Raw genomic sequence first — 144179 nt, 5'->3', positions numbered from 1 at the left:
ATTTTGTGCATATCATTAATAATATCATTAAAATCAGAACAATGATTTTAAGCCCTATATTATGTATAATAATAATTGTTAAATAATATATGTATTTGATAATATTATATATCTACGCTATTGCTTTACTTATTACAAAAAAAATAATTACTCTGTTTTACAGAATTATAAATAAGATAATAATAAAAATAAATAATATTATAAAGATCATTAATTTTAATAAAAATAATACTTCTCACAATTTATGAAAAAAATAAGAGTTATTAATTTAGATTTCCTTTTGCAAGATCACGATTCTTTACAATAATTATGGATAACAATACCGAATGAATATATTAATACCGGTATTCATCAACACATATTGGATGCACTATCAACCTTAATCAACAGTTATAGAATAATCGGAAATATTTGCCAAGAATGTTTTCTTTTTCGAAATATGTTAATTCATCGCGACAATTCTATTAGTATATTTAAGAGAGTCAGTATATCATCGTTTTGGCAGCATAAAGATAATACACTAAATTTAATATACTATATAATTGAATATAAAAAATAACATTAAATTCATAATTGAAAAACATAAACGTGTATGCTTTCTTAATACTGAAAATACCGATATTTCGGTATCGATAAATAATTGAATAGTGGTTTTGAAATACCCATATTTTAATCTCTACTTACAATAATATGTTGTAATTAAAATTTAAGTAAATTTAATAAAAAATTGAATACTTTTTTTCCAAAAAAAAAAAACATAAATATATATTAGTACTCGTAATAATACTGAATTATGAAAATAGATAAAAAATTATATCAATTCTACTTTAATATAATATAAAAATAATATACTATGAACATAATATATAATTTTGAAAAAGACTTTCTGAGAGAATATATTATAACCGATAGAAAAATCTTTTTTTAAAAAAAAGTAAGCCAACCCGACGGGGAATCGAACGGGGTTTACGCCCTATCCGTTGCATTACCACTATGCTACGATTCGACATACCAATTGCGACAAATTTTAACTATTAGTAAAAATCGATTGCGAAAGTAGCTTGATTTGGAAGAGCACTGATGAGTAGGTATTAAAATTGACAAATAGTAAAAATTTGTCGCAATTGGTATGTCACTTTGTAACATAGTGATAATGCAACGGATAGGGCGTAATCTGGGAGATACGGGGTTTGATTCCCCGTCGGGTTGGCTTACTTTTTTTCAAAAAAGATTTTTTCTATTGGTTATAATATATTCGCTCAGAAAGTGTTTTTCAAAATTATATATGTTTAATAATCAGAATAATATATTCTTAAATCTTGTGAATTATTCGTTGAATAAAAGAAATATTTATTTAAAATATACTATGTTTAATGTTAAGTAATTAAATCAAGCTATAAATAAAAATACTTAACTTTTTATCTATGAAAATCATGTCAGTAATAAGAATTTCAGACATGTTTATGATTCGTCAAAAATATATTGATATCAATTTATGTTACTAATAATAATTATAAAATAAATAAATAAAAGCTTCATGATAACATTCATGAAAATTATTGAAAAATAGAGGGTGATTTTTATACTTATTGGTATAGTAGTTTTAATTCATTAAGCATCGCTAAATATTTGATTTTTAAATTATTTCTAAAATTCGTAGTTTAGAGTAGAAAGTATTTTCATTAGAAATGTTGAATTTAGCCAAAATTTAAATTTGCTACAAATAATATCTAGAACTGGATTATTATATTCATTTTTTAATAATTATTATTGTTATTGTAGTATTTAGATTTTGACATACTTACATAATATTTATTCTGATACTGAAACAAACAATCATTCATTTTATGACCGGTTTCATGACAAATAAACTTAATACTAATAACGAGTATTACAATAATTTTAACATAATATTTTAATATAATTAATAAATTTTATTCACTACATTTTTTTTACTTTACATTTAAATAATTCATACAACTTATTAATAGCAAATATAATATTGAAAATTAAATTATAGAAAAGATTAATAAGTTAACGTTATTCTTCATACACAGTTTTTCTTCCATTTTCTATTCATTAACTTTTGAATTCTTTATAATAAATAATAAAACACATATATTATTACTCTGTCTCCAATGTTATTTTGATTTTATTTTCAGAATGAACGATTTGTTTTAAATTTAAATTAAACATTCGTTATATTATGTAATTAGGTTTGTATATAACTACTATTATTTTAATATACCTACCTATTTTCATGTATATTCATATTTTAAAACAATTTTTTGTCGTATCTATTATATTTTCTATACTTTATTCATGGATAAAAATCTTTATTTTAAATAACTCACTAACTAAATAATAAAAGTTTTTTTCTAAGTAAAGTGTACTTTCTGTTAAAATTTATGATAACTTTTACACAAGTAATTTAAAAACAAAAACATTTTTTTTATATTTAACAATACTTATTGATCTGAACAAAATATTATCAACAAGAAATATATTTCAGAAAGTCTATTATAATTAACTTTAGTATCATAATTTGCCTTTTTATTGCATTTAAATCAATATGCTTACATTACACACGGTACATGATTTTTATCTGAAAATTAAAGAAAAGTAAAATAAAATATTTACCAAACTTAATTTTTGTATTAATAAGTTGACACACGATTTTGTTATATATATTTCTTATAATAATTTAAAAAAAATAATTCAAAACTTAAGTAAAGTAAATATTTTATTTTCTGTAAAATATTATGAATATATATTAAAACTAACATAAAAAAACTTATAAGCAAAGCTCCTGGGTATCCATTTTTTGTAAATGTATTATTCGATATTTTGGACATTGAAAAATTAAATATATATAAAGAATATAACTTAACTAAGAGCCTGTCCACATGGCGCGTTTTTATGCGTTTTGACAACTCGCAACGGCAAAACGCGCAAGCGCTTGTGGACAGCTGAATTGGGTCACATGTACCTGGAGAACGCGCGATTTGTCACTCGCGCGTAAAAACGCGCCATGTGGACAGGCTCTAAGCGTTAGTTAACTGTTAGTTTAATTTCGGTACCTTAGTTATATAGAGAAACTACTGAAAACAATGCACGATAAAATTTTATAGTTTAATAAATAATTAACCAGACATTGCCGTTTATAACTGAATTAATGATTAATCCCAAAACATCAAATAGCGATTTTTTTTTTATTTTGTTAACTGTCAATTCATGGTGGAACTGCATTGTATTGTTGTTTTTATTTATTAAAACGCAATTTTTTTTTTGTAGTACTTATTCCACTTTTAATCAATAGATTAGGAACGGTTTTGTCCGCCTCAGAGGGACATTTTCAACTGTTGTTGAAAATGTCCCTCTGAGGCGGACAAAACCGGTCCTAATATATTGATTAAAAGTTGAATAAGTACTACAAAAAAATGCGTTTTAAATGGCCATTATTAACACAAAACCTTAAAATTTTGAGTTGTTTCCCTATATAAGTATGTTATCGATTTATATTATTTTTCAATACTTATTACTTATATTATGTGAGATATTACTATATACTTACCAATTTTCATTTTGAATAAATTAGTTGAAGTTGTACCAGCTATCTAATACGGAAATGAAATTTTTCAATGTCCATGATATTTCCTAATTTTAGAATTAAACTTCCAGGTAGGTGTATTGAATAATATATTCTAATTAAACATTTTTATTTTATAAGTAATATAGAATACATATAAGTTTTCGATAATTCGTTGTGTTGTCCTTTTTAAATGTTTTTCAAAAAAGCACTCTATGACTGCGTTACTATTTATTATATTGCAACATTTTTGAAATTATAATGGTCACATTATTTAAGGCACTAATATCAAATTTAATAATTCGTAGTTCAATGCACTTAAGAGATACCTGATATAATTTCTCTTGTAGATAGTCCAGGGTTCAAATCTCCGATGACTCAAAAAATAATACTTATGACAAACAATAACTGTAGTTATAAAATTATCTCACAACCTAGGATGCGGGCTCTATATACTTTACCTGAGAGGTACTCAACTGTTTTGGTATAAAAATTGAAAAACTGGATAATTTTATTTTAACTGATTACTTTTATTTACACTAATTTCAGAAGCAGTATTTTTATATTTCTTACATATTTAAAAATTCACTACATATTCATTTTTCAAATCAATAAATTTTCAAATTTCAATATATTAGTTTATTGTAAATATGAATTATAATAATATTCTTGTCAAAACATAGCACTTATTGTAACAATTACAACTAACTTATTGTAAAAATGACAATACCTAAACACAAAAATATGGGGGGAAAAACTACCATCGATAGCCGCCGATAGCGGCCAATAGCAGTATTTTATATAGAATATATGCTCTGATTAAATAGCTAGCCTTGACAAGAAATTATTTACTTAGTAACACAAATGGATGAGCTGAGCTATATTTGGTTATATTAAAAAAAATGTTTATATAATAAACTAGGTAAACTAGGACTCCCATGATGGCCGAGCGTTTTACGCGTCAGCTTATAATGTCGTGGGTTTCATGTTCAAATCCTGGGTCTGGCAAATACATATAATATATATATATATATATACGATAGTTACACATATCAAGTAGTATAAAAATACCTAGTTACCTATATACTCGTACTAACACAAACAGTCTCAATTTGTCATTATAAGTTTTAAAACTACGATATATTAACAAATTTATAGAAGTAAATTAATGGTTAATCTAAAATGAGCTAAAACTATGGAATGTCGTACTACTGGTAATAATATGTTAATTTAAATAATACAATTTAATCAAATTTACATATTATAATATTATGTAGTACTTAGGTACCTATATTACAAGTAATCTTCGATATTGATTGTCACAACGACGTAGCTCATTTTAAATTAATTTATATTTAAGTTTCGCGTATAATCAAGTAACCGACTTCAACAGATTTTTTTGAAGAATCTGTCTTTTTTTAAATCATGAAAACTAGAAAAAATTTAAAATTACATTCTAAACTTTTATTTAAAACAGTAGTTGAAATAATATATATATATACCGTCAGTGTACAGGCCAAATTGTCGTAACACTCGAATATCAAATTGTTCAGGAAGTGAAAAAAACTGTGGGCATTGGATTTACTTATTATTTTACCTATTATTTTATTACAAATTGAGTGGCTTACTCTATACCTACTAAGAAGCTTACGTTTAGAGAGGGTTGCAGCATTTGGCTATAATATTTTTTGTCAAGTTACAAATGGCTTAAAAATAGTTTTGAATTATTTTGATAAGAAATATTTTTTTTTAGATTTATGATACTTGCCCAGTTTTTGTAAGAAGTATACAATAAGTCCATTACCATCAAAATATCACTTTGGTGGGTTACGGCAAGTACCCTCTACAGTGACGATATATATAAAAAAATATATAAATCGTGTAATGAGCAGTATTTAATTGTAAATAATATTAATTATTCTGCTTTTATAAAATATTATACATATTGATTAATTGAAGCATATAAAAAAGTAAAACTTCAGCAATCTGTATTCAAATAAAAACAATATGTTTCGTTATTTCTTCACTTGATAGTTAAGTAGTAGTCACTACACTTTCCTTAGCATTCCGTTACCATTATTGACACTGAAAAATATCATTGTATTAATAGGTAGGTGCATAGAGCCCAATGCATAGTCATACTTTAATACATAAGTGGAAATGGGAAAAGGTTATGTTAAAACATGTTTTCCCATTATATGTACCGCATACTATGCTAGTCTACTAATCAGTATTCTATATTTTATTATATCGTAAAAGATTTTGAAGAACTCATGAACATCACTCGCAAACGTCACTATTGTTAATTATTTTAGACTTCTTTTTTAAATTTATATGTGACCTTTATATGAGTATCTGACTAGCAGAAAAACCTCTTCTGCTAGTTTACATAAGTATGACAATAATGATCCCATATGGTCCTAACATGGTTAATACTACGATATAATTATGATACAAGTGCCCACCTTTTAAGTGCTCGCTTCTCACGATAACAATGTATTTTTTCAACTAGTTAGATGCTTGTCGAATGGCTTCGTTTGTTATGTTGATAGAAAATTAACCCGTTAAATGAAAAATAGATTCAGTCACTATTCCAGAGGGCGCGGGTATCGTGACTGGAGGACCCGCGGGGATCCCACTCTAATCAACTCTCTGTGGAGGAGCAGACAACCGCTAGGCATAAGAAAACAACTCGGTAAGAAACTTTTACTGAAATGTATATAATATATAGATACGTATAAAGGGTATTTTCTGATATTTATGTCTAACCACTTCCGTTTTCGTTATTCCAATTTTAAAATTCTTTATTCCAAAAATCTGATACTCATTTTATGCGAGCTTTAAAAAAACAATAGAATATCCCATTTACTGTCAGATGGATACTATCCACTCATTTTTTACAAAATTTAAAAATAACAATATAAAGTTCCATTTAATAAATGTCACATGGATACACTATACTTACTTTAATGTGTCAATGTATTCACTAATGTCAGAAAGTGTCGTTTTTAAAACGTATTTTTGTTTATTGATTGTTACAAATTTAAAACCTATCTGACCCTGACCTACCTGCATTCATGTGATGGTATTATTGGATTAGCAGAACAACTGTTTTGTGTTTTTAAAGTGTTTTTACTCTCTCGATTTATAATATATAAATTATGAATTTCTCTTGCTTGAAATAAATGAATTATGAAATCAAATAAAATTGTATGTGGAGTAGGCAAGGTAAAATAATATGGAATTATTATGGTGATATAATTTATCATAATATTGTATTTAATATTGTAACACTTGTATGTGATATTGAAACCAAAATTTAAAATTAACACTACCAATTTTATTTGTCACAATCAAATGGTAAATTTTCAGTCAATTTTTTGCCGAGTATGAAACATAATATAAGAATTATTTATCAACTAACAAAATTGCATATAAAATGGGCAAGCAAAACGTTATTTTCTTATTTGATTTAATTATACTTATAGTAAGAACAAAAATCTGTTAATCCAATCTCTACTCTGAGAAGGTTCATAATAATAATATGATCCACAATCACGGTGAAGTAAATGTTAATGTAATTATAATAAGAATATTATAATATTCATATGATCTTTGAAGTACTGTTTTATTTTTGTTATACAATTTGGCCAATTCACTAAGGATTAATGTAACAAAAAAATAATTAATTTAATAACTATGTCTAAAAACTAACTTAAGAATTTATTAAAGATAGCTACATTAATATTTTAGCCAATTAGTCGATAAAGATCTGTTGTGAATATTAATGTATTAACATGTTTCTTATAAGTCATTTCTTAAATTTCAGGTAACGCCGAGGTGTACATAGTATTAGCACTACTGATAGGCTTCGTCACGGTCGTCATCGGCTGTTGGCTCAGCGACAACTGCTGGTCTCCAGAACCTGAACATGTCGTCACGCTAGCCTGATGGCGCGGCATGCAGGGTTGCACGCACATTTAGAGGGCCTCATCGAGATCCCCTCTTATTCACAATGAGCACGTGCTAAACACATAGCTATGCACAGAAATCACCACGCCGATAGGCCAGCTGCACTTTCCACGGTTCCGGCTGGCAATGGGTTAACAATCACTTAACACGTTTTATTACATATATCAAGAATTATTATTACACGCTTAAATAATGCAATATCAAGTTAATTATCATTGTTCTTTGTACCGTTTTACGAGTCGTAATATATATTTTTAAATCTCAATGAGCATCGTAGATAAATTTTAAAATATTTTTAGTAGAAGAAAAAATATGTAACACAGCAAAAAATATCAAATTAATTCAATTACACAATATTTTCCTAAAGTAATAATATTATCACTCAGTTATAAGAAAATAAATGATGAATATTTCCTATTTCATAAACAAATCACAGAAAATAATTATTTGCAATTTACATACGATAGTTTTATTTTGTAAATACACAAAAATTAATTTTAAAATTCGCAAATACTTTTATCTATAAATTGAATTATTAGAAACATTTACAAAATAAAGAGAATCTTGTAAAATCGATAATGTATTAAATACTATCACAATATCTAAATTGTTAAAAATTCTATATATATTTTTTCTCTTTATAAAAATACGTAAGTACATATTATTATTAATTCAGAATTCATCGTTTTTTTAATACGAGGTTTTCAAAATGATATCATATCAAGTAATATAATATTCACACAGAAATATGCGAAAAATTACCTATATCCATTTTATTATTTGGATTATATTTTTAAATAATAAAAAAACAGAAGGCAATTTTACGATGCCTTTGGCGTTTATTCCAATCAACGGATGTGTGCCAAATTCGATTTTAGTTGTGAATTAAATACGATACAGAAAAAGTTAAAGCTGCAGAAAATATTGTTTTATTAAGTTTCAAATGGTATTTAAAATGAATAATAATGTCATCAAAATATTTCAAAAATATTTAATAAATCGATTGTGATCTAACAAACATTGGTGAAAACAAGTGTAAGCCTGATGTGAAGCATAAAATGCATCCTTGCAAATGCCAGGGCCTAAAAAAGACACTAATCTATTGTAATAAAAATAAATAAAATATTTACATTTATTAAAATAAAGAACGGGTATATTGTTATATACATAAGTATTAAAATAATAATTTATAATTAATATCTTCGCTTTGATATCATTAAACTCATTTCAGCACGTGCATAAATATATTTTAAAATAATACATAATAGTTAAATGAAAATCTTGTTCTTCAAGATTTTATAATATATATTTATGGACGTGTGTTATAATATGAAAACAATAAGGTTAACCAGTAAAGTTACATATTTTATATAAATAATAAATATAATAATATGATGATTACAAAATATAAATAAACAATTCATAATCACGTTAACTCGATATTAAATATTATGTATCACATAACTTTATTATTACTATCATTTTAGGTTAAAAACGCTTTGATAATTTGAATATTTAGACTGCAAACATTTATATAATATATAAAGGTTGTGTATAATAATTAAGTGTATATATAAATTATAAAAACACGAGCTTTCGGTTTTGTCTGAAAAATGTTTGTTTTTAATAAATCATTATATGATAAATTTTTCATGAAATATGATAGTATCACATTACAAACAACATGTTGAAAAAAAATCTTATAGATATAGATGCTCAGTTATATTTACAATACTATTTTATTTCTACGTTATTTTAATCTTAAGTAGTGGTATATTATATTTACAAAATAGATCAATCTGTATTTTACATTATTAAATGGAAATAAATTTATTTTTAAATATTTTATTTCAATAGTAATGTAACAATTTAAATACTAAACGGTCGATATAATTATTTGTTGACGTTTATATTTCTTAGAATTAATTTAATATTTTTTCTTTCAATAACAAAAAAGCATTGATTCAACAATTTTATTGTCAAATACCATACATTAGTTGGTACTGAAATAAATCAAAAATATTAACATGTTTTATAATTTGTCATGATTTGTTAATCATAATTTGGTGTACGTACTTTAAAATAAATACAATATTGATAATTTAATATTTTAAGTCACCATAAACAATTGTATTTTGAGTGATGTATTTTTTAATATTCAAAATATATTTTATTAAATACTTTTATTAAAACATACTTTATATAATATATAAGATTTCTTTTCACTAAAAGTTTTTTTAAATCACTCAAAAACAACAATATTCTTTTCAATTAGATTACAGCACTAATTCGCATATTTTTTACAAAGCAGTCTTGTAGATATATATATATATATATATATATATATATATATATATATATTATATACTTACTGTATTTTCAAATGAACTTCCAAGGAAAGGTTTAAACTTGTGACACGTTCATCATTTGGTTAATCAATGAATTAGTGAATGGAGTTTGTGTATATTTTTTTCAAATGCTTCAGTATCAGTATTAATTGTCAGTGCATATTTGTTTAAAATATATATAATGTTTATAACATCTCAACTAGGTATATCATAATATAGCCCAACATGGTAAAAATATGCGAGTTGTTTTAGTATACTAAAATGTGTGGTATTGATATTTTATTTGTGTAATAATTTAGTAACGAAAAAATATGTTATTTTAATTAAATTTAAGTAAAATAGGCAAATACTAGTTAAAATAATCGTAGAAGTAATGTTTTTATACCATTGTCGTCGAACAACGATTTTATAGTGCACGTTTTTGTATTATTGTAAACTTCATGCGACATCTGTTTATATGAATGAAAGTATTGCATATAATATTGTAAACAATGTACCTAGTACATTATCCGAATATATATATTAATAATATAATTTCTTCTATAATCTGTATATTTAAATTATGTTATTGAAATTTGAATTGCTTAAATAAATAATAAATTTATAAATGTACAAATATTCAAAAATAAGATTATGTATTACAATTTTTTAATATAATTATTGTATTTTTAAGTTTTTGCTTTTCATGAAAATCATTCCATGATACTTCATTATTAATTATTGCATGTAATATTAAATTGGAATTATTGTCATTCTATCTTGTAAACCTCACAAATCTAAAACAATATATTTTCAGGAACCAGCAAAGACCATCTAGACTCTAGGTTACGTTTTCAATTTAATCTCAAAATCTAAAAAAAATATTATATCAAATTTTTGTGTGAAATGATTGTAATAATATATACTATGAGTGCAATAATCACATGAAAAGGTAGTTAGATATTCAATAAGAAAACGGTATTAAGTAAAACTATTTTAAGATTTATAGCATTTACAGGATAGACTGATAATATTATTATCTAGCATGAAACAAATCACCATATTATGCAAAATTCAATTGGTTTATTTTTGTCAATAGAAAAGATTCTGAATTCTGCAAAATCTTTATTAAAAGTTTAAAGTGTTCAACAGAATTTATGTTATTAATAAAAATAAGCGGCATTTTTAGCATAATTAGGAATTGCTTAGTTAGGACAAATCAAAGTACGATTTATTAAAAAAAAATCAAACGAGTTTAAATTAATGAATCGATTAATGTTAAAAATAGTATTGTAAAGTTATGGGTACAATAGATGTAAATTATTAATGACCTATTAATAACACATTATAATACTCGATAGACATACATATAAAATTTAATTAAAGTCAATTATTCATATTGAGACTTCATTTTTATTAACTTTTGCTTAAAGTTATAAATAACACTGTGGAATTGCAACTAATAATTGATAGGAATTTAAAAATAGAAATGTTTAATAATGATCATTTTAAAAGAATGTTAGACTATTATTGAAGGCAAAAAATGCTTCAGCAAGTATATTTATAATGGCTTGAATTAAATTATTAAAGAAATTTATGATGCTTTTAATATTCTTGTTTCGTGGAGATTTAATTTACGTTACTAATAATATTTTTTTTAAAGAATTATTAATAACCATGTCCTTGCTTTTTTGTACAAGGTGGTTGTTAGTTATTTTGAACAATCACAAACACCCAGGCTTTGAGAAAAACACATAAACAGTGTGTCCTCACCGGGAATCGAACCCAGAACTCTCGGGCGGAAGGCCAGCGCCTTACCACGAGAGCCGCTTACTAACAATATTAATTAATTGATTAAGCCTCATCAATTATAATGTTTTATTAATATACAGGCTTAATTTGGAGATTATTATCACTGGTGTGGCTAAAAATCTGGTATCAAAATGAATTTAATTGGTTTAAAGTCCAAAACAGATATAATATACTTACTCAGTTTACTATTTTAGGAAGTTTACCATATTAGCATAAAATATTAATAATTTTAATTTATATTATTTAATTTTGGAAGAAGATTAATTTGTGAAAAGCCAATTTGTTTTTATTTAAACTCTACTTTGAACGCTATGCCTAGCATATCTAAAAATGATAAAACCTCTTTGACAATTGTAATTATTGTTTTAATATATCGTCACCTCATTTCTACTATTAAAAAAATACATCATATAACTGCAAGGAATTAACTTATGTAATTACAATATTTGGATAACTTTCAAATGGTAAAATTAATGCGACAACTAGTCACTGGAGATAACTTCATATAAAAATTGGGAACCTACTGAGGGTTTTGTAGATATCTACCTTTTTCAGTGCATTATAAAATAAAATGTGTCCATTGAGTTATCTTCTAAATATATTATGCAGTGGTTAAAAAAATATTTCACTGCATCCTTATATACGTACCTATACCTAGATATTTTCATGACGTACTAAAATAATGTATTTTAGATGCTGATTATTTTTTTTAAATTAAAATGACATTCAATATACTTTTTGCAGCTTTTTTGAGCTTTTAATTTCAACAAAAATATTTATTATTAATTATATAATTTAAAATACAGGAAAAATCATAGAAATCTGAAAAAAAAGAAATAGCGGTGGGCCATCCTCTAAAACAATACAATAAATGCCCACAGTAGCTAAAAGGGAAGAACGTTTAACATTTTACTATCGCTTATATAATTATAAAACAGCCACAAAACAATATAAATCCATGTGCATCTCAATCATTGAATGGAAATTGTCAGGAATTTTTAGCTTCTGCGTATTTCTTGTGGCGTCCCAAGATGACATTTTGAATATTAATACAAAAACAAAATGATATATTTAAATTTATTAATATTGTAAACAAAATATATCATTTCGTTCCCTGTATGTAGAATTGAGGTGATAAGATATTTTAAAATAGTAAGTTCAATAAAATAAGTCATATTAAATGTATTGTTTGACAACATATTGAATTTACTTTGACTTTTATTTTATTGACTTATATAATTATTTTGCGATCTAGAATTATACACTAAAAATATTCTAAAAGATATAGAACCAATCCATCTCATAGTGATAGGCCCGATTTCTGAAATTATGAAAATATTTCTAGATCTTTGCCCTGTGCCTCTCTTTCATATTAGAATACTTACCTAGACTTATAACTTATTATACTGTTAACCGTGAGCCTTTTTTGTAACATTTCATATAGACGAAAAAATATCGCCTCTTGTACGGATAATAGGTACTTAATTTATATCAATACTCAATATTGGAAACCTAATAAGTGTTAGTGAAAATTAGGCCCCATACAATAATTAAACAAAATGTAAATACTATTCATGTTTTCAAATTATATTTAAAATACCGAATAAATCATTCAATTTATAATATTTAAAATCAGGCGCATAAACTGTAGAATTTTTGACTCCAAACCGCCTTCAGATCAATACATTTCTTTTATTTTGGTGTCATCTTCAATTAAAAATAATTTAATCATAGAATAAATTTATTGCAATCCCTATCCCAATTCTGTGTCAGTCGTATCATATCACCAACGCCTTGGACTACATACGTCTCTCCTGCCTTTTACGTTTCCTAGCAGTATAAATTAGAGTAAATCATGCTGCGAATTGGAAGAAATGTGGCCGAAATACGCAATCTTTCTATTTACTCTTGCTGTTATGGCAAGTCCTAAAACTTATTCATTTGCAATGAAGTGTATAGCTCAATAAATCCTCATCAAAACCCAATTCAATTACATTTCGAAGGCTTAAAATATTCTGATTCTATAGAATCTGTAGAATCCATCGAGTGCGTAGAAAATGTAAGAGATGTTTCATTTTTATTATTACCACATACTTCTTGTATCTGGTTATCATCTTCACAAGCTTGCCCATTGAAAATTTAAAAACTTTTTGTCTGACGACCATAAAGTGGTCAGACTATAACAAATTATAAAACATTTTTAAATCAAAACGTTTTGAAATTATTAACTTCGCATCGATACACCGAATTTTAAATGTTCATGTATTATTAAATATAGATACATTTCAGCATGTTCTTTTAATTTATTTAATTGTATTTTAATTGTATATGACGTAATAAAGAGCAAATCGACCCCATATTATATATAATTTTGTGTAGGTATGCCTTATTTAATATTTTGTATTAAGTATATATGTACCGACTTCGTATTATTATGCTGCATTGCACACCTAACATTATATTATCATACTCAAATTGTTTAATTACTTAAGTGAATTTAAATTATTATTTTACATAATTATTTAATATCTTAAACCAAGAACTTAAAGTATCAATTTTAATAGATACCTACGCAAAAACTGACATATTATAAATACGTTCTTAATTTAAAGTAGACTACATTGTTTCACAAACTGAAATCATTGTGAATTAAAAGAAAATTAGATGCGTTTAATACAATATTATTATTGAAATGTCTAGAGAAATATTAACCTCTGGCACACTCCATTGTTTATATTAAACAATAAAGTGTCAAATTATTATATTAGAAAATCTATTAAATTAAAATATGTAATATTAAACACTATTAGATACCTAAATGTTTCGTGAAGTAAAATAAATAACTAATATTAATAATTATTGTGTACATAAAAAAGCACAGTCAAAATGACTTTAAACGTAGCACTTACCATTCGCCAATTTGAAATTAATTTGTATTAGTTCATCATTAATAAATTGGCCTAAATATTTATAAATTAAATTAATTTTTAATATACTACAACTCATATTGCACTTATTTCACATTTATATTCACATAATATTGTATTATTATTATTATTATTAAATTATGATCATTGTAGGTAACCATTGCATATTTTTGAGAGATTATTAATTTAAATAAAAAAATTATCAAATTAAATTTTATTTAAATGAAAATTAAATATTTTTTTAATTTAAATAAATACAATATCAAATGAAGCCACAATTGTATACCAATATTATTTTTCTTAGTGGACACACATTATATCGTCACCTCAATACCACAACTAAATAACTCTCATTTGGCTATTGTTGGGAAAATGAAATTTAAGCTTTACTTGATTAAAATAAATCTAGGCTATAATTATTATTTAAAATAAAAATGGAAAACAATTGTGCTTGTCTAATTGGGAACAACCAAATGATGTTCAATTGTTAAAAAATTAATATTTTATTTAATGCATTTATGGTTTTAAAGTACAAACACAAAATTAATACTGTTCCCATTAGCTTCTGACTTAATAACCTTCAATAGCCAATAGCCATCTCAAAAACAGTGAAAATCAAGTTATCTAGTTGTAGTATTGAGATGACTATATGTATGCAATTATATGTACAAAAAATATATACCTAACACCCCGATTGTTATTAATTATTAATAATATGTGTGTTTTTTTCGAAATATATATTTTTCCACATTTATAATATTATAACCAAGCCCGGTTTCACCCTTCGACATACTGACTACGACGTCAATACTGAAACCATATAGTTATAAAATGAAGGGTTAAATTACTATTGGTCAAAAATAATTGATACTAATATTGTAAAGTGCAATCGGTGTTGGTTTTTTTTATAAATGAGGAAATAATAATTTATTATTTCTTTTACTTTAATTTTATTGGATAATATTAAAAAAAATATATACATACCTACTTATATAATATTATTCTCAATGTTTTTGTGTCAACTGTCATTCGACAAAATATACGAAATTGAACGTAACAAATAAAAAGATATTTTGATTTTAATTTGAACTTAACAACAAAAATAGTCATAATATATATCCCAGTAAAACGTGAATCATTTGAAAATACTCATGTAATTAATTTTATATGATTATATATTTCCAATTTACACTATATTTACAATAGGGATTGCAATACTAAATGAAAATACTAATACCGGTATTAATACGTATTCCGTGAAATATATGGGGGAAAAAACATAAAAAACACATCTGACAACTTCTAAAACCCGCTAGCGACTGGCAAATACATTTAGATAAATTTAAAACTAAGGAAATAATAACTACTTACCTATAATGCAATATTCTTTTTTGAAGATTTGCACGTGCCATTGTTTGTTACCAAGGATGTCAACAGAAGTAAACTAGACATCGCACGACACGACAAAAATGTAAAGTACTAGTTAACCTTTTGTATGTTAATTACTACATTTTGTTTCCATTTTCAATACCTAATATACTTATATGTATTGTCTGATTTTTAAAACTGGTATTTCGGTATCAAAAAATACTGGAATACCGATTTTGAAATACCGGTATTGCAAACCCTAATTTATAATATATGAAAGATTTATTTATTATATTATTTACTATATAGTTTTAAAAAAAAACATTCATTATTTTTTATTATAAAGTTCAATATCGTATTGTATAAAATATTTAAATTCATTTGAAACAGATTTTGATGTATGCATTGATAAGTATTATTGTGTATGGTAAAATATCCAAAACGGCTCAAATATTATATTAATCATTAGTTATGGTGCCAATGTAATTAGTCAACCAATTAAAATATGTGTGCGTAACGAGGTTTGTGTATATTCATATATAACAAAATGAACGAATCCAATAAAAAATGTAAAACAAAATGTGTTTTTATTACTATAATGCATTGAGGTAATCATTGTGTTCTTTTTTTAAGTTAGATCTCTTTAGACAGGTCTGTATGAGCATGAGGAGTCTGTTTATTCAAAAAATAATATATTTTATAATAAATGGTTAATTTTGAAAAATGGCGACGACAATTTAGTAAGCTAGATTTCAATGATAAAAATAAGAAAAGTTTCATATGGCGGCTAGGTAATTAATTAATTTTGAATATAACCTAATAATACAAAATTAAAAAAAACTTCAATTAAATTCAACTAAAAATATAGATTGGTAGGTAAAGTATTCTATAAAAATATGACTTTCTACCTCCTAGCTTGAAATTATTGTACAAGTTAACACACAAAGTTAGAAACACAAAGAATTGAGTTTATAACTGAAAAACGCGTAAATTAGATGTACTGCGTACGTTTCAGTGGTGTGGATGATGTATAAAAAAAACAAAAACTCTTTTCTGGGTATATTGTAGAGAACGTAGATATCCTTATTATGTATGTTTCCATATTTAAATTTAAATTTTCTGAAATACCTAAAGAATTCACAATGCAATCTTCTGAGAGGTCAATTAATTCAATTAGATGAGTTTTGGTTACATTACAATAACATTAGATCGAGTTGGGATGATAATTTATGTAACTTGGATGTCTTGGTTTAAATCAGTAAACCTGTCATTATGTTCTCAAATTAACAACAACCGATGATACGAATATATCGGATGATTCAAATAAATCTGTCTGCTTACTTTTTACTCTTTGCTATTTTAAATAATAGGTAGGTTCATTTTAACTTGAAAATAAAATATTAGTTTGTCCTGCATTTTATATTATTGTAGTAGGTAATTAAAAAGGCAACATTTAATACCCAACAAAGCTGTATGCAGCCTTAAAACAGGTTACTTACCATCGGTGTAGATAATACTAAATAATTAATGATACGTACACTGTAATAAAGGACAATAATATTGTAAATTTCAGTATTTTTAGTCGATTCTGCCAATGCTCTTCTTTTTTATGCGGAGGGATTATTCAAGTACGTATTTATACGTAAGTCAACGATTATATTATAATAAAATTAAAATAATGTCGAATTTCTCAATCATTATAATATTATGATATATCTAATGATTTTTTGTGATTTTTTGCGTAACCTTCTGCTATATTTATTTTTAATTTGAACCAACATTGACATCTATGAAAGGCTAAGTAAATAAATATCTTGCCACAGTAAGTTAGATTGGTAGGAGAAAATAATTGTTGTTTTCTCATAGATGGTATTTTAGAATAGTAATGCGTAAATAAAAATGAGAAGTATGAATGGGATATAACCATTTTAGCTAACTAAATACCTAATTATACTGTATTGTTATTATATAATTTTAATAGGCAATAAACGATGTATTTTATCTGGTAAAATAGTGATTTAATTAGGGAGAAACAAACAAAATTATTTAACATATTGTTCGAAAAACCTAACATAGTTTGTTAAAATCGTGAGTTTACAAAAAAACATATCTCTCGAGGCCATCCCCAATTTTCAAATTTGAAAAAGTCAAACAATATGAAAATTGTTATCAATTAAACTTACATGTATTCGAGTATCGTTTTAATGATGTTTTTATAGCCTAACTGCCTAAATACAACTCAGTGGTTAACTTTCAAAACTGGACATGTCCCATATATGCCGAAAATGAGTTATTATCGGAATATCATTCTACAACCTCATACACACTTTGTTGACTTTCAAAAATAGCCACAAAACACCAATTTCATATTGAAAAGAGGTTTCAAAAAGTAGGTTGACATTCAAATAGGGACACGTCCAACGTTAGTGACATTCGAAATTAGACATGTCACTTTCAGCTAATGGCAAGCTGTATTGAGTCACGTGATCAAGTATGTTGTCATACAATCTAACAGTTTGATTTTTGTCGCGTGCGTGTTTTCGCTGTGTTTTATTTGAAAAGTTCATTTATCTCTGAGGAGTGAATAGTGGACATGTCCAGTTTTGAATAATAACCACTGAACTATTAACTCATCATACAAAAAGTTTGTTTCAAAACTGCTATTTATAAAATACAATCAATCCCTTAGTTTTCAAATTGGTATGAATTATTGTGTCAGGTACTTGTTAATTGGTATATTTAGATAGAAGTATTCCATTTTTCGTACAATCCAATCAATAAATAATGGAAATCTACTTAAAAATATTATTTATGATAAAAATTATAGTAATTATTTGGTGCCAAATTGCATTACTTAAAAAAATATTCAATATAATTGGCAACACCGCCTTATACTGTCCACTTTCGGGAAAGTAATCATTCTACGCATAATAATTTAATAGCCAAAAGAGTTTTTAGGTTATGAAAATATTACCATTGATAATATTATTATTGTCCTAACACAGCCACATAAATGTCATAAACTTTGCCTCAATTAAATGTTATCTTGTAACTTAGGGGTTGTTTGATGAATAATAGATAAATAGGTTGTGTGCCTTCTAGAAACAACATTGAAACCATTCTGATAGTATATAAGTTATGGAAAATTATTCTACTTACGAATATCTCTAAGGGGACAAATTATTGCGATATGCGGGTTACTTTGACCTTAAAATATAATATTATGTATTGCAGATTGTCGTTTACAAAATAATTAATAAGAAAATTAACCAAATAAATTCTACGTTCGTTAATCTTATAATTATATTGACCATTATGTAACTCAAATTATACTCAATCTGGATTAGGATAGCATACAATTGCATCTGAGATGTGGACTGTATGCAACAGAAAGGTAGAGGGTAGACGCTTTTGAAATATGATGCAAGAGGCTGATGAAGAGAATCTTCTGGATAGCCAAACGTACCATTGACTTCATAATAAGTAAACTTCAGATTCAAGACCGAGTATCTTCAGTTTACCATTGTCGATTTTTTGTACAATTATTATGTGATCATAAATAACCCGCGTAATATGGCAACCTGAAAAAAACCGGGATATTCAAAATGATGGTCAAAAGAATTGAAACTTTATTAAGAAGGGTAGAGCCAAGCTGTATAAAAGACTGTCAGACTGCCAATCCTCAACGATTTTCAGTCATGACCATTAGCGAGATTAGTAAATGCGCTCCCTTAAGACATAGGCATTTTCAATGATGTACTTTTATATATTTTATTTTATATATATTTTCTGTAATAAATTAAACTTAAGTATATTTTGATTTTATTTTGTTATTATTATTATTATTTTCTACATTCTCTTCTTTTTTTGTGAGGGTAATATTTGTTATAATGTAAATCTCATGTTGTGTACGTCTTGAATTTAGATTTCGTATGTACACAATATTTTGTTTTCTTAAATAAATAAACAAATGGCTGGAACAAACATGGTGACTCGCTCATTATATCTCTCACAAATGCAGATCTTTATCACTAAGTGCTTTCAAAAATTTTGTCAGTCGCACGTTATAAGCATTTTAATAACTTGTCTGTTTTAATTAAGTTACTAAACTCTGATACGTGATAGCTCACCATTATGTATAAATCATCCATTAAAAATAATAAACAATTTAAGGATTGCGAGGTAGATTTATTCGCCCATCCCTTATTTATATTGAGAAGTCGTGGTTGTGATCGAATTTTGTTTGGTTTATTAAAGTTTACAATAGCGAGTATGATCGTGTATCTAGTCCAATCAGATATCTCACTAGGCTTTGATTGGGCGACTGAACACAGTGTATCCGTTTTCAGACGTCTAGCAAGGCAAATACACTAAAGCAAGCTAAACAGTAGATTAAGCTGAACATGATAGCTGAAAGTCAAAAAGTATTTTATATAATTAGTTGAAAGGGCGTCCCATTTTCTATCTCCGGCGTGATAACGTTGCTGCGTTCTTGTGCGTCTACCTGGGCGGTGCTGTATGCAACTTCTGAGCAATAAATTTTTCAGATACTCTCACACATTATTGTAACAAATTATTAAGTACATTTTTAGATACAAATTATATAGCGTAACATACTGAACTATCTGCCTAATCACCTGTAAGAATCTATAAGGCTATCACTAATTACGAATCTTCACGATTCTGTATTTATATTAAACATTCAAAGGCAATCCATCTTAATCTAATACATATTGTGGATATTAAACACATGCTGAATAGTTTCTTACTCACACTTATGTTTAGAGTTTATTTAGGCCTTGATTCTAATAATATGATACGAATCTATCCGAATTTAGTACAAATAGCAAAATGGGATCAAACTTATGGCTCGGTCTATTATCGTGTACAACTTTATTCCTTTCGCTACATTGATAGAATCAGTTCACGCATTTGATTCTTACAGTTCATTAGACAAATGTGGATTCGTTCTTCACAAAAAGCTCTGTTAAAATGTAATGATGTGAATATATTGTGAAACAAATATGTTTATCTTCAGTGATACACTTCATTTCATAATATAATAACGGTATAATGTTGATATAAAAAGTTACCATCGACCTTCGTAGCTTATTGATAGTGTAATCAATTACTATTGAAGGCATTTTTTACACACACTGGAAATTATTTAGTTAATAATATCCTAGTTAACAATAACCTAACCATTTTTGTCTTATTACTTACCACATTTTTTATTGAAAGTTTTAAGATATCTACACACAAATCGATACGCAATTTGGTTTAGTGCTATACGGAAACTATTAAAAAATTAAATCGTAGACATCATTGTCAACTTTCATTAACAAAAATATGCCAGATAGTGTAAGGAAATAGGTAGGTAATATGACAAAAAAATTTCTAGATTTTCTCAAAATGTAAATGTTGGCTAGAAAATACTATTAAACAAAATAGATGTTATAGTAATTAACATTGTTTTTACAAGAACAAATATTGAAGAAGAATTTCGTGTTTTACAACTAAATTAAAAAATAAATCAGATAAGAAGTTTAGTCATCATGTTGTAAATTGTATCATATATTTTATTTATAACATTGATTTTCAAGCAAATCTGTTATAATATTTCAGCTTTATTATGAGAAGTTTTTAAGAGGGAACATGCTCAGTGTACGTCAAAATGGAGTTTTTATGTTATTTTCAAAGCATGATCCTGGACATTCCTTAAACGTTGTAGATAATCTATTTACATCATTTTGAAGGCTTATTTTCCATTATATTTATTTTAAACATTTGATGACTGCAATTTGATGACAGAATTAGGCATTGTATTATTCAAAAAATGGGCAAGATTTTCACAACATGACGTTAACTTTATAATTTAATACCTATCGAAAGATGTTGAAAACTACCTTTTCTTATCTGTTAGAGTAATTATCCAAAACTTGCGATCTCCGCTCACCTGAAAAGATCGCTTACTTTTTGTCATCTTCTGTATATTTACGATGAAACCAATAATTTCATTGTTTATTTAAAAAAATACTTATACATTAGTCTCAATATTATCAAATTAAATACTACGTTATAAAATGAGGATTCAAAATGGTATTTATTTATTCAAATTACTCAATTTCTCAATAGGAATGTCAAAGGCGAATAATTATTAATTTACATATGATATGTAGATACTGGAATTAATAATCCAAGATTAACATCGGCTGTCAGCTTTGCTTTTCAGGTTTCAGTAACTGACGTGCTTTGTGGAAAACAGATCCGTATCCTTGAAAATATTTCTGACAGCTAGCATGTGAAATTATTCCCGATACCTACTTCAAAACTTTGGCAATCAATCAAAGTTGTCGATGGCTGACATTCCAAATGAAAATCTTACAGTTTAAAATTAAGCATTGGAATTAATCTGTCATTATGAATTATTATTCATACGCTTTTGAGAATCAATGTGTGATTTTATAAATTGTGTTTTTTTGTATAATATAGATATAACAAATAATTCACAAGATTTGAGAATGTAACATTCTATGTATTATTTAACATACATAATTTGAAAATGTCTCGTATATAATATACCCGCTAGATATTGATAAGCATGTACCTAACTACTAGATATAATCGTCGTAAATAAGTAAGATGCCCGTAGCTTAATTGGAAAAGTACACTGGCCCAAATCCAGCGTTTAAAAGTTTAAGTCCTGCCGGGGGTCAAATTTTTCTAAAAAAGATTTTTTCTATTGGGTATAATATGCATGAGATGTTTTCAAATTATGTATGTACATTATATATATATTATGCTTTAGTAACCTGTTTTAGGCTGCAGTTTAATCACCATAATATTATGCTCTCAAAATAAATATGGTAAGTATATGTAATATTATCTAAAACATCACTTCAAGATTTTTCGTTGCAACTTACTTGAACTTCCTAATATTTTAATTAAAAATGCTTTGTCTATATTTAAGAATGTTGCATTCTTCAAACTTGTGAATTATTCGTTGAATAAAAAAATAATTAGGTTTCTATTAATTTGAAAATAAAAATAAGGTCAGCAGCAGTAAGAAAAATATCAGCTAAATAGTAGGTATTATTCAGCGCGTTGACGAGAATGTTGACAGATAGCACTGCGTTGTAGTTTTTTTTAAGCTAAAATATAACTGTTTAAATTCAGCTCATTCAATAGTTAATTAAATTTCAATCTTTCATCAAATATTTTCTTGAAGTATAACAGCATTTTGGAAAACGTTTTCTTATATACTTCACTGTCTACATATATTAAAAATAATGCACGCTTTAACATTACTAAAAATACAATTAATTTCTAAGAGCGTTATCTATTTTATTTCACCTTATTTACACAAAGTCAATATTTAATTAAATCTTACAGTAAAAGCTTTAAAATAAAACATAGACTTTGCAGAAATATAATATATCTTATTAATGATATCTCAAATATAGAATGGCGTAGGATTGAAATTCAATTTATTGATATTACAATGGAGGCATTGTATTACAGATAATATCGTCACTGTTCTGGCAGAAGACACTAATTCTAAAAAATTACATATTGAGTTAGTTATACCAAAATGTTCCTTATTTCAAACTTTACCGTCGGGAAACCGTCTTAATAAATAAACAGTTTTTATTTTAAAGTCATCCTTTTTACGATTACTCAATAAACTCACATGATAGACCATTTCAAACCTTTTAACAACTTCAATGTCAAATTACTCAAAACTAGTATTCTCCAGTTAGTGTGTTCTGCCAGAACAGAGACGATATAATATATTATTTATTATAGTATTATGTTATATTTTTAACATTGTAAAAGTTGGGTTGTCTTTTAACTTTGATATCATCAACATAAGTAGCCCAACCACTCAGGATGGATCCTCATCTCCTCCAAGAACTTCCTCCATGTTCTCCTATCCTGAGCTTTTGGTTGGGTTAATTATGGTTGCCCTAATGCAATAAAAATATCATACCCACCTGACATCATTATCCTTTCCAGGCCTACCATTAACAGGCAGTCATTCTGCAACCGTGTGCTTGTAAATACATGTAACCTGTAAAACATTAAGTTTTGGCTGTTAATAGCCACGGACAGGGTGACTCAATAAACAGTAACGCGCGAGAGTGGTAGTGCGAGCATTTTAAAAGTGGTAATTAAAAAATCATCATCTAGTCAGCAGTGCCTGGCACCCCCCTGGCATCCGAATCATTCCGTCAAGTTACAGTCCACTGAAAAGCGCCGCAAATATCATTATCACAAGTAACCCAACAACCTGTCCATTAGGTGTATACGACGGCCGCTCTACGATCATTGTTGACACCGCCCAACTACCGGAGTCTGGGTCAGCCAGTTGACCTTCAACCACCTGGTTTAGTATGTATGATTCCTCTCGGTGACTAAGTTTAACGAATGCGGATATACATTCTTCTTGGAAGAGATAAGATTGTAGAGCTCCAGGTTATGTCTAATACGCTTTTCGTCATAATGTGGGCCAATATATCTAACGCAGCAGTTTTCTCTCGAATATTTAAGCGCACGCTCATCAGTCATGGTGAGAGTCCAATTCTCCGACCTGTAGGTCAATTTTACAACTGGAGAGGATTCAAGACTTTACCTGATCTAACTTTAATATATTATATATATATATATATATTAATATTGAAGGGTTTATGTGGGAGGGTTTGTTTTGACTTTAATTAAAACCTCTGATTCTGGTAAATTAAATATTACGTATATTTTGCTTTTCACGTGAGATACAATATATAGATATTGATTGAAGTAATAATTATTATCAATATTTTACGGGCACGTACCTTTTGGCGAAGAAAGCTGACGAATTAGATTCAGACGCGCCATAGCGACGGTTAAGGCCTAGGATCCGACAACCTACCCCTCCTAACTAACCCCTCCCCTATCAGGCTCTATCCTAACAATCACAGCAACGCTACTTTGTCTTCACTGTGCCATGATTCGTGGAATACTTTGTATCGTTGTGCGTTCCGGTTTAGCATTCCTCTATGGTCTCATTTAAAATTATAAATTAATATGAGTTCTTTTCTCCCTCACTCTGTGGATTAAAGGATTATTGGTGGTAGATTAAGGCATTTATTGCATTATCTGGAATCAATATATAACTACAAGTTCCGATTTGAAAATCTTCATTGATATATTGACTAACCAATGGATCAAAAGCATGTTATTCTGCTAGCTGTATTAGTTAAAACATAAATTTATTTATACTTTGGTAACCTATACAGCGAAATAAAAACAATGGTGTTGATGAGACATAAATTATTTATTATGTATGGTTTTACCTATGGTTATATATTATTTTATCTATTAACATTATTTACCTGTACAAATATATTATTATTCTCGTCTGCCTCCGTACAAACGGAAACATTATTCAGAACTGAACGCCAGATAACTTGTGCCTTGCTATAACTGTTTCCAGCGAACATCGAAACGGATCTCTATTTTGAAGTCACGTCGCTTCTAACATTTGCTACTTACTATGCTATAATATAGCTGGTAGGTGGCATACATACATTAAATTACATATAGTATAATATACTATAATATACATTGCATATTTGCGTTATCTTTAACAATTATTATTGAAAATAAAAGTGATGTAGCTACTGTGTAAAAGTAAATTCATATCATATGACATGAGATTTATTAATAAGAAGTGATAGTTTAAAAAGCATGTGATATATACTTGCTGCATATTGTTACGATAATGATTTTAGGCTGTTAGATATAAAATGTATTGAGCGTCATTTCAACCGATTTTATAAAACTAGCACAATCACGATAATTTTTCTGAGAAGGACACAATTATTATTATGAACACTTTTCATCTAAGATAGTTATTGGAAAACTAATAAAATTGTTACTCTAATTGCAATTAGTTACATTATCATTTTCTTTTATTCTACATTGGAAAATATTAATTGAATTAATTGACAAAAATGAAAAGAATATTGAATAAAACTGGGAAAAATAAAAATATTGAGAAATGGATTGCCGTCTAGGTGAGAATGTAATAATTTTCAAAATTCGAGTGTCGAGAAATATGAGATACTCCTAAACACGTATTAAAGAATATGCTATTTTCAATAGTAACGAAGATATTTATCATAATAATATGCATTAAAATGAAACGTGCATTAAATACTGATAATATTTGAGGACACTCGGTGCATTTGCGTTTTATGAGCTGACCATCATAAAGTAATATATTTAACACGGCTTTAAAACCATGGTCCATGGTAAATGGCTTTTATACTATAATTATATTTATATGTCGATAAAACATATTAATACATACGTTTATATGACTCAAACTAGAATTATTAACACCAACTCATTCAAATAATAATTTATGGCCAACAAAAAAGAGAATGCCCATGATGGCCGAGTAGACTATGCGTCAGTTAATAATGTTATGGGCCGCAGGTTCGAATCCTAGGTCTGGAAAATTCATATATTAATTGTTTTTAAAATTGACTTTGAAGTAAGAGTATGGACCTAATAGGATGAGCAAGTGGCTAACATCCATTTCTCTGAAAAACAAAATCTGTTAATACAAACCTCCACTCACTGTAGGCCCATATGTTCCTTATGGGATCGGATCTGGTCAAAAGAAGACAAAATGTATTTTTAGCCTGTGAAAAAAAGAACAAAGATTTTTTATTGAAAAACAAAGAATTTCATAACATTTTACGATTGTATGTATTTATTGTTGATAATTTAATATGATTGAACAACTTAAGGTAATTTTAACTCAATCATAAACGATATTCAAATAATCGAAAAATAATAAAAATAATTAAAGATAAAAATAACTTTTTATATGCAGCATTTTTAAATTCGCTGTTGAATTATTATGCTCAATATGCTCAAACTTGTACTTGATATGAAGTAAATAAAAAACAAATAATATATAATACTGAAATGTCATTTTGACATTTCATTTTGATTTCTGTAGTAACGTATATTAATAATATAGTTGCTATGACCACTCCCTTAGCAACCAATAATAGTCTTTTACTTTTTACGGATTTTTCTGAAATAACTTTCCACACGATGGTAACTTTACATACATTGAAGATGGCTAAAAGTATTAAAAAAATGTATCGTCGTCGTGATCTGATATACTCAAAAAATTTCAAATGTCTAGATAGTTGGGAAGTTAGTTAAAAATCGATTGCAAGATTTGCACTGGACAAACAACCATCGGACAAACAAGAATACGAGCTAATAAAAACGTTGTAAAAACTAATGAGATTAATATTATAATATGATTGTTTATCCTAAATATAATAATAATCAATTCTCATTCTCAATCCACTCTAATAAATTTTTCATTTCTTTTTGTCTGCCACTTATTATTAGCTTTGAATTTTTAGAATATATTAATATGTGTTTAAGCCATAACCTGAAACTTACTATTTAATTAAAATGGGATAATATATTATTATTATTTGCGTTGACAGAAAGAGTTGCGTTTTTCGAACACCTCAGTATATTGTGAACCCGAAATATTTATTTACATATTATGTACTAGTAGTATCACCCGGCGCTGCCCAGGATTAGAATGGTTTAATATTTGAAAATAAAAATTTTAAATTTAATACGTAGAGTGCAAAGGATTGAATTAAAAAAAATATACTATTAGAGATTTTTATTTTTAATATAATATAGTATATTTTTGTACATGTATTGCATTTAAATATCTTAAAAAGTAGTACAAATTCAATTTATTATTTTAGGGCTTTTCGATATACAATATTTGTGGCTTTTCCATTTGGTGCCAAAATATGTAGATTTTTACTACTCTCCACTTTTGATGCCACTACATACAATTGTCCGTAAGTGTAGCATTCCGATCAAATATGGCAGCACTGCGTCACCCGCGCCGCGCCGGCTCGGTTGGCTCCCTGCCGATTACCGATTCTAATAACAAAATTATTTGCATCTCAACGCCAATATTATTTAAATGTACACATTCTAGCAACAATTTCAATAAAAAAATGGGGGTTGCAATATTAACTTCCACGTTTCAAGGTCTTTTCCGCAAAAACCGTAAAACTGTCTCCGGGGTGCAACTGGTTAAATCTAAAATTCAATCACGCACTCCGACTCGTCGGCCGCCGTCTACTCTCCAAATTTTGTCGAAATGCAACTGCGCGTGTGGATTTTTATAAAGAAAAGCTGATACGACGGTACAAACATCCAAATATATTTTCGAAATTATAGTATAGATATTGTGCAGGAAATATTTGACGAGGGCCTAACATTTCAATATCTAACAAAACCTAAAATAGATTCATAATGAAAACTATTGCAACGTCCAACTTTTACTTCCAACAATTTTGTTACATAAACGCGTTCATAGTAAAAAAATATTAACCTATCAAACGAATGTTTATGCCACATAAAAAAATATTAGCGTATATTCATGTGTGTGTTTGCTCCATACAAAATAGTGTTATTTCATTGAAGGCTCTGTTTGCAGCCAAAATAAAATTTGGTACATATTTTTCACTATAAGTATTCATATATTTTCTGTTGCTCTTTTTATAAGCTTTTAATTTATAATAAAGATAATATGTGGATTTATGAATAATTATAACCAAAAAGGGTACGTACTTTTTTAAAATCTTTTCGTTAGGCCAATTATGATGGCACTCATTACTTTCTTACTACCTACCTAAAATCTCCGGATATTATTGCATATCAGCAGTTTCGGGTCATGAGTCGACCGTGATTGCAAGTTAAGTTAGTTACGTCAAGATAGCGGACGCGAAGCTTGTTAAAGCTAAGCCTCATTAACCACAGAGTGACTCATCTAAAACGCATCTGTTCGACCTTCGTTACGCCAAATCTGATACGGTTTGAGTGAACATCGCGTCTATGATCCATCTTGAACTTATGATCCTCATTTATCCCAAAATCCAAATAAAACCGTGATAATGACACCAAACCAGCTCCAGCGCATGCCAGTCCTCTCAAAATAAAAGGTCAGTGCCTGGAATCCAGTTTAACCGCCCCCCTAGATTCGTAATCCATCAGTATCTTCAAATTATAGTCCACTGCAAAAAACGCAACCGTCTTTACATGAATAATTTTTACAGATTTTATAAAACAACCCTTATTTCTAATCCTCAGTTGGCATGCGATTCAAAAGATTAACTAATTATTATTATTATATCTGTATGATAAGTTATATTTTTTTCTGTAGGTAGCGGAAAGCATTTCATTGGCATATAAGTACTTTTGTGAATTGCATAGCGTAGCACTTTCATTTAAAATGCAGATTCACCTCCACCTGAATGTGAAATATCGATCGCCCACAACGTTACAAATGAATTTTATGGACGTATGTCAAACGCAATAAAAGCTTTTCAATATACTGTGTTAAAAATTTGTAACAAACTGTAACAGTTTTATAAGTATTATGACAGTTTGTATTCTGAAAATGCTTTAGGATATAATATTGGTTGTTAACTTAACATTGTTAACGTTCCGTCATTTCTATTTTATTCTGTATAATCACCGTAATGGCGTATTAAAACTAATGGTTAGACCAATTATAGTCACTCTCATCCATATATTTCCCTTCTACATCAAATCTTCAGTTATTCTCGCAAGTCCAGGCGCAACTGAATTACGGGTCAATATTCGATCGTGTTTGACTAGCATTTAGTTATTAGACCGCAGCTAGGTCAACTTAATATAGTCTGACCGTCGTCCAAACAGTAATTCTGAACACCTGACAAACCGAGATACCGGATTTCGTCATTCATCAACCATGCGCTCAAACACTTATAACCTAAACTTCCTAATCCATCTTTGACCGTCAAGTACCGCGCACCGGGTGACCCAACAAATAATACCGCATGAGTAGAACCAGACCAGACCAAATAATACCGCATGAGTGGAGCCAGCCTCAGTAGCTTAAAAGGTGAGTGCCTGGTATCCTAATATAACTCCACCCAGCATCCACATACACCATCACAATCATTCCATCAAAATCAAATAAATTCTACTATGAAAAACGCAACCAACTAATTTAAGTAGAATGTATTTATGAGGCTAGGTCTGAATGTCGGAAGTGTGAAACCACAGAGATACTAACACTGATATTGAAAATAGCGTATTATTTAAAAGGTGTTTAAGTTTGTCCCACATTTCTCACTACTCGATAATAAATTAGATCTTATTACAGCCTCACCCAGAAGGCACTGTACTTTCCGTTATTGTTATGTTCCCACTAGCATCGGATTTCAGGTATTTAATTTAGTTTTGATATTTACCTGAATTAATTACAATGAAGATCGCCTTCGAATGTGTAGATTTTAAAGTAGTTCAGATAACAATGTAGTTATTAAAATAATTCGCGTGAATAATTGATAGATCGATAGTTTAATGGCTGGAGCACTCACCCGTAAAGTAAAAGACGTGAATAATAGTCCCACTCGGTCCATTGTATATAATATACTATTTATTGTGTATGTAATAAATGTATTTTTCTGAAGTTTTTCAAAATTATGTTTTTTATATAATAAATAATAATCTAACATTCTTAAATATTATTGAATAAAAAATAATATTTTTAAATACTGCCTAAAACTTGGCTTGAGTAAATATATTTTTTTAAATATTCATTCTTTCACAGCTTTGGATAAGGGCCATTTCAGAATTATTGAGTTAGTAAGTACATACGCAAATATATGATACCAAAGAATCTTTTTATCCCTTCATTGTTTTAATCATGACTAAAATAAATAAAATCTTTCTAAAAATATAACCAAGACTGCCAAAGGGGCTTTTAAAGCACCGCTAAAATGTCGAAAAACAAGTCAATAACAGTTATTCTTCAAAGCCGTGTCATTAATTTCATCAGAAGTTGCCATGGCAACCACCTGAAGAGTGGAAAAGCCTAATGGTAGAATTCTCGAGGTTTTTTGGTATCGTCTATTTGGGATGCTAAACATTATATTATTAATATAAGCTTTTAGAAATTCCAAAAATAATATTAAGTACATACCCAGTATTGAGAAATTTGAATGTTAAATAATAATATTTGAGTAAACTTGAAAACAGCTTTTACATTAAGTGTGTGCACGAATTGTGAATGTGATTTATATTGTAAACAAATTTGTTGTTTATATCACACACATTTTCTAATCAATTTAATTATTTTGTTTAACAATTCTCCATGATATTTATTAGTTTTCTTGTCATAGATATATGCGTGATGTATCATAGTTTTGACTGAAGACAATGCATAGTTGGGGCTACCGCAACAATGATCATTTTGGCTCTGTCCAATTTCTTCTTACTAGAATAAACTACATATTATGTGCATATTCAAAGATAAGTAATTATTGTTTCGTAAGTATTAAGTTCTTTTGTAAATTTATAAAATAGGTTTTGCCTAGCTCATTCTATGTACTACCAATAATTATCCAGTTTACTAATTAAATATTAATATTCTTATCCATGCCCTTTTTCATGTCATGTTGTGAACTTATTGAATTTATAATATCTCATATTCACAATGTATAAAATAAATAAATTTGAATTTGAATTTGAATAATTTCAAATACGATACATAACGACTTATATACATGGTAAGGCCAATTATGGTCGCTTTCATCCTTATATTTCCTTTTACCTCAAATCCCTACTTACTGTCGCAAGACCAGGCGACCAGCAGTCACGGGCCATTAGTCGACCGGGATTAAAGTTACGCCAGTTACCGCAAGTAACTTCAAGATAGCGGACGCGCCTAGGCTTATTAGATCCAGACCGTCGCGAGTAAATAATAAAGCGCATACAGACTTCTTCAGAAGTTATTCGTGGACCACGGCCGGGTCTGCTTGGTATAGTGTGACCGTCGTCCAAGCAATTAATTCTGAATAGCTGGCAAGCCGTGATACCGGCTCTTGTCATTTCTCAACCTATTCATCAAAAGTGTACCGTCAAGTGACGCGCATCGGATAACCCAACAAACAAGGATCGAGTCAGTCTCAACAGCAAAAAGTTAGTGCTTGGCATAATCAAGTGATATTATGTTTGTTATCAAATTGTATTATTTTATATTTTAGTCGGAAACAAAATTATTTATTTTTTAATTAATTACATGTTTACTTACCGAATTCGACAGAATGGATAATAAAAGCCTTTGACATTATCGAAACAACAAGTTTTATCTTTGTAATTATATTTGACTTTTTAATTAATCGTTTTTTCCGGGGAAACAATTAAATTGATTCATCTGTTTGTACATTTGTTTTTTCCCTTTGTTTTGAATAATTGAGCTTACGCCGTTTGAAGCCCATTTTTATTTGTACCACCAAACATACAAAAAATGGATTCTGTCATTTTAATTTACATACAAGAGAAAATTGAGTTGTTTTGAAAAAATATTTTAAATATTAATTGAGAATACATATTATTACCACAAAGTTAGTTTGATTCTGTCTAAATAAGTTACATTATATTGCAAACTATGCTTGCGAGTTGATAAATAGCTTGAATAAAATGTAAGAAAACTATATATTATGTTGTTATTATTTTGTTTCTTTCTCATTTATTAATTTATCATTAAATTTTATTATTTGAAATATCAGATGTTAGTTAACACGCGATTATAAAACTTACTCAAAACATTACTTTATCAACGTTAATTAAATTACTAATCAATTACAAATTCTATTGTATTAACAAAGTTGTTTATTGTATAATAATAAATAATATTAAAATTTAAAATATAATGCATGTATTTACAAAACTTATGTACCAAATATAGGGTTATTCTGAACTTTAACGTGACGACGTTTACAATAATAGTCTTTGATGATAATAATATATTATTTTATAATATCATGAAATATTAATTTCTACAATAAGAAAAGATATGGTACATAACGACCTACACATTGCTACCTGTTTTCGACTTTCACAAATCATTTTGGCTCATAACTATAGATTTTGTAAATAAAAATCATATCTCTCAGAACCAATTCATATTCTGAAATATCAAAATCCGCAATTTCATTTATATGTATAATATTAATAATAATAAGTAAGTTATGACATTATTTATTAATTATCCAAAATACGTTTGTTAATTCAGAACAATTTTATGACTATTAATCGCTGAAAACCATGACCTCACTTGATCAGCGAAAAATTTAGGTTTTTAAGAATTCCTGGCAATGCAACTCACAAAACTGCGACGAAATGAATCAAACCCCTGTTCTATTCTACTTCCTCATGAGTTCCCAACGAGGACTATTTAACGTTAGCGTATCTTTGGTGTTACTGGACATGGTCTTGACGGTTCATCTTTAGAAGTTTAATGAATAAATATGTATCGGTAGATACCCAAATAACTAATATTTCATCCAAAAATAAAATGGTTAAATGTATTTATAAATGTTCGTAAAATTATTTTAACTTTTATAATCCATTTCTTGTAAAGAATGTTGAATAAACTAATTAAATATGCAAAAGCTATCTACCTGAAATGGCTGAATTATAATAAAATAATAAACAGGTAACTCCTTCAAAGCTCTAAGGCTTTTTGAAAATTAAAACCTCCTTGGTAATTTAATGGAAGTTATATATTTTTTAATGTTTATCAAAGGATTTTCAAAAGAAAATTTACCCGCAAGTTTTTTTTTTCAAGAGACTGGTCGCAGTAATGAGCGATAAAATTTTCTAGCGTGCCGGAAAAGCGCTGTGCTTTGTGGTAAAAAACCTTCAAGAAAATCTGCGCCATCGGCAATCAAGATGTTGAAAGTTATCTTCGCGGAAGTAAATCAATTGCACGCTTGTAATAAAACCATTGTGATAACTATTTTTGAACGTTATCGCCATTTATAAAAAAACATACGAAGCCGACAATTTTCTTTGTTGCTTTAAATATAAAAGAATAAAAAACTAAATTTCAATTGTTTTTATAGCAGAACAATATTTCACCGAATTGATTATTATGAGCAATATTATTTACATTTGATAACATAAAACACAATGATTTAATGTCATAGTCAGTGTAAATAGCTAAACGTTACCTATAAAAAGCTTTTTGTTTAATAAAAAGTTAAAACAATTATTGAGAACCCTTTTGAGATATTTTTCAAGTGACATAATATTATATCCAGAACAAGTAAGAATTTGTTATATATTATTTTTATATTTTTCTTTTAGTTTAATAACATCATATAAATAAACTAACATTATTTATTATAATAGTATGTAATAATATTATATTTGACTGGCAGTAAATAAAGCTAAATATATTATTGACGAGTTTAAGAGAATATAAAAATATCTTCTGTATTTATACATAATATAAATTAAGGAAATTCAATTTCTGTACCATGTCGACTACTTGCTTACTTAAACTGGCATTATAGATCATTTATGTCTATTGCCAACTGCCAAATGTCCTCCAGGTATCTTTATCCCGACCACTTTATATCCAGTCAGTCACATTTAGACTATATACATCCCTCTTGACTTTATCCGCCAATCTCTAGGCTCCTAATGACCTACAGGGTTTCCATTCCTTCATTAAGTTAATGAAGAGTTATATATCTGATTTTTAACACTCTCGGAATATTGACTATAATAATGTGCGTAAATTGTTTGCAGAGATTGGCATTCGTACGGATATGTCACGTTAGGTTTTATTTAACCGTTAGAATTATTCTTTGGATGATGTTATTTTAGATTATCAGTAGTTATAAATCATTCCGGTATGTATCAAACTCTATATGACTATTAAACTGACATATTGCGTGCGAGCAAGCTTCTAGGATTCGTCATGAGACAAGCCAAGCCATTCCAAAATCCAACTGTTTTACGTACACTCGATGTGTCGTTAGTACGGAGTATTCTAGAGCAGTGCTCCCTAACCTTTTCTCACCCATGGCACACTAAAGGTATTACCAGAATTCCGCGGCACACCACAGGAAAAACAATTTATACATTAAAATATGGACCCCACATGCTGAAGCGGGCCCCCTACCTATCGCTTAGGTTAAAGACAGTGCGATAAAAGTAGGTAGTGTTTTTCAAATAGTGTTCGAGGTAAAATTAATGGTATTCATTGTATGTTTAACTATTTTTTGTATTTATTAATACAAACACTCCCCAATAGGATACTTAATATTAGCATCAGTGCAGTAATATAGCGCCGCAGGCGACTTTTTTTAACCATTAGAGAAAATTTGTAATTTTTGTTTATCTCACTTATCTGGTTGATCTGCCACGCCCCCTCTGAGCCTGGCCCCCCAGACTAGAGCTCTGACGAAAGAGAAACCCGAATTTCTTATCACCCGTCAAGTATGACTGCTTATCATTTTTAATTATAGCTTGAGTTGAAAAAAGTTGCTCACATAGGTATATGTCTTATAAAATGGGAGTTGAACTGCGATTGCCTTGTCGGAAATCCGAAGATATTTTTTATTAACCGAAATCCAGAAAATACCAAATGGAACATCGGCGAAATTCATTTTAGCGTCACGTCGTTCTTCAATTCAACAAAATTCCTCACAAATATAATTATAGTGCTTCTATAAAATTTCCTACATTGGTTGCAAAAGGGTTTCGAATCCAGTCGTATTGATTGTATGAAAGTAATGATGAAATTTATTTTGCAGCAAAGTTATAAGTTTTTGGGCCGGATCCAAAATTCATTGCTTGTTTTCAATGGTTGTGAATTTATTTAATATCCCTATGGTAGTGAAGCATATCAATATATTTTCATTCTCTCCTTGCATTTTTTTTAATAATTTTATTCAGGTGCTCAAATATATGACCAGCCATGCACGCAAATTTGGCCATTAAGTAAGTATTGTATAATATACAAAATTATTTGCATTTTTGCACAATGCACAATGCGCCGCGGCACACCTAGCATCGTCTCGCGGCACACTGGTTGCAGAGCACTGTTCTAGAGTATGGGTCCATTATCTAGGGTCCTTATAAGGTTTCCTATAAGCTTGTTTTACAGCGTGTTCAGAAAAAAAATCTTCGACATCTTTATTTTAAAGTTTATAATTATTTTCCTTCTGACAGTTTCTCAAACGAGTATTTTCCGACTAATTTTCTTCAAGGCATGCTCGCCTTTCATTCTCTTGAAACTCGTAGGTCACTTCTGATCTTAAAGCATTTTTATCTGCTCTCACGTGGTATAGTTTCCAATCCCGATATTCTAGAAAATTTGAATTTTTATGCACCCATCAATAATTACATGAGTGGTCGCAGCCATGACCTATTTTGGGTGAAAGCTGTTTCCTCATGCCAAGCTAGTATAGTAGCATAGTAGTCAATGTACTCCCTAGAGATGTAGATATTTTTAGCGATACATTATATATTCTGTTTTTTAAATTCTATTTTATTGTTTAATTTGTATTTTCTTTTATTATTGTGTTTTTAAATTTTATTTCTTTTGTATAAAACTATTTTTATAAAACCACAATGGAATTTGTAAATGGCTAACTGTGATTATTTCTTTAAAACATTTTCTCAGATAACCTTACTATGGAAGCTTATAATGTTCCACTTAGTAAAAAAAATACTTAATAAATAATAATAAACATAATGTTTTTTACTATTTTTAGTTATAATACTATAAACAAGAGTGGTTGATCATGACAGACATTTTTAATTGAGACGAAACTGGTATTAGTAATTTAGAAATAAGAACTACAAACAAAATTTCTATTACATTCAAGTTTTAACAATGAAAAAAACATTTCTTATAAAATCAACTAATTAAAACATTGTGATTATTTTATAGCGATGAGGGCTATGAGAGAATCATATAATCCTGCGGGCCGTGTCTCTCATCAGAGAATTAATCGTCATGCCTACGCAGGTCTGAACTGTTTCCAAGCCAAGATGCTGGTCTCCGACAGCAACAAGAGGGCGCAACAGATTCTGAAGAGTAGCGAAGCAATAAGGGTTGAACGCACAAGACATCTGCGTATGGGTGGATTTGCCATACATCCGTTTAGTGACTTAAGGTATAACTCCACATATTTGTATGGGTATTATAAGTTATGATCGAGGAATCTTGCCTCGGGTGTTTCGAAAAATATTTAGAAAAGGCCAATCTCAAATCTCTAGAATTTAATTTTCAAAAATTTCGAGAAATCATCAGTGATATTCTTGAGTTATCACTGGGCTAAGCTGTCGACCAAAACCGGAATTAAAAAATAACTTTTTAGAATTCCTTAAGGAAATTTCGATTTCTTTTTAAATAAATGACTGCTCGGAACGGAAATTCTGAACAAAATTTCTTAATTTTTCCGGTTCATTTTTTTAAGTATATCTAGAAAATTAAAAAAAAATGATAAGAAAAAGTAATTTGCACTTGTTTCAATACTTTGTATTCAAAGAATAACAATTGTATACAATATTTATATATAACAAAAAATAAATATTGTATAGGTACCTTTATATTTCTTACTAACCTCAGAAATATATCATTTAATAAAATATTGTTGCCGGATAATTCATCGTGTATTTTCATTACAGTGACATTTTTTTTAATATTGTGTCCATTTGGTCTTAAATTTTGAATACTCTTTCATTACAGATTTGGATGGGATACCTTAATAGCCTTTTCCATTTACTTCAGTATCATCGCGGAATCATTTGCATTGACGTTTGAGTACATAGGAACCATTGGTATTCGGAACATCATGTATCCGATGAAAATCATATATTGTTTTAACATTATCTTCTTTGTGGACATAATAATCAACTTCTTCACTGGATACTATGACACTGAGAATAAAATCGTTGTTCTCGACGTGAAACAAATATGTCGACACTATTTGAAGACAAGTTTTTTTATACACGTATTGTTTTCAATACCTTGGTATTTGATTGCAAATTTGATGAATGCATTCGCATATACGGATTCTACTGGAAAGCATACTGATCTCGGAGATTTATTTTGTATGACATCAATGGTGAAAATTTTTAGACTTCCAGAGCTCATTAGGTATCTTGATGTCTACGAGAGGCATACGGCCAAGAATAAAATATTTTGGAAACTTCTAGCCTTGGCTATAAATGGCACTGTGTTATTTCACTTTGCGTCCTGTTTACAACTGAATTTTTTCGGAATTGCGATGATTGAATTTGTTAATATATCTAATGCACAAGCTCATTTACAAGAATCTTGGGTACATCAGGAACACTTTATAGAGCTTTATAATGGAACCTTATTAGGTCAATATATCGAGTGTTTGTACAGAGCCACCAGTTGTCTTCTACTGAACGGTGATGAATTGTTTGTCAATACGACGTTTGAAGATAGATTACTTGCAAATTTTTTAAGATTGTTTGGGGTAGCTTTTCAACTTTACGCAACATTGGTGATGATTTTAATAGTAAGATCGCAGTATTATGAACAAAGGAAGCATCAAAAAACTATGCATGAAATCGATGAAATGATGCGATTTAAACAGTTAACAAAAGAAAAAATGGACAGAATACGCATGTATTTAAACTACAAATATGATAGTGGATTTTATGACGAGAAAAATTTGTTAAGTTTTTTACCTACCCAGTTACAAAAAGAAGTTCGTCTATGTATAGGGAGACAGTTTTGTGAAAGGGTAACATTTTTTTCTCATCTTCCTGTAGCAATAATAGATGAGATTGTAGCATGTTTAAAGAGTGATATTTACATGCCAGATGACATAATAGTCAAAGCTGATACTGTAGGTAATACAATGTATTTTTTGATATCGGGTTCTGTAACAGTCTACAATAAAGACGCGAAAGAAATCAGTCACTTCGAAGATGGAGCATATTTTGGGGAGGCTTCATTTTTTAGTGAAAATCATTCCAGGTCATACAATATCTTCGCATCGGAACCGTGCGAACTCCAAATGTTACACAAAGAAGATTTTTTTAGGATCATGGCTGCATATCCAGATTTGTTTCTTAAAGTAAAACGTGCTTCCTTGGATGAGATGCAGTTGCCAGTCGACGCGAAACGTCGGCGTGGTTTATCAATTGTAGTTATTTAAAATATATAATTAATGTTTTTAAATATTCAAATCAGTATACATTTATTTACTATGATTGAGACTAACAAATACAGGTTGATAGAATATAATATTATTGTCGTCACTATTTCGGCAAAAGGGAGAGTACATTATTTTGGTCAAACTAACATTTTTTGATACGTTACGATGATCATTCAAAAATTTATATTTCACGAGATTAAATAAAAGTAAAACTCGAGTTTAACAAAAAAAAATACACTATGACGAATATGTAATATTTTTTTTTCGTAAAGTGAATGCTTTTTAAATTAATAGCACATTTGAGAGTTAATTAAATAAAAATCATAATTATATTACGGTTTTTAGTCAACTTATTGTTAAAAATAATAATGTTATCATTTTGTTTATATTATGCATCCACACTAAAGTTTAAACCTGTACATGTGACATGTGAGTAAAATACTGAATTAGGCACAGCAATTTGAATGATTTAATGATGAATTTGATGTAATGATGTAAAGTAGTGATGCATATCATGATTTGATAACTGTGTCAAATGTATATTGTGCCATGTGTAGTTTTTAGTTTTCAAAAACACTCAAGAGATGTGAAATCACTTTTTTGCCTCCTGAGAAGTTATTAGAGAAGTTTTCACCCTTTTTCCAAAATAGAGATAACGCTACAATTTTATAATATCTTACCATATTATATTATTAATAATAAATATAACATTTATATTTTACATAATATACTTAACGCAACTATTTTCAAAATAATAAATTCATTATATTATAATATGTCGGTAAAACCACCAAAATTGTGTGCTATTTCTGTATTATCGTCATATGCTATTATATATTACAAAAAAAATAATTGTAATTTTTTTATTTGTTATTAATTTTATGTTACAATATTATTAATAGCTTGCTTACACGGGCATGAATTAACTGCTGACAGTACGTATTATCGCAGCGATAACAAAAAAACGCACGTGTAAACACGTATTATCGTGAAAATTGCAAGATTGCATGCATGGAACAAAAAACTACAGAGGCTTCTGAATTTTCACGCGACAATTAGACTGTGCGATATCTGCGCCTGTACAGTAGAACAATAATGGTGAACCTGCTGGTAAAAAAAATTAACTACACCGCGCAGAAACTCATTAGGGGTTAACCTATTTACAAGACCTGTTAAATAGTACCATACAATGATAACATCCGCGTCTCGCTAAGTCTTGAATAATGAGATTGGCGAGACAGTCAGCACTTTTACGTTTACAGAGTTATTATCGCGATTAGTGCAAGTTAATCCATGCACGTGTACAGACGCGATAACTAGTTTAATGTGTATCATTATTATTAAATGATCTTTTTAACTTTTAATTATAATCGTTAGGGTTTTTTTTAGACTATACATACCATTGTGAAATATAATGTAATAATTTGGTTAATATTGTTATTAGTATTTATATGTATTTTGAGGTATATTCTTAAAAAAATATTACATATTTTAGTATTATAATAATAATTTGAAATACTATTTTCTTTTTAATTTTATATCATAGATAGATAATTGCTATTTTTCGTAAAATACTCATTATTTTTTAATTGGCATTTATGGCATTAGAATTCGTTATATTGATTTTGAAAAAATTGTAATTCTACTATATTTGAAATATTTATGTTGACAACTATTTTTCTAAATAATTTAAGATGTCTCTATACGTCGAAATAACTATTATAGTCTAGGAAGTTACCAAAATAATGGATGTGCCATTTTTTGTCTGTGAGCTGCTGCATCTTCTTGGTGTAGTCTTTGTAGCCTCGAGACTTTGCCGAGCACGCCATCGATAAACTCGTTCATGGTTTTCAAATGACGATACTTGGCTGATGGTTATTATTCATTCATAATATTTCTATTTTTTATAGAGTGTGTATTGGACAACACACTAATTTCTTATCTAAACGCCACTTTGCTGATTTTTTAACACTTTCACTTCAATAAGCAGCGTCGATGTCATGCTTGAAGGTATAGGTACTGAGTTCATAAACATTTACGGTTTTGTTTTATTGGGCGTCTTACGTGGGCGAAGTCGGCGAAGCGTTGAGCGGCGCTCGCAACTCAAACGTATAACCGTGTGTGAAAATGTTCGTAGACAAAGTGTTTTCTTGGTTATACGTTTGAGTTGCGCGCGCCGCTCAACGCGCCGCCGAACGCGCTTGGACCTTAAGCTTAACCTAAAACGAGCCGTTAAGCCTCATCATGTGAAATTAAAACATATTTATAAATGCCTTAACTAAATAATCTTAGAATTAATTACTTAGATATACTTTACTTAGATTTACAACCCGAAACAGGTATTTGTTAACATTCATAACTAAAATATTACAAAATAAATAAAATCGGTGGTGACAATCATAATATGGCAGGCGTGTCATATTTGGTATGCTGGGTAATTCTGTTGGCATACGAAATGATTATAGAATCATATTATAAAACCTCAACCACTATAATGCAAAAAAAAATGTCGATGAAACTACTGGTGAATGTATTATTTTCTAAGAAAATCTAACAAAAAGCTTTCGATTTTACACAATTTTATTACTGTTAACACAAATAACTCAAATATTTTATAATTATTAACTAAAAAATTCTGTGTCTTTTAACATATTATTGTACTTGATAACACTCGATGTGTATATTTTTATTATTAAATTACAATTATTATAACTGCTGATTTGACTCATTTCTTCTTATATTTATTTATTCTTAGAAATATAATTATATATATTTTTTGACTTGATCTAAACGTTGTATACTCGTATAATATGTATAGGTATTGCAATACCAGTATTTTAAAAGCGGTATTCAATTGTTTATCGATACCGAAATACCGGTTTCAAAATTTTAAAATACCGTTGTTTTCGGTATTAAGAAATCATAATATACGTTTATGTTTTTCAAAAATGAATTTTATTTTATTTTCTCATTAGGTACTTTTTTATTGTAGGTATATTATTTTTTCAAAACACAAACATATTTATGGAAACCAACTAAAATTTAATAATATTAAAATAAAATCCTTCAAATATACTTATAGATTTGACGCGATAAATTAATATAATATGTATTTCGAAAAAGAAAACATTCTTGCCTAATATTTCGAATTATTCTATAACTATTAAACAGCTTTGAGAGTACATTCAACAAACGTTGAATTTCTGAGAGATTTTCCTGTACCCGGACTTATAAGTACTCGTAAGCAGTTCTAAAATATTAAGATCTATACTAAAGGTGAGTTGGAAATACTGTCACCAGTTTGTGTACTCAAGTTTCAGATGAAACTACCCATACTCAGTATGTGTGGCCTTATTCCAAAACACTTGTGATGATATCATCGCGAGTCGCTGTACTGTGCACTCGCCAGTTGGTAGACTTTCAATACTATTGACATTAAATGCGCGCGAACGATATATAGCACTTGGATATAGGTATATTTTAATTTATTAGTCTATTGCGTTCAAATGGTCAAATAGGTCATAAATGTTGTGTCCTAGCACAGTGGGGAGGTGACGCACAGGCTTAGGCTTATTATATTACCGCTCAAAACATGTTTAAAATTAAAAAAAAAAAACACTGTTATTCATTTTTGTTAACAAAAATATTGTAACCTAACAGAAAAATAGCTCATAAATTTAAAATGTGTTTAAAATTTAATAATAAATGAGACTTTACGACAAGCGGAGCTCAGCGTATTTTTAGCGATTCTATTGAAGCCAATACACAGTCTGAGGTCTCTGAGCCGATACGTATTTCAAATACTAATATGGAGTTGGTTTTAGTTTCAGTTGAGTATGAAACTTTTATCGCATACGCACGCCAAACACACTATATAGTATTCCAAATACTAGTAAGTATTTTGGAACAAGTTTCTATACTAAGTATTTTTTTATACTGGTAGTAAGTATACTTAGTCTTCAAAATCGACCAGTTTTTCCATCTCTAATTTATTCATAATATGTATAAAGGTCAACATAATCAATGTAGGTAGGTATTTGACGTTGCTATAAAATAATAGTGTTTTAAATTGATTTTAATACATAGTTATATTTATTAATACGTACGTACTTCTTTCTTCTATTATATATTTTTTGACGAATACCGGTATTTATAACATTAAATAAGAAATACCAAAATATGGGTATTGATATATTCATTCGGCATTGCAATCCCTAAATAATATGTAGTTACAATATAATGATTAGATACGATGATAGAAAGACTGACTATTGCTATGACCAAAATATATAGTAAATCATATTGTATTTTTTTGTATTACAACATTTTTATTGCGACCCAGTTATATAATATGTTTCAATTGGTAACAAATGAAAAACATATATCCGATGTTAAAGCAGAATTATTGAATGCAATGTTTGTGAATGAAAAAAATCGATACAAATAATATTGTTTATCGTATAGGTACGTATTTTGCATATAAAACGTTATATGTGACTTTTTTTAGCCATCTTTTAAATTCCAGCTAGACTGTAAAGAAAGTGTTAATAGTCGACAGCAATTAATAGCAATTTATACAATTTCAATCGGGAAATGAAGATTTAAAATGATTCTCGATGAACTAGATCATCCACAAACGATAGTTAAATCTCAAGAAACTCTCATCTCGATAGTTCACAGTACAGGAATATTATTTAAAAATTATCGGTAACGTGAACAAGTTTAATTAACTTTACTAGAATGCGGTAATTGATCTTTTTACTCAAGAAAAAATTAACAGTTGAATTTATATCACACCCTTTTAATTATTTAGATATTCTTGTCTATGTAACACACATTAAGAGATCTTCGGGCCATCTCCTATCGAATGTCGTCCACCATCAGGCTATGTACTCTACCATCTGCAGGCTACCCGGAGCAGTTTAGTGGTTCTGAACCCTTACCAATCACAGATGTTCTTAAGTCTCAAAATGCGGTATCATTTTTTGCTATGTTTGCTATTGATCTTTCTTTAGATGATAAATTGAAGAATGGTGTACTTTTGTCTTCTAAGAAATGAATGATTTGGTATTAATAATATGTACAATGTAAAAAACATATTGATCAATTAGGTACTTACCTATATTAATTCGAGACTATCAATATTTCACCAAAAAGTGCTGGGAGATATGTATTAGTATATTTATAACGCCCACGATATCCGTGTGGCTTACGCGTCTCCTGGGTCTGGCAAATATTTATATTATTTTTCAATTTGTGTTTATAGTCAGAGTACAGGCCTTAAAGGTTGTGAAAGTGGCTAACATTCATTTCTCGTAAAAACAAAACTCTATTCTGTGAAGGCCCATAATATCGTCACCATTCAGGCAAAAGTCACCAACCCTAAAAACATAGTTTTGAGATATCGCAATTTGAAAGTTTGAAAATGCAGGAAAAATCAGATTTTAATGTTTTTAAGGTTTTATCTACATTAAATTATTTTTTCATGTCTTCTTAATAATTTCTTTAAGGTAATTTTACTTTTTGATGCTAATTAAAACATCTGTGGGTCTATTCTATGCTTATCGACCGCTAAAGTGATAAAGTGAAAAATATTATCAAACTTAGGGTAGGTTTGTATCAAAATATTAGCACTTATTGTAACAATTACACGAAGCCGGTTTTTATTGTTGCAATAAGTGCTATATTTTAACAGCACCTATCTTGCTGCTGTTAAAATATCGCACTTATTGCAACAATAAAAACCGGCTTCGTGTAATTGTTACAATAAGTGCTAATATTTTGATACAAACCTACCCTAAGTTTGATACTATTTATCAATTTAGTGTTCGATAAGTATAGAATAGACCCACTGGAGGGTTTTAAAGGAGGCAAGGTAGCTCAAATTATGGTTTGGTGACTTTTGCTTGTTAATAATCTGAACAATGTTAGCCAAAAGAAGCATCAGTAAAACTCACCATCCATAGTATAGTGACTTTTGCTTGTATATTTATAACGAAGGATTTTTTTTGTTATAGAGTCAATAATGTCTATTCACCTATAATGACTTTTGCTTGTTAAGATTTTATCGAAAGTCATTTAGTGAAAAACAAATAATTCGGATTTAAGCAAAATTTTACTAACTTATGTACCGAGGTGAGTTTTGCATCTTAAAGAACATAATTTTACGCTTCGGGTGACATACTCAACTCAAAACTGCCATTTTCAGGGTTGGTGACTTTTGCCTGAACGGTGACGATATGATCCTATTAGGATCGTTCATGGTCAAAAAAATAGAAAAGAATGTGTGTATTGTGCATATTATGTGTATGTTATTTAACAATATAATATAATAAACTAAATAAAAAATATTTAGATAAGAGAGAAGAGGACTACGCCGCTGTTGTGAGCAAGAAGAGAGGAGAAACAGATATTAAAATATCGACATAATATATATCCTTTCACTCTACCACAACAGTCCTAAATTCAGTGTTGCCAACCGTATTTTAATTATAGTACATAGTTGTACTATAATGTTTGTCTACGTACTATGTACGACATACAACAGGTATAGTACGCCCAAAATGCTATAATTTTGAATATCTGAAAAAAAACGCAAAAAATACTAGAATTTCGATATTTCTGCACGATAAATTGGTGCAAAGTACTATAATTTTGCAATATAAGAAAATTTGGAAAAAAGAATGCTCGAAAAACGTAAAAAAAAGCCCTTGACTTTGGTGTAAAATGAAGTTTCTTGAATTCATTGCTAAGCGTTTTTGGTCGGAAGATGTACCTAAATATAAAGAGATCTCGGAATTTGTCATATTCTCCCTTATTTTTTTTTTGGTGAGAAGCAAAGAACTTATACATTTTCTACATAATGACAACGCGTACTATAATTTTTTGCCAAAATACAATATTTTTTTAGACCGCGTACTATAATTCGGTACCAAAAAGATGGCAACACTGCCGAGATTGGAAACAGCTTGTCCGAATCGTCAACTTTAATTAGAATCGACCGTTCCGATGATCGATTTATAGCTCAAGACAGCTGTCAACGTAAATGACTCAATTAACTATAATCTAAAATGGCTGTAATGAAATTCTAACACGTCAATGCTAGTTAAATTAATAATATTTTTAAGGATACAATTATTTTAAATCATGCAATTTATAATATTGCATTTATCAACCAAAAATATTAAAACGATCGATGTAACAAGCATTCCAAGTTTGAATATGTTTCTTTTTTTTAATTTATGACACTATATTGGTGTTCATTTGTTTTTTTTCAAACATGTAATCATTCTGATAGTAAGTTGATTGATATTTTTTATGTTCAATAAGAAAAATATTTTTTTTTCTATAAGCGAACGTGTACATCGATAATTATAATATTATATAATAAAAACAAGGTACGTACCAAATAATGTATTTGACGTTAATTATGTATTAATTTTAGTGTTATAATTAATAAAATACTATTGTATTTTACTGCTTTTTAACCTTATTGCTATATCAGAAAATCAAAATTATGGTATTCATTACACAAAGCATAATACGTGACTCCAACAATTGGAAATATTAAAAGATTTTTTAATGTTTACATCCAGGCAATGCGACGTAGTGATGACCTCATTTTGTAACTCTCAATAGAAAACAGTGATGTTGAGAAGAAATTTAATATCCTGTGATTAAGTACGGCAAAGAAAGAAAGAGATAAGCCTAAAATCACTACATATTTTTCAGGAAAACCAAAAGATTGTTTACTAATTTAACGGCATCTATTCAACATTTTTTATTTTTTAATTTTAGACGTATTACGATTAATTTGACACACTTAATAGAACTTATCTCCTTTTTCAATTCCCACGTAGAAATATTCTATAGATCAACATAATATATATTATCAAAACTTCTACAATATAGCATTGCATGCACTGACCGTATTGGTTACATGTAAATTTTACGTATTATATTTCACCGTAGCACAGTTTGCCGTGCGCTGTCTTATAAGAAAGAGATGACGGTATATTATAACATATTATGGCCAACTCTAATAGAACCGAGATGAAAAGATTACGCGTTGTTCGTAGAGTATTACAGACAATAATGTACCTAACCTAACTTAACCTAACCTAATCTAACAAATAATCCAGTATATCGCTTATTTTAAAAATGTGTTTGCCGCTGGCTTCCTATAAACCGACAAGAACCGTATTTCATTTAGACATGAATTTTATCTCAGTACTATACGACCCACAGAGGTTGGATGGCCTTTAATATACGACCATATATTTCCGATACAACATTTCATGGAAAAGTAAGATACGGCAAACTGCATACGTACAAATTTCCGGACTCAGGACACTGTTACGTAACGTTTATGCGTGCTGATACTATTATGTCATATGCTCTTTGCGTGTTGATTTACAATAAAAGATACTATATACTTCTTCCTTTTAATACTGTTTACGATTCCAAATAGTTCTCTTCGTCAACTCCGGAAAGATTTAGGCCCTTTAATCTCAATAAAACTCCACGCGATATCGAAGACACACTGAATGGTACAGGGAATGTAATAGCGGGGAAAATAAATGCATGGGGGGCTTAATTTTTAAAACTACCGCGGTGACGTAAAAGAATAAATATAAATTTGAATTACTGTACTTATAGGTACTTCTTAATATAGTTGTATTAAAGTGACGAAATCGAGGGCATCCTATATGTTTTGCCTAGCACAGAAATTTTAATTTACTTTTATTTACGTACAACATAGGTGGAAAGAACATTATTTAAGGAATGTACGAATACAAACAAAAAATCTTTTTACTTATTAGAAACTTTATGTTGATATGTATAATTTTACATCAATTTATCAAAGTTAGTGCATCTACAAACTTGGGACCCAATTCTCTAATATTTTTTTCACTAGTATTATTTCTACAATAATTAACAATTCCATCAGTCATCTAAATGGCCACGATGAACGGCAGCTACAATACGTCAGGCTTATAATAATAAAGTGGGTCTCGGGTCTGACATAAATTCACATGTTGAATATAATGTGTGTTAAGAACCAAAGTATGAACATAATATGTTGACTTATTCTAACATCCATTTCGTCAAAAAGTCTCATAATGCAACATCCACTCTGTGACAACCTGTAAGGCATAAAGCCCATTGACGCAGCGAGTGCGGCGCTCGCGCAAAATTTCTACAAGTGGCGCCGTAAATCATCAAAAATACAACGTAATCAAATACGCCAGCGCCCACTGGACTAAACGATGCCTTGCGCGCCGCTTGCCGCATGAGTCACCGTTTTTCGCTTCTCGGCGATACGATTTAATGAAAATACAAAGAAGTCCATTCATTGAACACGGCTACCAAAATTACGCTGCTTGAGGCCTCGTCGATCGACGGGCGAAAAGCAATTATTTAATTACAGAGAAGTCATTGTTTAATTTTATTGCGTGTTCAGTTTATCGCTGGTTGAATAATGTCGTCGTAAATATTAATGACAAGCCCCGAAATAATATAATATTTTTATTGCTTTGTTATGAGAGACGCTGTAAAAATAATTGTTTTGTGCTGCTTAGGCCGCTTATTACATAGGTGAAGGGTAATGCGCGGGAAGAGACGTGTGATTATGGTTATGAATAAACACTGCATTCGCCGACTTCGCCCGCTCGACGCGTTCTATGAGCGCTATCGCTAAGGCTTCAAAGTAATATTTTTGAAGTGTGCGTGGCGTTGTAGACCCGTACGGATTTCAGGTTTATTTTTATAGAAAATACAACATTATAATATATTTATAGATTAGGTACATTTTTGAAAACTTATAATATTACTAGCTGTGCGCTAAAAATATGTAATACTAGTAATATTAACGTAATTTAACAGTTTTTTTATGGTAAAATGTTTCTAAAATGCCGATGGCTATTTTTACTAGTGACATTTGTATATTAAAGTAAAGATATTTTTATCTATATTTCAGAATAATTTATTCGATTTTGACATTCGTTATAAATACTCTCCACGACCATGAAAGAACTATATAACCATAAATGCGTGCTCCGTCACCAGCTGAATATGCAGTCATCTAACGATGCTTTGAGTTGGTACCGCGCCATTACGCTGGTTTCCGCGCGCAATCTATCCGCGCAACGCGTGCTCAAAGGTAAGGAGGCCATCTTGTTTGAGCGCACACGACAACTGCGCCAAGTGGGTTGCACCATACATCCGTTTAGTGACTTCAGGTTTGTAATTTAACAATACATAGGTATATTATTATAATGCGCTTCTTTTAAATTAGATTATACTAAGATAATCTTAGAACATATACAATGCAACCGCGAACAGATTCACAAACTTATTTATGAAAAAATGAGAGTTGAGAATGGTATTGAAAAAAAATAGTAACTAATTAAAAATCTCAGAAACATCTAAAAGATTATAGATATATTGTTGTCATAATTATTAATTAAAACGCTGATTGCCTTCCATGGGCAAAATTCTAATGCTTTTAGGTAACTTACTCTCAGATAGTAATCGGGCGAGCTTAAGTTCCAATTGGTTCATTTTTTTTATATTAATTTTTTCTATATAACAGGTGAAATGTCGTAGGTAAGTTCATTGTGAATTAAATAATAGTTTAATTAAACAATAATGCAAAACAAAATTTATTCAATACTGATCAAAATATAATGAATAGGTATGGATTGTAGTGTTTATTATTAATCGCTAACTGTCATTCACAAAAATATAGAATTCAGATAGGCTTAGAAAAATAAATAAGTTTAAAAACTGGCTAGACTCTATATTAAAAAAAAAACATTGTTTTTTTAACAACGATCGAAGAATAATTTTGTGTTTTACAATAGCTTAACTAACAAAATTAGTAATAAAATTTAAAATTAATGCAGATAGGTAAGTAATTTTCAGCAAACCAGAAAGTAAAATATTATAGATTTTTTGTGAAAAATACTGCTGTTTGCTGTGTCAATCTGGCAAGAATAATGCTGGTAGTTGATTCTTTTAGAATTTTATAATAATTCGAGTTTATAGGGAATTGCATTAATTACTCCAGTTAATTTTTATTAATTAATCATTTATTTTATTCAACGAATAATTCACAAGATTTGAAAATGTAACATTCCATAATATGTTATATTGAGCAATATAACTTTAAAACACCTTTTATATATATATATACATATATAGTGCTAGAAAATAATCACATTTGAAAAAAAATACGAACCCTGGCGGAATTTGAGCCCGTATCACTGGTATCGCACCAATTTTAACCAATAATTAAGCTACAGACCTTTTATTTAATAACGATATCTTTTCTAGTAGGTATACATTTGAGGTGTTTTCAAGTTATGTATGTTCAATATATGGAATGTTACATTCTCAAATCTTGTGAATTATTCGTTGAATAAAAGAAATGGTTTATTAAAAATTATTGGCAAGTTCAATTAGACGTTGTAACTAAATATTTGTGCAAGAGCCGGGCGTCGGTTAGTAATTAGGGCAATTAATATTTCTTGATTTAAAAACACTAAAGTCAATAATAACTCAATTTGATAAGCATTTCATGTAGGAATCTTATTATTGTTATTGTTATCCATTGTTTAATAATGCAATAACTACGTTTTTTTTTATATAATGCGTTAGATTATGTTTATTGATAAAACATAACCTTGAATACAAATTTGGTATAATACCTAACTTATTTTATAGTGGCTTGATTTTTGCGCATGTATTTATGTTTTAAATATTTTTTAATGTATTTTACAGGACAATGTGGGATTTCATAATAGCCGTATCAATATACTTTATCATTATGATGGAATCACTATTACTGACGTTCGAGTACACGGGCAACATCGAAAAGGATAATCTGTCGCAAATATCAAGTATCATTTACTGTATCAACTGGATTTTGATATCCGACATAATCATCAACTTCTTCACCGGCTACTACGACAGTGTGAAAAAAATGATTATCCTCGAAAACAGAAAAATCGTCATCAATTATTTGAAGACAAAATTATTCATTCACATAATATTTTCCATACCGTGGTATTTTATCGCAAGTCACATAAGGTATTATTATACCGGGGATGTATATTCAGAATCGTTGGATCTAAGAGATTTGTTTTCCATTATATCCTTTGTCAGAGTTATCAGAGTTAATGAACTAACGAATTATTTAAGCGTTTTTGAAAAACATACCCCTCAAAATAAGATATTCTGGAAAATTTTCGATTTAGCAATCAAATCAACTATTTTACTACACTTCGCAACCTGCTTAGAACTGAGCCTTTTCGGATTGGTGTTTATTGTCGACACAAGGTATGCTAACGATTCGTGGGTCATCCAGGAGAATTTTACCGCGACGTATAACCATAGCTTTCTGGGGCAGTACAGCAAGTGCTTGTACCGCGCTTGCAGTTGTCTTTTACTACACGGTGATGGCACTTCAATGAATATAACATTTGAGGATAGATTACTCGCAAATCTTTTACGCATGTTAGGCGGATTTTTTCAGTTGTATATTCTTTCGCATATGCTACTTATTTTCCGCGCTGCATACTGCGGACAGAGGAAATATCAAAGCGTCCTGCATGAGGTCGATGAATTTGTTCGGCATAAGAAACTTCCACCAAATAAAAAAAATCGAATATTAATGTATTTTGATTACAAGTATGAGAATCGTTTTTTTGATGAGAAGAAACTTATGACTATGCTATCGACACAACTGCAGAGAGAAATCCACGAATGTTTAGGTAGACGAGTCGTATCCAGTTTTCATTACTTTTCACAACTCCCCGCGAATATAGTCAATGACATCATCGAATGCCTCGTCTACGACGTTTATCTACCTGGGGATATTATAATCAAAGCAGGTGCTATCGGTCATTCTATGTACTTCTTGGTTGCCGGCTCGGTTGCGGTGTATGCGAAAAACGGAGCCGAAATAACACACCTGGAAGACGGTTCGCATTTCGGAGAGATAGCTCTTTTCTCTAAGAATTGTAGAAGAATGGCCAGTGTTGTTGCCATCGAGCCCTGTGAACTGCAGATTATAAGCAGAACTGATTTCATGCGGATAATTGAACCATATCCGGATTTGTTTACATCTATGAAACGGTATTCCTTAACTGATATTCCGCTGCCGACTGAGTTCAAAAGAAGCCATAGCCATAATAAGGTGCTTATATAAAATGATTTTCCATTGCATGTACTACCGAAAATGTTTTTCTTGTTGGCCGTACACTCATTTTTTTCGCGAGGGGGTTTCTATTAATACAGTCGAGTCATCTCGACTATCGTATTCGAATTATTTTTATTGTTTAATCCAGGTTGTTATCATTAATATTGTAAATGTTACATATTTTTCATTACAGAATTAATGTGCCATTGTTGACTGCAAAAACATGCAATAAAGCTCTGATTTATTTATATTATGTAAGAGGTTAACTTCGTATTTATCAGTAGTGAGGGGTGGAGACATAAATATAGTGCACACTTCATTTTTTCAGTCATTTTTATTTTGTTTTCATTTAATTAAGAATACAAATTGCAGATAGTGCTGGTTAGTTTCTAAAATTGAATTAAAATCTGCCTAAACCAAAACATAATGGTTTAGGGATGCTATGGGCGATCTGAAAAAAATAATGCACGCTTTTTCAGTCATAATTATTTGTTTTCGTTGAATTAAAAAATCATATTACAGATTGGTGTTGGTTATTTTTTTTAATTAATTAAGTCTTGCCTAAACCAAACCATAATCGATAAAAAATATTCTTCTATCTATAAAATATCTATTCTAAATATCTATTAAAATTCTATCTATATAATATTACTTTATATTAATTATGTAACTATTTTTCATCATTTCATTTTGTCAAAATGTATCATTATTATTTGAGATGTTAAAAATTGAACGAATTTTATGAAATTATTGTGAAGTATTGTGAACTTTAAAGTTATAATATGCATTTCTATGTTATATATAAAGTATATTGTAACCATTTTCAACATTTTGTTAATGAGGTTTTGTTCTCAAATGATTCTGATTGTTCCGAAATATACTGAAAACAAATATGTTTATTAATGTTTTTATTATTTGAAGGAGGACAAGTAAGATAAAAACATTAAAATTTTATATTTTGTCATGAAAATAATAGCTACATTTTTAACACACCATATTCATATAATATTATTTTAATATTATAAATAATAGCATTATATTAATAATAGTATTATATTAATTAAAGTATTATATTAATATTATAAATAACTTAAAAAAAAATATTTGTCATTTGCACTCGCTGTATCGTCAGCGCCTCATTTACGAAAGGCACGTCATATTTAAGTATACTTAATTATATGTTATGTGTGTCTGTATGTCGAATACTAAATAATATTTTGAGGAATCTCATTTTTTTGTATTATTAATTACCCCGTATTATATTTATTTATTGACAGCTATAATAATAATGTACCCTTATTATTAAGATCGAAGTTATTTATTTAAATAGGTAAAACTAGGAATGTTTAATTTAACTTTAACTATAAAAATATAGAGTAATATTTAATTTAGTGATATTTATTTGCATTTTCAGTAATAATGTTAATTTTTACGCGAGGTTTGTCGTAATGTTTCTTTTAAACATGCCATAATATTTTCAGTACCTACGTCATAATACACTATTTATCTAATATGCTTTCCTTATTTTATTAATTATTTTCTAACTTTGTTCTATTATAATTACATTTATTTTATTTTTTTATGAATCAGTCAAATTATTGATATGGATATTTAAAAAAAAAACAAATGTGTGACTACAATATAAAGTGTAAGACATTATTTATTTACTTCATATTAATATTCTATTGTACCTTTTTCCACTCTGGTCGACTCCGTTTTCCATTCAAATAGGTAGAATATATTTCTGTGAATAATATGCAAAAAATATTATATTGTTGTTTTTATTTAATTAAACGCAATTTTTTGTAGTACTTATTCCACTTTTAATCAATAGATTAGGACCGAGGCGGAAAAAATTCGTTTTAATAAATAAAAACAACAATACAATGCAGTTCCACCATGAATTGACAGTTAACAAAATAAAAGAAATCAAAAAATATTATTTATAATATGCGAAATTTGAAGTAACGTTTCTTTTAAACATGCCAAAATATTTTCAGTACCTACGTCATAATACACTATCTAGAAAAAGAAAAACATATATCCGACAGAATAATTATTATTAAATGCATTGATCGTGAATGAAAAATAAAACCGATACAAATCAATCCAAATAATTGTTTAACTTAGTAGGTACGTCTTTGGCATTTAAAACGTTATATGTGACTTTTCAGCCAGCTGAATAGTACACAATTTAAAACAATTCGATGTTTTAAACATTTTTATTTTTTATTTTTCTTACAGAATTTAAAGACCTGTTTAGATTGTATAATGTATGTATTACTAAAGCGTCGATGACATTGAGCTACTTTACAAGCTACAAGCCGGTGAATTTACAATCTGCTTGTAAACTCACCCAGTATCTTCATCGAACTAGATAACAGGCAGATTGTAAACAATCTACTGAGAAAAGTTGAAAGCCAGGCTACTTTATTCGCTACTCACCGGCATATGAGCTGATCTGCGTCTGCGCAGTAGAGCGATAGTAGCGAACCTGCCGGTAAAAAAACGAACTACTCAATACGTCTTGTCAAATAGTACCAAAAATGACAGTTTCAACTCGCAAGTTTGTTGGCTTCTGAGCGAGTGAAAAGTTTGTGTGTCATCACAATTGCACTAGCTGACTCTCCCGCTTTTAAACTCGCTGACTAGCAGCTTGTAAAGTACCTCAATGACATCGACGCTTAATGAACTTTTTAATTTTATAATCCGATTACCAAATTCAAGTAACTCCTCCACCTTATTTTGGATAATAAAAATTTTCCTTATATTATATTTACTCTCTTGACCAGAAATTCAATTTCAAATGAAAATAAAAACCAATTATCTTAAATTTATTTTACAGCGTGATGGATAATGGGGATATACGTCAAGCCTAAGTAAACGGATTTACAATTACATGGAAAGGGTTGTGCGGATGTGTTTTTTTATCTCTTGTTTGAAATAGTTCGGGATTGAGTTTATTGCGTGCCAGAACACGCATTTGACTTTTAATAAACGATTTCCAATACTTTGACGCCGTAAAACGTTATGATAGAAATAACATAGAAATAACATAGAAAATATATCTTTGAAAAAGTTGTTATATTTTATAATGTTGAATGTCATCTTAATAATATACACTTTTCCGTAAACAATTAGTATTTCTTTGAAATAATATACTTTTATATTCATTCAATAATATAAAATACTTCATTTTATGCAATAATTGTATAATTATTAGAACAATAGCCATGAATAAGAAAAAAATTGCCATGTTAAACAAAATACTATAAAAGATCGATTTATTGAGATCAGATAAGTTGATTACTTTTTATTTTCTTCTATCATCATCATCATCATCAGCTGAGGCTGATTCACTTCAGGATGAAGGTCTCCACTAGCTCCTTCTACTCTTTTTGGTCTCTAATTCTTCTCTACCATGTACATCTATCGAATGTTTTAGATGGCAATTGTCCAGCAGTTATCCAATTGCCAAGAATCATTTTCAGCTCATTTTCTTCTATATATTTTATATATATACTTAATATCGTTGCAATGGGGCCAAGGACATGAATATGTATTTTTCGCCAATTTTTCCTCTGTGTACGGATGTACTAGAAATCGATCAAAACTTTACGCCAAATACCAGAATTGCTACTGGCTCTAAAAATCTGGCAAATAATTACTTTTTCACTACATTCCATAAATACTGAACAATTTTTTTCCAAAGACGCTAATTTGGAAAATTGTTGATGTGCCAAAGACAAATAAATAATAGACAACATGACCCTAAAATAATAACTAAAGGTTCAAATAGACTATAATGACGATCGGGCACATATATGCTAAGAGCGATTTAGTGTATATGATCACATCTATGCCATTCCGACATATTATACATACATACTGTATGACAGGTATGACATCGTATTTACACTCTGTGACACAGGACGCCAACATTAGAAACGGGTTTTTCGGCATTTATATGACCGATCGCCATAGAGTCTATTTGTGCTATAACAAAATATGTCGCTATTTTGAAATAATTGCCGTCAAGCATATTTTGGACTGAAAATAGAATCTATTTTTTGCAAATTGTTTTTATTTAATTTCATCTGACTGATAAATGGAGGATTTGGTATAAAATGAATATATTGCAATGAAAAAGTACTTCCAGAATTAGAATAAAGAAATATGTTTTAAAAAAAAAAGTAAAAATAGAAATTGAAATGTTTCAAAGATAGGTAAGTATATTCATAAGATTTAAATTTAAAAGTCTCGTGTACTTGAACCTCTCTGCAAAATGCCATCTCCATCCCCCGGTATTTGAAGCTGTCGACGTTCTCGATCTTTTGCCCACGCTAATCAGAGAAAAATCTGGACCTGGACAGGTGCTATTACATAAAACGTTGGTTTTCTTTGCGTTAAATTAAAAACCAACGCGAGATGAGTAAGGTCCACTTCAGGATGTGGGGGCCATGCTCTGCCTAACCAAACCATAATAGATAAAAAATTCTTGTCAGATCGCCCATAGCATACTTAAACAATTTTGGTTTGTTTAGGTAGGGTGTCATTCAACCTGTTGATTGTCTCTTAAAGGCCCCCGATTGAGTTTTCGATGGCAATTTGCAGAGAGAGCTCGCTATCCGAATGGGAGCAACATTCAACTCGATCAGAGTATCTGGAACTCAAGGATTGTACTTGGTTAAAACCAAATACCGCCTATTTGATGCTTGCATTCTGACGATATGCTAGCAAATCATGGCACCAAATGAAGGCTCAGAGCAATCGTATACTGAGCTTCGAAAATAAATGTTTGCGACGGATACTGGGTGTTCGGTGGTAAGACTTTAGAAGTAACGAGAAGATAAGAGAACGCATCAAGAAGTCTCTAATGATGAGAGTGTAAAGGTGGTGTTGGATCTGGCTCGGCCATGTGCTGCGGATGCCAAAAGAGAACTTCAACCTGGTTTGCTTGTTCTTCAAGCTAACCGGATTCCGGCGTCCTAGAAGGCCGCTAAATATACTATCTATAGAGTTTATACAGCAAAGCTACGGATTGCTGGTATGACCTAGAATGGCGCAAGACGACTGGCGAGCAACAGGGATTCTTGGAGGCACCGCGTGGTATCCATATGCTCCAACTAAGAAGCGGATATGGCCGAAGAATAAAAAGAAGTGCTTGAACCTGCGTTCATCGAATTCTTAAGATCTTTGCATTGATTCCTCATCTTTTAGAATGACAAAGAAAGACAGTACATTAAATTTTAGGTCTAATATTCAGAAAATTAACGTATAACTAAAAATCGAAAACAATCTTTAAAATATCAGTTTAAATAACCGAAATTAATATGGCAAAATTTTAATTGTCTGTAATTTTCAACGAAATAAAGGAAACTAAATACACACGTTATATTATATTGAGTAGCTACCTGCTAAATGTAGCAGAAATTTAGATAATATAATATTATATTATTGGAATAAGCACTGTAAACGGAGACCAACGCCAAAGTCGCTTGTATTATTCCAGACATCTTTTACGACCTCCCGAGAGGGCTTCGCAAAGGTTTAACTAGGCGAACCTATTTAAACGACTGCCCTCCGCGGAAGCAAATCGGTCTTGCCCTTTGGGAGGGATTGACTGACTCTGTTCAAATTTTCTTAAGCTCTTTTTTATCTGTGCTAATACCTTATACTTGATCTAGACGGATGAAGGCGCTAGAGAAAAAAAATATAAGGTTTTTTTGCAAAGTCTTTGTTTTGTGCTAAGTGACATTTTATCAAGAGTGATGAGAATGTGTATGAAGAGATTTTTTTTTCCTTTTAAAAGTAATAAAATTACATCTCGTGAAACGAGCGATATCTAAAATTGGTACAAAATTATTGATGACCATTTGGGTAAGAATAATTCTTTACTTTTTGTAAAGACTTAATTTGCCGTTGTTTATTGTAAATCAGATTGTGGATTTTATGTTTGAAAAAAAACAACGTTTTCTATTATTTCACAATACAATTGTAGAATACCATTCAAAAAAACACATACGTTATTGAATGTAGTTTATTTTTGGTTCGGAATTAACGCAACCATAATTCCAATAATAAAAAACTGTGATATCAACTTGTTATTCAAGAAATTAGCTGACCTCGATTCGGTAATGATGAAAAACACTCTCAGGGCAGTCTCTAAACTCGAAGGCACCCTCATGAAATCGTAAAGTTAGCCAAGTAAGTCAGCAAAAAATGCAGTATGGTAATGCAAGATCCTTGCAGCAAAAAGAATCAAAGAAATAAATAATCAATTTGACTAGGAAATCTAACGGCATCTACCATATTTATCCGATATTGTGATCGATTATCATTTGCTTAGACATTAAGGAATATTTTCTCAAAAATAAAAAGTTTCAAAATATAAGCGAAGTTCAAGTTCACTTTGAACTATATTTTTCATAACAACGTGCTCATCTTTACAAAAGAAGATAAGTTAGAGTAAAATGTATTATGTAATTATTGCTAATCTATATATTACTAGCTGACCCGGCAAATTTCGTACCGCCTCTGAATCAAGAAATCTTGTGTTAACTTATTAGCTGAATTTAATTCAGTTTTTATGAATACACAAAATTAATTAAGTTCAATAAATGTGCAAAAATCAAATCAAAATGAAACGTATTTTAATTGCATTGAAATGAATGTAATTCATGTGGCAGCAAGGCATTTGCTTTATTGAAGCGAATAGATATGATTCGCGTAGCATTGTTGCACTACTTTCTGTTAAACTATTTGGTGGATGAGTTGCACTCGGGTCGATACCCTTTATTGAAGTAACTTGTGCTATACAACATTTTTCGTTTTGTTGTCAAGTGCGAGAACGAACAAAGTCGATGGTGATCATGCTACGTACAATTGACCGTGAGCGAAACATTCATTTTATAGATTCAGGCCACAAACACTCAAAGATTGGCCTTGTGATTTGTTGATCGTGGTTAGCAATGATGTTTAGAAACAGTTTGTTGATGAGGTCGTCCTTCGTTGAGACGAAATTGCAAAAATTCAGCGGAAACGAAATCTATCCATTCGATTCGTCGATAGAAACACGGCCAATACCGATAGTCAGCAATTGCTTGGAGAAATCTTCGTCAGATGGATCGTTTAGCAATGCAACGCATGTTTGTCGTCAGCTGAAGTTTCTTTACATAGCGCCACAGAGTCGATGATTTAAGGCAAGGGTTTATTTCATCGGCAGCGGTCGATATTGGAATGACTGGTAGTGTTTGGCGGAAATCGCCAGATAGTAGAATCATTGCGCCCCCAAAACATCTAGATCGCTGATCTTTCATAGTTCGATTGAGTGCTTCCAATGCGCGTTTGTACGCTATTGTGCACTCATACCAGATGATGATTTTACTTGCTTCCAAACCTTTGGCAATTGCTGAGTGTTTCGCAATGTTGCATGTCGGTTTTTGAGTCGTTTGAAGGTTTATCGGCAATTCCAACGCTGAATGAGCCGTTCAGCATCCTCCTAGTAACGTGGCCGAAATCCCGGAAGAAGCAACTGCTACATCAATTTCGGATCTCGCACAAACAGTGGCGAAATCATGAACTTGAGGAATGTCTTCCCAGTTCTACCGGGCGCATCGAGGAAAAATAAGCCACCATTTTCATCATCAATTGCCTTCATTAACGTATCGTACACTTCCTTCTGTTGGGGGTTCAACAGTGGTACATTCGTTCAAACTGATTGGTTCAATGCATCTCAATCATATTCATGTTCACGTTCCAATTCTCGATTGAGAGCGTCGTTCATTCCACGATGTGGCGTTGGCATACTAACTTGACTATCAAACTGCCGCACATGAGGTAACACAGTTCTTTGATTAAAAGCAAAGCCTGGTTATGTATCTACTCATTCACCCCGAGATCGGGATTCCCTGAACTGACACGAATTCAATGTAAAATGTCTTCTGACATGTCATCTTTGTACTTGTTTCACAGTTCAGGTGGATTCGATGGGAAGCATGTCGAAATAATGATAGCACATAATGTGCGTGTCTGACTTGGAGATGTAGAAACAATAATTACTTCAGCGATTGTCATGTCCAAATGAGTATCGTTTTCAAGTAAATTAAGCCGTTGACATGCAGCACAAAATATTGGGCACACTATACCATTGACAGTTTGAAGTGATTCAAATGATGTCGGCCCACGAACATTCACCGACAACAACCGCAAGTAGAAGCATTCGTCATTATTCGGATGAACTGTGTAAATGCGACCAAGAACATCAGCAAAACTCACATCCGTATGATCAGGAACTGCATCGCCTTGCTTCCGACATTGAAATTTCTTCGATGAAGCGTTTCAAGTGTAATAACGTGGCATCTCAGAGTAAAGCAACGTTTGTGCAAACAGATCGCTTTGGCAAATCGAGAAGAAACTGGTCAATGTTGTCGCTGGAGGTGTTTCAGCACGTTTAACAACATTCAATGCGTTGAAATAAATTCGTTGACCATTCTCCAGATGCACCGCCAAATGTACAACGGTGTGATGATGTTCATGAATGGGGAATGAGAAAATACGCCAAATCGCTTCATTGCAGCTCACATATCGACTAACTTGATAGTGCGTGATTTTATCGTTGGTATTGGGAGTTTGAACACCAAACACCGCCATATCGCTGCCTTTGGTGACATATTTGCAGTTGTATTTGATAGACTTTACTGAATTGCAATACTCCACGTTGCAGTGCGCCTTGAATGGGTTGATGGCGCCACACGGTCCGTGAATCATGTTAGTAATTACAACATCATGCAGGTCTGGATCGGTTTCGGGATCAGGAGTCTCGTCACATATGATGTCATCTATTTGGTCTGGTCGAATTCTTTCAACTAACCAAATAAGAATGTGTGCATGCGGTAAGCCTCGTTTTTGCCATTCAATCGAATACATCCAGCATCGAGTATCCCCAAAGACGCGATGATTAACAATGTAGTTCATCAGCGACAGGATTTTTGTTTGAAGACACGTGCGGTGATGTTGTGCTGATCATTTGATGTTTGTCCGGGGGCAGCAATTGAACAATTTCTATCCATTACGGATTGCATGTAAAGGTGATGAATAGATCTGGACGACCGTAATGACGAACATAATATTATGTCATTGCATATTGCGCATATTCATGCATATGACGCGGGCTGCCAATGTACGTCGCCAGTAGAATAGTCAATCGACCAACATTAGCTGCATGTCCTTCGGTGCTGATTGTATCGCGTAAATGAATATACTCCTCCGTACGCAGTTTGGCTTGGTTCAACCGAATGAAAGTGAAGCGCTCCGTCTCAACTTTGACGTACAGAACGAACAACAAACGACAAAAAAATAACGCACAAAAAAAATCATCAAAATCAGTCAATCAGTTCTTGAGATATCATCAAAAAAGCCGCTCCATACGAAATGTAGGAGAAAATGAATTTTCTTCAAAATTTTTTCCGTGTTTTTTCGATGTTTTAATAGTTATTCTGCTATTCGGGGCGGAGACAAATCCAACAAATCAATGATCATAAAAATCGGTTCAGCCGTTCTTGAGCTATAAATGGTGTAACTCGTATCGTTTTCAAGCAAATTGAGCTGTTGACATGAAGCGCGAAATGTTGGGCACACTACACCATTGACAGTTAGACATTTTGACTATCATTCTTTCTTTTGTTTGTTTGTTTGTTTGTTTATTGTTTCTAATTTTAACAATGTAGTTAATCCTGTCGCTGATGAACTACATTGTTAATCATCGCGTCTTTGGGGATCCTCGATGCTGGATGTATTCGATTGAATGGCAAAAACGAGGCTTACCGCATGCACACATTCTTATTTGGTTAGTTGAAAGAATTCGACCAGACCAAATAGATGACATCATATGTGACGAGACTCCTGATCCCGAAACCGATCCAGACCTGCATGATGTTGTAATTACTAACATGATTCACGGACCGTGTGGCGCCATCAACCCCCAATCACCGTGCATGGTCGACGGCAAGTGTTACAACCGTTATCAACAAAATTTGACGGCGGAGACTATCACTGGAAACGATGGTTATCCACTATATCGGCGTCGATCACCCAATGATAACGGTAGAACTATCACAACGAAAGTGAAAGAAAACGATATCGTGGTCGACAACACTTGGATTGTTCCGTATTTGCCACTTCTTTCCAAAATATTCAAGGCGCATTGCAACGTGGATTATTGCAATTCAGTGAAGTCTATCAAATACATTTGCAAATATGTCACCAAAGGCAGCGATATGGCGGTTTTTGGTGTTCAAACTCCCAATACCAACGATAAAATCACGCACTATCAAGTTGTCGATATGTGAGCTGCAATGAAGCGATTTGGCGTATTTTCTCATTCCCCATTCATGAACGTCATCACACCGTTGTACATTTGGCGGTGCATCTGGAGAATGGTCAACAAATTTATTTCAACGCATTGAATGTTGTTGAACGTGCTGAAACACCTCCAGCGACAACATTGACCAGTTTCTTTTCGATTTGCCAAAGCGATCCGTTTGCACAAACGTTGCTATACTCTGAGATGCTACGTTATTACACTTGGAACGCTTCATCGAAGAAATTTTTCAATGTCGGAAGCAAGGCGATGCAGTTCCTGATCATACGGATGTGCGTTTTGCTGATGTTCTTGGTCGCATTTACACAGTTCATCCGAATAATGACGAATGCTTCTACTTGCGGTTGTTGCCGGTGAATGTTCGTGGGCCGACATCATTTGAATCACTTCAAACTGTCAATGGTATAGTGTGCCCAATATTTCGTGCTGCATGTCAACGGCTTAATTTACTTGAAAACGATACTCATTGGGACATGACAATCGCTGAAGTAATTATTGTTTCTACATCTCCAAGTCAGACACGCACATTATGTGCTATCATTATTTCGACATGCTTCCCATCGAATCCACCTGAACTGTGAAACAAGTACAAGGATGACATGTCAGAAGACATTTTACATTGAATTCGTGTCAGTTCAGGGAATCCCGATCTCGGGGTGAATGAGTAGATACATAACCAGGCTTTGCTTTTGATCAAAGAACTGTGTTACCTCATGTGCGGCAGTTTGATAGTCAAGTTAGTATGCCAACGCCACATCGTGGAATGAACGACGCTCTCAATCGAGAATTGAAACGTGAACATGAATATGATTGAGATGCATTGAACCAATCAGTTTGAACGAATGTACCACTGTTGAACCCCCAACAGAAGGAAGTGTACGATACGTTAATGAAGGCAATTGATGATGAAAATGGTGGCTTATTTTTCCTCGATGCGCCCGGTGGACCTGGGAAGACATTCCTCATGTTCATGATTTCGCCACTGTTTGTGCGAGATCCGAAATTGATGTAGCAGTTGCTTCTTCCGGGATTTCGGCCACGTTACTAGGAGGATGCTGAACGGCTAATTCAGCGTTGAAATTGCCGATAAACCTTCAAACGACTCAAAAACCGACATGCAACATTGCGAAACACTCAGCAATGGCCAACGGTTTGGAAGCAAGTAAAATCATCACCTGGTATGAGTGCACAATGGCGCACAAACGCGCATTGGAAGCACTCAATCGAACTATGAAAGATCTGCGATCAAGATGTTTTGGGGGCGCAATGATTCTACTACCTGGCGATTGCCGCCCAACACTACCAGTCATTCCAAGATCAACCGCTACCGATGAAATAAACACTTGCCTCAAATCGTCGACTCTGTGATGCTATGTAAAGAAACTTCAACTGACGACAAATATGCGAGTTGCATTGCTAAACGATCGATCTGCCGAAGATTTCTCCAAGCAATTGCTGACTAACGGTCGTGTTCCTGTCAACGAATCGAACGGATTGATTTCGTTTCCGCTGATTTTTTGCAATTACAATTGGTTGAGTGAACGAGCAATTTTTGCGGCAAAGAACAAAAATGTGGATCACTTAAACTTCACAATTCAAAATCAAATCGTTGGTTCACTGCATTCCTTCAAATCGATCGACTGTATAACAAACGAAGACGAAGCAACCAACTATCCAACTGATTTTTTAAACTCATTGGATTTACTTGGCTTGCCACCGCACAACTTACAACTGAAGGTTGGCTCGGTAGTCACCATACTTCGAAATCTTAATCAACCAAAACTATGTAAGAGAACGCATTTGATAGTGAGAAATCTCATAGGAAATGTGATTCACGCGACGATAATCAAAGGAATGTCCAAAGGTGAGGAAGTTCTCATTCCGAGAATTCCGATGATCCCAACCGATATGCCATTCGAGTTTAAGCGAATTCAATTTCCAATTCGTCTTGCATTCGCCATGACAATCAACAAATCACAAGGCCAATCCTTGAGTGTTTGTGGCCTGAATCTAAAAAATGAATGTTTCTCTCACGGTCAATTGTACGTAGCATGTTCATGTGTCGGCAAACCATCCACTTTGTTCGTTCTCGCACCTGACAACAAAATGAAAAATGTCGTATATCACAAGGTGCTTCAATGAAGTAAATCGACCCGAGTGCAACCCATCCAGCAAATAGTTTAACAGAAAGTAGTGCAACAATGCTACGTAAATTATTTCGATTCGCTTCAATAAAGAAAATGCCTTGCTGCCACGTGAATTACATTTATTTCAATGTAATTAAAATACTTTTCATTTTGATTTGATTTTTGCACATTTATTGAACTTAATAAAAAACCAAATTTAATTCAGCTGATAAGTTAACACAATATTTATTGATTCTGAGGCGGTACGAAGTTCGCCGGGTCAGCTTGTATGTAAATAATTATTAGTGGAAAATTGAGTCATATATTGTGTATTTAACTTTGATTTAATTTGATAACTTATAACTACTCCAAAATAAATAGTGTAAATAAATTTATTATTCAGTATTGCACGATATCTATAATCAGTACAAAATTGTTGGTTTTAATATCCTAACCTAACTATATCCATAAGACACAATCAGAAATTTATATTATTTAAAAAAGTATTACAAATATTTAAAATGAATTAAACATAGGTATTATTCCCTTTTTCACCTAAAATTATGCATGGACCCAAATAAGCCTTTATGAATTCTTTAAATCGCGATATTTTTCATTACCACCAAGATAATAATTTAACACAATAATATATTATCCATATCAATATTGTCATTATTTTCATTTGATAATCATTTACTACCAGTGATTGCCAACCTAATCTTTTCCTTAATAGAGTTGATAATTTCAACTGGTCATCCCATTTACAAAATTCACATCTGGTATGCGGCGTAAAAATAAGGATATTGTAAAAATACTAGATTTATTTATTTTTCTTTTAACTCTACAGTCTAACATTAATTTTACATTTTTTACAAGAAAACAGTGTTAGCTAGTTGCTCATTCAATTAGACATAAATTCTCTAGTCTCAAACATATTTAAAATAACATATTATTATAAACTTTCCATATACCGGATTTAAAGGCATAATCCACGAATTAAAAACGGTTACTAGTTTACCATTCATATATCGTGGTGGTACAAGATTTTATATAATATAATCAAACTCACTCATGCGCGCATTTTAGCTTAAAGAGTAGTTCATTTTGTCAATACTCTCAAAAAAAAGCTACCGAAACCCGGTCGCAAAGTTTAAAAAAACTCGATTTGATTTTACTAGGAATTTTTATCCAATAGAGCTATAGCTATCAGAAAATCTAGCATCTTTTCCTGGCAAATATCTTCTTATCTTATTCATATAGCATATTTATGTCGAGTTGGCGATACTGTTTATAACCATCAAGTAAGCAGTCTTCGGCACTGATATAATAATATAGATACTTACTCATTCCTCTTTTCGTGAATTCATAATTTTGTATCATGGCACAACGCATTGTGACAAATTACCTCCATGGCTAATTAGCACCACACTTTATACTAATCATCAGCGTGCTTAAATTAAGCTACGTTTTATAATTCTTCTTAATTTAAAAGGGTGTATAAGCGTGAATTACCTAATTAATGCAATAAATATACGATCTAACTTAAGGCGGCAAAGTATGGTGTATTAGGTAGAGTACTATTTATTGTATGAGATTGAAAGTATCATGCGCCACTTTGCCCTTAAGCAGACTTATAATGCCATCGCTTTTTAACTTTAGCTTCAAATTATTTAAAAAATTGTTGGGCACCTACTTACCAACCTATTTTAATATCTTTTAGCTATCTTAAATATACAAATACTCCAAAAATCTTCAATAATTGTAGAATTTCATCAAAACTTACTATCAAATCGTGGTGGTTTTAGACATGCGGAGGTTTGTTGTACTGCTGGTAGGTTTGGATGCACCCTTATAAACATTTTACTTGTGCGATAAATCACCATAATAACATGTATTCCAATACAACAATACAGTAAAGTATGTTGTCAGTATTTTTATGCCTCAATTATTTTTAAGTAAAATAACGATACTTTCTAATCACAAGGCTATACCTCAGTTGAGGCATGGTCTAAAAAGATCGTGACTATGCGATGCGCGGATTGTGCAAATGACGCGAGCCGAACGAAATATAATTTGTCATAAAAATCCAACATGTGTACACTTAATGTTATGTTTATTGTTGTATTACTAATTATAGTATATTCATTGACATGTTTTCTTTTTAAAGTACATGCGGAACGTTTTTTAGTCATCTTTACACGATTTAAAAATATATTACTCCGACGCCATCAGAAAACAAATTGACGTGCTCACAGGTCGACTATCGCTCTCCGAATGGCAACGCGGCCGAAATAACGTTCCACATACTGTTGAAAATTATTTGCGGTTTTACTTATGTACGCTTTTAATGAAAAAACCGCCATTTTTCTGAAAAGTTGTAATATTTGTCTCCATTCCTTTGTTCGCCGCATTTTATAATATGTCACCTCTATGTAATGCGTGACCTGATTGAAGAAGCGTGCAATGCCTGCAAGAAGCTCGATAAATGAGTGAGAAGTCTAAAACAGAGACGCTAGATGCATTGGTATCCAGGACAGTCAATTGGCAGTAATGTGTTGTCTACTATTTAATGAAGTAGATACCTGTTTTATATTTTAACCTAACTATTAAAATGGTGATTATAATGACTCATCTAATGGAAGCTCATTATATTTAACCACTAAATTAAGATCCATATACATGTCGATAATAATACAAAAGTATCTTATCGCTCAATCAATGCTTACAGGTGGGTTATCCAGTTAGTCAAAAATAAAATAGTAAACATTACTTTACAAAATATTGATTTAAAAAAAATAATCAATAAAATATTTTAATATGGAAACTTCGCTCGTTTTATTTCAGTGCAACATGACACGTCATATCAAAGCGTATTTTTTCAACATATCAGCTTTGAAGTTACAGGTAGGTGATATCAATAACTAAAGCACAATATAATATGGAAGAAATTTATAAATTTACTTTTTTATCACCATTTATCATTTTCGCTATTGATTGTCAATTTCATATTAGGAAACAAAAGGTAAATTTAGAAAAACATTTTTAGTGTTCGCACGTTTATTACCACAGCTATAATATTTGGTCTCCTATATTTCAAATATTCACATCATTTTCTAATAAATAAATTTTATACATACTAAATACAACAAAACTTAAAAATTGACGTAATATAATTTATTTCGTATCGTGTAATTAAATTTACAATACATATTTATATATATATATATATATACCGTTAGATTCATTTTAATAATATCTAATTATATGTGAGTTAGTAAAATCGTGCAGTCCTATAATATAATATAAGTTTTTTCAAACACTAGAAAACTATAAACGTAACATAATAATTTAATTAAATTCAGTAAAAATCAACATTTTTATTACAGTCGTATTCTCATTATTTTAGCTGTACAATGACAGTATTTAATAAAATTTTAATTAAAACATGAATTTAATTAATTCTATCATGAATGGCTTTAAACGTACCCACACAATTATTACTACAGCTCATTTTTAATCGAAATATATTATTTAGTTGGTATAACTATAATATTTAGAACCGTAATGTAATTAATATATATTATATTACATTCACAGGGAGTAAATCGAAACTAAATTAGAGTTTAGCATAAATGTACGAAAATCAGTGCATAAGTGTAGAAAAGCTACTAACTATAAATTGTTTTACTATTTTTTGATATTAGTTTTAAAAAATATTGAAGAAAAAAAAACAATGTCCGATTGATTTACTTTCTGAAAAATAAACTCTTAAAGCCACCCACAATAGTATTCGTACAATAACCAATAAAAAGATTGAACCTTAACTACAAATCATAATAACTAAAGTACGGGCTATATATTTTTCTTACATTTTTTTTAAATATCAAGTGGAAAACTTTATTTAAATTATAAGTAGAACTATTAAAAAAAATAACAATCTGAGCAATTTCTCATCCAATACAATAATATATTATAATTTATATTTTTAATTTTAACTGTAAAACCAGTCTTACAATATTATAAGATTAAATCTTTTTTTACAATATATTCTTTAGTAATTCAGAATTATTTTTTATACATTATTTTAATGACTTTTTATTGGTCTTTTGGTCCACAATATAGCTATTAGAAAAATAGCAAAATAAGACAGTGGCTTCAAATGGTTGACCATGATTTTTTTTATGAGTGATTAAAATTTTATATATAGTAGTTTTGGTACAGTTCGGTTATGAGGAATACAGCGGAAAACACATTTTGAAAATACCTGATATACTGGATTATTTGTTAGTTTGGGTTAGTTTAGGTGGTTAGGTTAGGATAGGTAAGGTTTGGTTAGGTTAACTTAACAAATAATCCAGTATATCAGGTATTTTCAAAATGTGTTTTCCGCTGTATTCCTCATAACCGAACTGTACCGCAGTTTTTATTTACCACAAATTTATTTAAAATACAAAGTAAAATATGCATGAAAGTAATTCTTACATGTTTATTTAATTTTTATACTATTTATTATAAATAAAATGATTTTTTAATATTGAACGAATGATATGCGAAAAATAAAATGAAAAGTATCATTATTTATACAAGATCATCATGTTTCTTTAAATAGTATTCCCGAAGTACATGCAAACCGTGGCAGTACCTTGATATAGTCGGCATTCTGTTATCATTTCTGAAAGCAGTATCTAACAGCTTCTGCATCGACCTGCCCGCAGTTTCCAAAAATGTGGCTGTAGCCAAAGCGAACAAAGCAATAGCCAAACTGACTGCAACAACGTGAAGAGTTTATTAATAAACAATTTACTACAAAGGGGGTACTGCAGGCAGCATTATCAACTCGCACAGTCGGTTAAGAGTCTTTATCTTGTACATACACGCGTTAATATACTTACAATAATTATAATCAAATTAAATAAAAATATATTACTAGCGTCCACATATTATTGTGTTTCAATTAGTTACCTCCATTACAAGCATACTTATATTATAATGCTTCAATTTGTGAATATGTGTGAACAATAGGTATAAATCGGAAAAAAAGATTTTGATATATATGCAGCACGCAAAGCATGTATAGTGCCAACTTTGATGCCAGACAGATAATGTGATTGATGACTTTGTTGGCAAAAATAATATATTGTATTATTTACAATAAATCACAAAATAAAAATAATTATTTAAGTGTAATTTAATTAAAATCCGGACTGATTTCATTCTCTCTGATTGAGACTGGAGTAGGGTTGAACTCAGTGGTTATAATGATTTTCCTTCATAAGGTAATGAAATGTTTTTTTTGATAAAAGCGTATTGAATATTTTATCATATCTTTACATCATCGCACCTTCGCTTAACAATCTTCTATTTAGTCATTATCTATAATATTATACTCATAAGATAAATATGTATCGTACTTTATTCTTTTCTTTTACTATATTAACATTATTTTTGTAAACTTTTGAACACATCACACACACTTATTTTAGAATTAAAACATATTTTTTTAATTATCAATTAAAAGGAATATCTTTAAATATCAATAAATAATAATAACTAAACAAAAGATTTAAGAAAGTTTTACTCTTAAATCTTGTGCATATTCAATATTTAAAAAAAATATATGGTAAGAGAATGAATTTTTTTTAAATTGAATGACTTTTAATGTAACCTGTTAATTTCATTATATTAGTACCTTGATATAAATTATAAACATAGTAGCTATTATCGCCTGAATTTAAAATGCTTCAGATGGGTAGCATAGTTATACACAATTGAGCAAGTTAAAAGCAAATGGGTTTCTCACCATCACCTATACATTGAGATAATATGCTAGATAACCCGCCTCATCGGTATATTCTCCGGCATTCTATGAACGTGGCCAATCCAGCGTAGTCTCTGCATTTTCATATGCTACATAATCTTTCCGCCCCCATAAAGTGTGTACAGCTTCTTATTATACCTACCTTGACCTCCAAATGCCACTTTATTGAACATCCCCAAAAATTCTTCTCAAAGCTCTCCTCTAAAAGATATCTATATTTCTCTCATTCTGTTTGATGACTGCCCAGCATTCTTATCCATATGTCAATACTGGGCGCAGGAGATTTTTATATAATGTTGTTTTGGTTTTACTTGAGAGTGCAAATTAGTGTACAAAAAAGAACAAATTCTTCTGAAGCTTTTAGAGATCAAAATAGCACCTGTTGACAAAGGTGATCCAGCGTTTTATTTCGTCGCTCATGGTATTAATGTTTGTGACAAGGAGCCTAAGATAAACAAATTAATCCACAGTTTCAAAAGCATCGCTGCTATGATAATGTGTATCATCTGTTACACTGTGAAGAATTGGCATTTATTTTGTTTTGCTTCGTTTATCAGGAATCCCATAAAGTAGACTAAGAAATTTAACTCATTGCTTAATTTTTAAAAAAATGTCATATTTTTAACAACACAACGAGTGACTGTTGTGTATTTTATAAATGAAGAGAAGCCATTTTTCTTCTAACCTACTCATTTATTAGTATGACAAGACAGTTAGATGTATTAGCTTACACAATCACTGCTGACCATTTAATTACCACATTTAAATAACACGTTAATTATATCTAATGCCCAACGACTCCAAACGCGCCAGTCGCGGTGTTAGCACTTAATGAGATAACTCATTGGTTGCTAATATTTACCCAAAACCACTCACTCTAAGAAAAGAATTACCTGAGAACGAAATATTCGAAAAAACATTGTTGAATTAATCAATTATCATTTCTAGATATTTTTTTCAAATACATTAAAACTCAACATCATTCGATTAAATAATAATATATATTAACCATATTGTTATATATACGCCCTATATAAAATTATATATTTCAAATCTTCACTATTTTGCATCAAAAATATTTTACCACATTTACAGATACATTGATATATTATTTACTACAATAATACTATGAGTGTTAAAAGACACTAATATTAGGTCATTTTATACTCTGCTGAATGTTTTTGCAGTGATCTTTTGATTTACGAATAATAATATTATTTTATTTTATACCGCGGAAAAATGGCATTGCCAGCTACTATAGGATGCACAAGGATATTTTTAAGAAAAAATCGTTTCACCATTCACACTCCTTCAGAAATATAATAATACCTATAAATTAATAGAATTATCTGGTAATTAATTTTAAACCGTTTGCTTAATATCAATATTTTCATAAGATTAGAATATGAGAGATGAAGATGACTGATAAAAGACTGAAGACTGAAAAAAGTAAACACACCATTATTAAAAGTCCCACCAAACTACACGTATTCTGCAATACACCCAGATTTAATCGGGAATATTAAATGACCCTAAAGCATCATTTTTTATGACTAGAAATTTCTCAGTAGCAGTTATCCAAGACTGAGATTTGGCACGCAATCAAAACAAATGTGCTTTGACAGAATTTACATGATTTATTGGCATGTACGGGGACCAGGTCGTACCATTCGATGGGCCTAATAGCTGGTTGAACCGACTTGGGCACCTCTTAACTTTTCGTACACATTTTATGCTATTTCAAAATTATGTATTTTGTATCTATAAGAAGTACAGATGATGTATACCCAAATTAGTTGAATAAAATATGTATTATTTATAATTTTCAATCATTAAGCCTCCATCCCGGTCAAACATAATACAATAAGAATTATTAATTCTTACGGTGTTAATATGCTTATGATTTCTTTAATATTTTACTTAAAAATCATTATATAGGATTTTAGTTATTATAAATTTGAAGCAGTAAATTAAAGAATTTATAAAGGTTGAAGTTGCCATATTATAACAAATTCAAAAACCGAAGATGCTTATAATGTGAGACGCTTAAGTAAACTCAAATGAACTAGTTTATAATTCTGTAATTTTATTTTGTTAATTTACGTCTGGAATTAAAACAATATAACTTTTCAGTTCTATTGAGTGTAACATACAATATAATGTTAATTACATGAATGTGTGATAACTTCATTTAATATCCTTGATTCTCTTAGTAGTATATGCATTGTAAGCCACAGTTATACTACACGTTAATGTAGTACTCCCGCGGCTTAAGCCGTTCTCATGGATTCAGCTTATACTCCCTCCTCTTGTTGCACTTTTCTTTAAGGATGTAGCATAAAGCTATTGTGATCAGGATGGCGATGGTGATCCCCATACCAATGCTGACCCAGATGATCTGCTCGTTGATCCCTGTCGTTGACTTCCCTGTAAACAAAACGAACAAACCGAAATTAAGCTTAACAGAGAGAGTTGTCTCAGTATTACATAGTATTTGAAGGTTTCCAACGTCAGTCATGAATAATATTTTTACAGAAAAACTTTTTGTTAAATATCAAACTCTTGCAAATATAATATTTACTTTGACATATCTTTTAATAATTTTAGATGGAAAAAGAGAAATACAGACGATTTTGCTTAAATAAGCCACCGGTTAATTGGGACAACCGCTTATTTGGGCCAGATTTCAAGGAACATAATCCAAACCATGTAACTTTAGTGGAACAACTTAATCTTGAAATGGCGCATGCTACACTGTTTTCTACTGCGCACGACTTACATAGGGTAAAGTTAAGAATTGTTACCTTAATTATTTCCAACTGCTCTTACATGAATACAATTGTAACGCTTATGTGGTATTTTTATAACAGTAATTTACATCGCTTAATTTGGACAATACATGTGCTGAACATTGGAAAAATATGAAAATTTCTACTTTTTTAGAGATTTTTTGTGCATAAATGACATTTACAATTCTGATGAAACTAGTCTCTATTATCGTGCAATGAAGAAAATAATGAAATGTTATAAGTTGTTATGATTAATTGTCAAGAATTTTCGACAATTAATAAATAGATAACAATAATTTACCATGTTAAGATGAAAATAAAGTCTATGTGAATACCTTTGATACATTTTTGCAGATATAAATTGCATATTATACTATTTTATTATTACAACCGTACATTATTACAACTGTACAGAAATAAATCATTTTTTTAAGGAATAATATTCATTATTTTATGTTATGTGGATTCAGCCTAATCTAGGCAAACAATTCATTGGGCCAAAATTCCCTAGTTCCAATGTCTTCCAATTAAGCGAAATCGACTGTGCCTACTTAAAATGAACTAAAACATTATAACTAACATATTATTTATGTTAAAAATTCAATATTAGTAGAAACGTTGTTTTTGTATTTTAAGCATACGTAGTTGATTTTTACATTAGCTTCTTTTTAACGCTGCATTGTATTTTAAGGTTAGAATATTGTAGGTACTAATTTATTATTTGCTATTAAACTCATTATTGTAATGAATTTAACAGAAATAAAATTGAATATATCGACATTTATTTGAATTATTTTAATTATAGAATCAATTTCTATAAACCATTAAGCCGTGTAATGTACGTATGTATGTAGTGTATGTGTCATGTATTCACTAGGGGACAAATAAAGCAACATGTCGTGGGACATGATGTTCAACATCTACGTCGGTGTCTCGGGAATAATGTCGCGAAACATTTTGCTTGTACACACCAGGAAAGTGGAGGAGGTTGTGTTGGTCAGTGAAAGAAAAGGTAGTGAATGCGGAACTACTTATGACAAAGAGAAAGAAGAGTTGATGTTCGAGTGACTCATGTTGAGCGACATGTTACACACCCATCTACACTCGCCAACATTTGACGCGGGACAAACGCGTCGCTTCTGCGCTCGCTTGCGAAGTGACAACATCCAATATGTCACGCGTCACGTATAAATGCTGCACTATGTTACGTACAACGTACAGTACGCAACGTTGCAGCATCATGTTGCGAGAAATTTTGTCCCTTAGGAAATACGAGGCTTAAGTGGATTTTGAAAGTGGTTGATCATCGCTTGTTTTGTGCACCTGTTTACATATTATAATTAAGGTCGGTACTGACTGTTATATACATATATATAATTTATTTATTTTAATAATAATTGATTGCTTTTCATTTCCATTATATTTACTAAATGCACGTATCAACATATTAATCTACCATAACGACCTAGTAAAAGAATGATTTTTAATGACCATAAATAAAATGATGTTTTGTATAATTTATATTAAATATCTACCTTATATTTAATACGATCGCTATTCTATCATTATTTCATACTAATTTCCAGCACTAAAATAATGTTTTATACTGTCTACCTGAATTTTGATTATATTTGACAAAAAAATCGTTTCCGTCGACGTAAAAAAATATCTATTCTGGGAGAGATTTTTTTATACTGTAATAAAATCCATGTCATAGCATCGTAGAAGTTTTACTTTGGAAACTTTTAAGCCAGGCACACGGCCGTAAAAAAACTCTGGAAGCTTTTAAGTACAGAAATGGTTTGCCGCCATATTCTCTTAGAAGAGATAGGATGATATTTTAATATTTAATGCGCTTTATACGCCCGTAATGCTTTTGATACAATATATTAACAATATCTTTTTCAAAGTATCAGAAAATTAAGTAACTTTGTAACAATTTGACGACAGAGAGTGGATTTTAAATAGAGCTTTACTTGCTACACCAAAGTTCCACGATATCGTTTCTTCGATAAAGATAGTGTATAAATATAATAGTATGGAAGTAAGACTTAAAAAAGGTACTAAAGATTATGATAAAATTTGCTGCACGTCAATAATTTTCATGACGTTTCATAGTTTGTTGTTTTTAAACATACACGATTTGAAAACACTTCTGAGATATACTATATCACTAAAAGAAAAAATCTTTTTGAAAAAAATATGACCCCTAGGAGGATACGAACCTGCGTCTCTCGTGAATCGCGCCGACGTGCACTGACCATTCTGTATCTCATATATTTCTTTTTTTTTCATATAAATATATTTCTGAGACTATGCATGTTCAATAAAAAGAATGTTACATTCTTAAATCTTGTGAATTATGCGGTGAATAAAAAAAATATAACTATGATTAATTATTTTAATTTACTAGCTGACGTACCCAGCTTCGCAGAGGGTCGCTTCGTGCTTATATTTATCTTAGATATTTAAAAAATATTAAGAGGTAATTATTTTTTTAATATTAAAATATCTGTGTAATACAATATGGCAATATGAAAATAATTCTAATAGGAGTAAAGCTTAAACAAAAGAATACTAAATTAAAATCGAATCCAAAATATGCAAACGTTTTTATTGTTATTAATATGTAGTAAAAAAAAAAAATTGGATAAAAAAAACAAACAACAAACTTTGTATTTTATATAATACTAATTTAGAAACCTTCGCAGGTGTGCGCACAACAACTGAGAAAAGTTTAATCATAATCGGATGAATGGTATAGGAACGCATACGAATAGAAAAAGAAGAAGATGGTTGTACTAATTCAGAAACCTTTGCCGGCGTGCGCACAGTAACTGGTCAAAATTTCATTGCAATCGGATGAATGGTATAGGAACCCATAAGAATAGAAAAAGAAGATGATTTTCTAATTTAGAAATCTTTGTGGGTATGCGCACGACAACTCACCAAAGTTTCATTGCAATCGGATGAATGGTGAAGGAACGCATATGAATAGAAGAAGAATAAGATAGTTGTACTAATTTAGAAACCTTTGCGGGTATTGGCACAACCACTGACGAAAGTTTCATCGCAATCGGATGAATGGTATAGGCACCATACGAATAAAATAAGATAGAATGAAGAAGAAGAACATGGTTGTACTAATTCAGAAACCTTTGCGGGTGTTACCACAACGACTGACGAAGGTTTCATCGCAATCGGATGAATAGTATAGGAACCATACGAATAAAAGAAGATATAATGAATAAGAATAAGAAGAAGATTTTTTCTAATTTAGAAACCTTTGCGGGTGTGCGTACAATAACTGACGAAAGTTTCGTCGCAATCGGATGAATGGTATAGGAACCATACGAAAAAAAAAATAGAATGAGGAAGAAGAAGATGATGATTTTTCTAATTCAGAAACCTTCGCGGGTGTGCATACAACCATTTACCAAAATTTCATCGCAATCGAATGAATGGTTTAGGAACGCATACGAGACAGACAGATAGACAGACAGACAGAAATTCATTTTTATATATAAGATATAGGATTATTATTATGATTATTATATATAAGATTATATATAAGCCTATACTATTTGCGCAAGTGCAAGCAATAAGTTGACAAAGTTTTATCGCAATCGGATGAACGGTATGGCAGCGCTTAACATACGAACAAACAGACAAATATTGATTTTTATGTATTAGATTTTGGTTAATTTTCAGCCGTGATCAGCAGCTGAAACACTATGTATCATTAAAAAAATGTATTATTGATTTCTTTATTTATTCAGAATACACTAATTTACTGTGGACGGCATATTTACTATAAAAATAAACTTTTTATATAATTAGAAAAGGAATGGATATACTTATATTGGTTTTACCATAATAAATAATTTACTTTTTAGCACACAAAATTATTGAGGCTTACAAAAAAATCGTAGACATTTTATGTCTGAATGCACCCCTGTTATTTAGGCTCCATCTATACAGAAAAATGTTGTTTTCAACAACTTTAGTTTATTTAGATTAAGATCATGTTGATATCTGATAAAATAATATTTTAATGTTTATCATGTTTATTATTATATAATATTATTAACTGCGTTGAATTTTAGTAAAGCACCCAGATTTTAACGCATAGTGTTACAGCTCTATTTTAATGTATTTTTTAAAATAATAGTGAAATATGATTTCATTTAAGTGCAATAATAAAATGGCGGATGTTTTATAAATTACTTGCATTTGTGATAAAATTTATGGGAATAGTATTAAAATAAATCAAATAAAATTCAGGTGGTACATGGAAATATTATTACATTATAAAGTCTTCTTGAAAACAACACAAAAACGTTTCAAAATGAAATGTCACGTTTGCACAGAAACGTGGCTTTCGCGTGACTTAATAATGATATTTTATAGATTAGATAATATCTTTACAGTCTTTGATTCTTGAATAATAAATTATTACTGAGAACACTTTGAATAATTAATGGATTTTACGTAAAGAAATTAGAGAGCTTTCATTTAAAAAAAAATTAGAATAAAGTATAATACTATACTTACATAAAACATCTCTATGAATTGTTTCGCTAAGATATAAAAAAATCGCAGCCTCACGAAAAGCACTAAATAATACTATAATATGCTCCAATCTTACTATACGGTTTTGAGACTTACAGAAAATTTGATAGAATAATAATTCAGGCAAGATGTGATATTGATGGAGGATCCATGTATGGCTTGGCGTATAAATGTCTTTGTAGAGGAAGAAATTGGTATCAGAAAATATCTCTCGGCCATCTGCAACAGATGTACTCTTCAATTTTTAGATCACGTGGCAAGTCAAGATCTGTTTTAAAATTGAAATAACTTAACTCAGCATAATAAACACATATTGAATCATCACAAAATACACAATTGTCATAATATAGTGGCAAATACATAACGCAAAATGTGTAATTTTAAAAATATTGGGTGTATTGCAAACTCCAATGAAAAGTTCAAAAATATATTTTACTTGTTGAAGAAGTACCTGGCTTTACACGAGGTCATTTGATTGATTTATATTATTTTTTTCTTTTTTAATAAAACAATATTAATTATGACATTTTTCAATATCAAAATATTTAGTATTTAGACATACAATGTTTCAAAATTGAAATAATTCTAACAGCAGTAAAAGTCAAACAAAAGAACAAAAAATTTAAATCGAATCCATAATAATATTATGCAAACTCTATTTTAATCTGTGGTAAAATTCAAAATTGGAATAAACAAAAAAAACTAATATTATTTTGTTTTTTATAATAGAGGTACATAAACTATATTTTAATGACAGGTGACAATTAAAATAAAATGTATTATACGTTATAAAAAAAAATCAATAAGGCTTTATTTTTCTATAATTTTAAAACGACGACGTTAATGTGATTAAATGATAAGACCGTAATAACATACACATAGTATTTCTACAAAATTATTCAAAAAAATTCTTCAAGATTATTCAAACTTCGCTCCCAAAATCATATTTGTTACCACTCTTTATACTGCCCTTCCAAGGAAGAAGGCAGTAACTCGCAAAATTTGTGAAATAGAGTTATGAATGCCATCCGTTAGGTAATTTTGAAAACTATATATTCTGTTCACTTTAAAATCAGAATTATCACTAAAATACCGTTAAAAGCCTTAGTGGAAAAATGGACATCTGCTAAAATAATACAAATTTCTTAGCAAAAAGCCAGTAACTGCACCTATTTATTGCAGTTACTGCTTGTTTATTATTACTTTATTTGTATTTTAACATCCTACTAATAAAAAATATTACCGTTTTATATTAATTCACAGTACTGAAGTTGGAAAAAACCAGATTATGTCATTTATCTCGAAAGTGTGTGAGAGTCAGTTACTGCCTTCTTCTTTAGAAGGGCAGTATACTGTCGGCACATGGAGGATAGGTAATAACGATATTTGTAAAAACTATGATTTTTTTTGTGGAAATTTCTTTAAACATCAAAATGAAACGTAATTCCTACTTAGTTATGTTTTATGGTGCTTTATACAATTTAATAAAATTAAAAGTATTTTTTTAGTTTGCAAAATAATATCTACTTATTATAGTGTGCCCATAATTATTGCTTAATAATTATACCTATCGTATTATGAAAATTATATTAAATTATGTGACACTCACACCGTCAATTGAATTTTGTAAATGTAAAAAATTAAAAAAAAAACGGTTATATTTTGATGTAGGTATTAATACTAACTAATTATTAACAATGTATTTAGAATTAACATGAAACTTTTGCCATAATTTTCATATAATATAAGTTAAAAAATTACGGGTATATTTTGATGTCAGTACTTGGTGATAATTATTAACAGTGTATTACTTATGTATTTAGAATTAACATGACAGTTTTTGCCATAACTTAAATATATTTTGATAAATAAATGCCTATTAAATTTATAAATATTGAGAAAAATTATTATATTTTATTTAACTAAGTATAAGTAATTATGCATCATTACGACAAAATTGAATTCAACTTAGCATAATATATATTTTTACAAACTACAATGGAATATTATGTTATTGAACTGAAATACCGATGCAAGAAGGGCAGGACAGCTTTTATATGACATATATATATGAAAATACTATTTAGCCATGACCTACTCCCGGAAATCAGATCGAGCGTGTGAAGTTACTATGTCTTTACAATCCTTCTAGAGGGCGTGAAAATAGCAACAATTTTCTTTGATATATGCTACAATCGATTTGTCAGATGATTTGAAAGAGGCTTCGACACAGTTGAAAACAGGCCTATAATTATTATTAAATTATGCCAAATTCTTAAAACGATGTATTCGTATTTCTCACAAATTGATTACAACTAAGGTTCATACTTATAACTATACAAACGAATGTGTCATCGCAGTTATCTTCAAAAATAATTAATTTTAATAATCAATATAATTATTAAGATACATTGTTATTTTATTAGGTACGGAGGCAGTTGTCATTTATGGTTTTTATTTATTTTTTATCATGAGTTTCAGAATGAATCGCTAAACTCACCACTGCGTTGATACTAACAAAAATAAGTGTCATAAAACTTAAACTTTTCGAAATTTAAACTATATAAATGCATGTTTGGTATTAGGTGGAATAAAAAAAAATATAATGTTGAGGTTGAGATTGAAAAATGCCAAACAAATAATTTAAAGAGTGTTAAATTGAAAGATTGTAAAATTTTTCAATAGCATTTGGTATTTTGAATGATATAAATTCCTATTCAAAAGGAAGATTTCCGGTACGTGAGGCATGAAGAATGGTCTGATTAAGGAAGGGAAATTTAAAAAGCTCCCAATAAGGATTAAATGCCTACTTTAGCTGCATAATATAAGATACTACACTTAATTTGTTCGGTGAAATCGTTATTTCATGCGACTTAAAATAGAGAACACTTCCAAAAAATTCTGGCAAAAACGTTAAAACTTGCATCAGGAAAATTACAGAAAGAAATTAGTAATAATATGTTCAGCCTTTTTTAAAATGACACTCAATCATGAAACATGCTTATGATTATTATTTACTTAAATAACTATTTATAGTATTAAAGTCATAGGAAAATGTGAGTTAGATAAAAATTAAATTTTTAAGAAGAATTTCAATTGTATATAAATAAATAGAAAACTTACTTTACGACTATGTTAAAAATTAAAACTATTTTATTACGTAATAGAATCAGTATTTAGATACTCAAAATACACACTCAGAATAGTAAGATAGAAAAATATGGTGCAAATAAAAATATAAGTTTATAATAATTAAATAAAATGAAAAAGAAAATCCCCAATAATTTTTACTTTATATTTCAAAAATACTTACGTGGAAATCCAGCTACCGAATAACAGAAAAAAAGCACTATAATTTATTTGAACAGAAAAATACCCTTTCAATACAGCTAGTACAAATTTAATATCATTTTGTTAAGTTAAAGGAAGAAAGTAAGCAAACTGGAGGGTTAAAAAAGAATAGATGTTGACTGGGAAGGTTTTCTTTAATCTCCGTCTCTTACGTTGGAGTGGATCTCCTCGCAGGTAATTTAATAAGTTTAGTATGAAAAGAAATAATTTCATTTTAAGTAGGTAAGTATTATCTCTCCTGAGTAACACCGCTTTGTAAAAGCCTTATCTGATTATATTCGTAAACTCGTTAAAAAGTCGAGCGCTGTCACTTGTTTAAAAAAAATCATAAAATTCTTTTAATTTTAATTTTCAATATGTAATAATTTAAAAAATGATTTTAACTTTTCAATTAAACTTTTTTTTTCAATGCTTTTATCTTTCGATGGTCAGCGAGCATCGAATATTGTTAGGAAAAATAATTAATATTCCAATGATTTATATGTTAGTTAATTTCCGTTGCATTTCATATTTTATGACCACAGTTAATAATCTGTTACAGGAAGCGATTTTTTCAATTCTTGGTAATCAATAATTTCATTACTTATATCAAAATATTTTTCACAATAATTCAATATTGGTTTTCCGGCTTTTTGAGTTTTTTCTAGGAAAAAACTCTTAAAATAACATTAATCGAAAAAAAAATTTGTATTAAAATAAAAATCATAAATTTTCCTGGAAGAATAAAATACGTCAAAACTTTTTTTAGGTCTTCCGGACTCGGGCGTTAAATGCAAATTACCTAAATATGAATTTTGTAAATCTAATTAAATTCAAATAATTTTTATAACACCCACCAGTTTAATAAGAATCTTGAAGAAATATGTTCGTAAAACGATATGCAAGATTAATTAAAATTTCTCGATAATTCTCCAGGGAATATTTTGTACAAGTCTTATCAAGCCTGAACCACCTGATTATATGAATCATATTAGTAGTTTTTTTAAGAGACCCATACAAATATTTATAAATAATCGACTTTAATGATTTAATTATATTCAATAGATTAGGTCAAATATCAAATGATAATTGTGAATAATTTTATAAACGTTGATTTCAGTTTATTAGTATTAAAAATAGAATTTATAAATTTTTATAAGAAACTAAGATCAAACTTTAATCAAACTGCTTGTCTCTATATCTACACTACTACTATACTTTTACTATAGTTACTATACCAGTACTACTAACCGACTATTTTACTTTTGATAATTGATTACAAGTGAGTAATTTTCATGTATTGTTGTACTATCTCAACTTTTGAGATAACGAGATTAAGTGTTTGAGACTTTCTCGGTCGTTTGTTATCGTATAAAATTAGGTTTTAACCACATCTATTTCTATCTTCATTCCTCCACGTTTCGGGCTCGTTGCATAAACCATTCTTAAGAGATATTAGATATTATGTTATTATGGAGAGTAGTGTAGGTGTATGATTACAAACGTCGTTCTAAGAATGTCAAAAAAAATCTGATTAGCCGAGAGCAAACGTTGCTCAGAGTAAGTCGTGCTGGGTCAGTTGTAACAACTAGAGATACCGGATCAAATATTAGATTTTGCTGACAGTTTCATTATATATTAATCCTTATTAATATTTAAAATATTAGGGACGACGAGAAAAGAAGAAAGAAGTACACGTGGTGAAAACTCAATATATTACGATAAAAAGATTAAATTAATTAATAATTAGGCTATTAATGCAAGGTTTCTCAACAATTAGCTGTTGTTAAGTTATACTAGAAAAAACAGTCATGTAGAAAAAATCTATACTTTGCCTTAGTATCATGAAAATAGTCAAAATTTGATTTTACAAATTATTTCTAAGATAGAGACAGTAAATTTTATTATTAATTGGCATATGTATAGATGTTGAGTTTTGGTTCAAGTTTTGTTTATCTACTACCCGTATTGTATAATTTTGTTTAACAAAATTGGAATGTATTCCATTATGTTATACATAACAACGTATTAAAAGAATAAACAAACCCTCGTACACCAAATATCTACTTCTAATGACCTCTATTCGAGATGTATTTTTATTTTCCATAACATTTATAAAATTCACTGTACCTATCAAAAATAAATATGACTCAGTGTTTACATTATTTTCAATGTCAACAAAAACTGTATTGTAATGCAAATGAAACATTGTATGTCGGGTTTCTAATACAGTTGAATACAACTCTAAAATCCGAAAATACATTTTGTATAGGTACCAAAATGTTTTCGAAAATACAACAAACCTGAATTCTGTAAGACTTGTCGGAACATTGTATGAATTTTAACAAAGGACAAGATCTCTTTATAAAAACACCTTTTAAATGTTTTTCGTGTAAAAAAAATACGGTATACCCACCTGGGCACATCATTTATAATTTAAAATTCTAAATACCTCAATAAAATATAAACTGTTTTTTGGATACCTATTATTTAGAAGATATTCATTTAATGTACTGTTTTATTTGTGGTTACTGATTATACCATCTTCTTAAAATAAGAAACCTTATCTTCATATTAGAGGATTATAGAAAAAAAATGTTTTTTTTTGCCTTTAAAATATTTTATCATGAGTGTGACTTACAGTAAGTTTACGTATTTATTTTTTATAATAACATATCTTGGAAGTATTTATTTATATTGAATATTAAAAATCCTCATATTACTGTAAACATGTTGATTCAGTGAATTACGAATTTATTGTATAAAATAAAACACTATATAATAATATAGTACGAACTAAAACCATATAAATTTTAGTAATCAGGTCCGGATTGGCAAAATTTATTTAAACAAAATCATTAAATCGGTCCTTATTTATTAAAAAAAATACTAGGTAACAGTGGTACCTAGCAGCTTCATCAACTATGGCTTAGTTCTGCATAATGTATGTCAAACTATGATGAGAGTATCCCATCATTTGTTTTCTAGCACGACCCGATTAAAATAAACGATTCGCAAATATTCATTCTTCAAATTTAGAGATTTCGTTGAAGTAGTTATCTATTCTTTCACCTTACCCGATTTAATACGTCTTGTACCTTATAACGCATTATATATAAATCAAGGCATAAATAAGGTGAGTATTGGAAACCAGTATTAAAAAAAAAAAATAAGCACAAAATGTGAGTTAATAAATTTAATGCTTTTATTCTTTTATACAAAATGTATCTATCATTCAATTTGATATTCATCAAGCATAAAAAATATTTAACAACACAGGTGAGGTATAACAGCCAAAAATAAAGAATTCAAAATATATTAGAGAGCTCTCGGGTGTATGTCATTATAATGCCTTATTTTTTTCCACAAAACAAATTAACTTGCACAATCACATACAACAAAATTATATTAAAATAATAATAGTTTATTATGTTTAACGTTGCGGAGAATATGATTCTAGAGTTCATTGTAATAAAAGTCATTTTTAAATTAATCTTTTATCGTCACGTGCATTATACATTTATTTTAATTGTTATACAGTAAAATATATATGATAAACTTTCCATTACAGTTTGTAATAATAATTATTATGAGTGGGTACCACTTACCAGAAAACCCATTTTAAAATGCGTGAAAGAGATCGTAGATAATTGTTGGTGTTTTGGTGGTTCGGGTGTAATGGTCGTCATGAGTAATTTCTGGTTTAAACTATTTCTACCGTACTATAAACAGAATACTGCTGGATATGCTACTATAAAATAGATCTAAACGAGCATGCGATGCAAGAGTCGTCATAAAAATATAATGCTAATAATACCTATTGTTTGACAGCGCGAAATGAAATAATAAAATATTGTTTTGAAAATAATTTTATTATAATAATGCAATGTAAACCGTGCGATCTGAGCCAATTTTTACTAACATAATATATAAATATTATATTATTTCACAGTTTTCAGCGCGGAACAGCAGTCCGCTAGTTAACTGACAAAAAATTAATCCCGCTCGGAATCCGCGCAGCTCTGTGGAAACTGCGCGGTCCGAACCTGTCGATCGATGTGGAGAAAATAAATATAATTTAGAATATCCAGAGCAAATAGCATTCTAATAAAATAATAAAAAAGTGAGTTTGGTAGTAATTGATGGAAATATGTGCAGATAGAGAGGGTACACTATCCTTTATAAGAGCATAAGAACTTAAAATGGTTTTATCGAAATTCTAAAATAATTAAAGGAGTTTAGCTAAAGTGGCCATGTGTAAGGCTTAACAGTAATACTGTAAGCCTATCTTTTAATATTGGGTGCACCCAATACTAATTTTTTCATTGATTTTTTATTATTTTTTCGTAGACCATCCAAAAACAAATTGCTTCTTCGACTTCCATATTAACACCGAAGCTTCCGCGTGAAAACCGCGTTTTTGTGAACGGCTGTTAATTCCCGCGCGATCCAACACGCGTGGAATCCACCGTATCTGAAACGAGCTTTAATGTCTCGTACGATGTTTCAATACGAGACTTCTTACACGACAAATGTGGAGATATGTAAATAATAATATATTACAATGACTCACCATTATAATTATTTGTGTAAATTCCAATTTTTCCAGCGACTCGGGCTTGGGCAGGTACAATTACGCTCAGTAAGAATGTCGCCCATAATGGTAACAGTGCACCTGAAAAAATAAAAAGATAACAAATTTAAATGTGTTTTTTAAATAAAATAAACAATTAGGTACTTAATTAATATACAATTTGACATCTTCCAATGAGTCTATGTTTTAAAAATGACTTTACTTTAACTACTTAACCAGTATTCATAAAAATATTTTTTCGGTGTAGAAAACATAGAGGTTTATATTATTACACCGTTGTCCAAATTGGAGTATCTATCTCACAATAATGTAGCATTGAAAGATAAAAACTGTAGTAACAAAAAAAAATCGTAATATGAATCCGCCCTAATACCAAATTACACAATTATGAGGTAGGCACACCTTTTATTTCAACTCATTTAGTTACGTTTTATAATTATCGTATTTTTATGTAAAAATTTGTTAGCAAAAATGTACAATAATCATATAAACAAAAACCATTTTAACTTGGACATTTTTTGTTAAAAAAAATAGTATTACTAAAATCTTATTTAACCAAAAAATGAAAAAAATAACATTTAATAATATAATATATTCCGTGTCCAATCTAAAAAGATCATAATATGGGCCTCCACAGGATGGAGATTTGTATTAACAGATTTTTGTTTATACGATAAATGTATGTTAGCCACTTGGGCCATATTATTTTGACTCCAAACACAAATTGAAAAACAATATGTATATTTGTCAGACCCACAACATTATAAGCCGACGCGTAAGCCGCTCGTACATTATTTTTATAGCTTAAATGTATCATTCAATTAACGTCTTAGGCACGTCTTGATTAGGTTATCGAAATATTTTAAAACGTAAATTATCGATAACTTCAGGGAACACAAAAATAATGAAAAGTATGTAGCTTTTTTAGAAAGGCTGACACAAATATAATATCAACTAAACACGTGTTAAAAATATTTTTTACGTCCGGATAACACATATTAACGTTTTGCGTAAACGTGTCGCGCATAAAAATTAAAAAAGATATTTCAAAGCATTCTATAGGGCTTTGTATTTTTTGTGCTTTATGTCAATCTTTAAATTATAAATCTAAACATGCTTCCAAAGCCCTTGGTCCATGGTGACTAACTTTCACATTTCTATCTTACATTTTCTGTGAGTAAATTATATAATAGTGTATGCTAAATTTCTTTAGTAGAGCTGTACTTCACGTTAATTTTCAATATAGTAATCATCGAAATAAAATGTATAACATAATAATTTACATTCTAGATACTTATATCTATAAAAAACTGACGTACCGTAAAATACGCAAAAAGTTTAATTAATTACATAGACTTAGACCATTATAAAATTTGCATTCGTTGAATTTTCAATTTTCAAATCTTACCTTACACGCCCCGAATTAAAATTTTGCCAGCAAAATGTAAAATCTCCGTACTGAAATAATTAAAATGTATATGTCACACTATGTTATAATAGCAAGCTCGTAATATTACACACCTACCTTATTTTTAAATTTATGACCTAAGTAAGAATCTGCATACGCAATCTTTTAAATGTGTTTGTTTTAAACAAAAACCCATTTTATAATAACATTACTTTAATTACAAAAATATTTCAATTAACAAAGTAAACAATCGTTAGTAAGTTATTAAATCCTCGTTTATCCTTTCAACATGACGTATTAATTTAATCCCGAATTATGTTAAATACAGTAGAATTGTGATAACTCAGTTAATCAAATAACCTGGAATTACGAAACACTAAAACGAGCTGTAGTACCTAGTAGAAAATAAAATAAACATAATATAATATAATATGTCATACGCAAAATGTGTTATTTTATTAATGAAAAATGGGGGATGGATACTTTTCATACTTGCGGGCCATATTCAATATTTACTTTTTAAAACGGGATATAAGTGTTTGAAAGTATATAGCAGGGATGGCTAGTGCGTCGATCGCGGACATAATAATATATTGTAATATTTCGTGTTCAAACGAGGCAAAACTACTCGACTTTCCAGCTCTTAAAATCCACTAGTTCTTATCTCTTCTTTCACATATCATTATCAAGAAATACAGTCATGTGAAGAACACAAGTGATGAGCTTAAACTTGGAAAAAATTTTACAGGTTAAAATTCTACAAATTCTCATTTTACATTCTAAAATATTAATAAAATAAACGTGTGCCTGCGGCGCTATTGCCCTCGACGGTTATTTATATTTTTAAATACATGGCTGTGCGGTGCAATTTGATTTGATTTGATTATTGATGTAATTAAATGATAATTCATGTATAGAAATTTATTTTAAGTATGTTTCCTGGCGAAGGGTTTGCATGTTATTTGGCTACTACAAAATTTCTAATATTCGATATACAGGTAAACTGTGTAACTTTGTCGAAATTACAGTTAATGTCTACCTACTTAATTGTTTTAGAAATGAAAGACATAATATTATATTATTGTCGTTAATTCCATTTTTTTGTATCGTTATTTTTTATATGTATAAAATATCAGTTATAAAAATACATGGGAATTTGAATTATAAGAAATGGGTTTTTATTGTTCTCGCATGATATAATTATTTACAAGTGATATCAGTCGATCGCCATAAATATTTTTTTCAACTAGTCGATCCTAGAAAAATAAAGTGTGGCCAACCCTGGTATATAGGTATAGAGTTTAAAGAAATAATCATTTTATGTTAGATGCAGAAATAAATTTTAATTTGAAAAAACAAGATTTATAAATAAGAAATAGAATTTAAACAATACTCATTAAAAACAAAATACAATTATTCGTGAATCACTGTTTATCTCATGCTTAATGTAATTTTTGTGGATCGTTTCTCAATTAAAGATACACATTAGAACGATAGCGTGCTACTACTCACAGTATATTCACAAATGTATGTGATACCTAATACGACTATCATCTTCTTTTAAAAACTTTTTTTTTTTGTAAATATTGAGACTTATGTTGGTTAGTTTCCAACAAAAATGTATTCTTAAAAGTTTGATATTTATTATGTTTCAAGTTTTAAAAACAATCATTCTTAGTTAATTTGGTACGCCTAATTAATGTATATATTAAAGAGATTCAATACGTTTCATTTAAAATCATGTCTTACTGTAGAACAGTGTTAGTGTATTAAATTTGTCTCTGAAAACGCGAATACTAACATATTGATTTTTTTTCAACGTGTGCGTTATCCAGAATAAATATCCAATTAGTTGGATGAATGACTAATCAACTCGTAAATATATATCTTTATGGACCAATATAATCTATTGTAAGTGAGATTTATTTCTTAGCGCTTGGGTCAAATACACTTGAAATTTATACACTTATATAACCTACAATTTAATTCTGGTTATTAAAAGTAATATAAATTATTTATTAAATACATAACAAAATGGCACGTTTTATGGCTGTACATAAGATTTGGTGGTAATTAAAAAAATATTACTCACTTACTGTACAAAATGGCGTAATATGTAAATAAATCCGCTATGCTGTAGGTAGAGGCTCATATGCTAAGTATTGAAACGGAAATGGTAATTTAACTGTGTTTTTTTTTACATTTCAAATATATCGTTCAATGTTAGTAGTACCTACTGCCATATGGAAAGCTTTAGAAATATCCTCTTACAGATTTGCATAAAGATATATAAATATATTATACATTCAGAGCTAAAGTAAAGTTGATATAAATATGAATAGTAAAGTCTTCACAATAAAAAATCGTAGGTAGTCAAGTTTTATTTTTTTTTTATCGTGTGGATACTCATCTAGATATTTTACTGTCATATTGAATTTTTAAAGAATATTTAATTTTATTGTAAAAGTAGATAAAATGGCTACATGAAGAATATTTCTTTTATTCATCTGTTTTTTATTTAAAAAAAAATATTTTGATTCTTATACATCATAATATTATATAGGTTGTACTAACAGATCTTATTTTTACGAGAAATTCATGTTAAGCACTTGATCGACATATAAGCCCATACTATTTATCTAAACAAATATTAAAAACAAGATGTCAATTTTCCAGACAATGGATTCAAACCCTGGACCCACAACATTAGCCAACACGTCACCACTAAGCCATTATCAGTGTGTGGTGTAAGTATATATATATAATTAAAATTACTTTTTTATTCCAATATTGACTGAGTATTGTTTAAATTAAATTAATTAAATGACTGTTTAAATTTAGCTATGTTACATATTTATTAGGTTATGAAAATATAATATTATTTTGAAACTCTAAAAACTAACTTTAGAATTTATTCCGGTACTGGCCTTTTCTTAGAGACTCCGAGTTCCATTCTCTGTGGGATCACAATATGATATTTATGTATTTTTTTCAAAGCCCATGTGTAGGTATGTGATTCTTTTTTGTATATTTCTAATTACATTTATATTTCACTACACTACTGTAATTAACTTTAATTTTTAAAAAAAATCAAGCATAAACAAAATGAGTAAAGATGATAATATTAGTTTCAAAGTCGGTAACCTCTGTTTTTAGTTTTCTGATATTTATCTTGATTCTGATTATGTAAGTAGAAACCTTTTCAACGTATGTACTCGTATAATCATAAAATAATAAAACCAGATCCGTTTCTTAACTAAATAGAATTAAATCGATTTATTTATATTTAGAAGCCGCTATTTACGGCTTACTTTATACAAGATTTTTTTTATTAAATGCAGTATTATAAAAGATATTAAACTATTCATTTAATTTAATTAGTTACTAATATGTTTGTAAAAATACAATTTATTAGCAGTCCTTAATTAGCTCCAGATTGTCGAAATTACCAACATTAGAACTAACAACCTCAAGTATAATGAATAAAAATATGTATAATATTTTAATATCACACAATAAATAAAATAAATATACATAAGTACTATTATAAAAAAAATATATCATGAATGCGTTTTAATGAATGTGTGATATGTGTCATGTCTCATTTTTTCAAAAAAAATATTACTATATTATAACAAAACATATTTCTGCCTGCCTATAATTTTTTGGAAACATATTTTTAACTGTACCTACTCTTTTCAAGATGTTTGCAATCGACTGCAAAATGATAAGCAATCGACAGGTATATTTTCATCGATTAATTTCCGATATTGCAGTAAATGTATTCCAATTCAATTGTTTCTTCCCACTCCTTCGCTAAAAAGCTATTGAAATCCATATCACGATAGGTAAAACATGCTAAAAAGAATTATTTATAAAAATCTAAAAGGTCACGCCTAAGTAAGGATGGGTCCTGCCTCTCTTATATTTCAGTATTTTCATCGTATATTTTTAGTATGAATTATTTAGTATAAAATAAATTTATTACAAGTCTCACGTTTGCAAATCTATCCCTACTCCAATTTCGTCTAAAAGTGCTTTTGTTCAACGTGATACACATTATTGATGGCCATCATTTAAAAGGTGAGGATTTTTTTTCGTATACATTTTACGCCATGATAATAATTGGACGATATAATATAATAAAGGAACCATTTAAATGATTGATCTGTACGCGTTATTTTTTTTCTCAGCCTCACAAAATAAACAGAGGATTTTCTTATCATAATAGATATCATTTTTGAAGAACTGAGTACTAAAATGCCTATATAACCAAGTTGAATAAATTGACTTCAAAATTAAATACGTGATTTTTATTATTATACATATCCTGTAAATAAAATCTTATTTTAAAACTATCTATTATTAAGGGGAGCTTGAAACCTGTCATACGATTATGAAATTACAAATTGAGTGTGTATAAAATATCAAAACATAACAAAATTTTTATAACTAACCTAAAAATAGCATATAATACATCCACACGAACATAAATATATAATTAATGAGAATATATTATTATACTCGCACAATAAAATGGACTGTCAACGTGCCGACAACATTGAAAAATATGAAATTCACATCGGAAATGGATGGTTTGCACATTAATCGACAACTTTACTGTCAAATGGTAGTTTTTCACTATGGTTAGAAATAATTTTCATTTGCCAATAGATTATTGTAACACTCAAAAATTAATATGTATATCGACAAAAAATGCATTTTTCTCTTCTTTGGGATTAAATTAAAAATATTTTAACAAGAATAACCTTGATAGTATTTTAAATATTATGGTAATTGTGCCGCAGAGGTGGGCACGAGCTTTTATATTTTTTTTTGCAAAAACAGTTTATTCCATGTAGACAATTATAATAAATATCTTTTCTCTCGGCGCATCGGCTTTTCGATCCAATAATCATTAATTGAAAAATTTAAATTTTCATACACCATTATCACAAACTAAGATTATATGAGGTAATATTAGGTTAGAGTAGGTTAGATTAGGTTAGGTTATGTTAGGTTATGTTAGGTTAAGTTTGGTTTGGTCTAAAAAGAAAGTTGTAAAATCTCATATCCACCTCTGCGGCACATTTACCCATAATTATATTCAGATATAATAGTATATAGGTATGGTAAATAATACTATTAACAAACTCATTCAAAAATAAATGATAAATTTGATGAAAGATTATTATTATTGTATAGATAGATCAGAAATGCTAATGTATTAAAAAATGTACTATCAATCCATATTCTTTTATATTCGATTTTATCGATCTGATGATATTAAAACGATAATTTATATCGTAATATCACGCTTTATTTTAGAGAACTGAAATGTTATGATGTGACCATAGCCGACTATTGTAACATTAACCAAGCGTTAGGATTCTTTTAGTTGGTGAAATATTGGTTCGTTTTGTGGATTTTGTCGTATTTCTATGTGACTATTTATCAATACTTAATTTCCTTATATTTTCCAAATTGTGATACGTTATGTTACGTTTGGTACTATTTAATTTGTGTGAACTATTTGTGACTATGTTTGAATATGTAATTTTGACTCGCGATGTGCAATTAATACCCATTATATAATTATATATACTTATGTAAAAAAAAAAAAAAAAAACCACTAATATTGTTATGTGTCATCACTGTAGTATTTTCAATAATAAATGAATACAGAATACATGTATTGTTATTTTTACTAAGTACGTTGGTAGTTGAAATTTATGGTGTTTATTTTAGAGTCGAAAAATCGAATAAAAAATATCCGTTAGTATGAAACCGGTCTTCGAAGTACTAAATTAACTGTAGAATAAGTACTAATAAATCGGGTAACTAAACATATTAACTGATTGTTATTTCTAGATACAAAAACGTGTTAAATTGTTTTCTGGGTTTAAAGATTGATTTTAAAAGTTTTCCTTAATTCAAATTATAATTCTGTTTATTGTTTTTTAGTTGTAGCATGAAATTTCGTTCCGCTGATAAAATATTCATTTCATGGTTTCGGGAACATCCGAAGTGAGTTGTTTTGAAAGTTTAGACGAGGATTTAATTAACATGCCTATCTATTCCAAAAAACAAACTTTCTGGGTGTTAATTCAGATGCCAGCAAGTTGTGAACACTAATCTTGATAGACATTTGGATCAACCTATCAATCTTGTCAATGGTTTTGGGAAATTATCTGTTATAACACGACAATGCTATTATAGTACTCAATTATTACAATTCCAACAGGATTTTAAAGTTTTATTAATTGTTACATTATATTATTGTTTGTTCATTGTATAATTAGATTATACCGCGAAAAAATTGCACCCGGGGAATAATAGTGGTACAACTAGAAAAACTTGTTTTTGCAGAAGAGCAGTTTGAATATTTTATTTTGGTTTTTCAGTTTATCAGTTTTTTTGATTTAATCTATAATAGCGTGAAGTTGGCACACTTGAGTCATCTCATTTTAAATGTTATCCACAATAATAATGGCATAATGATCATTGTGCCACTATTTCTGCTTGAATTAAAGTAAAATTTTATAATACGATAATGATAAAAATGCTTTTAAAGCAACCATTATTAAGAATTATGCCGCTATTTGTGCGGATAGAAATGATATTTTGGAACATTTCTGCATACTTAATTTAAAAACGACAAATTTGGACTTGTGCCACTATTGTTTCTCGGGTGCCAAATTTAGAATTTGCCAAATTTCCTAGACTTTGATTTTTTTAACACGGAACGTTATCCAAAATTCGACTGTCAAAAGTCTGAAACCCAGCCAGGCACTTAATGAACGAAATGTGTGGAGGGGAGGAATGTTCAGGAATGCCAAAAATCGTGTTTTAATGAATCCTATTACTATAATAAAATTATCATAAAATAATGTTATTTTTTTAAGTTACGAAGTTTTAGCTTAGGCTTATTTATTTATATACTGTTAATACATTTTTATATAATTGTATCATTGATTATAAAAACTACAAAAAACCACAAGGTTCATAATATTATATGTAAGCACACAAAATACTTTGATATTTCTGAGATATTATATACATCTCAGGATTTAGTGGTAAGTACCTAATTGATAATTTTTACTCCTCAAATTTTCAAGGAATCTTAACTTGACCGTCATAAAGCAGACATTACTAAACATCAACGTGATTTATATCAGCTTCATTCTCGCATTAAAAAATAATATAATTAATATGTAGAATTATACACATTTTCTCGATAATATATACTCGTATTAAATTTAAAAATGGTTTTATCAAATTTTGCACTATTTATCAATATGTTTATATGCACAGATTTCATTTTAAACCTTGGTATTATCAGAAGTTTAGTGACTTGAAATGAATAATATATTATTTAATACGTAGATAAAGTCAATAGTAATTAAATCTAATTCAAGAAGATATTTTTTATAGAACTGATTAAATAGTGTGGAAAATTAAAAGAAAATCTAAGAAATATGCAACTTTAAAATCATTATAATTGAATTATATACTTACGTTAATATACTTGCGTTAAATTAACTCAATAACAATAAAATATTAGATAGGTACATCATTTATTGCACGTGTAATAAACATATTATGTAGGTATTTATCAATCTAACAACGAATATCAGTATTATAATGAATGAGACAAATTAATGTCTACTTCACAGTCTAAATCACAGTGTGGCCATAATCCAACATGAATACCATAATCTATTACCTATTTAGAATACTACAATCTAAAAATATCACCCATTAATTGTTGCACACTTAGGTATTTGGTTTCGAAATCGTTTTTGTTGGATATTGTATAACGAATTTTTAAACCAGAGGCAAATAAAAAGGATTTCAAGTTATACATAAAAATCGATGTTTTTTTAAAATAAATATAAAAAATATTAAAACTGTGAATTAGTCAAAAATCTCTTAGACAGAAAACTTAGTAAACTAAATTTTAATAATAAAAATTACCATAAAATATATGCAATTGTCCTGTGACAAATTCACATTTTATAACATTTTTTTACAATAGTTATTGTAAGTTTATCTTTGACTTAAAATAAAATATAATATCCTTTTTAATGTTTTCAGATACATATTTAATATTAATAAATACAGTTAAAATTGTTAGTTATCAAAAAAATCTCTCAAATTGCAAGCTTCGTATTTTTCTACTTTGTGCCTATGGTAGGTAAAGAAATCACTTTAAGCAAGTGGCTAATATCCATTTCTCGTAAAAACATAAAAAAATCCACCACTCTTTGGAGGCCTATATGATTCTATTACGATTAAATATTGTTAAAAGAAGACAGAAGAAATATTATTATATACATTTATTATTAACTTTGTATTTTTAGTGAGCTACGTAAACTATATTTATCACACACATATTAATAATATTATCATAAAGTTTATTAGTTTTCATTCGATAACATTTATAATAAAATATATTATGGCTAGTGAAATACTTATTTTAAATTATAAACTATGTTTTATGATATTACAAAATAATATTATGTGGGTGTAAACATGATGTAATATTTTTATTCGTTCAAAATATTTTTTAATGCTTTATATTTCTCATAACATTATATTATATATTACGAGTATTATACTTATGGCACATTTCAGACTCTACTCATGTGTATTTTCAAGTGTTTTCTCATGTTTATTAAGTAGGTATGTATGTGCTTAAAAAACGTGAATATGTTATGTAATTGCCAGAAAACATTTTATGTTTACTAAATATAAATATACCATTCCTTACTTTCATTTTCCTCTGATATCAAAAGAAATGAAAATTTTCACAGTTCTTCATACCTCATACTTCGCTGTCCATTATGATCGATTTTATTTATGTTGCTTTATGAACCTTTGCGTTAGAAAACATTCTTCAGCTTTTAGTGTAGATACTAAATTGTTTACTTACCGTTATTGCTATAAATTTATGTCATTGCTTAAGTAGACAATGGTTAATAAATAATGGTTGGGCCAATTATGGCAGCGCAATCCCAGACAAAATTCCTAAACTATCCACACAATGATTGTTGTGTATCCAGTGATGATATAAACAATTTAGTTACATCCAGACCATAAACGCGTCAAGATGTGCATCACAGAAATAACTTATTACGAATTATCAGTTCTCCCAATGCTGCGTAACGCACAATTACTCATAGACAATCAATCTCATTAGCCAACCATCAAACTACAAACTACAGAGTGACTCAAAGTAAAGCTAATGCGCGAGAGTGGTAGTGCAAGTGAGTGAAAACCAAATCACGGAGCCAGCCTAGTGCGCCGGCCTTATCATCATCAAGGTCAGTGCATGGAATCTTTGATAAAACCTCCTGCCAGCATTTAAACCATTTTTTTTTTTTTTTTTTTTTTTTCGACCATGTCCGATCCTGATAGGATCATATGGGCCTCCACAGAGTGGAGGTTTGTATTGACAGATTTTTTGTTTTTTTTTTTTTTTACGAGAAATGGATGTCAGCCACTTGCTCAACCTATTAGGTCCATACCCTGACACACACAAATTGAAAAACAATTTTTGTACTTGCCAGACCCAGGATTCGAACCTGGGACCCACGGCTTTGTAGTCCAACGCTTATGCCGCGCGGCCACCGTGGGCGTAAACCATAGAGGTATTAAATAAAAAGATGGGCAAGGAATCGGCTTTTTCATACAACTGAATGAAGCAGGCCAACAATAGCCGACAACTTACGAGAAATACCTAACGACGCGATAAAAAAAATGCTAGGCATCACGGAAGATTTACTTTTGACCGTCATTATAACGTACCCATATACGTAAAAGTTTTGCTGCAACTTGATTACTAGCCTGCCTCATCATACTTGTATAGTAACATGAATACTTCACCATACTTTCATATAACCTACGCCCCTAGATTTAAACATTCCATCCTATTAAAGTCTACTGAAAAGCGCAACCAATAATTGATATTTAATTTCTTATATCATTAGTTATAGATAAATATATTTTATCATATATTAATCAAAACAGGTTTATCTAAAGATACCAAAATGGTTATTTACAAACACCTCTGCGACTTTTCATAACTACTGAGAAAAATAATATTTGGTCAACAATTAACTTAAAAACCAGAACAAGATTGGTAAAGTTCAAGGTATAACTTTCTATTCTCCTTAGACGCTGTATCTCAAAAATTTAATGATTGAAATATTAAAGCTTTCATAATGTGGTTGTACAGATATTTGCTCTAAAATATCAGTTAAAAGGATAGATAAATGAAGCCTGTAGTAAGCCTCTTTTTGTCACTATTAGTAAATTCTTACAGACACATTCTTAGGATTAAAAAGATATCATTTGATTGAATTTGATTTGAATTTAATACATGTCACTGAGGATAAATTTATTTCAATATCAACGTGACAAATAATATATTATTTGATAATCAAGCGGCCAGTATACAAAAACTTTAACAGAATGATGAAATTGTTAAAAAAAAAGTAAACAATTCTACAAAGCTTGTCACTCTTGGGTAATAGAAATTGTACACAATCTGAGTATACATTATAATCCAGTCATCTCTACTTTGTCGATTGGTATCTCAACCTGTGTTGCCATAAATGTGAAGATCTTTTTCCACTTTATCTTGCCAACAAATCGGCAGTGTATCTATACAATGTCTTGCCCCATACTTACAGATATTAACCGTGCTTTTGGGCAGTAATTCTACACTATTAAGGACGTGAAATCCTAATATATTTGAAGATATCTATAAGATATACAAATAAAACATTACATCATATATTTGTATTGATTTATATGTGTATCTGTCTGTTTGTAATGCATTATAGAAAATGTATGGAGATTTATAGGGGAGAACAAGATAGGGAGGAGACGTATTAAAATGGGTAATGTAAAAGAAAACATAGACGTCAACGTAAATTCTATGTTTGCAAAATATACTGATATGACAATAAAGGAATCATTTATTTTAATCGGGTAATCACAAATGATTTGATACCTTCTCTCATAATACCTACATAGTTTGACAGACTCTTACAGTGTAGTACTAGCATATCAATTATATAGAAAGTATTAAATGACATTACAATTAATTTGTGACAGATTGACGAAAAGATATAAAAAAGAATGATGTCGGTTAGATCTCTGAAAATGTCAATTTTTATAAGAATATACTAGCTTATAAACGAAGAGATTTCAGAAGTGTATAAATCGGATTTAAAGATTTAAAAAATCCACAAAGTGGCGTTCTGAAAAAAATGTACTTATTAAACACAAATAATCGGTTTTATCTGTTTTAATAAGACATTCTTAATTGATACGATAAATACATTTAACAGCTATATATACTAACAATAATTTCAAGATACAAATTATTTATGGACTACATGAATGCTAATTTAGATCATTAGTCGAAAAAAATATATTATTTAAAATTAAACCGGCCTTGGTAGTTTTTGAAAGTGTTATATAATATTAAAACACTGTCTTTCAAATTCAGATTAAATTGCTTCCAATGGATTAATAAACAATTACATTTTTACATAGTGACACTTTACATATTTAAAATATTCAAAAAAACACGACTGGCTACCCTTTAAAATGGGTGGTATAAGAATTGAAGGAGCTTTATCGTGTTTAAGAGAAGTAAGTTATTATTTTAGATCTCCATCATATTATTTTTTGCTTATTAGGCTTAATGCCCTTATTATGGAATACGATAAGGGGCAATTTAATATCAAATGGCCAACTTAATGTATCACACAAAGTGCACTTAAATATAAGTATCTTCTATAATAACACAAAAAAAGTCTAAGCTATTTTATTTATCGGGTTTCGTGGAATTTAATTTATTGAAAGATTTCATATTTATTTTGGAAAACTCCACTTAAATAAATGGACGATATTGATGAGTAAGATATTTCATTTTATTCGGCAAATTACTGTTATGACTTTCAAAAATGCTTCAAATACTCATTTTTATTAGACTTTATATTTATTTACCTCAGCCTTCTTATAAGGGGGATTTATAAATAGAGTGATATGAGTGTTGCCAACTCTCTCAAATTATAAGGCTTCTTATGCATATCGACTTGGCTGTAGCAACCAGGCTGACAACAACTACGAGGCAGCAGAAAGAAAATCAAAAATTTTACTTAAGTCTTAGATACATAGTTGCGGCTACCTGCTGGTTGCCAGAGACCAAGAAAATAAAAGTAACTCACTTGGTTAGTACAGTGTAAGACAACCAATTGTATAGCTTATTTTTTGTCATGCGTTCCACCTTGACCAGTATGCAGTAAGAGTTTTCCCCATTCTGTTTACATCTTATTATTAAGACCAAACGATGGATTTCTAATATTAATAATTAATATTCATTATAGAAAAAATAGAGAGAGTAAAGAAAGGGAGACATGCTCGTCGAAGGTCAAAATTGAGTTTTTTTTGTATTTTCAAACCATGATCCTGGACACTTCTTAAACGTTGTAGATAATCTATTTATATAATTTTGAAGCCCTATTATCCTTTATAGTTATTTTAAACATTTGATGACTGCATAAAGTATTTTGTTACATAAAATAGTATTCTTTTAAACCTCTCGCTCTAATGTTTTAGAATATAGTCGTATTTCGGTACATAACTGTGCAGTGGTGTTAAGATTTTTTACATTTATTAATTTTTAAATGCATTTATAAAACCATTAGTATAATTTATTGCGAGATAATGTTTGTAAAATATTCACGATAAAAAATTATATTGATAATCTCTGTGATCCCAAATTTGACAAGAATTAGGCATTTTATTATTCAAAAAATCGGCAAGATTAACACATTTGAAGATGATTCTAAAGATATTTATTATAAGCTATGTTTTTGCCCATTCAAGTGTGATAAACATCTTATGAATAATGATTGCTTTATAATAATTATTGACCTAAGAATAAGGTAGTGTTTTTTTGAAATACGCCATTTCTTTTGGCATTCCCCAGTGGTTAAGCTACAACATACGGCCGTAGTCATAAATTGACAAACTATAATTAAAGTAGGGAGTAAAATTATGTTAACGCGCGTGTTTGAATATGTACCTAAGCGAATTTTTTTAAATTTTTTTTTAAACGGTACATGTTCAAACACGCGCGTTAATATCATTTTACTTCCTACTTCAATTAAAAGAAATGGCGTATTTCAAAAAAACACTACCTTATTCTTAGGTCAATAATTATTATAAAAAAATCACTATTCATAAGATGTTTATCACACTTGAATGGTCAAAGACATAGCTTATAATTCGTATCTTTAGAATCATCTTCAAATGTGTTAATCTTGCCGATTTTTTGAATAATAAAATGCCTAATTCTTGTCAAATTTGGGATCACAGAGATTATCAATATAATTTTTTATCGTGAATATTTTACAAAAATTATCTCGCAATAAATTATACTAATGGTTTTATAAATGCGTTTAAAAATTAATAAATGTAAAAAATTTTAACACCACTGCACAGTAATGTACCGAAATATGACTATATTCTAAAACATTAGAGCGAGAGGTTTAAAAGAATACTATTTTATGTAACAAAAATACTTTATGCAGTCATCAAATGTTTAAAATAACTATTAAGGATAATAAGGCTTCAAAATTATATAAATAGATTATCTACAACGTTTAAGGAGTGTCCAGGATCATGGTTTGAAAATACGATAAAAACTCAATTTTGACCTACGACGAGCACGTGGGCCGTTAAGACGTGTTGGATGTATATTATACAAAAATAAAAATGAAAAAACCACCCGATGGGGGAAGATGGTTGTGCTGTTGGTAGATACTTGAGGGTGTGTCCTACTTGCTGATATAGGAAAAACTATGTAAATACCTGAACTTAATATCTACTATTTTTCTTTTTCCGCGATTCTGGCTAGTTTTTCGTATGTGATTTGTGAGTCTGGCATTTTTGTATCTCCCATTTTCTGGCTGCTGGTAATCATAGCAGTGCCAAAAACCGGTCGACAGACTTTTAAAAAATATATTTTAAATTTAACCATACGTTTAAAAAACTATATTTTAATATTATGATAGACACAAATTCCATCCCACGATCTATAGCTTTAGAGACGGACGATTTTCATTAACCTTCGTGAGCGCTTGAACTATTAAGCAGTATATAAATATTCAAATATAAAAATATCTTTGAAACTAAGTGAAATCCTGACTTCCACTTAAAAGAGAAGACATTAAAAATAATATATGTATTGTATACATTACTCATAAACCCATACATTCAAACGCTATTGAGGCAGGTTGTCATCCCAGTTTTTACCTGTTTTAAGTAGCTACGATTTATAACTTTTGAGTTTTATTAAAGGCCCCTTTTATAATAATTAGGTACCCATAATAATAATTTGTGATTATTTAAGGCGGTGGAAAGGGTTGAGGTTGACAAAATATAGCAGGTACCACTGACTTCCGCATTTACTCTGCGAACACTTGGCCTACAACTATTATCACGGTTACTCACCTACAAGTTATGCGTATGGCCTATCGATTATAATTATTAAAACCGTTAGTATCGTTTGTGTGAGAAGATTAGAGTCAACCCTTTCAGAATGTTGTGACAGCCAAATCATCCGGGTCACAATTCTCAGTCATGAAGTCATGACGAAGAAGAAGTTTGATTCCATTCACCTGAATAATTTGTATTTTTTATTCGATGGAGGACGGTCTGGACCCAAAACCCCTCCCCCCTCTTGCGTGCATGCCTTTATACTGGGTTGGTATATCAACACTGATCGCAAATAAAAAACATGATTTTCTTTTACATGTTAAAAATTAACTAAAAATACATATAATATAAAATAATATAATCATCTAAAGTATGTTTCTATTATAATAAAACGTTTATTGATATTATAAAGTTGTTTAAGTATATTGCTTAATATGTTTCCATGATCAATCATCGTCATACAAAGCTAACCTAACGTCTTCTATGTAATCCGTCATTTCGGTTTGTTTTGCACAACGAAACAAACTTCAAGAAAGTGTTTTTGTCAGACCATATATCATAAAGATGGTATTTTGAATTTTTTGGAGACTTACAAAGCCAACTTTCAGTCAAAGGTGGATAAATAAATAAATTTTATCAAATATGGCAAGTTTTCACATTACAACGCAAATGAATATTTTTCTTCGCAAAATATTTCACAACAAAACTTTTTCCCTTTGTTTTCAATCTTCAAGTCCATCTATAGAAATATGTCAAAATATATTTTTCTTTAATTTTACCACTATACTATGTAATAAAAAGATGGAAAACCCATCCAATGATGTGCGAAAATAATCAAATGTTGCTTAATTGGATAAATCAATTATTAAACCAAGACTCTTAAACCAAGACAATTCGCATTCCAATGACTTAGAATGCAAATGACATCAATATACGATTACCATTTATTTTTAAAGTTTGTTATAAATATTTACACCCACGGTGGCCGCGTGGCATAAGCGTTGGACTATCACGCCGTGGGTCTCAGGTTCGAATCCTGGGTCTGGCAAGTACACATATTGTTTTTCAATTTGTGTGTGAGTCAGGGTATGGACCTAATAGGTTGAGCAAGTGGCTGACATCCATTTCTCGTAAAAAAAAGGAAAAAAAAATATATTTAAAAATATAATTATATGCACTAGACCTGTGTGAGCATTTCAGGTTTCAATTTAAAATATATTACTTAATTATTTATTATGTTCATTCCGACTATTGATTAACCACAATAATCTATTGTCTTGTTTAAATATTAATTACTTATTCAAATTTTTAAAACCGCACCCACAATAGGAAAGTTGGTAAAGAGGTCATATGTAAAATAGTGGGTTTGGCTGTTTATTTTACCTTCAAAGTTAGAATCAATGGCAGGAAATGTTAATAGAAATGCCGAAACGCGTTAGTAATCTAAAGCATTTAAACAAAGGGTCTAAACAACATATTATAGTATGAAGTTTTTTTTACTGGTATAATTATGTGTAGATAATAATATAAAGATTGCATTTTCATTTTTCTTATCATTGTCAACTTTCGACAGTACGAAAGAAAACTACAAATTAAAATCATTCAATTTTAAATATGTACACGATCCTGCTACAAAAAGGCCAAAATATTTGAGTTATTTAAAGTTTTTTTAGGTTTAAAGTATTCCACAGCTACCAATATTAATCAATTCAAAATATTGCTCACTCTTTTGATCATGGAGTACAATTAATTATATGTGTCGCTAGATTTCAAAATCAGCCAAGTCCACCTTTAGGTATTTTTGACTTTTTGTGAATTGTTGAAGAACTACTGCTTTCTAACATTTCTCCATTATCGAAATGTGGAACTTATTAATTTTAAATATTCTATAATCGAAACAATATAAACTTTCACCATTGTGACTATGTACTTGCGAAAACAAAAAGCTGTTTTTCTCCTATTCATCCATTATGGACTTGGCTGATTTTGAAATCTCGCGACACATATATACTACTCTAATTCATTTTGAAGTCTTTCCATTTTTAAATTAAAGTAAATAATTATTGTGTATAATTGATGAAATAATTATTATTTTAATAATAAATTGAATAATTAGTTAAATAATTAATTTAATGATTAAGTACATAATTAATTTGATAATTAAATAACCATTTTTAATTAAATAATCAATTTAATAAATAAATCATTCAATCTAATAATTAATTTAATAAATAAATAAATAATTAGGTTTATAAATAAACAAATAATTAAGTTAATAAATAAATAAATATTTTAATAATAAAATAATTAATTTAATAATAAAATAATTAATTTAATTAGAAAATAATTAATTTAATTAGAAAATAATTAATTTAATTAGAAAATAATTAATTTAATAATAAAATAATTAATTTAATTAGAAAATAAATAATTTAATTAGAAAATATGATCGCACACGATAAATGTGCCGAAAAGAATTTCGACTTCTTGTAACACTAGGTACAATATGAGAGTGATGAATACTATGTAGACGACTATAAAACTTAATTAACAACAATATACATAGCAGTGACAGATATGTTAAGTTAGTATAGTACACCTGCAGCGTCGAATGTCATAAATCTCTCGATAAAAATTGTAGAGGTTTTCTAACGATCGTTCATTGACAACTATCTAATTCGGTATATCCTGGAAAAATTCGATTACGTTCCAAATAATTTTATAGTATTTATAGAAGTCGCTAGTTTCTAATGTTGTTATATTATTGATGTAATGCAATAAAATATCAATATATGTATTATGTTATTCGTCGTAATTGCCTTGTCAGTAAAATATTTATAAATAATTCATGAATTGCGTAAAATTGTATTTTTATTTATAAAATTCAAGCTCGTATTAGAACACCCTTGTAGAACTTAACAAAAGCTAAAAGATTAGGATAGATACATCTGCTATACAATTCTGATAGCTAAGTCGTGAATATTAAATGTAAATTTGATAGGTACACGAAACAAGTACAGCTTCTAAGCCACTAAGCTTCTAAGCCGGGAAACGGAAATCATTTTCCACAAGACTGAGGCGCTTCGCCACAATATGCGGTGAGGACTGACCTCCTTAGTCCTTATGTGAAGCCACAAAATTAAAGGAACGTTAGTTGTTATAATATATTAAATATAATTTATATTCACGCACTGTATCTTCTTTTATATTAATATGAAGACGTTGGCATCATAAAAGAATATTATATCGTCCGGAAATAAAATATTATTTCCACCATATTTTTAAAGATAAAATTTTTCAACCTATTATTGTATGTGCTTACGATGGCTGAGTGGTAACATGTCTGCTTATAAAGTTATGACTCTTGGGTCTTGTAATCGCATGATGGTTTTCCATAGATCCAGATAATCGACTTAATAAATATAGCAAGTGTATATGTAAGTGAGGTGGTCGGCATCCACCAAAGGACTTTAGATGAGGCAATTAAGATCGATACACTAACTAGGTTAGTCAATTTCACAGCCAAGCTGTACGGTTTTCGTTTGATAGGACGTGGGCCAGAATTCACATGATAGCACAACCATCAAGACGCTGAACACATGAGACTTTGAGGCATTTTCAGATATCATTCATAAGTTTGCTGCGTCAAGTGGAAAACGTAATAATTCCGACCTCTCATTAGATTCATCACTTTCAACTACTGACTCTTCTGTTTTGAGTTTCAGTACACGGATACAGAGGACACTTCATGCCACAGAGCAAGACATGAGTTTTTTTTCATTTTCTAAACTCTTTCTTTATACTCCAAGGTGCATGGTTGGTACATCAGTCCCGTGCAGCTTCGTTTCGGTAAAAGGAAGTGTGGCACTGAAATCTTTATTCTGACATGTTTATAATATCATCGACGGCGGCCGTGCATAAATCACGGTTACAAATAATACATGACGGGTGGAGATGGGGTATCTCAAATCATTGATTTTTAACAAATAATCTCCATTTGACAATTTTATTCTATACACAATAAGTACCTACCACTTATTGTGTTTATGTTATTTAATATAAAATTATAATCATTTTGTAATTATCACGTTATATAACTGATAAAATAATAAAAAAACACTTATTTCAAAGCAGAAATTATGAATATAAATTTAAAAAAAATACAATGCATTACAAAATAAATTTCACAGAAAGAGGAAAAAATCATTTCCCAGTACTTTGTAGAACAACGCGACACCTGGAAATGATGAGAATTTGAATTATGCGGCAAGTATGTATGACTCAAATCGACAACCAGATATTAGGAGTTTTCTCCAACAAACTTGAGTGGTGTAGAAGAAATGTGTATACAGAAAAGGTTTTAAATCAAAAGGCTTAAAATTCCGCTTCAGTGTAATAATATATGTATTGTAATATTATTTCGTGTGTCATAATTTATCTTATTCTGCATTTTCCAATACTACGGGAAGTATATAATTATTCCTTTTGATATCTCGCAGCCCGACACTCCAAAAGAGAACGTGAGAAAACAGAGTGGCAGTTCGTCTTTGGTAAGATCGTGAGCAAACGTTTTAGAGATACAGGTAGTGAAAATACGGTATTTGCCTGCGCTGCGTTAGTTTATTCACTTCAGTCACTTATTAAAGTAAACAAATTACGACAAATTGTTTATATCCAGTGCGGATGTTAGAATTCAATCCAATTATAACAATATAATGTTTGAGGCTTTCACGGTTGTTTTTTATCGTAGTAGATTTTTGGGTTTCCACCGTGTGTTCTTCTTCCTTCTTTAATCGACGTTTCGGGCTCGTTGCAGATGCCATTATCAAGAGATGATATGTTTTATGATGAAAATGTAGTGTAGGTATGTGAATGTAAACGTTCCTCTAAGAATGTCAAAAGGAATCCGATTAGCTAAGAGCAAACGTTGCAAAATGTCAATATTTAAACTGGCTACCTAAAAATACTAAAATCATACTGTTGTGGTACCTTAACTCATTTATTCGGCATTCGAGTATACAATTATTAGAAGGTGTACATAATAACTAATTCATGTAAGTTTTGGAATACCTACTTTAATATTATTCTTCGTTATTTTTAATTAGGAATACATTTTATAATCTGCCATCAATAGTTGTATTATTCATATCCATTCCTTAATCTGCCGCCCTCTTAGAATGTTTTACACTAAGCAACGCACGACTTGCCTACCGATAGTAAACCGTAATTTTTAAATACATACCTACGTATTAAAAAACATATTATAATAATTTTCTCTAGTTCAACAATTAGTAGGTAATAACTATTATACGATAATTGAGAACACAGGTGGAATAACGACAACGTTCATTAGGTCATTTGTCCTAAAGATTATTAGTATACTACATGCCTTAGCTATCATCACACAAAAAATATTCACTCTACGTTACCAACAAAATATGACACTGCGTGCGAAAATATGTCTCTCAAGTTGTTATTCCATTCATATTCCTTGGTGTAAACAAATCCCGGTGTTGTCGCCATTATCGCTATTCTAACATTACTTTCATTATTCTGTCAGATTGCTTTTCAATCATATACGCCAAACTCATTCAGCATACCTGAGACTTACTTAGTTTGTTTTATTTCCTTTTTTATTATCCTTAAACTACTTTTTTCATTAAAAACATATTGTTAAATTTGTTTTTTTATATTATATTTATCAATCACAGCAAACATTTTATAATACCTTGATTGTGATAAAGAAAATTCATACATTGACTCACTTTTACCTTTCGGATGGAAGAACGACTTGACTCAATAAAAAAGCTGTGTAAGACTATATGCAAATAACTCATTTTGTACCTCATTTATAATAGGTAAATAGCAAATAAAACTTTTATAGAAAACAAAATATTAAAAAAAAAAAACAAACATACAAACAAACACGTCAAAACTTTACTAAACTCTCCTTTGTAGGTTAGGTCGTTATTCCACCTGTGTCCTCAATTATTTTCTAAATATTCCCATATCACATGCGCACTTTTAGCGTATTAGCAAATGCACGTAGAATATGTTCTTGAGACTTGCATCCTGTTTTTTCCCCCTGGGAATGTCTTTAGCTTCCACCAAGCTGATGAAAACCGCACTGCCATAATATATTACTGGTGACTTGACAATGTTTCAAAATTCTTTGTGCTATCGCCTACAACTGGCTTAGACATGACGTGTAGGGATTGCAATACCGGTATTGGTCATAACAATATATTATAGAAAAAAGAAGTACCCTTCAATAAATGTGACTATTAACATCTATTTGAACTATTAAACACTATTGTATAGCAATCGAAAGTACCCACCTACATTTATTATGTTGACCTTTGTAAATATGTATAGATCATAATATTTTAGAACTGATAATTGTTAAGAATAAGTCCGGGTACAGAAAATCTCTCATAAATTCGACGTTGTTTGTTATATGTACTATCAACGTTGATTAATAGTTATAGAATATTTAGAAATATTTGCCAAGAATGTTTTCTTTTTCGAAATATGTTAATTCATCGCAACAATTCTATAAGTATGTGTGATGGATTTTGTTTGATTATTATTTAACTTTTGTTGGTTTCAGTTCATATATTTGCGCTTTAGCAGCATAAAACTTATACACTAAATAATTTAATATACAGTATATATTATACAGTATTATTATAGTAATGAAAAAAATAAATTAAATTCATTTTCGAAAAACTTAAACGTGTGTAATTTCTTAATACCGAAAATTCCTGTATTTTAGATTTTTGAAACCGGATAATAGAATAAGTACAGGTTTTGAAATACTGTGAGGTATTGCAATCAATTATAATGTAAATTTTTAATTTGTCAAAAATAAACTACATTTAATTATTTATTGATTGCAATCAACTTTCGAATTGCCATCTATGTATAAAACTGACAGATTGTTGACGCTTTCAGATGCTCTCAGTAATGCTTGGCATGTCATTCTGAAGCTTAAGCCATTATTTTTTAGGGGAATCACCTATAAGTACCTTACCTTTTAAATGGCTGACCTTTGCACGCTCTCCTGTAATAGAGTATGACGTTGACCTTTTCTTTTTAAATCGACCGAAAACATCAGTCAAACAAATTACGCCATTATAAAAAAATGCTTTTTATTTTACGAAACAAAATTGTTTGAATTATATTTACTGTACTTAAAATTTATCATATAAATTTACCACAGGATTTTGTAAATAAAATATGTTTAATTTTCTTTCTCGTATGTTTATCGTTCTGTGATGGTATTTATTTTTATAACCTCAATATTTTCAAAATAAAATACGTGTATTTTATCCACAAAGATAAAAAAATATAGAGTTTAATAAATATTCCACATTTCTTTATTCTATGCCTGTAGTTATCCCCAGACTGTAACATAATATATTAAAACAATTTAAATATTACTATTAAAATAAATAAAATGGTTTATCTAGGTAGGTACATACTTTATTTATTTGATTTTTTCAAAAGTATTTTTCTAGTTTTTTGTAATTAATTTAGACATTAAAATTTGAATATAACATAACAGGTAAGTATACATATTTCCTTGTTTTTCTTATAATTGTTTCTTTTTTTCGACCATGTCCTATCCTAATAGGATCATAATATGGGCCTCCAAAGAGTGGAAGTTTGTATTAATAGATGTTTGCTTTTACGAGAAATGGATGTCAGCCACTTGCTTAACTTATTAGGTCCATACTCTGACTCATACACAAATTGAAAAACAATATTTGTAGCGCGGGACCTCTCGCTTGCACCGAATACTTTCTCCCTCGCACCGCGGCCGTCGCCTACGGTCCACGCGGGCGCCTCCCATCGAGGTGTTCCCTACCTGCGCGCGCCGGCGTCTCGGCTGGACAGCGAGGAGAGGGTCGCCCGGATGAGAATATAAGGCGCTACGCAGTCCCAAACAAATCAGTTAACTTTGAGCCAGCTTGGCCCTGACTTAGCATAGTAGACTTGCTTACACTGACAACGGTGCACACGGCTTTCCGTGACTCTATCAGTGTACAGTGAGCTACTCTTGCAAACTCATCTCAACATAGTAGTCTTGCTTATACTGACAACGGTACACACGGCTTTCCGTGACTCTATCAGTGTACAGTGAGCTATTGTGGTGAGGTAGGTACGAATTCAGGTTTCGCCATAGTTTCGCCTTCATCAACACAACGAATCCTTACAAATTTATTTATTAAGGAAGTACCTACTTATACCTTTATAAATTGGCGCCCCAACTAGTGGCTGAAAGTGAAAATAGCGTCCGTAAATCTGACAAGCGATCAGTTTAAGGATTTGATAAAAGAGCTGACGAAAGACGCAAAACATGGAAATTTTGCGCAGTGTACAGCAAGATATGATGGGACCAACAATAGCAGCCAAGTGGAAGCATTCATCGCAACTGCGACTGTGTTCAGGACGATCGAACACATCAACGAGTATAATTCACTGATTGGATTACAGCTTCTATTGGAGAAACATGCTGCTACATGGTGGATGGGAGTGAAAGATACCATCACTTCCTGGGAGGATGCAATGGCGGGGCTTAGGCACGCTTTTGCACCCAAAAGGCACGCGTACAAGGTATACACAGAGTTATGCACGATCAGTCAGAAAGCAAACGAACTGACTGATCTATTCATCAACCAGAAAAGAGCTCTGTTAGCAGAACTCCCAGCCCCGGCACACGCGGAATCAGTGCAGATTGACACGATATTTGGTCAATTGCACATAAAGATTCGCGATGGAATGCCGCGAAACACTATCAAAATTTCGACGATCTCATCAAAAGGGCTCGAGAGATCGAGGACAAGCTGAGAGAAAAATCATACAAAATGCAACCGGGTGAGAATCCCCACACACCAGCTCCATTCTGTTCGTTGTGCTACAGGAAGGGACATCAAGCTGATACATGCCGGAAAAAGATACAGCATAACAGTAAACCAGCCGAGCAGAACATCGAGACACGCATAGCCGACAAATTTGCATGCTACGGATGCGGCAAGCCTGGCGTAATGAGATCCAACTGCCCGAGTTGCCAAAAACAGCAACCATCATCACCGACAAAGCTAAGTTTCTATGCAGTTAATGCACAAGGACTATGTGACACCGAGGCCCGTTGCCGACCAATAACCGCAGATACTCAGATGGCGATGGCCGACCTCTCAACAGAGAAACCAATACCGAGTGAAAAATTTGAAGTATACGGACCGGACATTCTCTTGAGCCCGATAACCGGTACTCCACAACGCCAAGTGGACGCAACAACCTCAAATCTGCTCAAAACTGATGCAAGCAGTAATGCATCAGGAGCTGTTTCACTCCAGGGGGAGGGAAAAGAAGAGCAACCAGTAGAACCTGCTGGTCGTCTCACACACGCAGAGAGAAACTACTCGTTAACGGAGTCAGAGAATGTTATACCCGAGATAGCGTCGAATCTACTCCAACTCACCGACCTCTCAACAGAGAAACCAATACCGAGTGAAGAGTTTGGAGTATATGGACCGGACATTCTCCTGAGCCCGATAACCGGTACTCCACAACGCCAAGTGGACGAGACAACCTCATATCTGCTCAAAACTGATTCAAGCAGTAATGCATCAGGGGCTGTTTCACTCCAGGGGGAGGGTAAGGAAGAGCAACCGGTAGAATATGCTGGTTGTCTACTCACACACACAGAGAGAAACTACTCGATAACGGAGTCAGAGAATGTTATACCCGAGATAACGCCGAATCTATTCTAACTCACCGGAAGTCTCAGACGCACTAGGGTAGTACATGACAATAAACATGATAACAGGAAGCAATATGCCGACTACAAACGTAGGCCAGACCCTGACCCAGACCCGGGAGACACCGTACTGAATGCGTCACATGCACCCAGCAACGCATCGGAAGGCTTCAATTCCAAGCTTTCCCCTAGACGCAGACGTGGAAGACCGAAGAAAAGATCAACTAAGAACCAACATCAAGAGACAGATTCTGGATCTTCAGCGGAGCGCTTATCAGATCCAGATGGGGAGATTGTAGCGCGGGACCTCTCGCTTGCACCGAATACTTTCTCCCTCGCACCGCGGCCGTCGCCTACGGTCCACGCGGGCGCCTCCCATCGAGGTGTTCCCTACCTGCGCGCGCCGGCGTCTCGGCTGGACAGCGAGGAGAGGGTCGCCCGGATGAGAATATAAGGCGCTACGCAGTCCAACAAATCAGTTAACCTTGAGCCAGCTTGGCCCTGACTTAGCATAGTAGACTTGCTTACACTGACAACGGTGCACACGGCTTTCCGTGACTCTATCAGTGTACAGTGAGCTACTCTTGCAAACTCATCTCAACATAGTAGTCTTGCTTATACTGACAACGGTACACACGGCTTTCCGTGACTCTATCAATGTACAGTGAGCTATTGTGGTGAGGTAGGTACGAATTCAGGTTTCGCCATAGTTTCGCCTTCATCAACACAACGAACCCTTACGAATTTATTTATTAAAGAAGTACCTACTTATACCCTTATATATTATGTTTACTTGTCAATTCCAGGATTCGAACCTGGGACCTACGATGCGGCCATCGTGGGTGTCAAAATAAATCTTTTAAATACCAACGCAATATTATTAAATTTATTTCTAAATGGTACTACATAATACTTCGTAAATATTGTATACTAAATTTCACTGTAAAAACACACTTTGGTAAGTTGTTATGCATATTAATTATTTATATAAAAGGGATGTTTGCATTGAACACATTTGCGTCTAGTTAAATATTAATGAACATCTTTAACAAAAGAAACACAAACACACCTGCCCAGAAAAGTAGGATATAAAAGAATAATAATACAGGTAAGACATTCATTCACGCAGAGAGCTGAAGGAAGGTACAAAAAAACTCTACATTACAAGATATTATTTAAAAATAGTGGGTAATATTTTCTATTGTGAAAAAACACCTAACAATAGATATTCATCAATTTTTTCAATGATCAAAAAGTTTTTTTTTAGTTGTTGTTTTATCTCGACAGGAACAAATGTGTAAGTTACCGGAATCGTTCGATGAATTGGTTTCTGTCGCTATAAGAAGACGACAGATGACTAGAGTTTAACGATAATGCATCGTCATAATATAAAGTAACGTTTTCGCTCTGAAAAATACATTATACGGTGATAGATGTCTTTATTTTGGTACTTGAACATGATGAAAATATATGTTTTTCTAAGACCCTTTTTTGTTATTTTATTTGTAATGGCAATATAATCCTTTTTAAGGCTTTTTTGTGTTAAATAATCATGTTATATGGATTTTGTTAGTACGTCTGTGCTAAACTAATGAATTGTAATATTGGCATAAACCATATTTTGTTAGTTGTGAGAGCTAACCAGCGTATATTTACTATTAACTGCCCTTACTGTATTCATGGCATGCTATCGAGCCCGAATGTAATGTGTCGTAGCTTATAACGTTTTATAATTTTGCACTTTTTCCTACACTGATACGCCTCTTTGCATGATAACCTCCCATAAAATTAGATCCAATGACATTCATCTTATGAAAATAAAATATATATAATATATATAAAAAAAATGTTTTAGAATATAATTTAGAGCCGCAGTGCAAAGTTGTAAAGTGGCAACTCTAACAAAGGTTAACTCGTTAACGTAATTTCGGATTTTATTTTGAATATAATATTGGTCATCGAGTAAATTCAAAATAAATTCCGCTAAAAAGGAACCTGGAGATTAATATAATCTCCCGCAAACAATAACTGTCCTACTCTAGTTAAACAACACTTAACCTTGAAATTACTTAATTATTATGTCCGTCTGCTCATATATGAAACCTGTTTTCTACGTATATGTTTATTTTCTGTCAAAACTATGTAACTTCACGCTTATGCGGTATATTTATACCAGTTTAATAGTTTAATTTTGATACATATAAAGCTACCGACGTAAATATTTTTTTTTTCGAAAATAATACAACGGTGAGAAGAGGTGCAGATAAAAGGTAGCGCGACTACAATATATAACCATTGTCGATCGCGTAAGCCTATTCGAATTAAATTAAATTTTCAGATAACAACGGTAGAATGGTGTGGTGAGGTGCAATTAAACAGGCGCGAGCGTAGATCCAACCGTTATCTATTGCATTGAATTAAAAAAATACTATCGCTAAAATGAAATAATAAGTATGTACATTATTACGTTATTGACGATGTTATAAGCCTTAAAATATATTTTATCCAATCGAAATTTAAAAAGTAACTGCAAGTATAATAAGTGTAGAATACTTTATATTTTTTATTATTATTATTATGTTTTTGAATCTTGCCTTTTACAAGGAATTCGTCGAAAAAAATGACACGGAAATGAAAAAATAAGACGTAAGCGTTTACGGAAAATTTCAAAGATGTTTGTTTATTGAAGCGTAGTAATAAAATGTGATAGATAGAAAAGAGGCTCTGATTTTTTTATGTTGCATGGAACTGATAAAATATAATATTATGAATGTCTCATATCCTTTTTGGCAAAGATTTTTATTCGGTTTTAATGATATTTAAGAAACGTACTTATGTACAAATATTGTTTTTATATTATGAGTATAAGTAAATGGGCTTGCAATATTATAGTTCAATAATAATATACAATATAAATAGACCTTGTGATTTTTTTTTGATTCTCATGATTCAAAACTTCACGAATTGAATATCCGCCTAAATTCTCAATGAGTTCGTTATCAATTTCTCAAAAGTAAAATCTCGAGAAATCAGTAAATCATCATTATCATTTACACCCGGGGTCAATCCACTGTTGGATGTAGACTTTCTTAAGATCTTTCCACTCTTTTTCTCTCCGTAATTCTTCGCTGCCATGTACATTCACATAATTTTATCAGTTAGTCTATCCGGAGGGTTTTAGTGCCTCCCTGTAGGCGATTAGTACCCCTTGGATGCTACTGCATGACAGCATTTATCCAGTAGTTGTCCATTCGCCGAGTAACATTGTCAAACTCATCGCCATTTTATCTGCTAAACGACTTCCATCACGTTGCTTACTAACTCTTATTTGCTTTTTTATCCATCGGTTTGTGATCTTTATGCGTTGTGCATCTTTCTATGCCTCGTTACGCTATGTACTCATAATTTCTTATTTCTCTTATATAAAGAGTCCATGTTTAACACGCATACGTGAGCGTTGGTAGCACACATTGGTTGAACACTTTATGCATTATACGCAATAGGAGATCACTTTTTAAAATACTATTCAGGTGCCCAATGCACTCCATGCCAGTTTGGTTGTGGGAGTAATCTCGTCATACATACCACTGACAATTATCATTTTTTTTAACCATGTTTGATTGTAATGGGCCTGCACAGACTAGAAATTTGTTTTAGCATATATATGTTTTTACGAGAAATATATGATAAACATTTGTTCAACCCATTAAGTCCATATTCTGACTCAAAATACACAGTAATTAACAATATGTGTATTTGCCAAACCCAAGATTCGAACCTGAGACAACAGTATAGTTCGACGCATTAGCCGCTCATGACGATGATACACAACAATTTAAGTACTCTAAAATATATATTTTTACACATATTATTATCTATTTATTTATTTATTACTACATATTATTAAAAGTGAATATCATTTTGATCTAATTTTATGCGAGGTAATCAGAGGTGTATTAGTGTAGTAAAAACTGCGTATACTCTGCCTATCATAATATACAGGGAAAAGTTTATATACTTAATAAATTTGGTAATAATTTTTATTCATATTTATGTACTTACTGTATTAAAAATATTGGGCAATTCTTTAGATAAAGTTTAAATTTTCTTTTTTGAACAGAATGAAATTTGTCACTAAATGCTGAAAATTAAAAAGAAATCCACTAAGAAGCTTAAAGCTTTAAACACATTCGCAAAGTCAATTCGCAATTCTTTGAACATAAATCCATAAAGATTTACGGATAAGGCAGCATTTTTACAACAATCTTGGCAGATTAAATGAATGAGATGAATAAAATACAAGCATCAGAAATTTCTATTTTTATATTCCAATCTTCGTTATTTACTATTTTTTTTTAAATTTATAAATATATTTAAATTAGTATTTTTTTATCTCTACACATGATTATATTTTCAGCTTATATTGAATATTTTATCTCTTATTAATAACACTATAATAATACAACAAAATAATTTAATGAACATTACTTAGCAGTTTTTTAGAATTTACAAGTATACTAAATAATAACATAAGTTTCGCAGAAACATTATAATCATGAACCGACCCTAAAGTATTTTGACATTAGATACACATTCGATTTAAATATAATATTAAGACCAGTGGCATATGGTCCATACATGTTAGAGAATCAGAGTGTCCCCAGTATTTATAGATAAAGTAGTACATAATACGATTATGTAGGTACCTATCTACATATTATGCAATAATTTATGATACATTTTTAAAATTAAAAAATCATAACATGAATTTTAATCCATATGCCAAAATATGAGTCTTATACAAAAAGTACAGGATTTTAATACAAACAAAACAAATTATGCACAAGTTGTACTGCATTATATCCTGTTTACATGTGAATGGATTTACTGCAGATAGTATGTATTATCGCGGCCATAATAAGAAAATGCACATGTAAACACGTATTATCGTGCAAGATGGAAGATTGCATCCATGTATCAAAAAAGTTCTGAGGCTTCTGAATTTTCACGCAATGATTGATACTTCCATGGCAGTGCGTATGCGCAGTAGAACGACGGTGGCGAACCTGCCGGAAGAAATACGAACTACACAGCACAACAAATTTCGACGTCTACGGATTATCTACGAACTTGTCCAAACTTGTCCAAACCTGTCTTAATTTGTCAAATTGCACCAATACGATGAGAATATCGTGTCTCGCTTACGCTTAAAGAATCATATTGGAGAGATGGTCAACACTTCTACGTATAAACAATAATTAGGTATTTTAAAACACTATTGGTGCAAGTAAATCCATGCATGTGTACAGGCGCTATTATTATACTAATCGTACGAATATTACTATTGTATAGAAGTATTTTCCAGTTGAGTGTGCAGTGTGACGTAACGTTATTGCGCGCAATAATCGTTTCGACAAAACCACTCGAGAACACATAAGTATTCGTTATTTCTAACAGAAATCCTCTTTTGCGAATTCTGAATATGAAAATCGGTCAAGCTGTAACCGGTGAAAGCTTTTGCATGGAAATGTACCTACGTCGAAAAATGTTAGGAGTGATCAAAAAAACAAAACGGAAATGTTGTGATAGATTTAATGACGTTTACGTGTCGTAAATTTGATCGCGATAAATTTAATGTTCGTCGAATTTCTGTTTTGTAACAAAAAAATACGATGGTTATTTACATTCTTAAAATATAAAATTTTTTATCACAGAGTATGGATTAATAAAGAGTAAAAAGTTATTTGCATTACAACATTTTAATATATAACTATATGTTTAATACGGTTTAATAGGTTAATAAAAAACACATTGTTAGGAAATATATTAAAATATTTATTTACAAATTTTAGTCGGCCGTAGACTTATTTAATGATTTTTGTAATACATATATATAGGCCTATTGATAGCAAATCAGATTTCTAGTATGATCGAATTATTAATTTTAGAACAATAATTTATCTATGTACATTGCTTTGAATGCAATATTTTTAATGTAAATATAAAATTATTGCCTGTTGTTTTGTTACCAAGTATTTAAATGTAGTCTTGTCAAATAAATCTTAGAAATGAGGTGAAGTTTTTTTATAAATAAATCTGGATTGCAAAATTATTTTAAATAATATTTTTTCAGCTTTACGTTTATCGATAAAACTAGTTGCATATAAAACAATAATAATTGTTGATTATCATTTTTTTTTTTTAATATTTGAGACAATAAAAAATTGAATAAATATAATTATTATTATACTAACTGCTTAGTATTATTGCTTCCTTTGAAAACATCAATGTGGTGTATAAATATTATATAATGAAACAAGTTATCTACATAATTTTATTTCAAAATTAGAATTAAACGTGGAAAAAATGTAATTTATCATATAATAAACAAAAAGGTAAGTATTTATGATAATAAATCTTACGATGTTGTTGATGTCGATATAGGTTTGTTTTACGTGTTTTTCTAAATTATATATGTTCAATAATCAGAATGATATATTCTTAAATCTTGTGAATTATTCATTGAATAAAAGAAATAGTTAATTATAGGTTTGTTTTGTTTATCTTTTTTCAAAAAATCTTTTTATTAAAATAATTAAGTATTTATTTTCATGTTCGATCCTCAGAAGATCGTATGGGCCTCCACAGAGTAGAGGTTATATTAACAGATTTTGTGTTTTTGCCAGAAATGGATGTTAGCCACTAGCATACTTTGCACCGAATCACATTTATAAACAATATGTGAACTTTCCAGACCCACTTCATTATAAGCCGACGCGGAAACCGCTTGGGTAACATGTAAAATATTGTAAGTAGACATGAAGTTTTATGCTGGAAATAAATATAGTTAATTAATTACCTACAAACGTTATGAATAAATTTGTTATGCGAATTATATAAATAATAGAAACAGAAGTATATAGACTTTTTTTCAACCATGTCCGATCCTAATAGATCATATGGACTTCCACGGAGTGGAGGTTTGTATTAATTTTTTTTTTACGAGAGATGGATGTCAGCCACTTGCTCAACCTATTAAGTCCATACTCTGACTCATACACAAATTGAAAAACAATATGTGTACTTGCCAGACCCAGATTCGAACCTGGGACCACGATGCTATATGCCAACGCTTAAGCCACGCGGCCATCGTGGGTTTTTTATTACTACAGTCATTGAAAAATTCAAAATGTTTTTTTATTAATTTATAGAAGGCGTGTGTGATTACCTACATTCTGAGACAAAATAATAATAAACCTTGTAGGGTAGCACCATATTAAATATGGTGCGATAATTTTTATCCAACTTTGATAATTAATATGGTGAAGTTCTCCATTCTATACTCGAGATCATATAATAGATAATTTTTTTTATAACAAATTCTCCAATACATAACAATATCATAATATTGCTTAAATCTAATGGGTATAATAAAATTACACAAAGGTAGGTACGTTAAAAAATGTAGCACCTTCAAATTAAAAATCTAAATATATTTTATACAACTTGATTACGAGATTAATAATAAATTTTAAAATAAAAGAATGTTGGTTGTAAAATACTCACGTTTCAAACGCTGCATTTTCAGTCTGTTGAACTTTCCAGCGGGGCGTTTTTCAATGTTGTTGAATTTTCTTCTAACGAGCTTTTAACGCGTCATTTTCTCGAAAGTTTCCATTACGTCTAGACCCATTTGTCAAATTTTTCATCACATGTTTTCACTTGCACTGTACGTATACAATTATAACTCTATAATTGCATCACTTTGAGTGTTCGTTTTCCAAAATATTGCGGGCGCCAATTGATAGGTAGAGTTGTTAATTAGTAAGCTCGATTTTAATTGTTAATTACCACTGTACTGTTGTACTGCCTTTGTAATGTTTTCTGTGTTAGCAGTATGTAAATAAACTCGATAGTGCGTTCTTTGATGTGAACCGGTTTCTGAAAATTGAATACAAAGACCAATTAGTACGCATCATTAATTAATACCACAATTTATAAATATACAATCAACACAATATGTAGCTCAATAATTAAGGAAAAAAATATGTGCATCTAGGATACAAAGGGAATTAATAATACGCAGTGATAACCCATATATATTTGGCTAGGAGATGAAATAAGGAACAGGCAGGGTAAATTGGTTTGACTCTCAAATGAATAACTCAGAATTTGGTGCGTGAATAATTGAGCAAGATTGATTTTATACAAATAACTTTTGTGCATATCATAGAAAACTTAAATAACATTATTTATTAATTTACGATATTATTGATTAATTCAATAATTTTGCTAAATTAGCTTTCTGTTGAAATTTGATTGACCCCCATAAATCGCTTGTTTTACAATTTTAACAATATCTTGTTGCAAGATACATTGTAGTTATAAATTAACGGTATCTTGCCAAGTCATTCTGGATGGTAGGGTATTAACCCTATATATATATTAAGATAACACATAACCGTTAAAGTTTCAAACATTTGTATATCGTCACCGTCCAGGCAAACTGTTAACCAACTCGAAAAACATCATTTCGAAATATCGCAATTTAAAGTTTGGAGATGAAGGAAAAATCAGATTTTATTATTTTTAATGTTTTATAATTACGTAATTTTCACATGTTTTCCTAATAAATTATTTTGGTTTGCTTTTTGCTGTTATATAATCTCATTTATACATCTCGAAGGTTTTGAAGGAGGCAAGGTGGCTAAAATGTAGTTAGGTGACTTTTGCTTGTCAATAATCCGGACCAAAGCGATCTTATTGTGACAATATAAAGTAACTATTCATGTTTAGTTATTGTTACCTGTTTCAGACAAGTATTATAAGTTTTCAAATGACAAATGACTAAAAGTCACCATACAAAATTTAGTAACTTTCGCTTTTATATTTTATAATAAACGATTTATTTTTTAGTGTCAATAATGACGTATATCCATTTATAATGATTTATGCTTATGATTTTATCGAAAGTCATTCAGTGAAAAACAAATAATTCGTATTTTAGCAACATTTTACCAACTAATGTACCGTGGTGACTTTTGTATTTTATATAACATAATTACACGATTCGGATGGCACACTCAATTCAAAACTGCCTTTTCGAGGGTTGGTAATTTTTGCATGAAGGTTTTTCAAAATTATGCATTTTTATTACAATATAAGTATATTGTATAAAAAAAATTTGCTTAACGGCCTACATGCCCAACGTAGGTCAAAATGGAGATTTTATGGTGTTTTCAAAGCATTAACCTGAACATTCCTTAAACGTTGTAGATAATCTATTTATATAATTTTTAAGCATTATATTTATTTTAAACATTTGAAGACTGCATAAAGTATTTTTATTACATAAAATTGTACTCTTTTAAACCTCTCAATTTTATAATATAGTCATATTTCAGTACACCCATGTGCAGCGGTGTTAAGATTTATTAATTTTAAATGCATTTATAAAACCATTAGTAAAATTTATGTCGACATTATTAAAGTGAAATATTTACGATAAAAAAATATATTTATAATCTCTGTGATCCCAAATTTGACATGAATTAGGCATTTTATTATTTAAAAATTGGGCAAGATTACCACATTTCAAGATACTTCTAAAGATACTGATTATAAGCTATGTCTATGACCATTCAAATGTGATAAAACATCCTACGAATACTGGTTGTTTTAAAATAATTATTGACCTAAGAATAAGGTAGTATTTTTTTGAAATACGCTATTTCTATTGGCATTTTCCACTGGTTAGGCTACAACATACGACCGTAGCCATAAATTGACAAACTATAACTAAAATATAGAGTAAGATCATGTTAACGCGCATGTTTAAACATAATATATACTGAACCGAAAAAAAAACGTTTTTTTCGGTTAGGTACATGTTACTACGCACTACGCATATCAAAACTTGTGATAAGCTTTAAAACATTAACATAAACAAATTTCAGAATACAGATTTATTCATGTTGGCTGGATATCAAAGTCAGCGCCACCATGTCATTGTATCCATTGTGCCATATTAGCGAATTGATTTACGAAACCTGCCTTACTTCATGGACTATCGGCCGTCAAGAACGGTTAATTTAAATTAATTATTCATTCAATCATCGGCAAATTTATGTATTACTATAAAGGCTTTAGTCTAATTAACCAACTATTTTTTTATAATTAACGCTAAAACATACTACGAAGCTCAAGTACAGTAGTATAGGTATTAGAATAGTAATAAATTTAATGACACAACATAGAAACATTCAACTTTTATAAAAAACAAAAAGATATATTAGTATGATGACTTTGCCGACAATCGAACTCGGACCTTTTGTGCGTATTGAGCTACGAAAGTATAATACTTTTAAAGTATAAATATAGAAAAATCAACCCTCAGTCATCATCATTCTGTTTTTGTCCCATATCATTAATTGCCCTATTTACTAACTTATAACTAAAATATAAAGTGAGCCGGGCATCAGTTAGTAATTGGGGCAATAATTAATGATATTATCTTAATTTTAAATACAAAAACCGATAGTCAACGTTAATGCAATTTAATAAGCTTGACATGTAAAACTACTAGTTAAATTCGTCGTAAGTAAGTAAGATGCCGGTAGTTTAATTATTGGTAAATCACATTAGCGTGAATTCAGTAGCTGAAGCCCCGTCGGGCGTCGTATTTAAAAATAAAGATATTCTAATTCTTAGATATATTATATCTGAGGTGTTTTTAAAATATGTAGGTAGGTATATTCGATATATAAAATTTTACATTCTCAAATCTTAAAAATTATTTGTTAAACAAAAGAATAATGGTTTATTTTAATATTATACATGCGAATTAAAGGTACATACAGAATCTGAATCAAAACAAATATAAAACAGTAGACACACGAAGTTACAGGCTGACCCCCAATAAAACTTTGGAAAAATTTAATACAACTGTGCCAACAAAATAATATCTAAAGTTTAAACATTTATAATTTACAGTTACAGTAATACAACCAATATTCCAGTTAAGAGATAAGCTGGTATTGGAACATTAGAGCGCTTGAGAAAACTTGTAGAGCAACATTTAAGCAAATGCGAACCCATTTATTCACAAAACTGAGGACTCATATTTTGGTCAAAAAGTTAACAATCTAAAGCAATATTTAAATGGTATTCATTGTTTGCACGCTGATTTTATCATTTGTAAATCATTTAACCAACCCACAAACTTTTATACCCACATAATATATTATTTGAGTGAAACAGAAACCAACAACCAGCATATTTAAATTAAACGGAAAGTTTACTGTGGTAATTAATATCTTGTACAATATAATAGTATTGTGTATATTATGAAGTATCCACCATTGCAATATTAAATATGCAAAATTATTACTCAAAGCAGACTTTTTTTTAAATTGTTTGTGTTGCACTGAATAGTGCATGTTATGCATAATACCCACAAACGAAATCAATAAAAAACCAAAAATAAAAAAATTGTCCCGCAGACGACAGATTACTTTTGTTTATAAATAATTGAGGCTATTAGCTTAAATTCGGTAACCAGAATTTCTCAATTTTTAAAATAATAGCAAACAATTATTAAGCACAGTATTTAAGACTGCCAAACAAATAATTTATTTTTGCAAACATATTATTAGTAAATAACTAGAGAAATAATATAATACTCTTCATTAAAATTAATAAATAAAAAACATATTTAGAGTCAGTCTTGAAATATAAAAATTATGGCTGATGATTATAAGCGACTTGTCAATCAACATCCGGTTTAATTTTATTTAACTAACAGACGGATGTAGGTTTGATATTTTATGATAATTTAAAACGATGTAAAAGTACTTACATAATCAGAATAAAAATTACAAGATAAAAAGAACTTTTTGTTGAAGAAACTTGACTTGACTGGCTTAAACAATCAAAAAAGTTTGTACTTGATAGAAATAATACTGAAATATCAGTTTGACATCACATAGTAACGCAGGTATATATTAATAATTTAGTTGCAAGGACCCCAGACTCCAAGCAACCAATAATGGTGTCAAAATAACTTTTCAAATAAAACAGAATTAAGTGAAAATGAATTCAATTATACTTAAAGATGGCTAAAATTATTTAAAAAAAATGCATTGGCATCGTGTTCTGATATATTCTAAAAAATTCAAGTGTCTAGTTAGTCGGAAAGTTAGTTAAAAATCGATTGCAAGATTTGTACCGGACAAAGAACCACTGGACAAATAAGAATACGAGCTAAGAAAAACGTTGTAAAAATGGATCTTACTGACTTTAAAACTAATAGCCTTAATTAAAAATAGTTGTAGATATTATTTAATACTAAATGTTTGCATACATAATATAAATTTAATCTTATATTGCATTTTATATTAAGTAAATCATTAAAAGGAGCTCAGATTTTTTGTAAATTCATTCATTTGCAAAAAAAAATATATCTTATTTAGTCGTTTATAATATGTTATAAAAAGTATTTATTTACTAAAAATAAAATAAACAGCTAGTTACCAAGTAAAAAGTGTTTCATAATTATTTTATTAGTTTACACTGCCCGCTTCTATAGAAAATCGATTCAAATTCAGTATAATAAATCTATCTCGTAAATGGCACAGTTTACCTACGCGATGTTAAGGAGGTCACTTAAACAGATCCCATTACGCTGGATATTTTACTTAGCAAATGGACAATCGCTGGGTAAATGCCATCTTACGTTGGTACTAAAACTATCTCTAAATCAGCTACATAGCGAAAAACAAGGTACAAAAAACAATGAACGTAAACAAAGCAAAACTTCTTCAACCAAACAATAACTGACTTCTGTTAATGAGTATAATGATAAATGTATTTTTATTTAGAACGTGCATGATAGGTGTTTTCTTGTAGTATGAGAATTGTCTTCTTAAACTAAAATTTCATTATATCTACCACATTTTCTACGGCGTGTTTCTCAAATATTAAATTTCATGAGAGGAAATCTACACTTTGCGACAACGTTAAAATTTGTCGCCTAAGTGCCAGGGTATCTTGTAAGTATAGGTGAATATGACATCACTTTAGAGTTAATTTACAAATGACGCCGTACTACAGGAAATGACCCATGTTCTGGCTGGGATTGGTCTTCTTTAATGCTTTAAGATCGTTATATAAAAAGCTTTTGAAAGCTCCCTTTCACGCCTGACTTCCATACTTAACTTTGATGTACGTAAGTGTTAATCCACTGAGTGGTTTCCAACTGGTAGTCGCGATCGTTTATTTTGTAGTATGTATTATATACACTATATGAAAGACAATTAATACAAATATAGAAATAACCACACCTTTTATCCACTCACTTGAAAATGACCTAATATCGGTATGGAAAGATGATTTTGTCTATAAGGGTTTTGTAGAAATGTGTAAGTATACCTAAGAATTGTATTTCCGGAGCTAATTTTGAGTAGGTATGTACCCAAAATTAAAATTTAAGTTAATGTCCCCAATATACCATATCCGGGCTTTATCGGGCGAACATGAGATCCTACGTTTGAATGTAAAGTGTCCGCATTTTTTGTGATTGGAAATATCTTAGAAATAGTTAACTAAGACTGAGGTTGATGCACATTTATATGTGGTTGAATTAAGTTTAATAAAAAATAAATGTGCATATTGGCGAAAAAAGTACGGAGTACAGACAATAATAAAATGGTAAAGTATAAAACAAAGCAAAATGTCAAACTATCAAAGTAAAATATCCTCACCTCTGCAGTACGATGGCGCAATAAAATCTAATTCAATGGAATCGGTATTTGTGGATCAGCTTAAACGATCCAATAAGCTCAACAGATGTAGCTGCATGAAAAAAATGATGTCAGTGATCAACTAAAAAAAAACTTATTAAAATGTCTTATACATTTTTGAATCCGATAGGTAGATAATTTATGGATTCGAAATGTGGAGCTGGCAGATAATCCCTCATTCCATAGACGGTCAGGTGTAAGTACAAATGTCATTATAAAAGCTTGACATCAAAGAACGTTTCTTGATTGACTGCAAAAGACGCGTTCTCAAATAATTCAGTCACGTGACAAAAATAAACCCGAGCAGCCTGGAGAGAAGAGTGACGATGGAGTTACGAGGATATGCGCTTTTCAGATGAAGCAATAATCAATAAAAACTGAAGTAATCAAGATCGCTGAAGATGGAAAAAGATTGTTGGAAACGTCTCTAATTTCAGTAATGAATGAGGCAAATAAAATGAAAACAAAATCAATTATAAAATAGCTTCCAACTAATTATATTAAATATACCTATATATAATATAACACGATGACTGTAACAATATATTATTATATAATATACACTGCCTGGGGTAAAAAAGCTTGTTTGTTTAATAAAATATTTTGTACGTTGCTTTTCAACATAACCATACTCGGTTATGATGTAACTTTAAAACAATTTATGGTAAAAGTTTATAGCGACTACAAGGCAGCTTTGACAAGAGCAAATAGACTGGAAACTTTTGTTGTGAATGTAATGCCAACTTTTTTAAAATGTTATTTACGGAAAAACAAAATTGTTTTCACATAAAATAATAATCTTCCACTGTAAATCTTTAAAAAATATATTAACGTCGTCTCGAGTTAAACTAAAAATAGTGTATGAACTGAAATATTGTAGTCTTGTTAAGAACGTATTGCATTTTTAATCCTTATATAAAAAAATTATTGATTGGTAGTGAAATTTATTTTTGTTTTCCGAGTAATCTAGGATTTGTTTGCAGTTATAAAAAAGCAAGGGGGGACATGCTCGTCGTAGGTCAAAATTGAGTTTTTATTGTATTTTCAAACCATGATCCTGGACACTCCTTAAACGTTGTAGATAATCTATTTATATAATTTTGAAGCCTTATTATCCCTCATAATAATTTTTAGCATTTGATGACTGCATAAAGTATTTTTGTTACATAAAATAGTATTCTTTTAAACCTCTCGCTCTAATGTTTTAGAATATAGTCATATTTCGGTACATAACTGTGCAGTGGTGTTAAGATTTTTTACATTTATTAATTTTTAAACGCATTTATAAAACCATTAGTATAATTTAGGAGTAAAATTATGAGTAAAATTAAAAATTTAGGAGTAAAATTATGTTAACGCGCGTGTTTGAACATGTACCTAACCGATTTTTTTTTAACGGTACTAGTTCAAACACGCGCGTCAATATCATTTTACTCCTTATTTTAATTATAGTTTGTCAATTTATGGCTATGGCCGTATGTTTTAGCTTAACCACTGGGGAATGACAAAAGAAATGGCGTATTTAAAAAAAACACTACCTTATTCTTAGGTCAATAATTATTATAAAGCAATCATTATTCATAAGATGTTTATCACACTTGAATGGGCAAAAACATAGCTTATAATAAATATCTTTAGAATCATCTTCAAATGTGTTAATCTTGCCGATTTTTTGAATAATAAAATGCCTAATTCTTGTCAAATTTGGGATCACAGAGATTATCAATATATTTTTTTATCGTGAATATTTTACAAAAATTATCTCATCATAAATTACACTAATGGTTTTATGAATGCGTTTAAAAATTAATAAATGTAAAAAATCTTAACACCACTGCACAGTTATGTACCGAAATATGACTATATTCTAAAACATTAGAGCGAGAGGTTTAAAAGAATATTATTTTATGTAACAAAAATACTTCATGCAGTCATCAAATGTTTAAAATAACTATAAAGGATAATAAGGCTTCAAAATTTATAAATATATTATCTACAACGTTTAAGGAGTGTCCAGGATCATGGTTTGAAAATACAATAAAAACTCAATTTTGACCTACGACGAGCATGTGGGCCGTTAAGACAGAATCAAGTTTGCGAGTCTTTTTTTTATTTTTCATAGACAGAATAATTTCTAATTATTCTTACACTGAATTAATCTTTAGTAGGTATACAAACAATTTATACGGTTATTTTAATGAATATATCAACTGTATACATGAAAACATTATTTTAGTGTACGATATAATAATATTATTGTTCTTATTAGCATATATAATATTATGTTCTTCTATAATCTTTTAATGATTTTTTCTAGATAGATAATAAAAATAGTTTCACAACAAGGTGTCAAAAATTGTACATACAATTACAGTATCTACCTACCCATTCATTATAATGGTCCTCATTCAGTATAGTTAAGACGTAATTCAGAATTATAATCTTAACATCTGAATAGGTTTATTTAGTAAATAAACAGCGGGTATTTTGACGTATAAATACTTCATATTCTCCAACACCTGCATAATTATTTAATTACGAATAATTTATTATATATGTTGATGAAATTTCAATATGTTAAACAACTGAACGAGTAGAGAGAAAGTCTTCATCCAGCAGTGGATCGACCTCGGCTGATAATTATAATAATATAGTTAAGACTACAATACCAAATGATACCCAATTATAATAGTGTACTAGTAGAAGCTACCACATAAACACTCAAGCTTTGAGAGAATCACATAAAAAATATATGGTGACCTCATCGGGTCCAATCTGTGGCCTTCAAATGAAAAATCAATGCCTTACAACCTAAACTGTGATGACTGGTCTTTATTCAAAAATGCTAAGTGATCCACTATTATTATAATTTTTTTTCGATAAACGTGCTATGAAATTTGGTAAAGCTTTATGTTATTTTACTTCATTTTTTCATTGGGAATATTTTTTCTTCTACCTTGGTATACCGACGGGCAACTGTAAGATACTCGTAGCTAATAGAAAAATCATATCGACACAAATTCTAATCTAATTTTAGTATGCGTTTGATTCTATTTTATGTTGCGAGAAATAGGTGGAACAAACTAAAAAATATCACCAAACCTTTATATTTTAAATAAAATCTTTTTATCATCCGACCTTTTTCCCTATTTTACCTTTACCTTTACCCGTACCTATATTATATATTGTGTTGTCCTTTATATTATGTTATTTTTAAAAAAAATAGTTTTCTTAAGAATAACTTAAGAAATCACGTCATGCAAAAAATATAGTATTACCTATAATATATAATGCTTTTTGTGATTAATTTTGGCTTAAATCGAAATACAGAGACTTTTTTCAAACATATTTATTTTCCTCCTAGCTCAGTCTACGGATTTTTAAACGACTTATGATTTATACACAAAATTATTTAAATTACAAAATTCAATTGTATTTCAAATTCAAACTTCATCATCTATCTCATCGTAGCACTTATTATATTCGAATTTAAAATTATATTTTTAAAATTCTATTTTATTGTTTATTTTGTATTTTTCTCTTGAATTATTTTTGTTTTTTAATTTTATTTCTTTTGATATAAAAAATATTTTTTGGTTTGTTGTTGTAAGTTGATTTACCTGTACCTTTTATTCTAAATGTCATGTTGTGGATGTCTTGAATTTCAAATTTGTTATGTGCTCAATATTGTGTCTTTTTTTAAATAAAGTACCATATTATATAACATTAAAAGGGATGCTCCATATTTTAGAAAAAACTAACCTAACCTAACCTATCGCATCTATTCAGCTACATATTCAGGATATTATAGGTTCTCGTAATACCGACCGTGTTTAGGAAAAGGGGAGTAACCCTCACAGAATAAATTTTACAGGAGAGGCAAAAAACGTTTTTTGAATTATTTTGGTTTAATATTTTTTTTTAAATAAGCGCATGCATTGGCTGCATGATGATTAATGATTTGGTGTAATATTTTTTCGATCTAACAATAATTAAAGAAATTATTACAGAAAAAATATTAAAATTGAGTGAAATGCTTTTTTCCTTAAACTAAACCTTAATTAAAGCTTAATAAAAACCTGAATTTGGACAATAATTTGGCATTTGCAGCTTATTTCCTTTTAACAGAACGTGTATGTAGTTGTATACATTGTTACTATCTAATAAAAGTACTTTTCGAAAAATCAAGAGTTACGTATTACGTAAGATGAATATTGTTGCTGGTCATCAATGTTCACTCAACAACTTTTGGTAGGCAACCCACTCTCTAGTTCCATTTGCCTGTTATTCTTAAATCCCCCATGATGTCATACAGCCATCTCAGCATCCACGTACAGATATTCTTCCATCTGGCATTCTATGTACGTACCTAATCCAGTACAGTCTCTACGTTTTCATATACTTCTTGATGTCTCCTCTTCTCTACTCTCCTAAAGCAAATACAGCTCTCTATTATGCCTTCGAATACTATTTTCTTTAACATCCTCGAAGATGGCTGTGTTAGTTTCATTCAAAGACAAAACAGCATTATTGCGAGTTAAGTTCAGCGATTTATTTCGTCGCTTATGTAATTAGTATTTATGACAAATGACTCAAAATAATAAAATTATTTTAAAAAATTAAAAACCGCAAAAGATAAGGCAGCTACCACCAAATAATTATAATAATGCACTATGAATAACCGGTGTGTATTTTATTTTGCTTTGGTTTATTGGAAGTCCTATATTTTCAGCAGCTGACTTTGAGTATTTCTAGGTAGAGGCTATGATCGAGAAATTTATAAATGATCACTAAGTATAGATAGAGTATATTTTTTTATAACTTTGCACTTTTTACTACACTGATATGCCTCTTTGCATGATTACTTTGCATAAAATTATATCAAACGATATTCACTTGTATTAATATGTAGTAATAAGAAAATAAATAATATTATGTAAAAAAATCTCGAGAATCTCAAGAATTCTCGAGAAAGCAAAAAACACATCTCAAATTTAGGAGAAAATAAACGAGAAATGAAATAATTACAAGATAAATAGAACTTTTTGTATACCACGTTTTTAAATTTTCTGTTGAATCATATAAACTTGACAATTCTATGTATTAATACATATAGAATACTGAAATGTCATTTTGACATTTCATATTTATTTTCGTAGTAACACGTCATGTATATATTAATAATTTAGTTGCTAGGACCCACTTGCAACCAATAATAGTGAGTAGTAAATATTATTTTTAACGAATTTTTTCCGAAACATACAAAACAAAATTGACTGAAAATGAATTCAAATCTGCTTAAATATGGCCAAAAGTATTAAAAAATGCATTCCCGTCGTGTTCTGATGTATTCAAAAAGTTTCAAATATCTAGCTAGTCGGGAAGTTAGTTAAAAATCTTGGACAAACAAAAAAAATCTGTACGGGAAAAACAAGAATACGAGCTAATAAAAACATGGTAAAAAATCGAAAAATTACAAGCTCTACTTCTAGAATCCATGCTGGTCTAAAGGCTGGTGGCAAGAAAAAAATAGTAGAGAAATCTTGCGGTTAACAGAGCTTTTTAGACGTTGCAATACCTATCAATGATTAATACCTTCTAAGAATAAAAAGAAGAAAAAAATAGTAATAATAATAATATTTTTAGAATCTAAATTTAATGTGAGATTATAAAAATCAAATCACGCATTTTATAGGATAAAAAATCCAATGTGATATACTTTGCGTATTATAAATCTTTTCCTTTCATTGACTGAGTAATATTTCCATCCCAGTACATTTACTTTGAAAGTCTATTACCATCTATATGGACACAAAAAACTGTTTTCAAATTTATAGACTCGTAAAATATGCTACAAAAAAATAAATAGTCTTGTAAGTATTTCGTAGTGGGTAAGGTGGCTTTTGATTGATTGATTATATTGACAACTCGCCGAAGCGACGTTGCCGACGTCTAACATTTTTTTTCTGAAAAACTCCGCACGATATTCATTTTGACACAACATGCGGAAAATATTGGGAAAAAAATCATGTTTTATTTATATATACTTTGCGACCTTTTTGATCCAGGTTAAATCCCAATAATATCTAAAGAATAACATTCAATTTTAGATGCTACGCAGGAATATAGTAAAAGAAAATATTAGTACATACTTCTGATATTTTTGTCCCTTTTTACTGAAGCATTTTTATTGAAATATTTGGAAATATTATTATTCACTGCCATGAACCATAGATTAAACTTTAATCATTAAAGTGCTTATTTCTTGATTCACGGATTGGTGATGTAAAACTAATCGCAGCATAAATTAAATTCAATAAATTATTGTCTTTGTTTGAATAGGACATAGCTGCTTAGATTATGAACAAAAACTTTCTTCTATGAAACAAAACTTACACAACATAATAATAATTATAAGTGAAGCTAAAAGAGGTTACTAATATTTTTAATTAAGTATGTATATTTTTTAAGTAAATGAATGGCACTAAATATAATATACAATTTTAACACTCGTCTTAAACTGGAGTCAAATTCTGCCACATTATCAGGCCTTTTAAAGATTGTAAATCAACTGATCGAGCTAAAGCAAATGATTAAAACCAGTGTTTATTGGCTTTGATTTTATTGGTATTTAAGTTTTTATCATATCAGAATAAGATGAAAAAAAGTATTATCAGCAGCACAATCATCTCACCTCCTGTTTCGGGGTGAGATTGCGCCGCTTCAATTTTCAAGATATGTCTCATAATATACCAAGTGTGCTGGCAGATAATTACATTAATTTTAAAGCCTTGGTTTTATTTTATACCTAAAAAGCGTCTTTTAATAAAAAAAATCATACAAAATTACATTATTTATATCACTCCCAACATTTTCCTTCTGGATGGATTTGAATTTACGATTTAAATTTTTTCTAATAAATATGATAACGAGACTATGTATTCCAAATTATTTTAATAAGTAATTACATAAACTGCCCATTAATATTAATATTGATTTTATCTGCCAGAACCGTACCGATTAGTAAAAACGTCATGCATCTATGTTTTTACAATAAACTACGATTTTTGAATAACTACATAACATTGTACAATATTAAACAAAAGAAGATATTATGTAATGAAAATTAGACGGAAATAATATGAAATTAGAGATATTGAAGCTAATCTCATCGTATTTGAAGATTCAGCATCTTTAGTTTGTAATCAATAGGAAATGTTAGTACAGAAGTATGTAATATTCATCATAGTTTGGTTTCTTTTATTTGAATGTTCGTAGAAATGTTAAAATACTTTGAATCTATTGATTAGTAAATACAATAGTGATATCATAGCAAATTCAATATAAAAAATTGAAAGAATATATTATTATACAAGCACACTGGTTATCTAGTTGAGAAAATCGACTTCAAAATTTTATATGCGAATTGAAATTCTACAGAAACTGTTTCCAAGATTTCGTAACGGAGGTATTATTTCAAATATGCTCTATTATTACTATTTCAGAGACAATACTGAAATTTCATTATGTTTATTAAGGTTTCTAGTATTTCAAGAAAGTCAAGACAAACGAAGTAAAACATTAATATTATATTCATTGCTATAAAAATAATAAGAATATTGTTTTTACACAATAATCAATGGAACATCATCCAATATTAGGATTAGAATGCTAATAAGTTTTCATACAAACTAGTCACAAATATTAATCTTATTCTATACATTAGGATTATTGTATTATTCTCAAAACTACTACTAACTAACCTTTTTAAATACGACACGTGTGCGATTCGTGCCTATGTGCTTTACCAGTTGTTGAGCCATGTGTGAATCCACATGTATGATGAATGCATATCCAAATACAACAAAATTAACTAATCGTATTTACATACCCAAAATAGCCGCGCGGCCTATAGCGTCGTGGGTCCTATGTTAGAATCTTGGGTCTGGCAAGTACACATTGTTTTTTTAATTTGTGTATGAGTCAGAGTATGGACCTAATAGGTTGAGCAAGTGGCTGATATCTATTTCTCGTAAAAACATAATGTGTTAATACAAACTTCCACTACGTGAAGGCTCATATATTCTTATTAGGATCGGACATGGTCGAGAAAAAAAAATTACATATTGAAGCGTTCATCAAATTGCATCACTTTTTTGCAATCATTGGATTTTGTAGCTTCCCTTTACGGTGCTTATAAAGTCGGGTTCGGTAATCGTAACCTTGTATTACCATACGAGATTGATAATATTATTATAATAAGTAAAAAAGGAAAGATTATTTTGGCAACATAAATTCTTCTAATAAGGTTGTATCTATAAAATGATTAAAATAGCATTAAAACTTAATTATAATCAAACGAGTATTTATATACAATCTTTCAGCCTACAAGTCATAATAATATATTAATCTCACCCCTTACTTTATATCTCTTTCTCACAATTGAGTACTATTCTTCTCTCTGTATCGCATTTATTTTATAAATCTGCTTACAATGTGCATTTATAATATTTTATGTCAGATAAATGAAATCTGATGGAAAAATCTATCAATTATATGTATTTAGTGGATAATGCGATCGATTTTAAAAATAATGACATTTTAATTTGATGCAATATTGATGATTCTAGGAATAGCTGACATTACTTCTAATTACCCGAGCTTTCTTTAAAATAAATTTTTCATTAGCTAATAGCTAGTTCTATCTTGCCGATAAGAAAGTTCACGGCGAACTGTAGCACGGTGAATTGTTTTACGCACAATTTACAATGAAGATGACTACGTGCATAATTAACTAAAATATTTTCAGTTTAATGGGCCAGGTAACTTAAGGTGACATTACGGAATCAGTAAATGTTAAATAAAGTTACGAATTACATAAATAATAAGCATATCTGGATTTATCGAAATTTTAATTTTAACTTTTGTTGCACTATTGATATTTTTTTCGAATATATTATAAGTAATATAATAAATATATTATTATGTAAGTATCTGGGTACTAAGTATATATATATAAGTATCTGGGGTTTTTTTTCAAATAATTTAAGTTCAATAAAGAATATTACATTCTCAAATTAATCTTTTGAATTATTTCTTGGAAAAAAAAAATTTCATTTGTTTTAAAAATAGTTTCATTTATAACATCTCAATTATAATTTTATCTATCTATTGACAAAAATCGGCGCCAACTTTCCGACGCTAGCATATATTGCAGTAAAACGTGAAAATCGTCTACGTTTTTCCAGACACCAAAGTTGTTAACTGAAATCACACTGCGGAAATTTTGGCTAAATACAATTTTATGATGTCACCATATATTATTAGAGCCTGATATATTTTTCGAGGATTGTTTGATTAGTGTGATCAATTCTTATTTAAATTTTCAAAATGGTGAGTTGTCGTCGTCGTCGTCGAAAAAATCATTTGAAAAAACCTTTTACTTATTTTAGTCGACATATGAAAATAACATATTTGAAAACTAATATTTTTGGATGATATTTCCGACCGATACTAAGAAGATTATATTATGAGCCACCGCATTGATAGTGGAGATTTGTTTTTACGTGAAATGAATGTCAGTCACTTGCTCAACACATGAGGTTCAAACTCTGACTCCAAACACATATTGAAAAACAATTAAGTAGTGCATTTTCCAGACCCAGAATTCGAGCTTGGGCAATCCACAATATTATAATCCGACGCGTTAACCGCTCGACCATCTTGTATACACCAAGAAAATAATTATTGCTTTTAAAATATATCTATTTTCTAGGATGCACACATGAAAATTTGCGATATTTTTTGCTCTTCCGTGTAAATTTTTACAACAAATAATAATTATTCGCCGTATTTGAAAGGCGAAAACCATAATATTTAAAAATAATCTTTTCAAATATCTTCTTGATAACACTGGTATAAGTAGGTAAGTATAATACATACTACCACGATATCGATAATGCATTGGTGACAATAAATTGTTTGATGCCGGGTTAAATTTTATAAAATTCAAATGTAACGCCTTTTTCACACAGTACACAAAAATTCAGAAAGCGACACCTGATTATGCCATATTAATTCATATTTTTACTTAAATTACGTAACCATTGTCGTAGTTTTTTCAAAAAATCTTGCTACCATCCTTTTAAAGGCAGCCAAAGGGTTACACTACTTTTACAAATTGTAATATAATAATTAAATTCAATTAATAATATAAGGAATATATGTAAACTATTATGTAGAGTTACTGCTGAACGTTGGTATGTCTCAAAATCATGTTATGGAGTGCAATTTAAATTTTGACATGCCCTCCAAAATCAAGCATAATGCTATTTTTTTTATCTGTATGTGTATATTATATAATATATCGGATGGCCTTGATTTTCTTTTTGCTAGTATACATATTTATAATATAGACACATAATTTGTTGTTAACTGTAAATACTTAAATTATCGACTTACCAACTTTTGGCAGCAACCCAATTATGTCATTGTAAATATTTTCTAATACATAATAATATATTAGATTGTATTGACCATTCTACGTCTACATGCTTTTTATTAAAGCCTGGTTTTAAAAATTACCCATTTAAAATAGCAATGTCATGTTGAAAATACATTACGTTAAAATAAACCAGAAAACATACCACTTTATAGAAAAATCACACATGTTACTTTCCGAGTCAGTGATTTTATCCCTTGATCTATTAATTGGTCTGCCTAGGAAATTGAATATTCTATATATATATATATATATATATATATATATATATATATATACTATATTCTCTGAAATATTTAGTCATGATTTAATTTTAATATAAATTATTTAATATTCTGAATTTTTGTTTATACTCAGTACTTATTGTATAAAAAAAAAATACTCAATGTATTAATAATCAATTATTAGTGATCATTGTTTTCTCTAAAACTGATTAAAAGTATAAAAATGAAAACAACTTCTACAGAAATAAATAAATAGTGTATAGATATTTATAACTAAACATTATCAAAGAACGTGCACAAATTTAAAAACAATCTATCACTATAGATATTTACTTGCGAACTTTGGCATATTAACTAAACAACACAACTTTGATTAATAAAGTTCATATAAATCTTACAGCGATAGTTTTTAATAAGTTACATGTAGGTGGTGTATGTATTCCTGCATCTAAGTAAAAATGTCTTAACTCAGAAAGTTAGATCCTTTCAAACACGATATAAAGACAATTTAAGGCCATCTAGTGGATATCTTCAACTCCCAAAAGTGAGATAATCTTTGAGATGTGAACGCAAAGTTTCTCTTTAAGCTTAAGATTATATTTAACATAATGGATGAAGCTTTGGTGAGAATTGTAGACATATCAGAGTCTTTTAACTGTGCGGTTACGGTCATAATAATTATTAATTAATTTTCCTTGATAAAATTAATTGTGTGTACATAGTTGTGGTTAAGTACCTACTTGCGATGGACTAGTGGAAGAATGTCCGGTTCTCGTGGGTCTGAAGACCGCACTTGCCATATTTACATTTTGTCTTATCATTATTGCTTTTGCTCTGGATGTAAAGTTGAATTTACTTTTTCGCCATTCAGCAATATGACCCGTAGCATTTTTTTATTCAGACTATTGTCTGAAAAAGCTGATCTTCGTCTGGGATGAATTTTGACTTTACTAAATACCACGATTAGCTTTAAGCCCGGCTAAATAATATAAATCGAGAAGAGTCTATCTCGAATGTATAGTTTTCTCATGATGGACTTATTTGTTTGTTTCATTATACACAGGACTGTCAACATCCGTATTTAACACTAACTATAACTTCTACAATATATCTAGCTAATAAGCTTGTTCGTAATAAAAAATATTGTATCCATAAAATAATTAGATAACGAAAATGCCTAAACATCCCCATTGATATGATATCTCCACTCATATGCAGACTAAATTATGGCAAAAGAGATCCTGGTTTAAAGAAACAATGGACCTGCATAAGTCTAATGAAGTCTAATGCCATGAATGGCAGTCATTTGAGGTAAGGTATTCTCACCCGGTAAATCACTCTATAGTAAAGCTTCCAGGAACTCAACTTCCCCGCGAATGCATTGTAGGTCCAACATGTTTATATAGCAATTAAATACCTCCCTTTTATATTATTGCAGATAAATCCAAAACCCTGAGCATGTTAAGATCTAATATCCACAAAGCTAACGAGAGTGCGCCAGCATGTATTAAGGCTTTTGTCAATGTGATTGTGTATTTACGACTGTGACTGTGGTTTTGTTTGAATATATATATATATATAATATATAATGTTTCCTATACCCTGCCACCATACGAGTGAATAAATTTAAATACCGTTAACAAACATAAGAAGGTAGCTAAGAGCAACATCAAATTGTAATTAATACATAGTATAATAGTTTTTTTATAATTACGATAAGTAAAAAATGCTGGACTACGTTTTTACACTTAGGGTACGATATTATGTAGACCTCAAGTAAAGTTAATATTAGAGTAAGTAAAAAAATATAGTATTTTACGACTAGTTTACACCATCAATCTATGTCGATCTATTCCTTTTTTTCGGTCAGTCCAGTCTTTTCTGTCCTTTTTCTTGTTCTTCGAATATTTTTTACAATTTTATTAAAAATACACTTCTGTAGTAAAAATGTGCTTTTGCGTAGTAAATCATTAGTAAATAAAATAAAACCATTATTTTTTTAGCGGAACTGCGTGTGTATAAGCAAGTTTAATATATATTATTAATTAGGTAATTGTTAATTCCCCACGATGGCCGAGTGGCAATGTCGTGGGCCCATGGTTTGAATCCTGGGTATGGCAAATACACATATTCTTTTTTAATGTATGTTAGGAGTCAAAGAATGTACCAGATTGAGCAAGTGGTCAACATCAATTAAAGCTCCACTTGGGTGAAGTTCACCGGACATAGTCAAAAAAAATGTTGAAAAGAGGGTTTGAAGAGAATATTATAAATAGTATATTAACTAATCCAAATATAATTATAAATGGAATAGTAATACTTATCTATTTCTGTTAATCATATGTATTTTTTTATTATTATTTATTTTCAAATACCAATATTAAATTTTTGTGTTGAAACTGTTAATAATCGTTGGTTTTAAAGTTTTGTTTTAAATAAGAACAACATTGTATGTATTAATCAATATAGATACAAATAAAATTTCAGTTAATAAATTATTTCTATCTTTCTAATTAATCCGTTTTTGCAATTCTTTAATTTTTTAAATATCGTATTGTTTTGGAAATTAGAGATAATTATAAATTACATCTATATTAATATGAATCTATAGGCTATTTTTTGTGCAATGGGGATGATGGGTTACGATTAAAAACGTCATGGCTTCCGGCACTGTTGGCAAAATCCAATAATTGATGCGGTATCTCATTGGAGTTTGTGTACCGCGCGACGTTTTTTTAGTATGTGTCTGATGTGTTTTCAAAGTATGAATATTGTTATAATATCTTCATAATATTTTTAAATTGGTCAAATGGAGAAACAGCGATAAAAAATCTAGAATGCATATGTGGAAGGATTAGTGAAAAATTAGGATCTTACACATGCTTGCACAGATGATCTATGGCTCGTCGTTATCTTGAAAAACTACCCAAAAGATGAAGATATAATTAGTATTTGATAAAAATCTGAAATATCCAATTAAAACAAATAGTATATTTGAGATAATAATACATAATAATAGGTATGCCTTTACATAAATCTTGGAATCTTTTCTGTAACGCGAAAATACTACTAAATAAACCAATGGATAAAGAAGCAGACAAGAGTACACGATGTGATAGAGTCGCCAAGCAATCTTAATGGCAATGAGCCAGACGGCGAATGTGTGGCACTAAATGCCCATAAAACTCTATGTGTAGACGAACTCATAAAGTCCGGTGGATTTACATGGCATCAAAAAACTAAAAACGAGAAGAATGAAAAAATCTAGGAGAGGCCTTCATGCAGTGGTAAGTCCATCCCAAATTATGATAATAACATAGATCTTGGAAACCTTTATGCTCCATTTTAAAGCAACAATGATAAACTGTGGAAACAAAAATGTTTTTTAACCGCTGGTATCATTAAATTCGCCACCATAGTAAAGTGGTTATAATTTTGACTAATGACTGAATTTAATGTTTTCCATCTGTCAACTTAATTCAGAATAATTTTATTCTGGTATGTAAGCGTGGGATTTTTTTATTCCCGCCTGTGGGAACTCGTAAATATCACCTAGGTTCACATATTTTTCAATCTAAATTATTAACGAATGTAGGTACGTACATATGTTGTGGTAAACATATTGCTTTCTACCAAAAATAACAATTTTGAATGTATACAATTTAAATAAGTGTACTAGATGTAAAAATACGCATATATTTTTATTAAATCAATAATATTAATTACCTAATATTATAATGTTTTGATTTCAACTTTTGTCAATTTTTGTTTACTGAAATGTTTATAAATTACTAAAGAATTCTTAACTTAAATATTAATTACTTTTTATTTACCACATTTAAATAGCATGCTAATTATATTGATAAGCCACATAATCGTTACGCGCTAGGTTAAATCAAGTGACCATTGATAATTATTACATTAGCTGTAAGTAAAGTGTTTTTAATACAATAAACCATTATTAACAAGTACACATACGATAATAAACTATAATTTGAAGTACTCCGGGTATCAGTTCGACGCTATAGGATTGGTTTGTCGAATATCCGTTTTTGTCGAAATCGACCTTTTAATGCAGAATATTTTTTTGTAATTATCTAAATGGACTAGAACTATCATTTTCTTTAAATTACTTAGTAATGGTAATGAATACATCATTCATATGCTGTAAAAATAACAATTTAAATATCTCCATGTATTTAAATATATGATTATGAAATTTGTTTTTCGTCTCCTGAACATTTGGTCTATTCGTTAAACCAATCCTACAGCGTCGAGTTAGTAATTAGGGCAATTACTTGATATATTGATTTAAAACACATAAGCCGATAGCCAAAATTCAACGTAATTTGATAAACATTAACCATCATACTTACCAACTTTTGGCAGACAAAATGTTACACCTTTCGATAATTTTCTGTGCATTCCTGTTGAAATCAAGAAATAAAATCATATAGCTGTGGTTTCGTTATTACTAACGTGTACTAACTAATACTTTATATTTATTATATTATATCACATTTTAAAATTAGAAAGCTTTCATATAATATAAGCTTAATACCTGGTCTTATAAACCTTTTTTGCTGTGCATAATAGATTTGTTAATGATTCAACAATTTAACCTAAAGATGTTGGTAAATGTCGATTAACAAACTTTTCCTTAACCAGACATTGAAAAATATGTAGAGGTTTTACCCAACTCTACAACTGACACGTTATTGTCTATGCTCATTTTTAGAGCATAGACAATGGCGAGGCGGAATGATCGTAAAGTTGTCTAGAGAGCTTCAATATACTATGTAAAGGTAACAAGAGCACTTAGCCCTTTTCCAAATTATCAAGTAAAATGAATCAGGATAAATTTTTACAATCAAAAACATAGTTTAATATAACTTCATGTTATCGGCCGTGTAATACTACTAATGTATTTGTATCAAATAAACAATATAAAATACCAACGCGTGTTTTCCTTCAACACTGCCCATATAACATTACATGTCACTTACAAAAGCAACCGTCTGAATATAAAATAATAAAAAAGGTAGTTGACTAAATTAATAACAACTCTCTTTATAAATAATACGACTATTTGAAAAGTATTTTTCTGTGTTTGGATCAGCTCAACTTTTTAGACATAGATAATTTACCTTAATACACCTAATTAATTATGAATTCAAAGTATTACCTAAAATGTTGAGTTACCAATTTTTGGCACCAACCCCACGATATATTCCAGGTATTTGGCAAACTATTTAATATGCATATCCTCCAAAATTGTCGATATTAAATTATGCATTAACTACTTGACAATATGCCTTCGATATGCATGCAACCTGTTCACATACTCACGTTTTCGGTGCTATGGGCTACGACATGCCGTAGCATCGTACCCTCGTAGCACTTCAATGCACCGTAGAGGTAGGAGAGCTTAAAGCACTCGGCAAACTAATTTAGCGACCACTGAAAAATCGCTCGGACTGGTGGGCATGGTAGATAGTTGTTCAGAATGTTATAGCTGGGTGAACATAACAAGGACACGTTTAGGTACGCTATGAGATTTTTATAGCAAATATCATCATCGGTGTCTTAATTAACCAAATAACCATTGCTACTATCGACTAAGGATACTTGATGGAATGTTAAAATAAATTTTAATCGATATCAGTTTATACTATTTGTTTTACCTACTTCCTTAAGGTTTTAATTTTGTAGTGGATCAAGAATATTGATAATTATTAATTAAGAACGTAAGAAACAAACAGGTGTCTATAAATTTTTAAAATACATAACAGTCACTCGTTGAAATGTTAAAGTTAGGCAAAATTACTTAATAATTTTAACTTTAAACAATAGTAAAAACACTTCAGTACACTAATAGTATAATATAATAAAGAGTTTAAAATTTCCCTTTGAAATAAACGAAACCGGTGCAGTTATTTAATAAAAAGTGTAACCAATACAACAACAAAATTTATGCTTTTATTAAAATTGATAATAAAAAATATAATGTGCCTAAAAATTAATAAAACTGTGACATTATTTTAACGCACATATTTCAATATGTAATTGATGAAAAGAAACCCTTTTGCTTTTGACCCACTCAATTAATATAGTAAACTCATAAACAGATAATTTAACAAAATATTTAAATGTTTAAGAAATTCTTTTAATTATACCACAATTTTCAATGTTTCTTTTACCATATCCGATCCTCATAAGATCATGTGGGCCTCCACAGAATAGAAGTTTGTATAATACTGATTATAGTTTTTACGAGAACTGGATATTAGCCACTTGCTCAACTTATCTGGTCAACACTCTGACTTCAAACACAAATCGAAGAACAATAGGTATATTTGCCAGATCTAGCATTCAAACCCACGCCATGATAAGCGGTTATAATATACCTTACCTACACACTAATTAACTCTAAATATTGCCAATTGTATAATATCGACAATAGCGCATAGACATAATATAATATGATATAACATAGAGCTTAAAAACGTCAATAAACGAAATCCGGATCTTTAAAGATAAATTAATGGAAGTGTTAAAATTACAAAACAAATCACTGTCTATCTAATAACTATGTCTAAATATCTTCAGTTTATTTGAGATATTCAAAATAATCAGGGTTTTTCGGCATTGACTATTTTAAAACATAAAAACAAAAGAATAATTTAATCTATTTACTTTAGTATGTATAGTTGTTAAATTATTTGAAATAAGTAATTATTATTTTGTAATATTGGTAATGGCTTTTTATTTGACAACTAATAATAAACTAATCAGTTCATAGCGCTAAAGTACCTGTTATTTTAATTAAACTTAAAAACTGACTGAATTAAGCAATTATTCATTATCAATATTGTGATTAAATAATCTCAGGTAAATTATTATCAATTATCTCAGTCATTATGTTACATTTTTAAAAATAAAATATATGCATTTACTAAATAAAAAATTTTATAATAAAAAGTGGAAAGCAATTTATTAATAGTTTTTATGAATTAAAAATATAAGGACTCTTTTAGCTTTCGTATGGTAAAACCGAATAACTATTTTGTAAGTTAAATCCTAAAAATCTTAGCTCTAAAACAAAATATTTTAAAAACTTTTACAGGTCTTAAAATAATCTCTGAAAGAATTTTGATGCAGTATTCTAAGTTTTCTACAAAGGCTATATGTTTACTATTATGAAAGCTCAGAGTATTGAAAACATGTCAAAGGAGCACGTAGTTCGAGGAAATGTATATCATTTTCTTATGAATTCTTGAGGCATACATACTGCATGTGGAATAATAACGCTTTCACGCGGTCCTCTGATATAAATAAATATAAGGCTTTTATCCTCTGCAAAGTATTGAATGTCCGGAACAATAACAATATATAACACAGGCATTATTTTTCAGATACTGTGAGATATCGGCCTAAGTGCTTGTTTTATTGTTATAATATTTTAAAGATAAAAGGTTTTCTTTCGATTTACGTGTCTCTCTAGTGATAACTATTTGTTGACAATATAATTTTATGGTCAAATAAAATTAAAATCAAGTGCAATATTCTATTTTTCACGATTTGTTGTTTTTGCTCTGAAACATACAATTTACGAGATTGGTTATTAAATATTTGGTTGACTTTATTTGAGATTTTATTTAAACTTAACCGGAATAACAAAATAAAAACGCCGTCCACATTTTTGTAACGACAACATAAAAAGATGACTTAACGTAAGCATACGCACAACATAGGCCGTTCACAATATTGTCGTCATGATTTTCAGCCAATTATTCCACAGAGAAATTCACATAATATTCTTACGCTACGTACGCTATTATAACTAGGGATGACAAAGATTTTTTCAAAAAATTCAATATCTTAGGCAAGAATAATATTATAATAACGAAGATTTTAGATTATATGTCTATAATTATATTCTGATTATTTTCACTATTTACTGAGGTTTTTAGAAATAAAAAAGCTTTTTATTCCTTAATATACTGTGTTGGTATAAATTTATTTAATTTAAAAAGCTTAAAAAATAACACGTAAAGTT

At 29.7% G+C, this 144179-nt stretch overlaps 3 protein-coding genes across 3 annotated transcripts in view; 2 read left to right on the top strand and 1 right to left on the bottom strand.

Moving 5' to 3' along the window:
* The window catches only part of LOC147070100 (uncharacterized), an 8800-nt gene extending 1260 nt beyond the window's left edge, over positions 1–7540 (top strand). The window contains exons 2-3 of the mRNA XM_085949913.1: positions 6169–6284; positions 7419–7540. Coding sequence (XP_085806039.1) covers positions 6169–6284; positions 7419–7540 — 238 coding nt within the window. The remainder of the gene's footprint in view (positions 1–6168; positions 6285–7418) is intronic.
* A 30207-nt stretch (positions 7541–37747) lies between these two features.
* Positions 37748–43617, top strand: LOC147070099 (potassium/sodium hyperpolarization-activated cyclic nucleotide-gated channel 3-like). Its single transcript, XM_085949912.1, has 3 exons — positions 37748–37892; positions 38652–38907; positions 43596–43617. The coding sequence occupies exons 1-3, from the start codon at positions 37748–37750 to the stop codon at positions 43615–43617; spliced, it is 423 nt and encodes a 140-aa protein (XP_085806038.1).
* A 29281-nt stretch (positions 43618–72898) lies between these two features.
* On the bottom strand, positions 72899–97124 carry LOC147070098 (uncharacterized). Its single transcript, XM_085949910.1, has 3 exons — positions 97121–97124; positions 85882–85983; positions 72899–73044 (listed from the first exon to the last, which is right to left on the bottom strand). Exons 1-3 carry the CDS (start codon positions 97122–97124, stop codon positions 72899–72901), a joined length of 252 nt encoding a protein of 83 aa, XP_085806036.1.
* Between the last annotated feature and the right edge of the window lie 47055 nt (positions 97125–144179).

The sequence above is a fragment of the Rhyacophila brunnea genome, unplaced genomic scaffold (assembly GCF_057557595.1).
Source record: "Rhyacophila brunnea isolate RB1 unplaced genomic scaffold, BYU_Rbru_1.0 scaffold_22, whole genome shotgun sequence".
Classification (NCBI taxonomy): Eukaryota; Metazoa; Arthropoda; class Insecta; order Trichoptera; family Rhyacophilidae; genus Rhyacophila; species Rhyacophila brunnea.
The sequence above is the reverse complement of the archived record's forward strand: the minus strand, read 5'-3'. Positions and strand labels throughout refer to the sequence as shown.

Bases quoted from the DNA above. Each gene is read 5' to 3' on its own strand.
- LOC147070099 (XM_085949912.1), top strand. From the start codon at position 37,748: ATGTATCCGATGAAAATCATATATTGTTTTAACATTATCTTCTTTGTG. The intron at 37,893-38,651 runs GTTTTTTTATAC...GTCTATGTATAG, and splicing joins TCGACACTATTTGAAGACAA to GGAGACAGTTTTGTGAAAGG. The intron at 38,908-43,595 runs GTCATACAATAT...GACTTTTTTTAG, and splicing joins TTTAGTGAAAATCATTCCAG to CCATCTTTTAAATTCCAGCT.
- LOC147070098 (XM_085949910.1), bottom strand. The intron at 73,045-85,881 runs GTGAGTCATTGT...TTTTGTTTACAG, and splicing joins TTACACAAATAATTATAATG to GGAAGTCAACGACAGGGATC.